Source organism: Nuphar pumila, chromosome 7, assembly GCF_984573655.1.
Source record: "Nuphar pumila chromosome 7, dmNupPumi1.hap1.1, whole genome shotgun sequence".
Classification (NCBI taxonomy): domain Eukaryota; kingdom Viridiplantae; phylum Streptophyta; class Magnoliopsida; order Nymphaeales; family Nymphaeaceae; genus Nuphar; species Nuphar pumila.
In genome coordinates this window covers 97,034,993-97,143,141 of record NC_143255.1, presented here as the reverse complement: position 1 = coordinate 97,143,141, position 108,149 = coordinate 97,034,993, and the positions used below count along the sequence as shown (strand labels likewise).

Here is a 108,149-nt window from a genome sequence, read left to right as displayed (position 1 = left end):
TCCCTAATAAAGAGATTGGTCCTAGTAGGCTTGTTTGACCCCAACCAGCATGTGCAATGAAGTGATTATGAAACAAACTGTATCAAATCATCTTGTTAAGCTTAATAATTCATACCCCAAATGGGTTTGCCGTAGTGGGATGGGGCCTAGTCCATTAGAAAGGCAGTCTAGGTTCAAATCCCATGGGCATCACCCTTTGAGTAAGCCAAAATGGGGAGACTCTTCTTGGAGGGCAAGGGGTAAGGCCATGGAGTTTTACGTCGTCAGGACAATGACCGTAAGTATAAGCAGAGCCAACACAGCTAGGTCTCTTGAGACTGTTTTTCCGTATAAATATAAATTGATAATAATAATAATTATAATCCATGCTTGGTTATGGTTAGATGGATTTTGAACATTTACACTGTAAGATATCAAAATGAAGTAGATCTGATCTAATGTGTTTCACTAATATGCTTAAGAAAGTGATAAGTGTTTTTTTTTTATGACAAAGGAAAACCGCCGAGAACTGGGTGACTTATTGGGCCAGACTCTCTGCTAGGTAAAACTCTGGGTTGCAGATACAACCATCTAGCCCTTCGTGCCCCCAACTGCGATCAGCCTCATGCGCCAGCGGGTTTTGATCCTAAGCCTTCAGCTTGACACAGGACCCCGCTGATCACATGGGTAACTACCATGGTAGTTTTCGCTTTTTATGATTCTGTTATTGATGATGAATCATAAATTTGATAATTAGTGGTTGAGTATGCAAATGTGTAGAAGGGATAGAATTTGTGATATTTTGTGCATTGCAATCATTATGAAACTATCGGAAGATAAAATAATTTACTTATAAGTTATAACAACGTGAATAGTTGTATTAAAAGATAATATTGGTGCCTTTACACCAATATTTTTTCTCTATTACAGGTAAATTCGACACCCAACCCTTGGGTAGTAAAAGTGAAACCTAAGAATCGCCCTTAGTCGCTATGAAGACATTTCTAACACTTTAATGCAGACGCACATTTGAACAAGTAGAACTGATTCCACCTCGTTGACATGTTGAAAAAATAACTACTCACAATCATCCAATCAAGGTTCAAATGATTATGAAGCTAAACTAATCATTGAGTTCGACTACAAGTCAAAGCCATATTTGTCTTAACCAACTAAATCAATATTCAATTTATTCGCCACACAATAATTATTTACTTTTAAAATGTCAATAACATATATTTATCACAAACCTAAATTGATATATATACCCATAAAAACCATGATCTGAACTTCAAACTTCAAACGATGTGCCCCAAAGGGGGGTGGCGTAGTGGGGTGGATGGTGGTCAAGGTTTGATTCCCATGAGTGTCTCTTCTCTGTGCAAGCCGATGCCCAACATAGGCCTTGGGGGTGGGGGCCCTAGCCTCGGTGTTTTACGCCATCGGCAGATGACCGTAGGTATGAGCTGAGCCAGAACGACCAAGTCTTCATAGCGGGTGCCGTTCTTCGGGCTATAAATATAAAAAAATTATTTCATTATACATCATAAAGAGTTTAAATGAATGTACAAGACGCAAGACCAGCATAAGGTGGCTTAAGTTACTAGAGTGACTCGTTTGGTAACTATGTAATATCAAAGCATATTCTCATTCAGTCATTTGGGAGGAATAAGAATCTCTCTCTCTCTCTCTTTTCAATTATTAGATTGCATGTGCTTTTGAGTCTGCCTCATTATTTCGAAGCCTCTAATCATAATTACAAAATCTTGTTGTCGGATTTTATCTGAAAAGGAAAATTATGCGATATATTAAAACATATTGGTTTTGGAAAAAATTAGAAAATATCAGTATGTTTAAATTTAGAAAGACATGAAAATATATCAAAGATAAGAAAAAGCATTAAATATATATGTATATGTATGTGTGTCTACCGTGTTAATAACCCAGTAATATCGCTATAGAAAATCATGATAATTTATAAATAAGCGATATTATGAAAACATCACATTCTATGGGATTATATTGATTTTTTCTGACTATGCCTCTTATCTATTATACAAATGAGTATATTAAAGGTAATGTTAATTATAAAAAATTGTTCAGTTCTAAATTGATTTGTGCAAAAATGTGAGGCTAATTCATTTATTGTTTGCAAGTGCCTTTTTAGTTAAGGACTAATAATGCCGGTGAGACTTCGTCGAGCATACTTAAGCTAGCTAGGTTTTCTAGGTTAACTAGTCTTAACTATTTTCTCCATCAAACATCGTCTCCATGTAATAAACAGAGAAAAAAAATCTAAATAAGCAGCACATACGATGAAACAGACAAGGTCTAAGGTAACCCCACAATGGGGCATAGAATCCTTTCTTGGTTGAGGAGCAAACCCACTGGGCGAAGTTCCCAAGCACCCAAAAGGATCTCAACTGAACCATGACAAAGATTTCCCCTGGCAGAGAAACTTGTGAACAAGAGTTCGGTTCAGCCAGCTAAGCAGATCCAGTGCAGCAAGTTTGATATAAACTTCATCCAAAAAAATTTGTTTAGTAACATGGATAGACAAGACGGAAATCAACAGGTATTTAACCTTTACAAACACAGGCGCATGAGTGCACACACACACAATAAACAAATATTCTCTACTACCATTCTAAACAGTAGGCTAATTGCTGTAAGATCTGGCATCACATTTTTTATTTTTACACCTAGCAGCAACTAAAAACTAAACTGCTCTATCCTGATACAGTTCCAGTTTTTGGATGATTGGTACCAGTGACCGTGCCATCAACCATGAACGCAAAGTGTCCCTCGTAACTTAAAAAATGATGTGAATGATTTTTTCCCCATTAAAATCGAGAAGAGAAAACATAACAAAGGTGAAGACCAGAAAAGATGGTAACAAACAAGGTGAAGAAATAAAAGCTACAGCCCCAAAATTGTACTATACTTGACCTAGGGTGTTACTCAACAGAGAAATGCGGTCAGTAATCTGGCTACCCCTAACAAAGAAATTACTGTACATTAACAAACTACTCCCCGCCTTCGGGGAACCACATTGAATCAAGGATGCAAGAAATCACATGATGCACCTTTCTTACAGTAACCATTTTCATGGAACTTGCACACTGTCTGCCCTCTAGGTGCCCTAGGCCCACCGCTGCTGCCACCTCCACCACAGACCGGTGGCCTGCTCCATGGCCTTCCATCATGACCACGACTGCCATAACCACTTCTATCACCATGGCCAGAATACCTGTCTGAGTCTCGCCTTTGTTGCTCCCACCCCCCTCTCTGATTTCCCGATTCCACTCCCCATCTTGCATTCATATTTCCAGGTTGTGGGCTCCGTCCAACTTTAGCATTTTCCATGGGATGGCCCCAACCACTGCCCCTAGATAAGGAAGGTTCAGTGAGCCCACCAGATTTCCAAGCAGTATCCGATGATGGCAGGCCCCATTTATCGGTTGAGACTGCAGAATCTTTTGAAGTTGCAACCCAACCTTCTGAAGCAGTTGAGATTCTGCCACTTTCACCCGGAACTGGATTTGCAACCCAACTCAAAGCATTTTCAGTTATTGCTGCTGGTGGCATCATAGGATTGTTATCACTGCTTCTGTTTGTTGGCATGCCCCAATGGCTGGATGAAGCCATTGGAGCAGAGGCAGTTGTTGGAACAGGGAAGTCTCGGATCAAGGTACATGATGCTTCAGAATTCTGAACCAGGCTGGGAATATTTCCCCATCTGCCACTAGCTGGAGCCTGTCCCTCAGCTGAAACAAGCAAAGGACTTGAACCAGGAGCTGAAACATTCTGATCGCCCTTGTCTGCAGCTATGGAAAAAGTCACCGAGATTGATCGTGCTGCATCAGCCACTGCCATAGGGACACCAGCATCTTGACCAGAAACTGGGAATGAATGTAAGATCAAATGGTTGGTTGGTTGGAAACCCTCTCTAGACACCTGAGGTGGAACCCAATTATTGCTGGAGAAGTTTCCTTGCGAGACAGTTACATTAGGTTCACGTGACAACCCCTTAGTGTCGGATTCTAGGCAAGGGCCTTCAACGGTATTGGTTGAAATACCAGTCATCATAGGGATCACTTCAGAACAATGATTCGTTGGAAAAGCAGCTGCCATAGATGAGACACCATATACTGAAGCACTGCTTTGCAAACCACTAACTGCCCTGCCATATGTTGGCATGGAACCTTTCATTGAAACAGGAAGTGGTGCCTCAGACGAGGTTCTCTGGGAGTCTTCCACCAGAGAAGGTGAACCAGAACTTGGAGCAGATGCATTAGAATGTTGAACCTTCTCCACATCTGTAACCTTCGGAAGAAACTCAGAAACTAGCTGACTACCATCAGAACCCAAAGCTCCATTCCCAATATCATCTACTGCATCAGGTTTAGGAGTTAAATTATCCACGGGACTGACTGGACTACCTCCAGGGTCGTGATTAGCAAGCAAATTATCTCTAGTCACCACAGGCTCAGGCAGAGAGCCAGTTGAACCCATTTCGGGATGTTCAGAACTTAAATCACTTTTGGTGGACAAATCTGGTGCTGGAAGGGTGACTGATGAACAAATAACGTTGCCATGAAAATCAAACTTCACTGCGAGTGACTCAACAGCTAGAGAAGCATCCTTACCACTATCAGAATGCACTTTTTTGATGGAGTCGCTACCCATCCCACTTACAGCTTCAGAGGATCCATTATCTTGGTTATCAGTAGGGATTTGATCAGCAAAGGCACCATCTGCATTCACCGACTGCAGTAGACCATGTTTTGAAGAATAGGAGCCTGCTGACAGTACATCATGAACTGCAGTGGCAATGTCTGGATTTTTATTTGCATCATGAATGCCACCTGTTGGAGGTTCAGGAGATGAACCACAAGAAATGACCCCAGAATTCTGAGCAGTACTCCAAAGACACCCCATTTGAGTTGATTTTAGCATTGAAGGAGCAGAGTCCCACCCTGGGACTATAGATGTGCCTGAAGTTGGTGCCACTCCATCCTCAGCTGTTAGTCTTATGGTAGGCTCATTTGCTGCAACAGAAGGTTGTTCCAAATTATGCACAGGGCTCATTGGTTCAACAGAAACTTGTGGAGTTGAAGATGTTTTACTTTCAGACGCTTGTCCATTTGAACATCCTCCACCAGCAGATCTCGGAGTTGGTGTTGGTGTTGGTAGATCTGACCGATCACTTACCCCACTGACCAAAGCACCCGGACTTTCTGCAGGAGTTGGAATTGCAAGTGATGTTGGCCCTGTCCATTCCTTTGGAGATATATTTACTGTTTGAACTTTTAGACCAGCTCCGGGTGATTGTGATGAAGAAGCCAAACTATCCAGATGTCTATCATAACCATGGCTTGTATTCCAAGTTCCACTTGGCTGAACATCAACAGGTCTTGAAGTGTTGCAACTCTTTCTGCAGTTCTCAGATTGGTTCCACCTACCAACAGCCCCGCCTTGAGACTCTCTAGATTGCTGTAAAGGATTATCTGCATAGGATGGAGAAGGCCTGGGACTGTGTCCCAGAGGTTGACTTGACCAAGTGCTGGACCCCCTTGATGCATCCCAATCACGAGTAAAACTTGCAACATGCCCTTGCTTTGGTTCAAGTGCTTCCCTAGATGAACTTGTCCAACCAGCTGACTTGCTTCCTCGTCCATCACCGCCACTAGAAGAGCCAGTTAAATCCTTCCAGTTGGATTTCCAGTTCCCATCACTTTGTGTACCACCCACCCATGTCAAATTATTATTGCCAGACTTGCTCCAATCATGACTAGTATCCAATTTACCAGCCCCAGTAACCTTCTGAACCTGTGCATAACTTCCTTGCAGCTCCAACTTCAATGACTCCCTCTGAAACTTTCCCACCAGCACATCACTGAGCAACATGGAGTCCTCTTCCTTTTCTGAACTCCATATTCGCAGATCTGCAGGAAAATACCCTGTTGTACTCCACTTACGCAACTGAACCATAGAAAACGGCCCTTGAATCTTCCCTGACGGGTCACGATAGTGCCACACCTTGTCTGTCTCACTGATGCTGGCTGTTGGGATGACACCAGCAGTTTGAGGAGCTGGCCGATTTTCTGGCAGAACACCAGAAGACAGCCTACCAGATATTTGATTCCATGAAGCTTTGTTTGTTCTCTCACTAATTTGGTCACCATGATGAGAATATGAACTTTTGCTTTGGCTCCGGGCATTATTAGTAACACTATTTGGGTTTTTCTCCACTCTAGGTTCCACCCATGCAGAAGAATTCTTGTTCCTTTCCCAAGAACTGCTTGAGCTTTTCCGTGAACCTTCAAAGGCATCATCCGTGGCTCCCTTTCTGGGAGAGATTGTTTCCCATCCTCTTCTAGAATATCCCGCATCTCTAGATCGTGTAAAATTCTCTATAGAAGCAAGAAAGGAAACATATTGAATACTAAATATAACAGATAAAGCATGTAATGGGAAACTAGGAAAAAAAAGTTAAAAAACTATAAAAACAGATGTACCGCTTTTCTGATCTTCTGGTTCTTCCTCATTATCCTCAGACTCATAATTGGGATCCATATGGGGATCAGAATGCACTTCTGGAACTTCCTGCAGCTTCCGAACTCGTTCATCAGGATCACCAAGAACCTGGAGTTTTTCTACACATTCTCTGAGCGTGAAAATAAGTTAAGACTTAAGAATCATCCCGCTTTATAAAATTGGACCAGGATTGAACACAAGGAAATTGTCATTAAGCACGAATAAAAGCATCACAGTGACTGGTTAGCACAAAAATTATGAGAAAATCATAAACTAGCAAGATGATTGCAGCCAGGAGCACCAGAAGCGTCTACTGATGAAGTTCTTTCAGTTCGTTTTGGTGTGTGTGTATAGCAGTTCAAATATAAAATAATGTGAGGCATGGGCACACCCAAAGGTATACAGTGCAGAAAAAAGAATCAACGAAGGTTTCAATGTTCTTTTCATTAAAAATGAAGGGTGGTATACGTTTCAAAACAATCAACATACTTTTTGGTGATATTTTCTTGAAAAGTAAAATGCAAATGATAAGAAAACATAAGGATCACCAGTATTACGAGAAAAACAAGGGTGGTACCAAAGAAATACAATATACAAACAAACCATGACAAAATTACACAGAATTATAAATAAGAGCAAAATGAGCATGCAAGTTTGGTTTATTGCCTTCATTGAATTAGCTAAGTTTTTTTTTATGCTAGCAAATGTAATTGATACTTTATTTTAACTGAAAAAACAGTTTGCATGTGCCTGTTACTGATTCCAACTGTAATGAAGTATGCGGAAGAATCCAAGAATGCCAATGCATTCACTAGGTCCAACACGGACAAACGAAACAAGCATAAGAGAGGAAATCCACCAAGGGATATACGAAGGGCCTTATAACAAGGCTACACACATAAAAATAATATCCCTTTTATTGGAGAGGAGCTCTCTAAAAGCAATACAAGATACAAGGGGGTTCCCCCTATTTATAAGCAAAGGGAGACCAAAGGGGGCTCCCAATAGAGTCGTTGGGAGCCCCCAACGGTCACAATTGTGACCGTTGGGGGCCCCAACGACTCCATTGTGGGGCCCCTTTGGTATCCCAATAAACATTCTAAAAAATAAAAAAAACAAAAATAAAAAACAGAAAAATAAAAGGAATAAAACAAGTACCCCTATGGGGTACTTGTGAAAAGACCATAATACCCCTATCGGGTATTATGGTGAATACATCTATATTTATATATATATAGATGTATTATTACATATGTCTTAACACCCCCCCCCTCAAACTTTACGGGGAGATGACCAAAAGTTTGCCAAGAAGGAACAAGAAGCGAAGAGCAGGAAGTGCTTTGGTAAAGAAATCTGCAAGTTGATATTCCGAAGTGACATATGGCAGTGTAACTGTCCCTCGAAGATATTCATCACGTACATAGTGACAGTCAATTTCAATATGTTTAGTCCTCTCATGAAAAGTGTGGTTGCTGGCAATATAGATTGCACTTTTGTTGTCGCAACAAAGCTTCGAAGCACCAGTAATTTCGACTCTCATATCTTGAAGAAGACTTCGAAGCCACACAAGCTCCATTGTAGTAGTTGTCATAGCCCTGTATTCTGCTTCAGTAGAAGATAATGAGACTTTCTGCTGTTTCTTGCATCTCCAAGCAATTAGCGAATCTCTTAAGAAAACACAAAAGCCAGTAGTTGAGACTCGATCATTTGGGTTTCCTCCCCAGTCAGCATCAGTATAAGCGAGTAAATCTAAGGAAGAGAGTGAGGATAGGAATAGCCCTTTAGTCAAAGTATTTTTGATGTACCGAATGATCCGAAGCACAGCACTCATATGCACAGATGTAGGGGCATGTTGAAATTGGCTTGCAGAGTGCACAACATGAGCAAGATCAGGCCTGGTGATAGTCAGATAGGTGAGGAAGCCAATGAGTTGACTGTAGGGCGTAGGATCATCCAGCAGAACTCCATCCTCCAGTCGTAGTTTAACATTGATAACATCAGGAGTCTCTACCTTTTTGTCATCTGAAATCCCAGATTTGAAACATGTCTACAGCAAGCTTCATCTGTGACAAAATATACCCTCGAGGAAAGTATGCTACTTCTATACCAAGAAAGTACCTGAGAAAACCCAAATCAGACATATCAAAATTATGTTTTAACATATTTTTAACATTAAGAATATCACTTTCATCATTGCCAGTGATGATCATATCATCAACATAAAGCAGAAGGATGATGATACTATTACCTGCACGTTTAACAAAAAGAGCAGTGTCAGTATAACATGAACGAAATCCTAATTGTAGCATGATAGCATTAAATCTATCATACCAAGCCTTAGGGGCTTGTTTAAGGCCATATAAAGCTTTTAATAATCGAAGAGTTTGACCTTGGTTAACACTAATTCCCGGCGGAGGGTCCATATATACTTCTTCATTCAACTGACTATTAAGAAAGGCATTTTTAACATCTAATTGAAATATAGGTCATTTCTTAGATGATGCTACAACAATTAGAGTTCTAACGCTTGTCATGCGAGCCACGGGGGCAAAAGTCTCCTCATAATCGATGTCATATTCTTGTGAATATCCCTTAGTAACTAATCTAGCTTTATAACGTTCTAAGGAACCATCACTTTTTGTTTTGACTTTGTAGACACACCGACATCCTATAGCTTTTTTATTTGGAGGAAGTTGAACTATTTCCCAAGTTTTAGCCTTATTTAAAGCATCTAGTTCAACTTTCATTGCTTCAACCCAATGAGGAATATTTTTTGCTTGATTATAATGGGAAGGTTCATAGTAAGAATGCAAGGCTATTAGACAAGCTCTATAGTTAGGTGAGAGAGTTTCATATGAGACAAACCTATTAGGTGGAATTGATTCTCTAGAAAATCGCCTAAGGGAGGTTTCTTCTAGGGGTTCATTAAGCTGCAAGAATTTTTCTAAAGCACTAATAGGTTGTGCTTCCTCACGCCGAGTGTATACTTGGAGATTGTCACCATTAGTTGGTGATATATCATTATCATGAGAATCATTATTATGAGTATTTTCTAAAAATTCTGGATGACTCAAAGAGTCATCATTTGAATCTTCTAAAAGATCATTGATAAATATATAATCAATTTCATTTAGTTTTTCCAATATTTCAAATCCATTTTCATCTTCTAAAAAGGTCACATCTTTGGAGACAAATAACTTATTGTTTTTATAGTCAAAGCATCTATAGCCCTTTTGATTTTCACCATATCCTAAAAATACGCATTCTATTGCTTTAGGTGACAATTTATCTCTTTTATGTAAAAGAACAAAGCATTTACACCCAAAAATACGAAGACGATTGTAATCGGGTGTCATATTGAAAAACTTTTCATAAGGAGAGATATTGTTCAATTTTGAAGATGGCATTCTATTGATTAAATAGGTGGAGGTTAACACGGCTTCGGCCCAAAAACTTTTAGGAATATTTTTAGAAATGAGTAACGATCTAGTGGTTTCAAAAATATGTCTATGTTTTCTTTCCGCTAGGCCGTTTTGTTGAGGAGTTCTTGGACAAGATTTTTGATGACAAATGCCATGTTGTTTTAAATATGATTGAAACTCATTTGATAAGTATTCTCCGCCCGAATCGGATCTAAGAATGGATATGTGACTTTGAAATTGATTTTGAACTTTAACATGAAATTTTTTGAAGAAGTTAAACACTTCCGATTTAAGGTTAAGAAAATGAATCCATACATATCTAGTATAATCATCAATAAAGGTAACATAATATGAATAACCACCTTTGGATAGAACCGAAGATGGTCCCCATACATCGGAATGCACCAATTCAAAAGGTTTTGTTGTCACAAAGGTTGTAACAGGAAAAGGAATAGACTTCATTTTTCCAAAAATGCAATCTTCGCAATTGATATCTTTTTCTTTACAAAACTTGTTTCCAAAAGGAAAAAGATACATTTTAGAGTAACTTGGGTGTCCAAGCCTTTTATGCCAAGTTTCAATATTTTTGTCTTGAACATAAGTAGAAAATGAGGTATTTGGAAGCATTAAGTTATCCATAAAATAAAGATCTTCCTTCCTATGGCCTTGCCCAATCCGCTTCCCGGACCGGAGATCCTGCACAAAGCACCCTTGGGATGAGAAAGATATTTCACATCCATGGTCGGCAATTTAAAAAACGGAAAAGAGGTTAAGATTTAATTTAGGAACTATTCTAACTTTTGGAACAAGAAAATTTTGAACATTTTTAGAATCGAGAGTTCCAATACCATTTATTTTGAGAAAAGTTCCATCGGCCGTAGAGACACAAGATATTTTTGAATTGGTGTCCACGTTAGTTAATGCATTTTCATGAGTCATGTGAAAAGAGGCTCCGGAATCTAAAATTCAAGAGTACGTACCGGAAGGTGATGATGAGGCAATGGTGGCACCGGAGGTGGAGGAAGTAGCCTTTAGAATTTGTTGGAGAGCCAAGGAAATTTGACCAAGAGTATCTTTGAGATCCCCGTTCTTGCCTTCATCTTCTTTGGTAGAGGATTCCTCAATGGAAGCCACCTTTGGCTTGAATGTCCCATTTAGCTTTGGGCAAACGGGTTTAATATGTCCCGGCTCATAACAATGATGACATATAATCTTTTTTCTTCCACCACTCCCTTGCTTACCAAAATGAGGTGGCTTGTATGTTTTAACATGATTGTCGGGTTTAGATACGGCAAGAACTTCATCTATACTTTTACCCATGCTATGCCTAGTCTCTTCTTGAGTAATTTCGGCAATAGCCTCTTCTAAAGGAGGAAACGTAGATCTATGGAGAAGTGAGAATCTAACTTGTTCAAATTCGGGACGAAGCCCAAATAAAAATTGAAACAATCTATCTTGTTCCATTTGTTTTTGTCTTAGTTCCACATCCTCCGTAGCCACCCATTTAGGCTCTAAAAGAGCCAATTCAGCCCACAAAGAATTTAGAGCATTATAATAGTCTTGTATGCTCATGTCGCCTTGTTTTGTGGTTCTCACTTTTTCTTGCAAAAAATAAGCTCTTGCAAGATCCTTTTGGGTATATATACCCTTCATAAAAAACCAAGCTTCATTTGCCCGGAGGAATTTTGCAATATTTGCACATACCTTAAGTTTGACATTATTCATAAACCATGCTAAGATTTTTGCATGGTTGCTCTCCCAATCTTCTATTTGGTGATGATAATCTTCAATGGCCTTGAGACGAGAATCACCTTCAAGTGCTTTCTCTTGATCTTCTTCCATCTTTGTGAGTTTAAGTTGGGGTTCCGGAACGGTTCCCATTACATAACCCCAAAGCTTCTTGCCTTTGAGATTATTCTCCATTGCGGATGCCCACATCATGTAATTTTTTCCATTGAGCTTGAATGATAGATCGATCTTGACTTCCATTGCTACAAAATGAAGATGTAAAAAAAAGAAAGGAAGTAGAGAGAGACACGATTTCACCTTAGAAGATTGTATGGCTCTGATACCATGTAATGAAGTATGCGGAAGAATCCAAGAATGCCAATGCATTCACTATGTCCAACACGGACAAACGAAACAAGCATAAGAGAGGAAATCCACCAAGGGATATACGAAGGGCCTTATAACAAGGCTACACACATAAAAATAATATCCCTTTTATTGGAGAGGAGCTCTCTAAAAGCAATACAAGATACAAGGGGGTTCCCCCTATTTATAAGCAAAGGGAGACCAAAGGGGGCTCCCAATAGAGTCGTTGGGAGCCCCCAACGGTCACAATTGTGACCGTTGGGGGCCCCAACGACTCCATTGTGGGGCCCCTTTGGTATCCCAATAAACATTCTAAAAAATATAAAAACAAAAATAAAAAACAGAAAAATAAAAGGAATAAAACAAGTACCCCTATTGGGTACTTGTGAAAAGACCATAATACCCCTATCGGGTATTATGGTGAATACATCTATATTTTTATATATATATGTATTATTACATATGTCTTAACACCAACATAGTCGTAATTCAGGTGTGCCTGGTAGGGAGTTCTAGGATCCTAGTATGCATTCAAAAGGTTTTGAAGAATGGTTTTTGCCAGTCACTATGCTGGTACCAAACTAGGTAACACCACCATCAACTCCGTCAGGAAAAAAGCTTCATGATATATCATCAGTCCCAAGCATAATAACCTAACACATTTTTTAAATAGAGCATTACTTGGTCTTATTTCTGGATGTGATGCTAACTTCCCTAATAACAAGGTACTGTAATTACATATAACCAAATAAGATGTTCTAGTATTGTTTCTTTAATTTTTTTCCATGGGAAGCCATAAACTCACTAAAATGTATGGAACTTGGGCTCCCTTGTAAGTTTAGAAGATTCTTTTTCTCCAACATTTCCTTAAATCAAATGTTTCGCCTAGCCATGAATTGCTGATACATGGTCTCCAACCACAAAGCTGGACTGCATATGAGGGTCATGTATTACTATGTCATATTCTTATTCTGCACTTAGTCATTCATTTGTATAGGAGGGAACATGTAAAAATCTACTATTGGTCTGGGGGAATTTTTTTTCAAGAAGAAATTGTAACTAAAGGGGGTCATCCCCTGTATGCTATTAGCCCCCTTGTTATTCTAATGAAGTTTCTAGTTGTTCCTCAGACTTGTGGTTTCTCCTATGCTTGCTCCAAGAGAGATTGGTTTTTCTCATGGTATCTAATGTGTTCCTGGGTCTGGGTTAGGATTTTTGGACAGCGGGTAGGCTCACTTAGGTCTAGGTCTAAGTCAATAAGTCAAACTCGGGTAGAATCTACGAAGGAGACGTTCGCTAAGGGGGAGCGACGAGGAAACATGTATGTCTTCAAGGAGATTCCCTCAGTTCCAGTTCTCCAGTTGGAGTCGTCCAAGCATTCTTCAATATCTTCATCTTTAGAGTCTTTGTCTTTCAGTCCATTGAAAGCTTTTTATTCATCTCATTGTAATAAGCCAGATATCTGGCACAGTCGCTTGGGACATTGTAGTCGAGGTTTCATTGAAAATCTTGTATCTGATGGTTTTCTTCCAAAGTCTAGTTTATGTTCCTTTTTAGAGAATAAAAAATGTTCATCTTGTGAACTCTGCAAAAGTCATGTTCTTCCTTTTCATATTATTAATAAAAGACCTTCAAAGCCATTTGAGATTGCTTGTTCTGATGTTTGGGGGCCCACCCCTATTCCTTCTCTCTCTGGCAGTCGTTACTATGTTATATTTATTTATTCTTATTCCCGCTATACTTGGATATATTTCTTGAAACATAAGCATGAAGTTTTCCAAATATTTCGAGAATTTCATTCGATGGTCAAAACCAATGTTGTGAAAAGCGTTGAGGCGTAGCGAGGCGCTCTACCAAAATCTGAGGCGAGGCGTAAGCCTCGAGGCGCAAAGCGTAAGCCTCAAAAAAAAATTAAAACTTAAAAAAACTCTAAAAATTATCTAAAATTATAAATAAATAAAAAATGATTTATTGATGAAGCAACAACCAACAAAAAATAAAAAATCTCAAATAAATACGGAAAAAATATCCAAAATGGTAAAATGGCCACAACCATCTAAATTGGTTTTCATGTTGTGCTGGATATAAAAGAATAGCCTTTGAGGCACCCACAAGAAGCACCAGCCTTTTTTAGGTGGGGATTTGGGATTTCATTAGCACCTCCTTTTTACTTCACTTTTGGAAAAGAAGAATCTAATTCTTATGAAGCTACAATTCCGGAACCGAACTAGCCAAACATTCCCCATTTGCAGTTATTTGGGACGGTGCAAGTTCAAATCTAAATGGTATGGTTGTTTTAACAGGTAGGGGTCTCCCTAACCCCAGCTTTCTCTGTCGGAAAAAAGTAAGTAGAGTTTATCACCTTGTAAGACGATCGCTTCATTAAGAAGCAGTTGACAATCCTGTTTACTCAAATAGAACACACAAGATCTTATGTCACATGGATACACCCAAAAGGACACGCACATGTCATTATTGTGCAATTTTCCATATAAGAGGCAAATATGGTTTGTTCTTTTTTTTATTGAAAGAAGTGGTGCATAGTTCAGTAACTCGTTATATTGAAAAAGAAAATTCAGATAGACAAAAGGCAATTTGAATTATAAGCGATTTATACAGCTACTGAGTTTTGTAAACATTGAACCCATAATAATAATGCCCTTAATAACTTTGAAGAAAGGGGTGTCTACTTGGTCCCCAGGAGAAAATACTTAAGGATCTGATTTTATCACTCCATTTAGTTTTATTCAGTTAGCTAAAACCATATCTGATTATAATTAGATGCAATTATACTTTTTGACTTTTGTTACTGAATCTCATTACATGTAAAAAAATCACATTTGGTACAAGCTTTTCACCATCAGAATCCAAATCCACTTAGCCAGTATCATTTCAGACGTCTTCGACCTGAACCAGTGGTTTCTTCCTTAAATATCAACAACAACAACGAAAACTTTTGGTGATTAAGGGAACCGAACAGTGAAATCATGGAGAACTAAGTTCAAGATCCAATCGGAACTGGACCCATTTCCAACCGCAGGTCCATCCCGAGTCTTTGTAGTAGTATTTTACTGTCTTATCTTTTATTTTTTAGAATGATCACTTGGTAACTTCAAAACGCTGAGGGACATGGGTACCAATGATTAAGGACGAGCAGGAGAGCAACAAAACAACCTTTGCCCCTTCCCTCCTACCGAACCCCGTTTCGTTAAAAACAAACAAACATCACAAATCTCGGAGGAAGTGTAACAAGAAAGGCTTGTCCGGGTCGGAATCGTCGAAGCCACATAACCCTTTCAGCAACCGAGAGAGGGAATCACTGTGAGAGAGAGGGAATTCGACGCGTGCACGTTCGTGAGACCCATCGACAACTTCATAATCGGCCCGACGACTGTGACTCTCAACTCTACAGGAGAGCATTACTTCCTCTGCAGCGTCGGCCATCAACGTCGTCGCGGCCACCGCCTCCTCACCTCCACCTGCTAAATTCCCTGCCTCGCCCACTCCTGCTGTTGCTGGAACTCCTCCTCCTTCTGTTGGATCTCCTCTTCCAGCTGCATCGCCTCCTCTTCCTTCTGTTGCATCGCCTCCTCTTCCTTTTGTCGGATCTCCTTCTCCTTCTGTTGCATCTCCTACTCTTCCTTCTGCTGGATCTCCTCTTGTTCCTTCTACCAGATCTCCTAGCGGGTTGCCCGATGGTCCTGCTCCTCCTGCTCCTTCACCCAACTAGCAGAATTCCGCGTCTTACCTCAGCGACGGCCTCGGATGGGCTACCCTTTTCACCGCGGCTACTTGCCTTGCCTTCGTGCGGTAATCGAACACCCTTCTTTCCTTCCTTCCAAAGTCGGTGTCTTCCTGCAGAGATGGACGGATTTTATTATGGTTTTTTTTAGCTTCTGGGGAGTTCGGGACCGGTGGATGATTTCTATTCTTCTATGTTTTGGGTGTATAATGGCACTCCCATCTGGGGAGAGACCTGATGTTTTGTTAGCAATATGATGATTTGGGTGCTTTTTGTGTGCAACTCTTAGCATTAGCAGTAGTGGCCAGTGGCCAACAACATGAGGCGTGCGCGCCTCACTGTGAGGCGCGCCTCGCCTCGAAGCGTATGCCTCAAAGCGTATGAGGCGTACGCCTTGTACGTTTTTACCTTTCATGCCTGCGCCTCAAGGCACAAAGGCCCTCGCCTTGAGGCGAGGCGCGCTTTTTGCACCTTGAGGCACGTTTTTAATAACACTGGTCAAAACAAAGTTTTCTTATGATATTGTGCATTTACAATATGATGGTAGAGGAGAGTATTCATCAAACGAGTTTATTGCCTTTCTTCGGGATAAAAGAATAAGTCGACAGGTTTCTTGCCCCCATACCCCTCAACAAAATGGGGTTGCGGAGAGGAAACACCGGCATATTGTCGAAAGTGTGATGAGCATGTTACATGACAGCAAGGTGCCCATTAGTCTCTAGACAGAAGTTTTTCACACATTTGTTCATGTTATAAATTGTCTTCCTATGGCACTTCTGGATCAGAAATCCCCTTATTATACTTTATTTGGGCAACATCCTTATTATAATGAGCTGCGTGTTTTTGGTTGTGTATGTTATGTGCATATTGATTCATCTTTGCGAAATAAGTTTCAGCACAAGGCCGCTAAGTGCAGATTTGTTGGGTATGCGGATGAATACAAAGGCTATTGATGCTATGATTCTACTACAAAACGTATTTAAACCTCCAGGAATGTTGTTTTTGATGAGCAGAATTTTCAGGGCAATGATTTTGAACAGTTGTCATGTCGAGAAGTAGAGGTATATGATCCATGGATGAGAGCGGATCTTTTTGCCAATACAGGAGAGACATGTTAGACGGCTTGTCCTTCCTTCGACTTGAGTAGAGAGTTGGGTGACTCACAGATACATGTTGAGCCATCTTCAGTTGAGCCACTTCCAGTTGAACGCTTCTCTGGACAGATTTACACTAGAAGGAAAAAAAATACAGGGCCGAGGGATGTTAAAATCATCTCTAGTGATCTAGCTCAAAGGCCATCACGCATTAGGCATCCTATTCAGCGATAGGTGAGTTATGAGACCTTTTCCCTTGATTTTCAGTTGTTTATGTCTGAGCTCACAAAGCAGAATGAACCCACTTGTCAAGCTCTTCAATCTCGTCATTGGATTGAAGCTATGAATGAAGAAATTGAAGCTCTTCATGAGTGTCATACTTGAAAAATAGTACCTCGGCCAGAAGGAAAGAATGTAGTTGGATCAAAATGGGTTTATAAAACAAAATATAAGCCCGAAGTCTCTTGGCAGCCCAACATTCCGTACTATATAGTAAAGCGCGCCTAATAGTCATCCTATAAAACTTTCCCGTCAACCGCAATGGCATTCTACGATCGCACAACACTCCAGTTGCACTTTTCCATTTCATCCACCCAACCTTTATCCTATGATTTACATCTCCATCAATTTCTCCATACTTTTGAATGATAGATCCCAAATATTTGAAACAGTCATCCACCGATATTTCTTGTTCACCAAGCTTCACTACACTCCTATCACTACTTCGTTGCTTACTAAACCGACATTTCATATATTTTATCTTACTCTTACTCAACTTAAAACCTCTTGCTTCCAATGTCTGTCTCCATATTTCTAACTTAGCATTAACCCCAGCTCTAGACTCATCAATCAAAACAATATCATCAATAAACAACATACACCACGACACATTTTCTTGAAATGATCTCGTAAGCTCATCCATCACTATAGCAAATAGGAAAGGGTTAATGCAGATCCTTGATGTAACCCAACCGTTATAGGAAAATTGGTTGTCACCCCTTCACAAGTGCGGACATTGGTTACTACTCCTTCATACATATCTTTAATTATACTAATGTACTTGAGAGAAACACATTTCTTCATCATTGTCCACCAGAGAACGTCCCTAGGTACTCTATCGTAAGCCTTCTCCAAATCAATAAAAACCATATGCAAATCTTTGTTCCTCTCTCTACATCTCTCAATAAGTTCTCTAAGAAGATGTATAGCTTCCATAGTTGATCTTCCAGGCATAAAACCAAATTGATTCTCCGATATCATGACAACCTTCCTCAACCTATACTCAATAACCCTCTCCCAAAGTTTCATAGTATGACTCATGAGTTTTATACCACGATAGTTTGTGCAATCTTGTATATCACCCTTATTCTTGTATAAAGGCACCAAAGTACTCTTCCTCCACTCATTAGGCATCTTATTTGTCCGCCAAATCTTATTAAAAACATTTGTCAACCATTCTAAACATTTCTCTCCCAAGCATTTCCAAGCCTCGATAGGTATACCATCGGGGCCAACTGCCCTTAGTGATTTCATTTTCTTCAAAGCCTCTGCAATTTCTTTCTTTTGAATCTTGCGCATGAAGTCACGATTCATCTCATGAAAAGGAATGGAGAAGTCTCCATGATCCTGAGCATGACTTCCATTAAATAGCTTATCAAAATAATCTTTCCAACTCTCCTTAATCTCCTCATCTTTGACTAAAACCCTTTGCGTTTCATCTTTGATACATCTAACCATACCCAGATCCCTTGATTTTCTATCTCTCATCTTTGCAAGCCTATAAATATCCTTCTCGCCCTCTTTGGTATCCAACTTGTCATAAACCTCCTTATATACCTTATCCCTCGCGTTTCAAACTATTTTTTTAGCTTCCTTCTTTGCTATCATATACTTCTCCAAATTCTCATTATCACGACCCTTACTTAGATTTCTATAACACTCTCTTTTAACCTTAATAGCTAATTTGACATCCTCGTTCCACCATGATGTATTCTTACCTAGCGGTGCACTGCCTTTAGACTCACCCAATACCTCCTTAGCCACCTTTCTCATGCCACCCACTATCTTATTCCACATTGATTCTGAATCCTCTTTGAGACACCAATCAACTTCCTTAACTACCTGCTCTACAAACATTCCTTGTTTAGCTCCTTTCAGTGCCCACCACTTAATTCTAGGATCCATCCTATGTCTATCCCTTTTGCGACATTGTCTAATTCTAAGATCTAAAATTAAGACTCTATGTTGTGTAGCTACACTTTCTTCCGTATAACCTTACAATCGATGCAACAACCCCTATCTCTCTTTCTAAGAAGGAAAAAATCTATCTGACTCGTATTAACCCCACTTTTAAATGTTACTAGGTGAGACTCCCTCTTCCTAAACCAAGTGTTTGCTAAGATCATATCATAGGACAAACCAAAATCTAAAATCCTTTCTCCACTTGCGTTTCTTTCTCCTATACCATAGCCTCCATGGATACTCTCCAATCCATCCCCACTAATGCCTACATGTCCATTAAGGTCACCGCCGATAAAAAGCTTTTCTCCATAAGATATCCCTTGTACTACTCTATCTAAATCTTCCAAAAAATGACGCTTAATGGAATCATCTAAACCTACTTGAGGTGCATAAACACTAATAATATTAATAATATTCGTACCTAATACTAATTTAATAAGTAAAATCATATCACCCTTCCTACAGACCTCAACTATATTATCTATAAACTCACGACTAATAACAATCCCTACTCCATTCCTATTCCTATTTATTCATGTATATCAAATCTTATATCCCCAATGTTCTATCACTTTTGTTTTCTCATCTACCCATTTGGTCTCTTGTAGACATAAAATGTCCATCTTTCTCCTACACATAACATCTACTAACTCTACCAACTTACCAGTTAAAGACCCTATGTTCCAAGTGGCTAACCTAATTTTATGGTCTTAAACTATCTTCTTTACCCCCACCCATCCAACAAAGTGAGGGAACCCTTGCCTATTTGACACCACACCCGAGCGTCGGTGTGACGTGTCGCTTCTGGGCGACGACCTAGCAACCCTTGCCTATTTATCACTGTCTTCGGGCCTATAGAGTACAGCGCGTCGCTCAGTAGGGAACGCCCCAACGAAATTTTCATATTGGTTCATATTCATAGGGTGTGACTAAGTTTTTATGGTGGCTGTCACTGGCCTACCGCAACCCTCCTCCTTTATCCGGGCTTGGGACCGGCAGTGTATAACTAAACAGTTATACACAGGCGGAGTTACTTTATATATATATAATTTTTATATTTTTGCCGCACCCCCGCACCCAGGTTTTTTGAAAGTGCCGCATCCCCGCACCTGCACCCATGTGACATAGCTTGTGATGGACCAACGGATGCAACTTTTTTTCATTCTCTTCTCTACAATTTAGGACATTGATAGTGCCCCGGTTCATGACAATGGTGACGAATGACTTTCTTTTTGTCATAATCATTACCTTGTCTACCAAAATAAGGTGACCTATAAGTGCGCATATAATTTGTTGGTCTAGATATGGCTAGAACGAAATCATCTTCATTATTTAAAGTATTCTTTTTTAGCCTATTTTCCTCCATAGTTAATTCTTTAATAGTGTCAACAATAGAGAGAACTTTTCCTCTGTGTAGAAGGGCCGATTTGGTTGTTTCAAATTCTAGCCTCAAACTATTTACAAATTGGTAAAAATGTTTTATATCGAGTAGTTTTTGGCGAAGCTCGATATCTTTCAAACAATGTCATTTTGGCTCAAGAAGAGCCAACTCTTCTCAAAGTTTGGACAACTCATTATAATATTCTCTAATACTTTTGTCTTTTGGAGTCAAAGTTCAAATTTTATCTTGCAATTTGCACCTATGTGCAATGTCTTCAAGGGAATATATATTTCTAAGATACTCCCAAACCTTATTAGCATGCTCGAATTTGGCAAGACTAGAGCATTTCTTCATGTCTACGCTATTAATTAGCCAATACATGATCTTGGTATGCCCCATCATCCATTTTTTCTACTTTTTCTCATAGGTGGCTAATGCCTTATTTTTCTCTCCTTTATTGAAAGGTACCTCTTTCTCATTTTTAATTTTTGCGAGAATTAGTTTTGGTTCCGAATCGAAACCATCTACTATTCCCCACAACCTTTTTCCCCAAATGTGATGCTTTAAAATTGAAGCTCACATCACATAATTGGTATCATTTAGTTTTACGGGTATCATTTAGTTTTACGATTATGATGGTGACTTTATCATTGTCATCCATTCTTACAAGGGTGAATAAGAGAGAGGATGAGAGAAAAAAGAAAAAGAACGAAAATATGAGAAAAAGAGGAGAGTGCAAGAGCACAATCATGATCTTTGTGTAGTCAACGATCCTCCAAACGACCTATTTCTTCAACTATGATGGCCCAAAAAGCACTTGAATCACAAACAAGGAGATAAAACAACTTTTGCTAGAGTGGCATGGAAAACGAGATGGCAAATCTACAAGATCTAGAAGCTTTCAAGCTCTGATACCATGTAAGGAAATGAAGATCTTCCACGAAAGCACAAATGCTTGTAATAGGTGTCTAATAAAGACACTTCAATCATAACCCATAAAAGGGCATAAATGAGATAACTCAAAAAAGAAAATAATAAACTTTATTTCATTCACATGAAATCAAGGTTTTAAAACTCGCTGAGTCAACTCGGTGACTCAGCTCGGCTCGGACCTCCAGCGAGTCAACCCAGCAAGGTAAACTCGGTTTGCGAAGACTCGGCTGCGACTCGGCTTGACTCGGCCGAGTCACGAGTCATACTGGACTCGGGCGAGTTCTGGGCACTTTCGGCTTGACAAAACTCGAGTGTTGGATCGCTTCGACTCGTGAGACTCGGACCGAATCACAAAGAATCGGACAGTTCGTGATAATGGCATGTTTGAAAATTTATTGTTTTACCTTTTAACGAAAACCCTTTAGGGTCTTCACTATTCAAGCCTCGACGGAAGAGAAGGAGAAGGTGCGGTGCGGCTGCAGCTTCGGCCATCCGACGAGAACTCTGGCGTGAACAGCGACGCCGACAAGGAGTTTTCGGCGTGAACAGTAACTCTGACGAATGTACGTCATGCTTTTTTTCCATTTTGTATTTCCATTTTTTCGACGGTGAATAGTAAGGCGTCGCCGCAGCTCCGGCCGTCTGGCGTGAACAGTAGCTCTGACGCATCTTCTCCAGCAAGAATAACGGCAGCGGCGGCGAGATTTTCCGACGCCATGAGGTATGCATTTTCATTTTTTTCCCTTTCGTGTTTCTTGGTGTACAAGTCGAAGAATCTGTAAGGAAGAAAAATTGTAAGAATTTGGAGTCATTTAAGGAACAAAAATTATATAAGAAAAATATTATAAATAAGATTGGTTCCTTTGTTGAAGTAACTGATAATTATATGGACTTGTAAGATGAAAGTGATGAACCAATCTCAACAAAGGAACCAATCTCATTTACGAATTTTTCTTATATAATTTGTGTTCCTTAAATGACTCCAAATTCTTGCGAATTTTTTTCCTTACAGATTTTTCGACTTTGTCGCATGGTTTCACCTCTCCTTTAATACCAGCAAGATGATACTTAAGTCTATTAATGCCACCACTCATCTTTTTTGTACACCAAGTATATTGTACCCTCTTCTTTTTCTTATCAAGAGGTAACCCAAAATCCCACACAGGGTCCTTTCCTTTAGTGAATGTTGTTGGAGTCCTTGAAGATCCTTCTTGTGACATTTCTTTGATGATTTAATAAATCTATAACTGTTAAAAATTAAAATTTGAAAAGTTAAAAACATATAAAAGTTAAATTTGAAAAGTTAAAAACATAGATATAATGTATGGTTAGTAGATTATGCACAAAGTAATGATTGAAAAAACTAAAAAAATAAATGCCCTTTGTTGGAGACGACTCAAGTCGTCGAAAAGTAGCTAGGCAGGGAATCAATGGATTATAATATGTTTTAAGTCACTTCTTCCGACTTTTGGTGATGGGAGTCCCTTGGCCACTAACCCTGTGCACATACCACCAATCGCTCGAGTTTTATGAACATGTCAGGCAGAACTTTTCTTTTTCCTTCAATAGAAGGGAAAAGCAATGTTGTTAAAATTGGTTTACTAGGTGACTCGGTTTCTTTAAAAAACCAAAGAATCAAATCAAATAGAATTGAAAGATTTTGTATTCTAAATTTCAGAAAAAAAAACAAAAAAAAAATATCTGATCTATTTTTAAATGATTCTACTTTAAAATTTAAAGTAGAAATCGACCAATTTTGAATGAAAAATCATTAATTTTGGAGGGGGGTCAAATCTACCCCTATTAAGGGCTGATTCGATCTGAATTGGCCGATTAAGACCTATTTTGACAAATTGTTCTCCTCGGTTTAAAACCCAAACTATGGTTCGCTTACTAGGAATGCACTCAGCATTGCCTTCGTATCTACATGCATGGAAGTTCCTACCATTTCATTTGGACATGATGCTTTCATCTAAATCTAAATCAGCCTTGCCTCTGTTCTTGCCGAAGATGACTCAAGTCGTCGGAAACCCCTTTGTTGGAGACATTGTTCACGCCAAAAACACACGAGGATGTCGTTGTTCATGCCGGAAAATCTCGCCGAAAAATCTCGTGACGCCAGAAAGAAACACGAAAGGGAAAAAAATGAAAAAGCATACCTCATGGCGTCGGAAAATCTCGTTGTCGCCGCCGTTGTTCTTGCTGGAGAAGACGCGTCGGAGCTACTGTTAACGCCAGACGATCGGAGTTGCGGCGACGCCTTACTGTTTACCATCGAAAAAATGGAAATACAAAACGCAAAAAAAAGCACGACGTACATTCGTCAAAGTTACTGTTCACGTCGAAAACTCCTTGTCGGCGTCGCTGTTCACGCTGGAGTTCTCCTCAAATGGCCAGAGCTGCAGCCGCACCGCACCTTCTCCTTCTCTTCTGTAGAGGCTTGAACATTGAAGACCCTAAAGGGTTTTCGTTAAAAGGTAAAGCAATAAATTTTCAAACATGCCATTATCACGAACCGTCTGATTCTTTGTGACTCGTGACTCGGTCTAAGTCTCGCGAGTCGAAGCGATCCAACGCCCGAGTTTTGTAAAGCCAAAAGTGCCCAGAACTCGGTTGAGTCCAGTATAACTCGTGACTCGGCCAAGTCAATGCCGAGTCGCAGTTGAGTCTTCGCAAACCGAGTTTACCTTGCCAGGTTGACTCGTTGGAGGTCCGAGCCGAGCTGAGCTGAGCCGAGTCACCGAGTTGACTCGGCGAGTTTTAAAACCTTAGTTTTAAGTCTACTTCAACATTAACTAGACTAGCCTAAAAATACAAAAATAAATACAAAATAAGGAGAAAAAGAAGAATAAATAAATATAAATTATTATATATAATATATTATATTATAAAAAATTACATACACTTTTTAACACCTAGGAAGGAGGAACCTAGTCATCTTATCCTGGTGAAGCTTGATGGGACCAATTATGCTTATTGGTTAGGTTTCATGATGATGGTCATTAAAGGAAGAGGGTTGAGTGATTTCTTGAATGAGACCAATGGTAAATCCAAGACTGAATACACATAGTAATGACAAGTTGGAGTGGAAGATGAACAATTGGGTCTGTAGAACAAAGAATTGTTATGAATCTTTCTGAGTTTCAGGATGCCAAGGATGCATGGGCATTTCTGAAACAAGTATATAAGTAAGAAAACTGGACAAAATAATACCAGTTGATACAAGAATTGAAGGCATTGAGGCAAGCAAATAATAAGCCTATTCAAGATTTCTATACAGAAATGCAACAACTATGGGATTCTCTTTGTAAAAACTGTGATTTTTTGTACGCTATTATTTTTGTTTATAAAATAAAATATTGCGAAATATGCAAATTGGGCCAGAGATCCGCATTTCGGATCCAGGACCCATAAAGGGGCATTTATATATAATTAATATGATCTATGTTTAGATGTCTTGAAGTTTCTTGTATTACTTGGCTTGTTATATGTCCTCATTTTTAATCTTTTTATGGTGTCTGTTATTTTTACTAGTAATGTTATTATTCTTCATTCTTCAAATTTTTAACTCTTATTTTCCAACTGTTAAGTCCGCTACTGTCTCATATGGAATTTGGCACCCATGGGGATGACTTTCACTATTATTTTTGTTTATAAAATAAAATATTGCGAAATATGCAAATTGGGCCAGAGATCCGCATTTCGGATCCAGGACCCATAAAGGGCCATTTATATATAATTAATATGCTCTATGTTTAGATATATTAAAAATAATAATAATATTAATAATAAATATTTAAAATATAAATATAAATCTAACACGAGGATCCACAGTTGGATCCGTTTGGATCCAACTTGTGGATCCGTTTGGATCCAACTTGTGGATCCGTTTGGATCCAACTTGTGGATCCGTTTGGATCCAACTTGTGGATCCGTTTGGATCCAACTTGTGGATCCGTTTGGATCCATATCGAATGGGTAAGACGCGGACCCAACTCGGGGTTGGTTTCCGGGTCCCAGGTTCTGGACCCGGACCGCATCCTGTGTAAAAAAAAAAAAAAGAGACTTAATAAAAAGGGCAGGTGTCTGCCCGATAAAAAAAGAAGAAGGGAGAAAACAAGGTTAAAGGGGTTCAGCCGCTACAGGGCTGAACCCGACACTGAGAGGAAAGAGGGGAAAGCGTTAGGGTTCAAAACCCAAAATTTGTGCGAATCAGGGTGGGGTGCGAGGCTACCGAAGGGAAAGGGGGGAAAGCCTATCCCCTCCTACCTTTTCGGGTCCCCCCTTCTTCAAATAGGAGATCCCGAACCCCTTCTCTTGCACCCGCTCGTTCTCCTCTCTTCCTCTTTCTCTGTCTCCCTCTCAACCCCTTCTCGTTCTCCCTCGCGATTGTCCCTTCGCTGCAGCACTGTAAAGGCTCGGTCGGCCTTCCTCCTGCTGCATCAACTGCCTCCAAAGCGTTGGCTCTAAGGTATGGGCCTCCTCCTTTGAAATTAGATGAGAAATCGAACACCAGTTCGATTTTATACTTTGTTTGGATAGAATCCATGAAAAAAAAAGATTTGTGATCCCAGAGCATAGGTCGGCTGGCAGCTAGCTTAGTTATACTCAGCTGACTGCCAGAGGTAGGGGATGCACAGACTCAGCCTGCGCTCTGTTGTGCCTTGACAAGCCCAGCCGACTCAGTCGGCTGGATTGGGTCAGAACCCAGCCAGCTGGCTAGGTGCCGGTAATACCTTACGAAAAAAAATTAGCCTTTAGGGTTGAACTGAAGTTAGTGTGGCCCAAATTAAAGTTAGGATTTGGTTACGTCATGGACCTACTTTGTGGCTATACAACAACAACAACTACGCCTACATCCCAAAACAATTGGGGTCGGCGATATGAAACAACAAAGAAAATCATTATGGGTCTTCCACATGAATCCTTCTCCTCCATTCATTTCTATCCAATGCCATGTCCTCGGTGAGGTTCAAAGCATTCATATCCTTTCTTATCACCTCCATCCATGTCTTCCTAGGCCTACCCCGACCTCTTTTAACTAATATATTTTCCCATTTCTCCATCCTTCTAACTGGAGCATCATTAGGCCTTCGTCGAATATGTTCAAACCACCGTAAACGATTCTCCCTCATCTTATTTTCAATGGGTGCAACGCCTACCTTCTTATGTATCTCCTCGTTCCGAATCTTATCTTTTATTGTATTTCCACACATCCATCTCAGCATACGCATCTCAGCTACACTCATTTTTTGAATATGATGTCTCTTGGCAGCCCAACATTCCGTACTATATAGTAAAGCGGGCCTAATAGTCATCCTATAAAATTTTCCCTTCAACCGCAATGGCATTCTACGATCGCACAACACTCCAGTTGCACTCTTCCATTTCATCCACCCAACCTTTATCCTATGATTTACATCTCCATCAATTTCTCCATACTTTTGAATGATAGATCCCAAATATTTGAAAGAATCATCCACCGGTATTTCGTGCTCACCAAGCTTCACTACACTCCCATCACTACTTCGTTGCTTACTAAATTGACATTCCATGTATTCTGTCTTAATCTTACTCAACTTAAAACCTCTTGCTTCCAATGTCTGTCTCCATAATTCTAACTTAGCATTAACCCCAGCTCTAGACTCATCAATCAAAACAATATCATCAGCAAACAACATACACCACGGCACATTTTCTTGAATTGATCTCGTAAGCTCATCCATCACTATAGCAAATAGGAAAGGGCATAAAGCAGATCCTTGATGTAACCCAACCGTTATAGGAAAATTGGTTGTCACCCCTCCACAAGTGCGGACATTGGTTACTACTCCTTCATACATATCTTTAATTATACTTGAGAGAAACACATTTCTTCATCATTGTCCACCAGAGAACGTCCCTAGGTACTCTATCGTAAGCCTTCTCCAAATCAATAAAAACCATATGCAAATCTTTGTTCCTCTCTATTTCTCCCAATAAGTTGTCTAAGAAGATGTATAGCTTCCATAGTTGATCTTCCAGGCATAAAACCAAATTGATTCTCCGATATCATGACAATCTTCCTCAACCTAGACACAATCACCCTCTCCTAAAGTGTCATAGTATGACTCATGAGTTTTATACCACGATAGTTTGTGTAATCTTGTATATCACCCTTATTCTTATATAGAGGCACCAAAGTACTCTTCCTCCACTCATTAGGCATCTTATTTGTCCGCCAAATCTTGTTAAAAACATTTGTCAACCATTCTAAACATTTCTCTCCCAAGCATTTCCAAGCCTCGATAGGTATACCATCGGGGCCAACTGCCCTTAGTGATTTCATTTTCTTCAAAGCCTCTGCAATTTCTTTCTTTTGAATCTTGCGCATGAAGTCACGATTCATCTCATGAAAAGGAATTGAAAAGTCTCCAAGATTTTGAGCATGACTTCCATTAAATAGCTTATCAAAATAATCTTTCCATCTCTCCTTAATCTCCTCATCTTTGACTAAAACCCTTTGTGTTTCATCTTTGATACATCTAACCATACCCAGATCCCTCGATTTCCTATCTCTCATCTTTGCAAGCCTATAAATATCCTTTTCACCCTCTTTGGTATCCAACTTGTCATAATCCTCCTTATATACCTTATCCCTCGTGTTCCGAACTACTTTTTTAGCTTCCTTCTTTGTTATCATATACTTCTCCAAATTCTCATTATCACGATTTTTACTTAGATTTCTATAACACTCTTTTTTAACCTTAATAGCTAATTTGACATCCTCGTTCCACCACGATGTATCCTTACCTAGCGGTGCACCGCCTTTAGACTCACCCAATACCTCCTTAGCCACCTTTCTCATGCCACCCGCTATCTTATTCCACATAGATTCTGAATCTTCCTCGAGACACCAATCAACTTCCTTAACTACCCGCTCTACAAACATTCTTTGTTTAGCTCCTTTCAGTGCCCACCACTTAATTCTAGGATCTATCATATGACTATCCTTTTAGCGGTATTGTCTAATTCTAAGATCTAAAATTAAGACTCTATGTTGTGTAGTTACACTTTCTCCCGGTATAACCTTACAATCGATGCAACAACCCCTATCTCTCTTTCTAAGTAGGAAAAAATCTATCTGACTCGTATTAACCCCACTTTTAAATGTTACTAGGTGAGACTCCCTCTTCCTAAACCAAGTGTTTGCTAAGATCATGTCATAGGACAAACCAAAATCTAAAATCCTTTCTCCACTTTTGTTTCTTTCTCCTATACCATAGCCTTCATGGATACTCTCAAATCCATCCCTACAAGCCCATTAAGGTCACCGCCGATGAAAAGTCTTTCTCCATAAGATATCCCTTGTACTACTCGATCTAAATCTTCCCAAAATTGATGCTTGATGGAATCATCTAAACCTACTTGAGGTGCATAAACACTAATAATATTAATAATATTCGTACCTAATACTAATTTAATAAGTAAAATCCTATCACCCTTCCTACGGACCTCAACTACATTATCTATAAACTCACGACTCATAACAATCCCTACTTCATTCCTATTCTTATTTATTCCTCTATACCAAATCTTATATCCCCAAGGTTCTATCACTTTTGCTTTCTCACCTACCCATTTGGTCTCTTGTAGACATAAAATATCAATCTTTCTCCTACACATAACATCTACTAACTCTACCAACTTACCAGTTAAATATACTTTGTGGCTATATATATATATATATATATATATATATATATATATATATATATATATATATATATATATATATATATATATATATTTCATTAATTATAATGAAGAAGCAAGAAGTTTGTCAGGGGCAAAGGTCCAAACGAGTATGTCTTGAAGTTTCTTGTATTACTTGGCTTGTTATATGTCCTCATTTTTAATCTTTTTATGGTGTCTGTTATTTTTACTAGTAATGTTATTATTCTTCATTCTTCAAATTTGTAACTCTTATTTTCCAACTGTTAAGTCCTCTACTGTCTCATATGGAATTTGGCACCCATGGGGATGACTTTCGCTATTATTTTTGTTTATAAAATAAAATATTGTGAAATATGCAAATTGGGCCAGAGATCCGCATTTCGGATCCAGGACCCATAAAGGGGCATTTATATATAATTAATATGCTGTATGTTTAGATGTATTAAAAATAATAATAATAATAATAAATATTTAAAATATAAATCTAACACAAGGATCCACAGTTGGATCCATTTGGATCCAACTTGTGGATCCATTTGGATCCAACTTGTGGATCCATATCGAATGGGTAAGACGCGGACCCAACTCGGGGTTGGTTTCCGGGTCCCAGGTTATGGACCCGGACCGCATCCTGTGTAAAAAAAAAGAGACTTAATAAAAAGGGCAGGTGTTTGCCCGATAAAAAAAAAGAAGGGAGAAAACAAGGTTAAAGGGGTTCAGCCGCTACAGGGCTGAACCCGACACAGAGAGGAAAGAGGGGAAAGCGTTAGGGTTCAAAACTCAAACGTTGTGCGAATCAGGGTGGGGTGCGAGGCCACCGAAGGAAAAGGGGGGAAAGCCTATCCCCTCCTTCCTTTTCGGGTCCCCCCTTCTTCAAATAGGGGATCCCGAACCCCTTCTCTTGCACCCTCTCGTTCTCCTCTCTTCCTCTTTCTCTGTCTCCCTCTCAACCCCTTCTCGTTCTCCCTCCCGATTGTCCCTTCCCTGCAGCATTGTCGAGGCCCGGCCGGCCTTCCTCCTGCTGCATCAACTGCCTCCAAAGCGTTGGCTCTAAGGTACGGGCCTCCTCCTTTGAAATTAGATGAGAAATCGAACACCGGTTCAATTTTATGCTTTGTTTGGATAGAATCCATGAAAAAAAAAAGATTTGTGATACCAGAGCATAGGTCGGCTGGCAGCTAGCTTAGTGATACTCAGCTGACTGCCAGAGGTAGAGGATGCACAGGCTCAGCCTGCGCTCTGTTGTGCCTTGACAGGCCCAGCCGACTCAATCGGCTGGATTGGGTCAGAACCCAGCCAGTTGGCTAGGTGCCGGTAATACCTTACGAAAAAAAAAATTAGCCTTTAGGGTTGAACTGAAGTTAGCGTGGCCCAATTCAAGTTAGGATTTGGTTACGTCATGGACCTACTTTGTGGCTATATATATATATATATATATATATATATATATTGCATTAATTATAATGAAGAAGCAAGAAGTTTTCCGGGGGCAAAGGACCAAACGAGTATGTCTTGAAGTTTCTTGTCTGACTTGGCTTGTTATATGTCCTCATTTTTAATCTTTTTATGGTGTCTGTTATTTTTACTAGTAATGTTATTATTCTTCATTCTTCAATTTTGTAACTCTTATTTTCCAACTGTTAAGTCCTCTACTGTCTCATATGGAATTTGGCACCCATGGGGATGACTTTCCTTCTTCTGATAACGAAGCTGGGGAACCTTAGGGATGCTAGCATGTGAGGCTCCAGGTGGAAACTGGTACTTGTCCTTTTTGGCTGAACATTGCAAGTTCAGATAAACCAAAAGAATGAGAGTAACCTGCTGTTTTGTGTGAGTTTCTTGATAACAATCTGTTTTATCAAAGATTGAGGAATTGTGCTTTGCATAACCTTTACAAGGATATGTTTCTACATTCATGTGTATGGTTTCATGTGCGCATCCGCGCAAAGGAGGTTGCAGCTGACTAAATTTATCTATTTATGTTGATAGCATGATCTTTGTTACGAAAATGGAATATTCTAAGCTGGTATTGTTTGGTTCTTGTGTCATCAGTTAATGTGACCCTTGTTTTACTTTGTCTAAGATAAGAGACACACCTGTTATGTTACTTAGAATCGCCGTTTTATCAAGAATCTCTGATGTTCTGTGTACAGTGCATGAAAAACACTAAAATCGGATCTTCTTGTCATCATTTGAAATAGTTATTTTTAATGTGTTTATTCACTAATATCGAGTTTGAACAGTTTTATAACATTGAGGGTGTATGCTAGTACATGTGCACTTGATAAAAAAATGAGCATGTGATGTTATTTCAATGAAAAACATGCATTGACAAGTATGTGTGCACATGATAGGAACTATGCATTGACAGGTATGTGCACACCACCTAAGAAAATTATGCTTTGATGCGAATATGTATATGCAAATGACATGAGTAATGCATAATGAATGAAAGCATGCCACTAAATTGAATATGTGCATTACGTGAAAGCGTACAATTATCACTGTTACGTGAATTGAATGTAAACATGATCCCAAATATCTTTGTTTCATACACAGGTGAGAATTGCATATATGAAGGTGCACTTAGAAAGTGTGTGCATACATGAAATCGATGGGTGTTTGACATGTACAATCATGCATAAATGTTCTCATGTAATTATGAATCATGAACGAATGCATGTGTGTTAAGTGGTTTCATGAAAGTAATTTCACATGGAAGGTGAGCTGAACACATGCATATGACTGTGGTAGCTCATGCACATTGTTAAATTTGTATAAATGAATGTGCACTTGGAACCATGATGATATCATTGCATAAATTGCATATTGTTATGATTTTTGCATACGATGCATCGATGTTCAAAATGAATCATCATGGGTTTGGTGGGCCTTGAGCTTTGATTTGCTCTTCTTTTATGTATTTTAAATGCATCGCAAAAATCACCTTTATTTTTATTTCACTATATTGCATTGTTTTATGTGTTTCTACAAGCGAGAGTCCTGTGATGCGAGCTTTTGCCTTTACTTTTGCATGCTGAATTGCAAAACTTAATAATTGACATCTAAATAAAAGATAACGAAAAAGAACAGTGTAATGTATAAACTGAGATCTCTCATCTGGAGAATGAGCATCTTAGAGGTTCGGTTTTGGGGACCACGAGGATACAAAAACTCTATATGCTTTACTTTAACCCTTGAACCTGATATTGAGGTTTTTTCTCCTGACCACGGTTTTTAGGGAGAGTCCGCCACTTTACCTGGAAGTGGTCTGTTCGACACAACTATTGTTTTGGTATACCAAAGAAGTGACACTTGTGGGCGTGGAGTGTCCCTAGTGTCCTCGACATTAGATGTGGAGGTGTAATGTTCCGAAGGTGATTCAATCGAAGGCTAAGTTTAGAACTAAGTAATAAAATACAAATTGTGTGTTAAGCTACCCTGAAAACCTAACTTAACCTCGGGGACATTGTACCTGCTTGGTGTATCCACGGGCAACGGTAATTAAAATGAGGAGCTTAAATTGTATACATTTAATAGGGCACGCATATGGAAAAGAAAACTTAAATGAAAGATAATAAGATGTTCATACGTTGTACATAAATCATGCATAATCCTGCTATGAATTAAAACATGCATATTTGTTCTCTTAATTGTTACATGTTGGTAGATGCATGATGCTTAATTCCTAATGCATGTGAAATATTCTGCTTTCTTAAATTGGAATTTTGTTGTTGATTTATGTTCTTGCATGCTTAATAAATATTACATGAATGCTTAATTTAAATTATATAATTGACATAATTGCAATCCTTTGAATTATTGCATGAAATTGTATATGTGTTCTTTATGCTCATTTATTTTTATTAGAGGGATCTGTACGCAGAATTCTTCGGATTTTTGACCCCCTCTTTCTATAGTTTTTCGCAGAAGCATGTAATCAGTGAAGCGATTGGCATGTCGAAAAGTCACGGATGTCACGCACTTGCTAGACAGTTCACAGATGGACAACGGGGCTTTACTTTAATTTTCTTTTTGTTTCAATTAGTTGTTATTGCACTCTGAATAGTTCATTTATGCAATTGTCTTCACACTTAATACTCATTATTTCAATAAAGGTTTGGTTTGGTATGGATGATAATTGTAAGTTCTGTTGTGGTTGGATGTTTTATCCAATTGGGAGTGGAACTGTAAAGGCCCCGAGTTTCTGGAAAGATTTATGCAATGGTTTTAAAAAAAAATCTGCATTTTTAAGGGGTATGAGTTGTGGTCGTTACAGGTTTGGTATCAGAGTCACTGCAATATGTTACACTTTTATCATCCTTTTTAGTATTAAGTTTTTAAATTTTGGCAAGTGAGCTCTGTCCTGAAGTGTCAGCAAGTCGTGCCTCGTATTCTAGAGCAGTCTCCTTCACTGGTAAGGCTATTCAATACTTTTAATTAAGCATTGAATCTGTTATGCTTGATTGTATTCCTGAGTAATTCTCTTATGGTTTGCAATAAAAAATTTTGATGTAATTGTATGAAAGATTTTTTATCAGGATCAACCCCAAGGGGGGTAGGATCGGTGAGGGTCTAATTTTGTGAAAAATACGTGCATTGTAGATGTCGTATTCATGCAGAGGTGTTTCATCCTCTACTGCTGCTCCCGCAAACTGGCAAGAGCAAAGGGACTTTATGATGGAAGTCATTCATACCCTGACCGAGACCATTACGGCTCAGGCGACAGACAGCACAAGCAGTGTTGGCGGCTCAGACCATATAGGTGGTACAGGCAACCACGCAGGCAGCAGTGTGTGATCCTCCTGTTGAGGTTGTTCCAAATGCAGGCGTAGTTTCCTTCGAGAGGTTCTTGAAGTTGGATCCGCCAACTTTTTCATGAAAGGCTGGCCCAAAGGCAGCAGAGAGCTGGGTCGAGGAGATGGAGCGGGCGTTCAACATCCTACCTGTCCCCGAGGATAGAAAGACACCATTTGGCACGTACCGTCTGAAGGGCGATGCTAAGAAGTTGTGGGACACCCTGCGAAGGGTAAAGTTCGCCGACTGGGACGAGATTCCCTAGGAGATGTTCAGAGAGGAGTTTCTGGACGCATACTTTCCATCTTACACCGAGAAACAGATGCAGCAAAAGTTCCTTGATTTGACTCCAGGGACAATGAATCTGGTGGACTACACTACTAGATTTCGAAGCCTCGAGAGGTACTGCCCGAACCTCTTCAAGAATGAGAAGGCGAGAGCGATGAAGTATGTACACGGGTTGAAGGATGGGTTACGGACTCGTGTGTTGATGAGTCAACCTACTACCCTGGTCGATGCGATTGAGTCAGCTATAGTCCTGGCAGAGGACTGGGAGAGGTCCAGGACTACATTTCAGAAGGGAGGTGGCAACGAAGGTGGTTCTTTGGGCGGGACGAGGAAGAATCCACCGGCAAGTGGAAAAGTGCAAGGCGGCAAGAAACAGCGGACCCATGATGAGCAACAGCAGGGTCGACCCCAGCAGCAGAGGCAGCAGGGAAAGGCCCCGCCAGTGTTTCGCAAGTGCGGCAAGAGCCATCAACTGAGCTTTTGCCCTATGTTCAAGGGGGTATGTTTTCAGTGCCAGCAACCTGGGCACATCGCTCCATTCTATCCGAACAAGCCAGCAGCACAGGGAAGACAACAACAGCAACAAAGACCCCAACAACAACAAAGTCAGCGCAGGACCAATGAGCGAGTCTACACGGCTACGACAGCTACCAAGGGCGATCAGCTTGACCTGATCAAAGGTATCTTCTTAGTCGATCACTTTGCACGTGTGATATTTGATTCGGGCGCAACCCACAGTTTTATTTCTGCTTCGTTTGCAAAATTACTCGATTTGGTTCCTTCTAGCCTTGAAAAGGCTCTTGATGTGATGTCACCTATGGGTGCATCCTCTTCGTGCGGAAAGTATTTTCCGGCAGTTTGCATTATAGTTAAGAGACATAAATTGTTTGCCGACTTGATGATACTAGATATGACGTTTTATGATGTCATTCTGGGTATGGACTGGTTGTCCAGACATAATGCTACCCTCCAGTGTCGAGGCAAGAAAGTTATTTTGGAGCGTCCTGATTTGTCCGTGTTGTCCTTCCTTTCGACCGGAACGACAAGCGACGTGAAGATTGTTTCTGCATTAAAGATCTCCAAGTACCACAAGCGGGTTGTATGGTGTTCTTGGCCAGTGTGTCCACCCAGGACAGTCAAGCGACACCCTTGGAGCAGCTACACGTTGTTCGTGAGTTCCTGGATGTCTTTCCCGAGGATTTGTTGGGTTTGCCACCGCATCGAGAGATTGAGTTCTCGATCGAATTAGAGACTGGTACAGCACCAGTTTCTCGAGCTCCGTATCGCATGGCACCTACTGAGTTGGTAGAACTGAAGAAGCAATTGCATAAGCTTCTTGACAAAGGTTTTATTATGCCGAGTGTGTCTCCCTGGAGTGCATCGGTCCTCTTTGTCAAGAAGAAGGATGGTTCAATGCGACTTTGTATCGCCTATCGTATGCTTAACCAAGTGACGGTGAAGAACAAGTACCCATTACCGAGGATCGATGATTTGTTCGATCAGTTTAAAAAGGCAAGGGTGTTCTTGAAGATCGACCTTCGTTCTGGGTACCATCAGTTGAGAATCAAGACGGAGGATATTCCAAAGATAGTGTTCAGGTTCAGATATGGCATTATAAGTTCCTGGTGATGTCCTTTGGACTCACCAATGCCCCTGCAGCATTTATAGACCTGATGAATCGGGTTTTCAATTTGTGGTTAGATTCGTTCGTCATCGTGTTCATCGATGACATTCTTATTTACTCGAAGAGTGTGGAAGAACACCGAGAGCATCTACGAATCGTATTACAAACACTGAGAGAACATCAACTCTATGCTAAGTTCTCAAAGTGCGAGTTCTGAATTAATAGGGTTATGTTTCTCGGTCACGTGATATCCGAGAGGGGCGTGGAGGTTGATCAAGCCAAGGTAGAGGCTGTTTTATCGTGGGAGCAACCGAAGACGGTGACTGATATCAGAAGTTTCTTGGAATTGGCGGGCTACTAGCGTCGATTTATTCAAGACTTCTCGCGTATAGCTGCTCCTATGACTCGACTATTGCAGAAAGGAGTAAAGTTCGAGTGGTCACCTCAATGTGAGGACAGTTTTCAGGAGCTGAAGAAAAGGTTAACCACGGCACCCGTCTTGACATTGCCTTCTAGGACGGGTGGTTTCATCATCTACAGTGATGCTTCGAGGACCGGACTGGGTTGCGTCCTTATGCAGCACAGAAAGGTCATAGCATATGCTTCTCGACAGCTTAAAGTGCACGAGAAGAATTACCCCATGCATGATCTGGAATTGGCGGCAGTGGTCTTCGCATTGAAGATTTGGTGTCACTACCTTTATGAGGAGCAATTTGAGGTTATGTCCGATCACATGAGCCTCAAGTATATATTTATTCAGCAGGATTTGAATTTGAGGCAGCGTAGGTGGTTAGAGCTCTTGAAGGACTACGATTTCTCTATCGCTTACCATCCTAATAAGGAGAATATAGTGGCAGATGCGCTTAGTAGAAAGGCATTGATCACAACAGTTAGCATGATTGGACGCAGTTGAGATCTGGTCGAGGAGTTTGTCAGATGGCAGCCGTTTGCGGATGACTCCGGACACATCCTTTGTACGGGGATGCAGGCAAGACCAGCGATCATAGATCAGATCGAGGAGCTGCAATCAGTCGATCCGAACTTTGAGAAGTTACGTGAGAGTGCCCAAAAGCCAGAGGCACAGTTTCGTCGAGAGGAGGACGGAACCATCATGTTCAGAGACATATGGTGGGTCCCGAAGGCGCTGTGGGAGGAGCTGATGAGTGAAGCTCACAGGTCTAGATATTTTGTTCACCCTGAATCCACCAAGATGTTTAAAGATCTTCAGAGGACTTACTGGTGGAATGGGATGAAGCGGGACATCGCGGAGTTCGTGTCACGGTGTCTCACCTGTCAGCAGGTAAAGATCGAACACCAGAGACCTGGTGGACTTCTACAGCCACATGAGATTCTAGAGTGAAAGTGGGATGACATCTCGATGGATTTCATAGTAGTGTTACCTAAGACCCGACGACAACGAGATGCTATTTGGGTAATATTGGATCGTTTGATGAAGAGTGCCCATTTTCTCCCGATTAGAATCAGTCAGAGTTTGGAGAGTTTGGTCGATCTCTATGTGGATGAGATAGTTAGACTTCACGGGATGCCGTGTTCGATAGTGTCAGATTGAGATCCGTGTTTCACATCTCGATTCCAGCGCCAGCTTCAGAAGGCTTTAGGCACTACGTTGAAGTTTAGTACTGCGTTCCACCCACAGATGGATGGCAATCAGAGCGTACGATCCAGACGCTCGAGGATATGCTGAGAGTGTGTGCTTTAGATTGGGCAGGCGATTGGGACAAACATGTGAAGCTTGCAGAGTTTTCGTAGAATAACAGCTTTCATGCCAGTATTGGCATGGCCCCATATGAAGCTTTGTACTGCCGACCATGTAGATCCCCAGTGTGCTGGGATGAGGTTAGAGTGAGAGCAGTGGAGTCTCCAGAAATCATCCAGCACTATGTGAATCAGGTGCGTTTAATCTAACAGTGATTTATGGCAGCGCAAAGCAGACAGAAAAGCTATGTCGATCAGTGATGCAGAGAGCTCATTTTTTAGGTAGGCGATCATGTGTTTGTTCGGATCTCGCCTATGAAGAATGTCTTCCAGTTTGGAAAGAAGGGAAAACTGAGTCCTCGGTATGTTGGACCCTTCGAGGTTCTTGGACGCATTGGAAAAACCGCTTACCGAGTAGCACTCCCTCCTCAGTTTTCGCAAATACATGATGTGTTCCATGTCTCGATGTTGAGAAAGTATGTACCTGAACCCCCACATGTGATTCGCTATGAGGTGATCGAGGTGCAACCTGACTTGACTACGGAGGAAAGACCAGTGAAGATTGTAGATCGTCAAGAAAAGACGTTGCGTAATAGGACGATTTCATTCGTGAAAGTGTGTTGGCAGCATCACGGGCTGGATGAGTGCACTTGGGAACCTGAGGCGAATATGCGTCAACACTACTCATACTTATTTGGTACGTTCTAATTTCGAGGACGAGATTCTTTTTAGGGGGAAAGGATGTAAAAACCATGATTTTTTATTCGCTATTATTTTTGTTTATAAAATAAAATATTGCGAAATATGCAAATTAGGCCAGAGATTCTCATTTCGGATCCAGGATACATAAAGGGGCATTTATATACAAATAATATGCTCTATGTTTAGATGTATTAAAAATAATAATAATATTAATAATAAATATTTAAAATAAAAATATAAATCTAACACGAGGATCAACAATTGGATCCATTTGGATCCAACTTGTGGATCCATATCGAATGGGTAAGATGTGGACCCAACTCGGGGTTGGTTTCCGGGTCCCGGGTTCTGGACACGGACCGCGTCCTGTGTAAAAAAAAAGACTTAATAAAAAGGGCAGGGGTCTGCCCGATAAAAAAAAAGAAGGGGGGAAACAAGGTTAAAGGGGTTCAGCCGCTACAGGGCTGAACCCGATACTGAGAGGAAAGAGGGGAAAGCGTTAGGGTTCAAAACCCTAACGTTGTGCGAATCAGGGTGGGGTGCGAGGCCACCGAAGGGAAAGGGGGGAAAGCTATCCCCTCCTTCCTTTTCGGGGCTCCCCCCTTCTTCAAATAGGGGATCATGAACACCTTCTCTTGCACCCTCTTGTTCTCCTTTCTTCCTCTTTCTCTGTCTCCGCTCAATCACTTCTCATTCTCCCTCCCAATCGCCCCTTCGCTGCAGCACTGTCAAGGCTCGCCGGCCTTCCTCCCGCTGCATCAACCGCCTCCAAAGTGTTGGCTCTAAGGTACGGGTCTCCTCCTTTGAAATTAGATGAGAAATCGAATACCGGTTCGATTTTATGCATTGTTTGGATGGAATCCATGAAAAAAAAATTGTGATCCCAGGGCATAGGTCTGCTGGCAGCCAGCTTAGTGATACTCAGCTGACTGCCAAAGGTAGGGGATGCGCAGGCTCAGCCTGCGCTCTGCTGTGCCTTGACAGGCCCAGCCGACTCAGTCGGCTGGATTGGGTCAAAACCCAGCCAGTCGGCTGGGTGCTGGTACTACCTTACGAGAAAAAAAATTAGCCTTTGGGGCTGAACTGAAGTTAGTGTTGCCCAATTCAAGTTAGGATTTGGTTACGTCATGGACCTGCTTTGTCGCCATATATATATTGCATTAATTATAATGAAGAAGCAAGAAGTTTGATGGGAGCAAAGGTCCAATCGAGTATCTCTTGAAGTTTCTTGTCTTACTTGGCTTGTTATATGTCCTCACTTTTAATCTTTTTATGGTCTCTGTTATTTTTACTAGTAATGTTATTATTCTTCATTCTTCAAATTTGTAACTCTTATTTTCCAACTGTTAAGTCCTCTATTGTCTCATATGGAATTTGGCACCCATGGGGATGACTTTCCTTCTTCTGATAACGAAGCTGGGGAACCTTAGGGATGCTAGCATACGAGGCTCCAGGTGGAAATTGGTACTTGTCCTTTTTGGCTGAACATTGCAAGTTCAGATAAACCAAAAGAATGAGAGTAACCTACAGTTTTGTGTGAGTTTCTCGATAACAATCTGTTTCATCAAAGATTGAGGAATTGTGCTTTGCATAACCTTTACAAGGATATGTTTCTACATTCATGTGTATGGTTTCCTGTGCGCATCCAAGCAAAGGAGGTTGCAGCTGACTAAATTTATCTATTTATGTTGAAAGCATGATCTTTTGCTACCAAAATGGAATATTCTAAGCAGGTATTGTTTAGTTCTTGTGTCATCAGTTCATGTGACCCTTGTTTTACTTTGTCTAAGATAAGAGACACGTCTTCCTTTTAACACCTGTTATGTTACTTAGAATCACTGTTTTATAAAGAATCTCCAATGTTCTGTGTACAGTGCATGAAAAACACTGAAATTGGATTTTCTTGTCATCATTTGAAATAGTTATTCTTAATGTGCTTATTCACTAATATCGAGTTTGAACAGTTTTATAACATTGAGGGTGTATGCTAGTACATGTGCACTTGATAAAAAAATGAGCATGTGATGTTATTTCAATGAAAAACATGCATTGACAAGTACGTGTGCACATGATGGGAACTATGCATTGACAAGTATGTGCACACCTAAGAAAACTATGTTTTGATGCGAATATGTGTATGCAAATGACATAAGTAATGCATAATGAATGAAACATGCCACTAAATTGAATATGTGCATTACGTGAAAGCGTACAATTATCACTGTTACGTGAATTGAATGTAAACATGCTCCCAAATATCTTTGTTTCATACACAGTTGAAAACTGCATATATGAAGATGCACTTAAAAGCGTGTGCATACATGAAATCGATGGGTGTTTGGCAGGTACAATCTTGCATAAATGTTCTCATGTACTTATGAATCATGAACGAATGGATGTGTGTTAAGTGGTTTAATAAAAGTAATTTCACATGGAAGGTGAGGTGAACACATGCATATGACTATGGTAGCTCATGCGCATTGTTAAATTTGTATGAATAAATGTGCATTTGGAACCATGATGGTATCATTGCATAAATTGCATATTGCTATGATTTTTGTATACGATGCATCGATGTTCAAAATGAATTATCATGGGTCTGATGGGCCTTGAGCTTTGGTTTGCTTTTCTTTTATGTATTTTAAATGCATCGCAAAAATCAACTTTATTTTTATTTCACTATATTGCACTATTCTATGTGTTTCTACGGGCGGGAGTTCCGTGATGGTTCTCGCAGGGATAGATGCGAGCTTTTGCCTTTACTTTTGCATGCTGAATTGCAAAACTTAATAATTGACATCTAAATAAAAGATAACGAAAAAGAACAGTGTAATGTATAAACTGAGATCTCTCATCTGGAGAATGAGCATCTTAGAGGTTCGGTTTTGGGGACCACGAGGATACAAAAACTCTATATGCTTTACTTTAACCCTTGAACCTGATATTGAGGTTTTTTCTCCTGACCACGGTTTTTAGGGAGAGTCCGCCACTTTACCTGGAAGTGGTCTGTTCGACACAACTATTGTTTTGGTATACCAAAGAAGTGACACTTGTGGGCGTGGAGTGTCCCTAGTGTCCTCGACATTAGATGTGGAGGTGTAATGTTCCGAAGGTGATTCAATCGAAGGCTAAGTTTAGAACTAAGTAATAAAATACAAATTGTGTGTTAAGCTACCCTGAAAACCTAACTTAACCTCGGGGACATTGTACCTGCTTGGTGTATCCACGGGCAACGGTAATTAAAATGAGGAGCTTAAATTGTATACATTTAATAGGGCACGCATATGGAAAAGAAAACTTAAATGAAAGATAATAAGATGTTCATACGTTGTACATAAATCATGCATAATCCTGCTATGAATTAAAACATGCATATTTGTTCTCTTAATTGTTACATGTTGGTAGATGCATGATGCTTAATTCCTAATGCATGTGAAATATTCTGCTTTCTTAAATTGGAATTTTTGTTGTTGATTTATGTTCTTGCATGCTTAATAAATATTACATGAATGCTTAATTTAAATTATATAATTGACATAATTGCAATCCTTTGAATTATTGCATGAAATTGTATATGTGTTCTTTATGCTCATTTATTTTCATTAGAGGGATCTGTACGCAGAATTCTTCGGATTTTTGACCCCCTCTTTCTATAGTTTTTCGCAGAAGCATGTAATCAGTGAAGCGATTGGCATCTCGAAAAGTCACAGATGTCACGCACTTGCTAGACAGTTCACAGATGGACAACGGGGCTTTACTTTAATTTTCTTTTTGTTTCAATTAGTTGTTATTGCACTCCGAATAGTTCATTTATGCAATTGTCTTCACACTTAATACTCATTATTTCAATAAAGGTTTGGTTTGGTATGGATGATAATTGTAAGCTCTGTTGTGGTTGGATGTTTTATCCAATTGGGAGTGGAACTGTAAAGGCCCCGGGTTTTTTAGAAGGTTTCCGCAATGGTTTTAAAAAAAAAATATGCATTTTCAAAGTGTATGAGTTGAAGTCGTTAGACTCTTGCTTTGATAAAATCCAATAAGTGTAAAAAGTGTAAAGATATAAAGGCGTGTGCAGAAATGGATACTAAGACCAAGGAAGGAGTCAAGGTGATACCATGACAGAGCTTCTCATAGCACTAAGTTCTGAGTTTGATAATGTGAGAAGCGCTATGATTCATAGGACAACACTCCTTATTGTTGCACAGGCTCTTTTAGAGCTTACTATTGAAGAAAGTAGGATGAAGTCTCTTGGGACTTGCCTTTTAGAAGAGCCAATTATGGCAGCCACTTGACATGGTGAAGAAAATCAGGTTCAACAGCCCCACATAAAGGTGACATGAGTTGTGTGGCATGCCACTACTATACATAATTGGAACATGTAAAGCAAACATGTAACATTGAAAAAAGGGTATGAAGATGGTTGGTAGCTAAGATACCACGACACGACACTTTGGGTGGCATACCCATGTCGACACGGGTACGAGCACCAGACACTGCATTTTGCGTGTCCTACATTATATTATATTTTCAATATATAATATATATTTTAGATATATAATATATTTTTTCAGTATATATTTCAGATATATATTATATATTTTAGATATATAATATATATTTTAAGTATATTTAGCCGTGTCCCCGTACACACATTTTTTGGAATTGCCGGTGGTACCCTCCATGCCTGCACCCGCACCCAGGTGACATAGGCTGGTAGTACTTCTACATCCAGTGCCATTGTGAGTAAGAAGGGAACTGAAAAAGAGGACAGACTCTTTTGCTACAGTGACTACTACTTTTGATGCACAACTATTTGTCAACTTAAGGTACCACAACAGATTTAGTAGCTTCTTGCCTAGCTATCCATCTCAGTTGCATCTTCTAGTGCCCTTGGTAGTGCCTTTGAAGCTAGTTCAAGTTGGTCAATAGACTCAAGACAAGATGTCATATGACAACCAATGAATCTATAAAAACCAATTGTAAATCATGTTGTAGTGCCTTCTACATTGCAAATGATTCAACCAAGGTTGTTAAATGCGATGAGGCGAAGCGAGGCGTTGAGCCTGTTATGAAGTGAGGCGTACGCCTCGAGGCGTTGAAGCGTAAGCTTCATGATCAAAATAATAAAATATATAATATTAATAAAATAATAAAAAATTTAAATAAGATTCGAAACGAGGAGACACGTAAGAAGGTAGGCGTTGCACCCATTGAAAATACGATGAGAGAGAATTGTTTACAATGGTTTAGACATTCGGCGAAGGCCTAATGATGCTCCAGTTATAAGGATGGAGAAATGGGAAAATTTAATAGTTAAAAGAGGTCGGGGTAGGCCTAGGAAGACTTGGATGGAGATAATAGGAAAGGATATGAATGCTTTGAACCTCACCGAGGACATGGCATTGGATAGAAATGATTGGAGGAGAAGGATTCATGTGGAAGACACAGAATGATTTTCTTTGTTGGTTCATATCGCTGACCCCAATTGTTTTGGGATGAAGGCGTAGTTATTGTTGTTGTTGTTTGTTGTAATAAAAATTTTAAATAAGAACTACTAATAAACGACAATATAAAATAAATTGTGTCCTCACAAGATCAATTAAGTTCCAAATCCTCATAGTGAAACTTTGAGAAACCAGAGTTTGAACCTAGAGCTTCCCTCTACATTGGTCTAAACTAGAGCTTTAACATCATTTTTAACCGAAATCGCGAAAATTAAGAAGAAAAATTATGGAATCAAATCGACCATCATGTCGAAAACTCATCGGAATCCATCTAAGAACGAAGAAATAAAGAAAGAAGATGAGAGCAAAGAGGGGAGAAAGGGTGGTGGTGCTACCTCAGACCATGAGGACGCATTCGGGCTTCCAACCGATGCCTATCGTCCCAAGCAAGAGGCATCCGCTCGTCGAAACTCACATGGACGACGGTGAGTCCACTGCCGCAGAGCAACGAGGCGGTCTCGTTCGACGCCCCGCCGGCCTCGACGACGATCCACACCAGGTCGCCGGGAACAAGCATCAGCGTGTGCATCAACCCGGTGAGATGGACGGTCTGGAAGGACCGGGCCTTGTTGTTACTCACCACCTCACCCCTCTTCCGTGCGTCCTTTCTTGTTTTTGAATTTTAAAATCAAACAATAAACTAAGAGAACGAGGCCTGATTCCCGATAAGGAGAGAGACGAGGCAACAACAAAAAAAAATGATCTCACGAAATGCTCTCCAGTCTGGCCCTAGTCAAACTCAACCTCCGTCATCCTTCCACGTACAGTTATTCGTAAGCACCCGCACTGATACCCGCTACCGGTTACTCCCTCCCCTTTCTTCCCTCCAACGGTTAACCCCTCCTCTTTATATAAATCCCCTTCCCGGTTCCCACTTCCTAGTGAATCATCACTACCACCGACCGACTCTTCTCTGCTCTTGAGAAGTTTTACTAAAACTGAGTGATGACAGCAGCAGCAGCATCCGTTGCGGCCATGAATATGGGTAGCGGGAAGGAAGTGGATCGAATCAAGGGGCCATGGAGCCCCGAGGAGGATGAGGCATTGCAGAAGCTGGTGGAGAAGCACGGGCACCCGGAAGGTCCGGCAGGCTGAGGTGGTGCAACCAGTTATCACCGCAGGTGGTGCACCGGTCCTTCACCCCGGAGGAGGATACCACCATCATACGAGCCCACGCCCGCTACGGCAACAAGTGGGCCACCATCGCCCGCATCCTCTCCGGCCGCACAGACAACGCCATCAAGAACCACTGGAACTCCACCCTCAAGCGCAAGTGTCCCACCGCCGGCGACCCTCCGGCCAAGCGATCCAACACTCTGGCGGTGCCAGCCCCTCTTCCGCCACTGTCGGCGTCCTCTGTCTCAGTCCGAGTAGCCCGTCGGGCTCCGATTTGAGCGACTCCAGACATGATGCGTACGCCTTAAAAGCGAAGCGCGTTTCGACTTGAGGTGTTAGCTTCACATGAGTCAAGCGTGCGTTTCAAGCTTGAAACGCCTCACTGCAATGCCTCAGTACCTTGAGCGTGCGCTTCCTCTCTGAGGCGTACGCCTGTCACAACACTGGATTCAACCATGAATGTTTCTAAAGTTGGATTTTTTGTTTGGTTCTAGTCCTAAGGGAATACTAAATATTCCTGAAATCTACCTAGTCCTAGCTATGAACCTTATTTCAGTCAGCTAGATTACTTGACATACTTATGATGTTATCTTTACTCTTGATTGTTGCTTTGTGCAGGAACAGTTTTCAGAGAGGAAGGTCGGAACTGGGCATAAGCAAAGACATTTCTACTTCTTGGACTATTTAGATCAGAAGCCCAGAGTACCTTAAATGTTAATTTGGATGTTGTATTTTTGGAGTTGCCTGTCTTGTGGCACCATCAGTTACGGCATACCTCTAACTCTAGGTTAATGTATGTTTTGCCTTCTAGTGTTATTAATGATTCTAGCTATGGAGTGTCAAAGCAAGTTAAATGTAGTGAAAGTTGTAGGTTAGCTAAGGATCATGCTCTACTTTTTAGACACGGAGAGATTGAGTCTGTTAGTGCATTAATTTTGGGTTGAGATTGTTGGTGTTGTTTACTTAAATTAATTGGAAGAACTCGAGTGTTCTTGGTAAAAGTTCTCCATTTAAGTTGTTCATTAGAAAACTTGATCATGAATCATTACGTGTGTTTGAGACTACTTGTTTTGTCTTAATTCCTCAGCAAAGAGATAATTTTTTCCTAGAACTGTGAATTGTTGTTTTATAGGACACCTTGAAGGACACAAAGGTTATCATTGTTATAATCCACTGGGAAAAGAATTTGGACATCTAGACATGATGAGTTTGTAGAGCATATGCCATATTATAAGATAGTGAAGTCGGATCCTAAAGAATACTAAAGTGGAGAAGAACACATTGTAACCAAAAGTGACAGAACTTCAGATGTTCCCAATCAGTCATTTTTTAGTCAACATATCCAAGAGGAGGGGGATCTCTATGAGCAATCCCAATGCTCCTCAAGTCTATCCATGAATACAAGCAACTGACCCACTTCCTCATCAGGTACGTCAAAATACTTGTCCTTCCGTTCCTCCTACTCATTTTGTTTCTTATGATTATCATTCTCTATCACTCACCAAGCTTTCCTATCACTAATTCATATCGTTAACCTAAGTCCAATACCGAAGTTGTTATGCAGCCAGGGTGGCAGCAAGCTGACTGCATTGGAGATGAAAGCCTGGAGTTAGTCAAGCTACCTAAAGACAAAAAATGTAGTGGGTTACAAGTGGGACTACAGACAGATAAAAACAGTCAACATGAGATAAACTTTGCATAGACCTTTGCACCAGTAGCTCATATGACAATTGACAACTATCAACACATTGCATGCAATTGCAACAATCGGTAGGATTTATGGCAGCTTGATGTCAAAAATGCATTTCTCAATGGGGACCTATGTCACATAGGTGCGGGTGCGGATACGGGTGCAGATGCGGCGATGCGACACTTTAAAAAAAAACTTGGGTGCAGGGAGGGTATATATATATATATATATATATATATATATATATATATATATATATATATATATATATATATATATATATATATATATATATAATTTTTAACAGTTTTAAGTTAGCACTACGTATATGTGTGTGCATTTATGTATTTATATATATAATGTAGATAAAACTGGACTTGGTGAGGGTTAATTGAATATACTTTTGGACAGAAATGAACCTCAATGTAGTTGACTTCACTTGACACAAAGGAAGTTGTGTCCAAGTGTCACACCTGCATGGGTGTGGCTTAGGGGTGGCAATTTCTGACACGACCCGCCAACCCGACCCGCCAACCCGCCTCTTAGGCGGGTTCGGGTTGGGCTTAAGCCAACCCGTTTAATAAACGGGTCGACCCGCGTAACCCGTTTATTAAACAAGTCAGGTTCGGGTTGGGGGTATGCCAACCCGCCAACCCGGCTGACCCGTTTAATAAACGGGTTAGGCGGGTGGGTCAACCCGCCAACCCGACCCGCCAACCCATCTGCCCGACCCGTCAACCCACCAACCCGTCAACCCGACCCGCCAACCTGCCTACCTGCCAACCCGATCCGTCAACCCGCCAACCCGACCCGCCAACCTGACCCGCGAACCTGAAAACCCGTTTACCCGACCCAACCCATTTATTAAATGGGTTGGCGGGTCGTGTCAGGTTACCCGTTTATTAAACGGGTCGGGTTCGTGTTTGCCACAGCCGACCCGTTTAATAAACGGGTCGGGTTCGGGTTGAGGTATGCTGACACGCCAACCCGCCAACCCGACCCGATTGCCACCCCTAGTGTGGCTGCAATGCGGGTGTGGTGCCCTGTTAGAAGAGTCTTGTTACATAGATGGGGACTTGGAAGAAGTATATATGGAGTTGCCTCAAGGACTTTCAGGCAGTGAGGAAAGGATGTGTAGATTAAAGAGAGCATTGCACGCTTTAAAGCAAACTACTTGAGCATGGTTCAAAAATTTTAGCTCAACATTTAAGAAATTGAGTTATAAACAAAGTTTTCATGATCCTACCCTATTTACATCTACATCTATCAAGGGGCAGCGTCTTCTCTTGCTTTATACAGATAATATGATTATCGTCGAAGACGATAACAACACTATTAGAGATGTGAAAACTTGATTACCAGAATCTTTTGAAATTAAGGACTTGGGAAAATTGAAATATTTTTGTGATTCGAGGTGGTGTATTCAAAAAAGGGGTTTTCTTCCGAGTCGACACAAGTATTCGGCAAATTTGATTAGTAGAGCTAGATTAGTTGATGATAAGAAGCATATGGATACACCCATGGAAGGAAATTGCAAACTAAAGTAAATAGAGAGTTTCTTGATGATCTTACAGTTTACATGAAGTTGGAAGGGAGGTTGATTTACTTTACCATCTCCAGACCTAACATTGCCTTTACAGGTCATGTTGTGAGTCAAGTTCATGAATGCTCCTAGATCTACTCACTTAACAGCAATAATCAAAATTGTTAGGTATGTCAAGAATATCATGCATTATGTCCTTTTTCTGCTTTCTTAGTTTTAGAGTTGAAAGCATACTATGATGTTGATTTTGGAGGAGTATCACATGACATTTGTGTATTTACATGAGACTCCTTGATAACGTCGAAGAGCAAAAAGCAAGAGAGGTGCCCTATCAACTGTCGAAGTTGAATATAAGGCTATGGCCCAGGTAACTACTAAATGAGAGCAAAGATAGATAAAAGAACTGTGGTGTATTGTGACAATCAAAGTGCCATTTATATAACAAAAAATCTTGAATTTCACAAGAGAATGAAGCACATTGAGATAGATTGTCACTTCACATGCAAAGCATACTTGGAGGGAGTCATCTCATTGTCATACATTGGTTCAACCCAACAAGCTGTTGATTGCTTCACTAAGAGTTTGCCCTTTAAACCATTTTAGACATTTTTTTCCAAACTCACGATGATCATGTTCACATCATCTCGAGTTTGAGGGGTAGCGTTAATGAGGGTCATGTATTACTATGCTATATCTTACTGCTTATTTAGTCATTTATTCATATAGCATGGGTAGTTTAGTCATTGTGCATCCCATCTACATATAAAAGTCTATTGTTATTAGTTTAAGGGTACTTTGTCAAGAATAATTTGTAACTAAAGGGGGCTGTTCCCTATATGCAGTGTATTAGCCCTCTTGATATTCTAATGAAGCTTCTAATTATTCATCTCACTCTCGTGGTTTCTCCTATGCTTGGCCCATGAGAAATCTTGGTTTTGCTCTAACTGTAATAACCTCAATCTGATAAATTTGAAATTTCCACCACTCACATTTTAGCATCACAAATTCAGCATTCCCCCCCCCCCTTCATAGCAGTCCCAATTGGTGATAATCCTGCAGAGCTTTTGTGGAGCCAAAAAGGGGTCCATCAACACCTCAGAAGTGCTTTAAAGGGCTAACCTAAAGAGTTATATATGAACATGACTAAGAAAGCTACTAAATGCTCCTGCTACAAAGATGTTTAACCACCCTATGTTTATAAGGCCAATAACTAAAGCAGCAAGCACAAAAACCCAAGTAGTCATTATGGACATGCCTCAAATCTAAGGATTTACAATATGCACATATGAAGAAGTTTTCAAATGCTCTTGCAAAAAAAATGTTCAACTAGGAATACAGCTGCAAATATAAAAAAAACCTAGTAAAGGATATTCTTTTCGACGACCTTTCTCGCTAGCTCGATCACGAAGATGACTCAGCTTCAATAGCTCTGTTTCAAACCACTGCATGATGAACACGTATAAGAAAATATGACAGTTTGATCCAAATTTTTGAATCAAGAGAAATAAACTGGTAGAAACTGAGCAAAGTAAAATTCTAACGTCGTTAACTTTGACATGCTGAAGTGCCTTTGCTTTCTCTTGAATCTCACCCTACAAACAAAGACAAATTAAGAAACAAATAAATTGGAAAAATTTTTAATAAGGATGGAAATCACAGCCAAAAATAACCTTACCACAGTTAATCGACTAATGAATCCGCATTTGATGCTTTGCCGTAGCCGATTGCATTCTTCCTGCACGCACACCAAATTGTCAATAGAAGAGTCTATAATTGCCAAAACTAAGGCAAAAGTTTCATTCATGATCAGAAGAAAAGTTCATGCACTTTTCACTTCAATATCAGTAGTTTTATGGTTCACTGAGAAGCACATCGCAAACATGCAGTTGTTTTTTAAACCTTTTTCTTTTGGAGGATTGTTTCCCAGTGACACTGTTCGATATAAAAATGTACATATAATTAAAAACTATGCTACCAGAATCAAGTCCAGTATACATCACAAAACTACCAAACTCAAACCTTAAAACAACAAGTTGTGGTCATTGTCATATTAGTCATTTGTATGTACAAACAATCAAGCGAACCTTTTTTTCTATTTTTGCTTTTTTCACAAATCTAACCCTATAGATGTGATGATCTATATGCCCTGCTTATGGAGATTAGCATTCAGATCGCCAGATTCCAACATTGGAGCATGTTTTTCCAGCGATTAAAAAATCAATGGCCGTAAATGTGTCAAATTTTCTCAACTTAAAAAAAACAATTTTTTTCATTGAAAAAAATACAATCCAAGGTTTGATTCATAGCAAATCGACCATGGAAACACATCTACGTTAGACTGACTAAAAACCACTTGCAACCTGAGATCTTAGGTCGATTGTACCTAGATTTGATTGTAGCCAATATATTTCTTATATTCTATATATACTTATTTATTTATGTATTCATCATTGAACAGTGACTTCTGTGCTGATCTACAAATGAGTAACTAAATAAAATAAAGTACTTTTCTTGCCTATCCAATATGTCAAAATAAATTCAGCATTTTGTGTGTGTGTATATAATTTTAGTACACTTCAAGAGTTGGGCGGTGGGTCGCATGTCATAACCTCAATAGGTGAACCTGATCATTGTGATAAGACCACAATTCACAAGACACTAACCTAATGCACATGTTTCTTCAAGCACTTGGTGGCTTCAAATCTTTTTTTAAAAGAATTGGTGAGTTTAGAAGGGACCATGACTAGTTTTGGCAAAACAAGCACTAAATACCACTAGGGGAAATAGATTAGTAAAAAAAAATGCCTTTACTTTCAACACAATTTAATGAGAGTGATCAACAAACCAAACTGAAAGCAAACCAAAAAACAAAAAGATATTAAAGAAAGGTGAAAAATAAGTACATGCAAAATCATTAATGTACTAGAGAAAAAGAAAAGACTAAAAGAAAACACAATCTTTTTCCCTCTAACAAGGATAAAAACTGTAACCTGGCTAGTTGAGTTGGCTTAAAGCATTCAAGTTGAAGGACGTCAAGAGTTTGATACCCCAGGTGCAATCCCTTAGCAGTCTCCCTTGTGCGCAAGGGGTCGCAAGGGGGTTGGCCAAGGGGTTTTAACTAGGGATGTCAATGGGTCTGATTTGACCCAGCCCCGACACGTACCAAACCCTATAGGGTCAGGGTTTGGTGATAAATAAGAAGGTCCAATTAGAATCCAGGTCAAACCCGAAGGGTTCGACTAACATACGGAGCCGGGTATGGTTTGTGAAATTTCATACCAGATGCGGGCCCAACCCGAGTTCCAACTAAGATCTGCAATTTTTCAATGTAAAAAATATTACAAACAAATATTATTTTAATGGGCGATCTGGTTCATGTAATCCTTATAGGGATCTGGGTAAGGTTTCTCTTATGCCGGATCCAATTGGACCTGGGTCCAGGCCCGATACCAGCATCACAAATCTGCTATGGGTCTGGTTCCACCTGGGTGCGAACCAAACGCTACCCGTTGATACCCCTAGTTTTAATCATAGTCGCCAATATCGTTCTTGGCAAGTTTTTCCCATAAAAATTTTTTTAAAGTTGTTTTCTTGGAAAAAAATTGGGAAAATATCATAAGTTTTAAAAATTGAAAAATATAAATAATAATAATAAAGATAGGAAAAAATAGGTTTTATAGTATTTTTCATGCAAAAATATAAAGAAAGAATTACAAAAGTTTTTAAAATAAAAAAGAAACAAAAAAAAGATACTTAAAATATGTAAAAAAAATGTTTTCTTTAATCTTGAAAATATCACAGAAAAATATTGAGATATTTTGAAAATATCAGAAAAATCTCGAGAAAATATTGACTGACCTTGAAATACCGATGAATATCGCAATATTTTCATAATATCGGCGATATCGGTGACTATGGTTTTAACTGCTTCAGGTGACCATACAGCAGGGCAGCAATCTCTCCCCAGCCCGACCACCTGAACCGAGGTTTCCCATCATTAACTATAAAAAAATAAAGGACAAAAACCAACTTGTAATTATACAAAAATCTCATCAGAAACTGTGCTCAATGCACGAGAGAGAGAGAGAGAGAGAGAGAATCTTAAGTATATGGAACACAAGAAGTTAAACAGATAAAGAAAACAAGAGATAAACCATCCAGTTACTTGCACAGAAGGTGCAAGACATCAAGCATTAGATAAATGATTAATTGCTGAAGCCCACAAATGCAGCTGAGTATAAAAATATCTGAAGACAAAAACCTTCCTTTACCTTGGAGAACTCTTGATTTGAAATAGAATCAATAGTTACACTTTCTGTTTTATTCAAATTTAATATCTCCAGCATAACATCAGTTGATTTCTTGACAGTTTTATATGCTTTGGGTGCCCTGTTAGTACCTGTAGCAACAGCATCAGCAATTATGCCATGTTCTCTTTACGTACATGAAACGATTACATGGATAATCAACAAATCACAAAGTTTAAAACATCCATTGACAATGAAAGAAAGATTACCTACAACTTGTACAAGCCTGTACATGTCTTGCTTATTACCCGAACCACAAATCCTGATTCTCACAAATGAACCAACAATTTTGTCCTGGAATTTCTCCAGATCATCTAGCAAATCCTCCACCAAGTTCCGTCTCAAGTAAATTAAGTTTATGTTGTGCACATCCACTGCTGCATAATCGTTTAGATTAGTCTGTGGCATACTCTCCTCAGTCTTTTTCTTAGTTCTATGTTTCTTATCTGACCCTGTCTTAGCCATTGCACTTCCCTCAAGTTCAACTTGTGCAGTCTCATCATCTACATTTCTTCCTTGGATTTCATTCACTGGCACTTGAAAAGAGGTCTCCTTTATAAGAATGTGAGACTCGATAAGTTTTAACATTTCAAAATGCCCAACACGAGCCTTCCCAAAAAGAGTTTGGAGCCTTGCATCACAAATTATCTGGCTCTTCTTTCGAGGGTCACGTAGTTTGTATTTAGATACATAATCCATTAAGAGAGACTGAACATCAAACACAGATAAGATAGATTTACCACCCTTCATGTGTTCAACAAAATCCAACAGCTCCTTTGAAGCCCATTCTTTGGTGTCATTTGGTTCGGTAACCCCTTCCCTTGGTATATCCTGTGATATGCTTGGAGTCACCTCCTCCACAGCATTGGTCCGCTGCCTTTTTGTTCGCCTCTTGGGTGCTGATTTTCCCATTGCTAGGTGCCCTGGAGAGTTATCAGAACTGGAAATCAGATCACTGTTGGCATTATATAACTCATCAGATGAAGCCATAGTATGGGCTGGAGTGCCTGATTCCTTCCATGGATTACTGGCATGAGTAATCTCTTCAGGAGTGAAAGATAGTTTCCGCTTGACATCTAACCAATATTCCTTGAATAAATACTCCCAGCTACTTTTATCATCAAAATCTACTTCAGGCTGCAAAAGTATATAACAAACTCAATAAGCTAACGAACCAATTTAAATGTGTGCATGTGCAATTATGATATGATATCCAACAAGAGATAGAACAACACGCATGGTATCAAGTATGCACCCTGACAAATCAAATAAGCTTTCCTAACTATCATGAAGTACTCTGTTGACCTTTTCTTTTTCTTTCATTTAAAAAAAAAGAAGGGCATCTTTAAGGAATTAATTATCATAAAATCAAAGTGAAACTGTGATGGATCCATAAACATACACATAGGAAAAACAAAACCAAAGCTGACCAGATAATGAACACAGTTAAGAGTTTCTATCATATCATGCCTGTTGGATCAATGAATACCAATACAATGGTAAGGCAAAATCAGCTACAAAAAGGATGCATGTATACATGGGAATTAATTTATATACAACATTGATAGCAGAAGTTCAAACCAAATGGGCATTTCAAATGGTTCACTGGAGTGATGGATCAATCAATATCGATACAAAGTAGGACAAAAGATTATCTTGCGATAACTAACATAACTGGAGTGATGTCTTCACTAATGATAAGTGTTTGTCCATTTAGCTAGAAGGCTATAACCCAAATCCTGCAGAAACACAGGCCTAAGAGATGCATGATATACTCTTAGAAATACTCCTGATAAAGGTACACAATCAGTAACATGTTTTTCAATCAACATCATGCACTCTAACAACAATGTTCTAATAGGTATGAGATATTCAATGATTCCATTACTGGACAAGATATAAAGGGTTATCATTCTTTATCAAATATCAACACACACTTCCACCAGAATTTGTTGTCCAACACATCCCATATTCAAAAGTTGATTTTTGGGTCTATGGGACCCATCTCCCACCGAATTTTAATTTTTCTAACTTCAAAGTTCTTTTGGCTGGATCTTCACTTCAGAAAATGATTTTTCAATTTGCCCAAAATTTTTCACAAATAGGACAAATAACCCAGTACCGATTTTTTTCCCTATGCCTTTTATCTATTCATGCCTTCCACCAAAAAAGTACTTGATGCATTTGCATAAAGTGGATAACCAAAAGCAGGTTCGTGATATTCTCAAAGGAAAAGGTTCATTCATGCCATTGATATCTACTTGAGGAGCAGCAATGAAGGCAATAATAAATAAGAAAGAGGCAGTTAATAGGATAAGGACCATTAGAACATTAAACATCAAATGCAAGGATAATTTTGAATGCTGGTTATCCAGCTGCAGACAAACCCATGAGACATACTTTTGCACCTCTACGAAAACGCAGACAAGGGAAGATCTTCGCTTATTCAATCATCAGAAGCCCCTAACTCCAAGAACACAAGTTCTCCATACATGAATGGACAACAGAAGGCTTATTATTCAACAGTACATGTCCTGTATGCTTTTTTGACCATTCTCACCCTAAGCTATAAGCTAGTGTTAGACCCTCCAGAATTTTCGAGTCCGAGGTAGGTGGTTCGAAAGAAGGTCCGGATTTCCGACGGACAGGAATTGCAATTTGAGCTCGAATGACTCAAGATGATTGAACCTGCTATTTTTTTATCATAGGACCTGTGGTACATGTTTATATATATATATATATATATATATATATATATATATATATATATATATATATATATATATATATATTTCTTGATGTAATTTAGTCTACCACTAGGGGCATTTTCATTATTTCATACAGGGTATTTTTGTAATTTAATCTGTCAATCAGGGTATTTTGGTCATTTCATACAGGGATATTTTGGTGTTTTAGTCTGCCCACCAAGGCCATTTTAATCATTTCATACATGGGTATTGTTATCATTACACCCATTATAGAAGTTGGGCCATCTCTCATCGGTCATAAATATGACCATTGGGAGCTCCCCAAGATCTATAACGGGAGCCTCCTTGATCTCTCATTTGTACATAAATAAGGCTCAAAGGCCTTTGTATTCTATAAGCTTTTCTAAAAGCTATTCATCAATAAAACAATTTTTTGTATGTGTGTTCTTGTCTCTTTTGAGACTATTTAGCACTTTTGTGCCTGTGTTGGGCCATTGTGCATTATATTCTTTCTTGGTGATCGTGTGTTCATGATTGAATCATTCTCATTGGAGGCTTCCATGCACTTCGTTTCATGGTTTGAGACTCGCATATTCCGGTATGTATTTTCTTTGAATTTTCTACTTTAATTATTTATAGTATATATTTAAAAATGTGTTTGAAATATTATGGTTATTTATTAAATATGTTAAAAATGAATATGTTTTCAAATTAATTAAAATTAGAAATTTTAGAAATGATTGTCTTTTGATATATGTTTTTGCGTAAGCATGTTTACTTGAAATATATGTTCCGATTATGAATATGTATATTTTTTTTAAAATATCATCATTGAAATTATATTTTGCAAGAAAATGTGGTTTCTTAAAAATCTTAAATATTATGCTTATTCATGTTGTTTGCAAAATACTATTTTTTTGTTGTATGTATTATCGTAATGATCATTGGTGGCTTTAAGCATGTGTCAAAGCATGCTTTTTAGGCATATTATGTGAATTTCATGTCAAAAATATGTTCCTTAAGAACTTTAGATTCTTGTATGATGTATACATTGAGTCATCATGATTTTAAATTCTTTGGTAATACCATGAATATTTTGTTTGCTCTCATATCGACATGCTCATGTCCCATATTTTTATGATTATGTGGTTATAAGTTACTAGATTATCTTATTGCTTTGAGTATTCATGATTGGTGGTAATTATGTATGATCTTGAATTTATATATGGTTCTTTGAGAATCTTTATATGTTTTTTCCTTAATATTACAAGTCATTGTTGTCCCATAGTAGACTTATCATCTAAATTGAGCTATCTTTCGATATAGCTTGCTTATATTGGTCATGATTATTCATCATTGTTAGTGATATAATCTTGATGGACTTTGCTTGTAGAAGATATTAATTGATATCTTGTTTTGCACATGATTTATCTATCTATATTAGGTTTGATTGAGAACTTTGTTTTTTCAAATTGATTCATATGTATAAGCTCTCATATTTGGAAATTGGTGTGCTTATATCCCTTTCTTATGGCATTTGTTTTATCCATTACAGAATTTTATAAAATGCATCACTTTTTTAGCCTTTTTATTGGGTCAAAGTTGTCCATTGATGTGAGTTATGTGTGCACCTCAAGTCATTTTATCAGTCAGAATTATCAAGTTTATGAGTGTTGCGTTGACACTTGTCTTGTGTTTGATTGAAAGTTGATTGGCCTCTGGATCCATGTTGCTTTTATTGAACCAGACATGTTTCTTGAGGTGAATTGTGTGTACCTTGGTTTTCGTCAGTTTAGATTGTCGGCCTATAGTTTGGCTTGGCTTTAATTGACGGTTGTTTGATCTCAGGTTTTATGAGTATGTTGTATCACTCATTTGTATATTTGGTCATTGTTATTATGATGGATGCTTATAATTATGTTTATCTATGATGGCTATCTGTTTTTGAAACCACAGTGTTTCAAAAGTTTGTAAAATTTAATATCCCTGCCTTAATTTAAATGCATAAAGTTAAATCCCTTTGTTGTTGGTTCTTTTTTAGTTTTCACATCTTATGATGATTGTGGAGTTTGCTTAGTATGTTTGACTTTCTCATTTTGACGTATTGGGATATTATGCATGCATGATTATTTAATAACATGTGCTTTTGTGCCCAAATTCTCCAATCAATGTCTACTAAATATTTGTTGATTTTGTGATTATATTCTTCTAAATTAGATCCTTTAAAGTATGATCATCTTATATATGTTTTCTATTTCTTCAAAACTGTTTTTAAACCTTTTTTATTATGTTTAAAATTTTGTGCTTAAAATTATTAAAAACATTGTCTTAACACTCATCTTTTTTTATACTCTCTCTCTCTCTCTCTCTCTCTCTCTCTCTCTCTCTCTCTATATATATATATATATATATATATATATATCCTTGTGTATGTCGGCAAGTATTGATGATATTGAAGATCCTAAAGACTTTTCGTATAATAGAGCATATGATTGAAGATCAAGGGCACCCTTTAAGAAAACATCAAATATAAGAACTTGAAGGAGTCAATGAAGACTTTTTATGTAATGGGTTCTTTTTTCAGTAATTGCAAACTTATTGTGAGTCACCATAAGTTTGAGGGGGAGCGTTAATATATATATATATGAAGAATGAAAATCTACTCACTATCAAACTACCCCTGTATTGGATTTTCTAACAAACAAAGCAGTGTCAGTAAAGCAAGAAGAAAATCCATTTTCCAACATTACCGAGTTAAATCTATCATATCAAGCCTTAAGGGCTTGTTTTACGCCATAGAGCGCTTTCCTAAGATGGAGCATTTTTCCTTTGGAAGTCTCCATTCCAGGTGGAGCATCCATATAAACTTCCTCATTCAAATCACCATTCAGGAAGGCATTCTTAACATCCATTTGATAGATGTTCCAATTGTTAATTGATGCAACAATGATGAGACATCGAACTGTGACCATTCAGGCCACAGGCGCAAAAGTTTCTTCATAGTCAATCTCATCCTCTTGACTATAATCATTGGCAACCAATCGAGCCTTATATCTCTCAAGAGATCCACCGCTCTTAGTTTTAACTTTAAAAACCCATCTACACCCTATTGTTTTCTTACCCTTAGGAAGAACTTGAAATTCCCATGTCTTAGCTCTTTTCAGAGCTCCGAGTTCACTTTCCATCGCAACTATTCATTCAGGACTTTTACTAGCTTCTGCAAAGTTTCTAGGTTCTACGTAGGAGTGAATGGCACTAAGACATGCTCTATATCTAGGTGAAAAAGAATCATATGATATGAACCTAGAGGAAACTTTTCTGTGTCTTTCGGTTCTATGAAGATTTTCCTCACCTTGAAGAATAGTTTGACTATCATCATATCTTTCAAGAGCACTTCTAAAACTGCTCCTATCTCTATGAGTATAGGTGATGGGATCTCTAGATGGCCCTTCATCAATAGATTAGTGAGAGGAGTAAAGTGGAGAAATGATTTCCTTAATATCAATATCACTTGAGTCATTCTGATTTGACTCATCATCACTAGAATCATCATCTTTGGCTAATAGTTCAAACAAAAAAGAATAATCAACATTTTCATTATGTCAACATTTTCATTATGTAATTCTGGACTTTCAAAACCACTAAGATTTTCCAAAAAACTCACATTTTTGGAAACATAAAGTTTGTCATTTTTAATGTCATAACATCGAAAACCCTTATGGGTTTCAGAATAACCAAGAAAGGCACACGGAATGGCCTTTTGAGAAAAGCTTATCATTTTTATCTGTAAGGACCAAGCACTTGTTAAAACATGTAATAATACCATAATACCCGATAGGGGTATTATGGTCTTTTCACAAAGTACCCAATAAGGGTACTTATTTTATTTCTTTTATTTTACTGTTTTTTATTTTTGTTTTTATTTTTTAAAATGTATTTTTTGGATACCGAAAAGGGGCCCAACAATGGAGTCGTTGGGGCCCCCAACGGTCACATTTGTGACCGTTGGGGGCTCCCAACGACTCTATTGGGAGCTCCTTTGGTCTCCTTTTCTTATAAATAGGGGGAACCCCCCTTGTATGTTGTATTGCTCTCTAGAGCTCCTCTTCAATAATAGTGATATTATTTTTCATGTGTGTAGCCTTTTTATAAGGCCCTTCGTATATCCCTTAGTGGATTTCCTCTCTTGTGCTTGTTGCACTTGTCCGTGTGGGACATAGTGAATGCTTTAGCATTCTTGGTTTCTTCCGCATATTTCATTACATGGTATCAGAGACATACGATCTTCTAAAGGTAAAATCGTGTCTCTCTCTACTTCCTTTCTTTCTCACATCTTCATTGTGTAGCAATGGAAGTCAAGATCGATCTATCATTCAAACTCAATGGGAAAAATTACATGATGTGGGCATCCGCAATGGAGAATAATCTCAAAGGCAAGAAGCTGTGGGGTTATGTAATGGGAACCGTTCCGGAACCCCAACTTAAGCTCACAAAGATGGAAGGAGATCAAGAGAAAGAACTTGAAGGCGATGCTCGTCTCAAGGCCATTGAAGATTATAATCATCAAATGGAAGATTGGGAGAGCAACCATGCAAAAATCCTAGCATGGTTTATGAATAATGTCGAACTCAAGGTATGTGCAAATATTGCAAAATTCCGCCGGGCAAATGAAGCTTGGTTTTTTATGAAGGGTATGTTTACCCAAAATGATCTTGCAAGAGCTTATTTTTTGCAAAAAAAAGTAAGAACCACAAAACAAGGTGACATGAGCATACAAGATTATTATAGTGCTCTAAATCCTTTGTGGGATGAATTGGCTCTTTTAGAGCCTAAATGGGTGGCTATGGAGGATGTGGTACTAAGACAAAAACAAATGGAACAAGATAGATTGTTTCAATTTTTATTTGGGCTTCGTTCCAAATTTGAACAAGTGAGATCCTCACTTCTCCATAGATCCACGTTTCCTCCCTTAGAAGAGGCTATTGCCGAGATTACTCAAGAAGAGACTAGGCATAGCATGGGTAAAAGCATAGAGGAAGTTCTTGCTGTATCTAAACCCGGCAATCATGTTAAAACATACAAACCACCTCATTTTGGTAAGCAAGGGAGTGGTGGAAGAAAAATGATTATATGTCATCATTGTTATGAGCCGGGACATATTAAACCCGTTTGCCCAAAGCTAAATGGGGCATTCAAGCCAAAGGTGGCTTCCGTTGAAGAATCCACCACCAAAGAAGATGACGGCAAGAACGGGGATCTCAAAGATACTCTTGGACAAATCTCCTTGGCTCTCCAACAAATCCTAAAGGTCACTTCTTCCACCTCCGGTGCCGCCATTGCCTCATCATCACCTCCCGGTACGTACTCTTGGATTTTAGATTTCGGAGCCTCTTTTCACATGACTCCTCATGAAAATGCATTAACCAATGTGCACACCAATTCAAAATTATCTTGTGTCTCTACGGCCGATGGAATTTTTCTCAAAATAAATGGTATTGGAACTCTTGATTCTAAAAATATTCAAAATTTTCTTGTTCCAAAAGTTAGAATAGTTCCTAAATTAAATCTTAACCTCTTTTTCGTTTCTCAAATAGCCGACCATGGATGTGAAATATCTTTCTCATCCCAAAGGTGCTTTGTGCAGGATCTCCGGTCCGGGAAGCGGATTGGGCAAGGCCATAGGAAGGGAGACCTTTATTTTATGGATAACTTAACACTTCCAAATACCTCATTTTGTACTTATGTCCAAGACAAAAATATTGAAACTTGGCATAAAAGGCTTGGACACCCAAGTTACTCTAAAATGTATCTTTTTCCTTTTGGAAACAAGTTTTGTAAAGAAAAAGATATCAATTGCAAAGATTGCATTTTTGGAAAAATGAAGTCTATTCCTTTTCCTATTAGAACCTTTGTGACAACAAGACCTTTTGAATTGGTGCATTCCGATGTATGGGGACCATCTCCGGTTTTATCCAAAGGTGGTTATTCGTATTATGTTACGTTTATTGATGATTATACTAGATACGTATGGATTTATTTTCTTAATGTTAAATCGGAAGTTTTTAACTTCTTCAAAGAATTTCATGCAAAAGTTCAAAATCAATTTCAAAGTCAAATATCCATTCTTAGATCCGATTCGGGTGGAGAGTACTTATCAAATGATTTTCAATCATATCTAAAACAACATGGCATTTGTCATCAAAAATCTTGTCCAAGAACTCCTCAACAAAACGGTCTAGCGGAGAGAAAACAGACATATTTTAGAAACCACTAGATCCTTACTCATTTCTAAAAATATTCCTAAAAATTTTTGGGCCGAAGCCGTGTTAACATCCACCTATTTAATCAATAGGATGTCATCTTCAAAATTGAACAATATCTCTCCTTATGAAAAACTTTTTAATATGACACCCGACTACAATCGTCTTCGTATTTTTGGGTGTAAATGCTTTGTTCTTTTGCATAAAAGAGATAAATTGTCACCTAAAGCAATAGAATCGTATTTTTAGGATATGGTGAAAATCAAAAGGGCTATAGATACTTTGACTATAAGAACAATAAATTATTTGTCTCCAAAGATGTGACTTTTTTAGAAGATGAAAATGGATTTGAAATTTTGGAAAAACCAAATGAAATTGATTATATGTTTATCAATGATCTTTTAGAAGACTCAAATGATGATCTTTTGAGCCATCCGGAATCTTTAGAAAATACTCATGATAATGGTGTATCACCAACTAATGGTGACAATCTCCAAGTATACACTCGGCGTGAGGAAGCACAACCAATTAGTGCTTTAGAAAAATTCTTGCGGCTTAATGAACCCCTAGAAGAAACCTCTCTTAGGCGTTCTTCTAGACAATCCATTCCACCAAATAGGTTTGTCTCATATGAAACTCTCTCACCTAAATATAGAGCTTGTCTAATTGCCTTGCATTCTTACTATGAACCTTCCCACTATAATCAAGCAAAAAATATTCTTCATTGGGTTGAAGCAATAAAAATTGAACTAGATGCTTTAAATAAGGCTAAAACTTGGGAAATAGTTCATCTTCCTCCAAATAAAAAAGCTATAGGATGTCGATGGGTCTACAAAGTCAAAACAAAAAGTGATGGTTCCCTAGAACGTTATAAAGCTAGATTAGTTGCTAAGGGATATTCACAAGAATATGGCATCGATTATGAGGAAACTTTTGCCCCCGTGGCTCGCATGACAAGTGTTAGAACTCTAATAGCAGTAGCATCATCTAAGAAATGGCCTATATTTCAATTAGATGTTAAAAATGCCTTTCTTAATGGTCAGTTGAATGAAGAAGTATATATGGACCCTCCGCCGGGAATTAATGTTAACCAAGGTCAAACTCTTCGGTTACTAAAAGCTTTATATGGTCTTAAACAAGCCCCTAAGGCTTGGTATGATAGATTTAGTGCTATCATGTTAAAATTGGGATTTCGTTCATGTTATACTGACACTGCTCTTTTTGTTAAACGTGCAGGTAATAGTATCATCATCCTTCTGCTTTATGTTGATGATATGATCATCACTGGCAATGATGAAAGTGGTATTCTTAATGTTAAAAATATGTTAAAACATAATTTTGATATGTCTGATCTGGGTTTTCTCAGGAATTTTCTTGGTATAGAAGTAGCATACTCTCCTCGAGGGTATATATTGTCACAGATGAAGCTTGCTGCAGACATATGTTCCAAATCTGGGATCTCAGATGACAAAAAGGTAGAGACTCCCGAGGTTATCAATGCTAAACTACGACTGGAGGATGGAGTTCTGTTGGATGATCCTACGCCCTACAGGCAACTCATAGGCTCCCTCACCTATCTAACTATCACCAGGCCGGATATTGCTCATGTTGTGCACTCTGCAAGCCAATTTCAGCATGCTCCTACATCTGTGCATATGAGTGCTGTGCTCAGGATCATTCGATACATTTAAAATACTTTGACTAAAGGGCTATTCCTATCCTCACTCTCGTCCTTAGATTTACTAGCTTATACTGATGCTGACTGGGGGGGGGAACCCAAATGATCGAATCTCAACTACTGGCTTTTGTGTTTTCCTAGGAGATTCGCTAATTGCTTGGAGGTGCAAGAAACAGCAGAAAGTCTCGTTGTCTTCTACTGAAGCAGAATACAGGGCTATGGCAACTACTACAATGGAGCTTGTGTGGCTTCGAAGTCTTCTTCAAGATATGGGAGTCGAAATTACCGGTGCTTCGAAGCTTTGTTGCGACAACAAAAGTGTCACCTACATTGCCAGCAACCACACCTTTCATGAGAGGACTAAACATATTGAAATGGACTGTCATTATGTACGCGATGAATATCTTCGTGGGACAGTTACACTGCCATATGTCACTTCAGAATATCAACTTGCAGATTTCTTTACCAAAGCCCTACCTGCTCCTCGCTTCTTGTTCCTTCTTGGCAAACTTTCGGTCATTCCCCCGTAAAGTTTGAGGGGGGGTGTTAAAACATATGTAATAATACCATAATACCCGATAGGGGTATTATGGTCTTTTCACAAAGTACCCAATAAGGGTACTTATTTTATTTCTTTTATTTTACTGCTTTTTATTTTTGTTTTTATTTTTTAAAATGTATTTTTTGGATACCGAAAAGGGGCCCCACAATGGAGTCGTTGGGGCCCCCAACGATCACATTTGTGACCGTTGGGGGCTCCCAACGACTCTATTGGGAGCCCCTTTGGTCTCCTTTTCTTATAAATAGGGGGAACCCCCCTTGTATGTTGTATTGCTCTCTAGAGCTCCTCTTCAATAATAGTGATATTATTTTTCATGTGTGTAGCCTTTTTATAAGGCCCTTCGTATATCCCTTAGTGGATTTCCTCTCTTGTGCTTGTTGCACTTGTCCGTGTGGGACATAGTGAATGCTTTAGCATTCTTGGTTTCTTCCGCATATTTCATTACAGCACTTACATCCAAACACCCTTAATCAGGTTCTTTTTCATACAACTTTTCAAAAGGAGAAATTTTACTCAAATTCTTCGATGGAAGTCTGTTTATGAGATACACCAAGGGCGAAATGAGCAAGGTTCTAGTTGTTTCAATAATATGCCTATGCTTCCGTTCGGCTAACCCATTTTGTTGTGGGGTTTTCGGGCAAGATTTCTGATGGATAATACCATAACTTTCAAGGTAACTCTTGAATTCATTTAAAAGGTATTCACCACCAGAGTCAGAATTTTTAAACTTCCATTAAATTGATTTAAAATCATCATATGAAACGTTTTAAACATTGAAAAAACTTCATGTTTATGTTTAAGAAAGTATATCCAACAAAACCTAGTGTAATCATCCACGAAAACAACATAATACGAGAATCCGCCTTTAGATATCACAGGAGCGGGTCCCCATACATCGGAATGAACAATTTCAAAGGGCTTTGTTGAAAACATGGATCTTTGAGAAAAATGTAGACTTTTCATTTTCCCAAGAATACAATCATTACAAACAAAATCTCCTCTACAAAGATGTTTAATAAAAGGCAAATAAGAGATTTTAACAATGTTGGGATGTCCCAGTCTCTTATGCCATACATGAATATCTTTGTTTTGAACAACATTACAAAATTGATTCTTGAGAACTTGAAGAAAGTCAATGTAGTAGAGTTCGCCTCTCCTAGAGTCTTCCCCAATCAATCTCCCGGACTGGTGATCCTGAATCCAACATTTATCAGAAGTAAATTTTACATCGCAACCATGATCCGAGAGTTGAGAGACCGAAACTAAATTTAAATTTAGTTTTGGTATAAGATGAATTTTAGGGATAAAAAATTATTGTTTTTCAAATTTTACTATTCCTTTAATTTCAAGAGGTGTTCCATCTGTCGTTGAGACAAAAGATGGAAGAGGATTTTTAGAAAAATCGAAAAGGGAGCAAACACTTGGAGTCATATGAAAAGATGCGCCCGAATCTAAAAGCCAAGATATCTTACCGGAAGGTGGAGAGGTAGACATAGCGGCTCCGGAAGTTCCTCCCTTGAGAAGAGGTTGCAAAGCTTCTACAATTTGATGAAGAGAAAGAGACCCATTTGATGATGATGGTCGTTCATCTTGTTGAGATGACATGGCCATAGCAAGTATTTTCTTCCATTTTGGGCATATAGGTTTAATGTGTTCCGGTTCTTTACAAAAATAACATGTAAGTTTGTTATAGTCCTTCTTTACTCCTTGACCAATTGAGTTTTGATTCTTGAAGTGAGGAGGCTTATAAGTTTTCAAATTGCTCCCCGGTCTTGATACGGCATTAGCGTCTTCATTTTCTTCATTACTTGAAGTAGCAAAAACACTTGAATTGTTTTTGCTAAAGTTCATACGAGTTTCCTCCCCACTTAGCTTTGTAATGACATCTTCAAGAGAGGGGAAACGAAGGAGGAAAGGAGAGAGGACCGAATTTGCTCGAACTCGGGTCTAAGGCCATTCAAAAAATTAAAAAAATGATCATCTTTCAATTGTTTGTATCTAAGCTCAATAGCTTCTCCACTCCACTTAGGCTCAAGCATTGTGAGTTCATCCCATATGAACGACAATTCCACAAAGTATTCTCTTATGGACATCTCATTTTGTTGAAGGGTCAAAGCCCTTTTTTGGAGATACTACTTGTGTGACAAGTCTCTTGACGTGTACATTTTTTCTAGATAATGTCAAGCTTTCGATGTTTTCTTGAATTTAATAATGTTGGTATTTATCTTTGTTTCAACCGTTGAAATCATCCAAGAAAGAATTTTGAAATTTTTTATTTCTCATTCTTTATGTTTCTTGGAGTATTCCTCAATAGCTTTATTCCTCTCTTCTCCTTCGAGAATTTTGATTTCGCCTTTCTCTAGCAAAGTAATCCTTGGTTCGGGTTCCGGTATAGAACCAAGAACGTATCCCCAAAGACCATTACCTTTTATTTGAGCTTCCATGTTCCTGGCTCAAACATGATAGTTTGAGCCATTCAATTTGAAGCCAAGAGAGAAATGGGAGTCTTTTTCGCCTATTAGAGAGGATAGAAGTTGAAAAATAATACGTACCTCAAAAAACTTTCATACCTTCCTTAACAAAAGAGACTCCCAAAATATTGCCCGAAGAAGGTTATCCACTTCAAACGCCAATAGCTTGAAGGCACGTTTTTCGAGACATTCAAAAAACAAATAAATGTACGAACCTCCTTCTTCAACCAAGCTCTGATACCATGTAAAAGTATCTTCAACAAGATACTAATAGCAATATTACAATATTCTTGGAAACAAATGCGTACACATACGCACAACAAGAACACTTGAAACACTTGTGCACAAAAAGCACAACACAAACTCACAAATGTGCAAAAGCATACCCAAGAGTCATAAGATTGAAAGGGAGCTTGGGCTATAATCCCAAAAGCTTAAGGAATACACAAGGGGAGAGCCCCTATAAATAGAGGAGGTGGAGTCCTTGGAGAGTCTCCACCTCTAGCCGTTGGAGCAGAGTTACCGGAAGCGCCTAGGTATATGGGGAAGCGCGCTTCCCCGATATGCGCTTCGGAAGCGCGAAACGTCACGCTTCCGAAACGCGTGGGGAAGTGTCCCCCTTTTATGGGAAACATGTTTTCCTTTTATGGGAAACATGCTTCCCATTTATGGGAAGCGCGCTTCCCATTTATGGCAAGCGTGCTTCCCCCTCGCTTCCCCCATTTTTTCATTTTTTTTGCTTCCCCCTCGCTTCCGGTTCGCTTCCTAGGTCGCTTTCGAGACGGTTCATAATTTTCTTCTAAGTGGTCCCCCGCTTCCCCGCTTCCTAAATTTTTGAAAGTGCCTCGCTTCCCGCTTCTCGTATCGCTTCCCGCTTCCTCGATTGGTAACTCTGCGTTGGAGCCCCTTCCAACGGTCACAAATGTGACCGTTCGAAGGGGCCCAACGACTAGATGGTGAGCCCCTCCAAGGTGCTTTCCACCTTTTACAAAAAGCACCAAAAAGAATAAAAGAATAAAAGAAAATTAGAAAAACATATTTTAAAAAGAATATGTTGTAAAAAGACTAAACTACCCCTACGGCTAAACAGTTAGAAATATATATTTTATATATATAATAAGTAGATATATATACATATTTATTAATATATGTATATGTATTACCTTATATATATAAAATATATATATTACATTGCATGATTAGATTACATAATTTAACAGTCACATGCGTGCGGGGGTGCGGCACTTTCAAAAACCTTGGGTGCGGGGGTGCGGCAATATATATATATATATATATATATATATATATATATATATATATATATATATATATATATATATATTAGAGAGAGAGAGAAGGGGGGTCCGGGGGTTCCCCCAGCACAGGCCCCGCTGTGCGGTCAGCGGGTCTAGGGGGGCCCGCCCCTGGCGGGGGGTTATAGAAGGGCAGTGCCCCTGTTCCGGACCGCCATGTTTTTCACCTTTTGCTCTGATGTATATACCTCTTTGGCACTCTAGAGTGACCCACAAGGCCTTACGGCCTAAGAACCCCGTGTATTCGGGGCCTCTCTTCCCCTCTTAATGTACTTTGCTTTCAAGTATCTATAAAGAAGCTTTTTGCATCCTTGTCTCTTTGCTCTCTTTGTATTTGTGCATCTGCGTACTCTTACTTTCACTCATGCGCGTGTGTTGTGCGTTGTTTGTGCGCTCAAAAGGCATGCCTTCAGTGTTTGTGTTTGCCCGAAGCTACGTCACGGGAGTTGTCGCTTCTAAGCCAGTGACAAGTTGGTACCAGAGCCTTGTCGACATTGGGAGTGACAATGGCACCAAAGAAGAATGTCATGACCCCTTCAGGCAGTATGGTTCCTGCTGAAGAGGATTTCATGGCCGATGATCGGGTGTCAGCCATCTCGCGCGATGTTGCGGAGCTGACTGGGTCGGTGACCAACATGGAGAAGTTGGTTAATGGAACTTGTGTCACTTTTAATGATCTCAATGCAGAGATCAAGACAGCGATAGAGGGAGTGGAAGACTCGGTGGAAAGTCTTGCCACTAAACTTAACTACTCGGTGGAGGATTTTTCCACCAGATTGATGCTTTGTTGGGTCGGTTCAACATCATGGTTGTTGAATTGGATGTTGTCCGACGAAAGAATAAACAGTTGGAGCGGCAGTTGAGAACTCTCCCGGCTGGCGGCATTGTGACATACGTGGATAGACCACGTTACAGGTTACCTGAGCCCGCAAAGTAGAAAGGCATGCGTGACTTAAAGGATCTCGAGAATTTTATCTACGAGATGGACCAGTTTTTAGAAGTTGCGAAGATAGAGAAGGATGCAGATAGGCTGCGGACCGCATCAATGTACTTTGCGGATGAAGCAACTCTCTGGTAGAGACGTTGCTTGGGTGATGTTCGACGGGGATTGATTGTTATAGTCTCATGGGAGGACCTTCAGAAGAAAATGCGAGACTATTTTCTACCTAAAAATCAAGAGAAAATGGCCCGCAAAAGGTTGTTGGCATTGAAACAGATAGGGTCAGTGCATGACTATGTCAAGGCATTCTCTTCGATAATGCTGGAAGTGGAGAGAATGGATGATCAGGATCGGTTGTTCTATTTTGGCAATGGGCTGCAAGGATGGGCAAACCAAGAACTCATTCGGTATGACCCTGCAACGCTAGCTGGGGCGCTTGTGGTTGCAGAGAAACTTGCTGAGCTTGATAGAAATGACATTGCATTTCAAGGCAGACAACAAGGAAATGATCGCAACAATCGAAGGGACAACCGAAGGAACGACAAAGGACAAAATGTTGGCCGAGGAAACCTGCAGATTCATGGCCGACAAGATGGTCAAAATAATAACCAAAATTGGAATAACTTTCAAGGCGGCAATTATCGTCGTCGTGACTGTCGTATCTGCCATGGGGATCATTGGCAGGATACATGTCCCAATAAAAACCGGGGTCAAGGGAATGGAGATAACCGCGTAGCCTGAGCTGTGAATGTTGTTCAGGGTGAGGAAGAGGATCAACCTGCAGAGGCGCCAACAGTTGGTGCAATGCAGATGATTAATGCAGTAAAGGTCACAACTGTTGTGGAACTGACAATATGCAAAGAGTTGATGTACTTGGAACTTCTGCTCAACAGAAGACTTACCAAAGCATTGATAGACATTGGTGCTACGCACAACTTCATCTCGCCTGAAGAAGCAGAACGGTTGGGATTACAGTGGGAACAGAAGGAGAGCCGCATGAAAGCGGTTAATTCAGAGGTTAAGGCCATCTACGGCGTCGCTCGTGATGTACTAGTGCGGATCCATAACTGGTCGGGAAGGATCACATTATCAGTTGCACCTATGGATGATTTTAAAGTCATCCTCGGGATGGAATTCTTGAGAAGCAACAAGGTAGTGTCGATGCCCCACCTCAACGTTGTCAGCTTTGAGAGTGAGAGTCAGCCCTGCATGGTTACTGCGATGGCAGAGAATCCCTATGAGCGCTTGGTGTCCGCGCTCCAATTGAATAGAGGCATGAAAAGCGGTGATGAGACTTTTCTTGTCACAATCCGCGCTACGAATGAGGCAGAAGAAGCCGCAGATGTCCCAGAGGCCTTAGCGCCAGTATTTAAGAAGTTTGGCGATGTTATGCCCACCGAGATGCCGAAGAAGCTACCTCCGAGGCATGAGGTAGACCATCAGATTGAATTAGTACCGGGTGCACGGTCACCCGCAATGGCTCCTTATCGCATGGCAATTCCTGAGTTACAAGAATTACGTAAACAATTGGATGATATGCTCGAAGCAGGGATCATTCAACCATCCAAAGCTCTCTTTGGAGCGCCCGTGTTGTTTCAAGCAAAGTATGATGGGTCGAAGCGGTTGTGTGTCGACTATAGGGTACTGAACAAAATGACGGTGAAGAACAAGTACCCGCTTCTTTTGATCGCGGACTTGTTTGATCAACTTGAAAAGGCAAAGGTCTTCTCTAAGTTGGATTTGAGATCTGGCTACTGGCAAGTCAGAGTTGCAGAAGGGGATGAGTCAAAAACTACCTGCGTAACGCGATATGGGGTGTTCAAATTCCTTGTCATGCCCTTTGGCTTGACGAACGCGCCCGCTACCTTTTCGACCTTAATGAATAAGATCTTTTATCCGCACCTTGACAAGTTTGTCGTCGTGTACTTGAATGACATAGTGATGTATAGCGACTCGATGGAGCAACATGTTCAGCACCTTCATATTGTGTTTCAGACTCTGAAGGACCATGAGTTGTATGTCAAGCGAGAGAAGTACCTATTCTGCCAGAAGGAAGTCCATTTTCTGGGGCATATTATGGGAGGAGGCACTTTCAAAATGGACCATAAGAAGATTGAAATTATTCAAGCATGGGAGCCGCCCTCTAAGGTTCCTGAGTTGCGCTCCTTCTTGAGGCTTGCAAATTATTATCGATGCTTCATCAAGGGATACTCTCATATTGCGGCCGCGCTTACAGATCTGTTGAAGAAAGATAGACCATGGCTATGGTCTGATGCCTGCCATAAGGTTTTTGATGGGTTGAAGCATGTCTTGACGGAGGAGCCATTGCTGAAGTTGCCTGACTGTCGGCAACCGTTTGAAGTGCATACCGATGTGTCTGACTTTGCTATTGGTAGGGTGTTGCTCCAAGAAGGACATTTTATCGCATTTGAAAGTAGGAAGTTGAACGATGCTGAACATCGATACACTGTGCACGAGTGCGAGATGTTGGCGGTCGTGCATTGTCTCTGCACATGAAGACACTATCTCTTGGGGTCGCAATTCGTTGTGCGCACTAACAACATTGCGACAAGCTACTTCCAAACTCAGAAGAAGTTGAGTCCTAGGCAAGCGCGTTGGCAGGATTTCTTGGCAGAATTTGATATGGTCCTCGAGTATAAGTCAGGCAAGACCAATGTTGTGGTCGACGACTTGAGTCAAAAGGCAGAACTTGCAGCTTTACTCGCCTGGGACGGCAATGTGAACCAGCCGACGAGCAATCTTCTTGAACAAGTGCGAGAAGCTTCAAAAAGTGACTCAATGGCTCAATAATTGATCGCATTGGTGAAGGAAGGAAAGACGCGAAGATTCTGGCTAGTGGATGGTTTGCTCCGCGCTGCGGGCGATCGTCTATACATTTCGTGACAAGATACCTTGAGGAGGTGCTTGATGCACGAGTGTCACGATACTACCTGGGCGGGTCACCCAGAGCAACAAAGGACCTTGGCATTGTTGGAACGTGCATTCTATTGGCCACAGATGCGCGATGACGTAGATGCTTATGTGCGGACTTGCTTGATTTGCCAACAAGACAAGCCCATCAATCAGAGACCTGGTGAACTACTGGAGCCCCTACCTGTGCCAAGTCGTTTGTGGGAGTGCATAACCATGGACTTCATTATGAGCTTGCCGAAAGCACAAGGTTGCAGTTCAATTTATGTGGTTTTGGATAGGTTCTCGAAGTATGTTGTCTTCGTGCCTGCCTCTGTCACCTGCTCAGCTGCAGATACTGCAAAGTTATTCATGCAGAACATAATCAAGCATTGGGGAATTCCAGAGAGCATCGTCAGTGATCGTGATGCGCACTTCACTGGCAAGTTTTGGCGAAAAGTGTTTCGCTTAATGGGACGAACTTGCATTTCAGCACAAGTTTCCACCCCCAAACCGACGGACAGACAGAGAGAATAAATGGCATGCTGAAGGAATACCTGCAACACTTTGTCGGTGCCAACCAAAGGGATGGGGTTGATTTACTTGATGAGGCTCAATTCTGCTACAACCTTCAAAAGAGCGAGTCATCCGGCCATAGTCCATTTGAAGTCGCAACCGGACAACAACCGCAGACTCCGCACTCCCTTGCTGCGCGAGGACGTGGCAAAGCACCTTATGCATACTAGTTTGTCAGGAACTGGCAAGATCAGACAGAGTTGGCGAAGGCATATCTAAACAAAGCAACCAAGCGCATGAAAAAATGGGCAGATGAGAAGCGTCGTCCAGCAGAATTTCGTGTTGGAGACAAAGTGTTGGCCAAGCTCTTTCCTGACCGCACAGCTATCTTTCGGAGCCACCACCGAGGCCTTATTCGCAAATATGATGGTCCCTTCACCATTATCAAACGTGTGGGAAACTTGGCGTACCAGCTGGACTTGCCAGCAAACTTTCAAGTGCATCCGGTATTCCACATATGCAACCTGAAGTCGTTCCACGAAGATGAAGGAGATCCACAACAGAGCATGCCTCAACGTGCTTCGATCCCGCAGCGGGTTCCTTCAACAGTCAGTGTATCAGGCAGAGAGTCAGATGTCATCCTCAACCATTCCAACAACTATCTAGGGGAAGTCAAAAAGTACTTAGTGTAGTGGAAGGGATTGCCAGAATGTGAAGCCACCTGGGAGAAGGCCAGCAGCATGTTTCAGCATCGACAGCTTGTAGAAGGCTACCATGAACAATGGGCGTCGAGGATGGTGCCAACTTAGGCGGGGGAGTGTGTTCCGGACCGCCATGTTTTTCACCTTTTGCTTTGATGTATATACCTCTTCGGCACTCTAGAGTGCCCCACAAGGCCTTACAGCCTAAGAACCCCGTGTATTCGGACTCTCTCTTCCCCTCTTGATGTACTTTGATTTCAAGTATCTATAAAGAAGCTTTTTGCATCCTTGTCTCTTTGCTCTCTTTGTGTTTGTGCATCCGCGTACTCTTGTTTCCGCTCGTGCGCGTGTGTTGTGCGTTGTTTGTGTGCTCAAAAGGCTTGCCTTCGGTGTTTGTATTTGCCCGAAGCTACGTCACGGGGGCCGTCGCTTCTAAGCCCGTGACAGCCCCCCCCCCCCCCCCCCAAGAATTTTTTTTTTAATTCCGCAACCCATTTCATAGGGCAAAAAAAAAATTTTAAAATCCAAAATGACCCTGGGTGTGTTGACCGCACCGGGTGCCACACCCGCGTCGCGTCGCATCGACGCGGGTGCGACACCTGTCTGGCCAAATCCCTGTGACATAGATGCCAAACCTACCTACCACACGTTTTATTGAATTTTTAGTGTTTTTTCAAAATTTTGACCATATACATGTGATCTATATGCTTTTTTATAGGAATCTATTCTTGGAGCATTTGATTCTGATGCATGGATAGGTTTTTATAAGTTTCAAAAAACAACGCCGTACAATTTTTATAAATTTTTTAGGCTCCAAATACCATTTTTTTATCCAAAATTTATGATCCGAGTGTTGATTTCTAGTAAATCAATCATGTTGAACACAATTGTACAATCAGAATTTTGAAAAAAACACCAAAAAAATTTCATTGGGTAGGTTTGGCATGTTTTTTAGTGGGTAGGCTCTCTCTCTCTCTCTCTCTCTCTCTCTCTCTCTCTCTCTCTCTATATATATATATATATATATATATATATATATATATATATATATATATATATATATATTGATGTAATTTAGTCTGCCCACTACGGGAATTTTCGTCATTTCATACGAGTATTTTGGTAATTTAGTTTGCCAACCAAGGGTATTTTGGTATTTTAGTCCGGCCCACCAAGGGCATTTTCATCATTTAGTACATGGGTATTGTTGTCATTGCACCCATTATAGATGTTGGGGCATCACCCAATGGTCATACATATCACAAATGGGAGCCCCCTTGCCTCTCATTTGTATATAAATAAGGCTCAAAGGCCTTTGTATTCTAAAAGATATTCATCAATAAAATACATTTTTTGTATGAGTGTTCTTGTCTCTTTTGGAGACTATTTAGCACTTTTGTGCTTGTGTTGGGCCATTGTGCATTATATTCTTTCTTGGTGATAGTGTGTTCATAATTGAATCATTCTCATTGGAGGCTCCCACACACTTCATTATAGTACACGTGTCGAGGGTACTGAACCTTGTTGGACATGGTGGGGAAGAGCTCTGAGGTTTCTCGTGGTTGTGGATTGGGACAAAACAGTGAAAACGGGGTTAAACGGTCAAATCGGGTAGATGTGGTTTGAACTCGATAAGTGTTTTGGGTGCAGTTTCGGTCCATAATTGAAAGGACCATGTCCAGGAGTTCCAAGGTCACCTAGGAACGTGTGTAAGGGTCTGGGATATGTCCTTGACTCAGGGAAAGGCTTTTGATGGTCACGGCTTGTTGGTTTAGGGAAATTAGGTATTTCGGGAAATCCATATTAGTATAATATCCATGAGAAGTACTAGTAGGCTATATCAAAAAAAGGAATATGATAAGTGAGCATGCTCACAATAGGAGCAACCTGCAGAAAAGAGAACATATTATTGTTACATTATCGTTTCCTAAATGATTTACACCACAAAAAGTAATGCCAGTCACACCAATAATAGCAAGAACATGATGGTTCCTTGCTTGCACACTCATCTTGAATGAGTATAACCATTCTCACACAATTAATGCAAAAAACAGACAAAGCATATGATAAGAAAACATGCCCACAGATATAATATTCAGGAAAAAAAATATTATTGCATTATTATATCCTATATTATTTACACCACCAAAAAAAAGTAGTGCCAGCCACATCAATGTTAGCAAGAACATACTGGCTCCTTGTTTGTGTCCTTATCTTCTATGAGTACAACCAATCTCCTGCAATTAACACAAAGACCTTTGTTTGACCGTACACAAAAGAAATCAGCCTCCTTAATGCATCCTTTGCAAAGAGAGTATGTACAAGTGCAGCACATGAAATGGGCTGCCTTCTCACAAATGCTACACAGATGCCAACCTGAATCAGATTGAACCACAATCAATATCAGTTAATGCCTACAAGTGACACACAGCAAATATAACACTATACCGAAACAAGCAAGGGAAATCCACAAAACAGAATCCTAAAAGGACCACACAGTGCTAATCTAATACAAAAAATGCAAAACGACAAAGATTTAACCTGTTAACCAAATAACTTCATCCTTGAGAGAGAGAGAGAGAGAGTTTCTTCAAATATCAAGTTGATGTAGGAGTAGACTGGAGAAACACTGTTTGATTTGTAGAAAATACAATAATAAATTGTATGGCATATAATGTTGTTTTTTGTCCTTAAAATCAGTGGCATCTACCTCGGTTCTTATCCAAATTTTAAAGGTTAAGGAAGCGGGAATAAACATTTTTGATGGTTCAATACCTCATATGGAAGGACATCTATGCTTGTGCAGTACTTGAATGGCCCAGGTATCACCTATCATGGATTGGCCATGATAGACTCTGACTCTTAACTGTTCACATGTTTTCTTCTATGTCACACGAACATTTCACTAAGCATGCATATCTTGTATCAACAAGCCAGGACACTCGACACTTCATGGACTCAATAAAACCAGTTTTTCACAGAGTCAACATTGTCTCGTTAACTTTATTTATTTCTTTTATGATCTTATTACTTATTTTGTATTGACTTGAATTCTTTTCTTTTAAAAATTGTCATCAATTACATTACATTTCAATTTCAACTTAGCCTAATTATTTAAGTTTCTAATTATAGCAATTTAGAATTCATGCTTTTTGCACATACATACATCTATATGTGTGTAAGACTTTGTACCCGCGTCCTAATTTTTTATAACTACCGCTACACACAAATCTGACATTAAAAAAACCCGATAAATGACCAAATTGTCATTGCTGACCAAGGAAATATAAACTCCCATGTCTATTGTTAACTTCTTACTGAATCCAGTTGGAAAAGAAGTTTAAAAAAATGAAAATAAAAAATCAAGATCAAAATAGCAATTGCAATTTCCAACCAAACAGAAACTCTCTAGCCGCTCTCTTCATGGAAAATTAATAAGCAATTAACAAATGCAGAAGAACATATAGAAGGTTCACCACCCTAATCATGAAGAAGAAGAATTAAAATGCAGAACACCCATATCAAGTTTCCTGTTCACAACATGCAGAGAGAGAGAGAGAGGGGACTAACCGCAGTTCCAGCGGCCCTTCTTTCGAAAGAAGGCCTCGTCGCGATTAACACACGTTGGGTGGTAAGCCTTCGGACAGAATCTAAATAAAACGAAGAAGCAGAGAAAAGAAAACAAGCCAAACAAGAAAACAATTGGAGAAAGGGAAGAGAAAGAACACATGCCATACAAGAAAACAATTGGAGAAAAAGAAGGGCGTGCGTACCCTAATAGGAGAAAGAGAAGGAGAAGGAGTTACCTTCGGTCACAGAGCACAAGGTTTCCGCCATCGAAACAAATGAAGCACACGTCCTCCTCCTCGTTCCTCTTCGCTTGGGCCTTCGGCTGAGCCCTCGCCCCCTTCTTCCCCCTCTTCCGTTTCCCGCTCCCGCTCCGGCTCGACTCCGAGGCACCACCATCCTCGACCACCTTAACCGCATCAGAGACGGCCATTCCCACATCCGGCGGCGCGTCCTCCACGGCTGAGTCCCCGACTTCGCGGACGGGAGATGGAACGAGCTCTTCTAAGTCCACGCCTTCGAAAGGCCGGAAACCTGAATCCAGCACGGAATCCTCATCCTCCGCCAGCTCCGGAGGCGGCAAAACGTCGAATTCCAAAGGGCGGTAGACGTCGACGGCAGCGTCTTCGTCCATGGCGAGTTTCTCCCTCGCACCGCCGTCCGAATGGCCAGTTTTCATCCCTAAGAAACGGCCGGCAGACGAAGCGAATCTTCTTCTTCTTCTCGGCGGGTCCGTTAGCTAACCATCCTTCTCCCCTCGACCTTCGTCGTCCTTTCCTGTAGCGATTGAATTGAAAAAGGTCGCGTTTCAGAGCGGAGAGGGCCGTTCAGATGCGTTTGCTCTCTGTCCTATTATCCCGAAATTGAATGTTCTGGATATTTTGTACATCGTAAATTTTTTAGAACAAATATTAAAAGGGATGGTATTTGTCACGGGCTAAATTCCCATTTTTCACAACCCTAGCATGCACACCTCCTCTCTTCCGCACCATGTCTTACCGTCGTACCTTAAAAAGCTCTTCGAAACTTCGTGCACTTGTATTAAAAATTTACTATAATACAAGAACTTGAATTATGAACACAATAGTGTAACCGCGATTTTCATGATTTTTTTTTCTGTTTCTCTTAATTCTAACAATATCAGTGTGGTCTTTATAAGAACCAGCTCTTTAATCATCTAGATTTTGATGCATAAATAATGTTTTTTAAAGCTTTAAAATCAACTGTTCATAATCTTCATAAATATTCAAGCATCTAAAATTCTTATTTTTCATAAAAAAATACATAATCCAACTGTTGATTCTTAGCAAATTCACCATGCCACACATAACTATATAAAAATGATGGTATTAAAGGGTCCCTAAAATACCAGAACTGGAAATATGAGAACTATTGTGTGAACTGCATTTTTCATGATTTTTTTGTTATTTTCTCTTAAATCTAAGCGTACGGGAGTGATTTACGGAGAAAGAAGAAGAAAACATGTTTGTCCTTTTTTTGAACAGAAAAAGAAGAAGACTTTGAAGAGTCAACATCATCCTCGACTTTCTGAATGGAGGACATGTTTGTCCTTTTTTTAAACTATTTGTTTTTTCTTTTTTGAATGAAAGGCATTTTTGTCATTTTCTCAAACCATCACTTTATGAGAAGAATAGCAATAAAGGGTACTTAAGTCTTTGCAACAACACCAGAGTCCGATGCAAAGTTATGTCAACATACACGAGAATACGAGACCCATGTGCTTGTATACGTGGTGCTCATTCAAAGCCTCGAACACAGACGTGGGATTCAGTGAATCATCGGGGGGGGGGGGGGGGAACATATAACCTGCTTTGCTCATATCCCAATGTGGGTTCCAATTAAAGACCAAGTACATTATCGTGACAAAGATGAAAACATAAAGTATGATGGCAGTTGTTGGTTTCGATATGATCATTCATGATTGCATGTTAGAAAGGCACATGATTCAAAAGTACTGAAAAGTGCATTACGAAAATCAAAATAACTTGAGGTTAGTATGTATATATATTTTTTAAAGGCTCGAGGATAGTATCTATGTTTATTTATGTACACGTGTTAGTATGTATACTTCGTTTTAAAATACTAATAGGTAAATATTACCTTGTTAATGCTGGCTATCCAAATGATGTTGGATTTCTTGCTCTTATTTGAGGGAGATTTAGCTACCACTTAAGCGAGTTTATTCGTTCAGGTGCCCAACGACCAAAGGAACAACAAGAGCTTTACAATGTTCATCATTCTTCTTTACGAAAATACTGTGTAAAAAACTTTTGGCTTGTTGAAGGCACGATTTCCAATCCTACATACTCCAATGAGGTATCCTATTAAGACAAGTTAAAATTGCAATTGCTGATTGTGTGCTTCACAGTTTTATATTGCATTGTAAAATAAATGTTGAACAAATTGAGATAGATCATATTGAATTACCAAGTTCGTTCATAACAACTGGACCTCGTGTTGATGATGATGATGATGATGTATCTCAAGATGAGGGGAAGGTTGTGTATGTTCGCCCCTGATGATTCACTGAATCCCACGTCCGTGTTCGGGGGATCGAATGAGCGCCACGTATTCATGCACATGGGGCTCGTATTCCCGTGTATGTTGACATAACTTTGCATCAGACTCTGGTGCTGTTGCAAAGACTTAATCACCCTTACTTGATTTTCTTGCCCTGAAATGATGGTTCGAGGAAATGACAAAAATATCCTCCATTCAAAAGTTGTGAAACGACGGGTGGGGAAAAGGACAAAAAAGTCCTCCATCCAGAAAGTTTGATGTTAACCATTTAAAGTGGAGACGTTCGTCTGCGCCATCTGCTGTAACAGTTGCTCCCATTATCAACGCAAACTTTGCCTTCGTCTCCAGTCGAGCTTTCCGCCTTGTTTTTTATCCTGTTGTACAACACACTGTTGCCTTCTCGTGCCTGCCTTGTGTTACAAAACATTCCAGTGTCTTCTCTTCATTTCTGTTGTCGTTAGGCATCATGAAAGAAAGCAATGATTCACAAACATTCTAACCAGTGCCATTAAGGCACCGTGAGTAGCTTTTCATCTCATCATGCTATCGATGAAGAAGGCATGTCGTCTTGTGTGCCATTAAGGCATTGTTTGGTTATTGCAGGTAGATCTTGTTATTACGAAGGTTGGAAACTTATCGATATTTGTAAGACGCTGGGACCTGTTGACAAGAACGTTTGTTTGCAGATGCTAGGAAGGGCCTCTACCCCATCAGGTATCCTACAGTCACTCATCATATGCATTGTGTCTCAAACCGCTGTATTAGTAACAGACTCTCATTTTTGTGAGATACATTTTTGTTAGTTAATATCGATTTGTTTGCTATTATGTTCAAGTTCTTTCTTATCGATTTATAATTTATTGTGCGATATATTTATCGACCTTTTAGATAGTATGTTTTTGTATCGTCGAGTTGTAAGTTATAAATACTGAACTGCCGTATCGATTTTCAATATCTGACAAATCGCTATACATATCGTTTTGTAAGATATTATATGTTTTGTAATATGCATTTGTAAGATATTTGTACACAGACTTTGAAAACGTTTGGGTGCAGAAACACATCTTGACATGCATGGCGGGGCGATTTTCGCATGCATATCGTTGCTCTCTCAGCGACTTTTATTGAACTCGCTTTAGAGCCTCGTGGATATTATGAGAGCGTTATCGTCAACACACATGTACGACATGTTTATTTTATTGGCATGGTAAGCGACACGTCGATGCTCAGCATAAGCAAACATCAAACCGCACTTGCTTTGATACTTTCATTCATTAAATCGTTGCTTTGACTTGCGTAACCCTAGTGGTATCCGTTCTTATATGCATCCTGATTAAATCGTAGTAAACCTATGCCGCTTGCTAACGGAAATTGATATATTGCTTACAAAACATTCCACTGTCTTCTTTTATTTGTCGTTGTTGTTAGGCATTAAGGAAGAAAGCAATGATGCACAAACATTCCAACAAGTTCCATCAAGGCGGTGTGAGTAGTTTCCCAGCATCATGCTATCGATGAAGAAGGCATGTCGTCTTGTGTGTCATTAAGGCTTTGTTTGGTTATTGCAGGTAGATCTTGTTCTTACGAAGGTTGGAAACTTATCGATATTTGTAAGACGCTGGGACCTGCTGACAGGAATGCTTGTTTGCAGATGCTAGGAAGGGCCTCTACCCCATCAGGTATCCTACATTCACTCATCATATGCATTGTATCTCAAACCGTTGTATTAGTAACAGACTCTCGTTTTTGTGAGATAATATCGACTTGTTTGCCATGTTGCTGCAAACACAAATTGATATATTGCTTAAAACATTATTGAGCTTATCATCAGGTTGTAATAAAACGATGTAGCTCAATCAATAGAAAGATCTGGAGAATTGAATATATATACTTATGACCCAACTGAAGAATTGAACATCTGCACTAACGATGCACATGAAAAGAAGGGTGCAGGCATTAGACCCACTATTGACTTGAATGTTCCAGTGGAAGAAATGCAATTCAATGATGAGGTAGACTACCATGACAGCGCACATAATAAAAGTGTATGCACCGGGAATGTACACGGAAGTAGACTTGACTTCAATGTTCCAGGAGAAGAAATGCAATTCAATAATGATCCTGATTTTGATGTCAGTACACTTAATAAAACCGTAGGAACTGGAAATGTACATGGAATTGCACTTGACTATGTTCCTGTAGAAGGAATGCATTTTAATAACGAAGAAGATGCATATAAATTTTACAATGATTATGCCTTAAAAGTTGGCTTCAGTGTGAAAAGGTTTTCTTGGTCAAAAAATGCACAGGGTGTCTTGGTTAGAAAGACATATGTCTGTTCCAAGCAAGGTTGGAAGAAATCAATGAGAAATCCAACTAGGAGCACGCCAGAATCAAGATGTGGATGTCAGGCGAGATTGGTTTTGAGAAGACATCCGAATGGGAAATTTGTCGTGCGTACTTTAATCAGTGATCATAATCATGATTTATCTGCATCATTTATGACTCCTATGCTAAGGTCACATCGTAAAGTAACTGTAGTGCATGCTGCAATGGCTCAAATAGCCGATAGCGCCGGCATTGCACCAAGGAAGACATACAATTTGTTTAGCCGCATAGATGGTGGTCGCGAAAATGTGCCATTCACACCTTTGGATCTTAGAAACCACTTGAGCAGGAAGATGACAGATAACATGAAGAACGGAGAAATATGTTGTTTGGTTCGTTACTTACAGAATAAATCAAGCAATGAACATGGTTTCTTTAGTGCAATGCAAGTGGACGCAGATGGATATGCTGTGAATATGTTTTGGTCAGATTCAAGGTCTAGATTAGATTATGAATGCTTTAATGATGTGCTTGTGTTTGATACTACAGTAAAGATTAACACTGAACAGTGGCCATTTGCGCAGTTTGTGGGAGTGAACCATCACGCACAGAGTTGTATATTAGGCGGTGCTTTTGTGTATGACCAGACCAAGGAAACCTTTGAGTGGTTGTTCAGAGTATTTACACAGGCAATGAACGGGAAGCATCCTGAAACTGTACTTACAGATGGTGATCACGCAATTGCGGTTGCAGTGCTTCATGTGTGGCCAAATGCACATCATCGCCTGTGTTTATGGCATATCTTTCAAAATGCAGCAAAGAACATAGGACACATATTTAATCAGAATACAGGGTTTGACAAACATTTTACAAGGTGTGTACTTCATAGCGTAGACGAGGTCACCTTTAAGTCAGATTGGGACAAAATGATTAAGACATACGACATTGCTGATTGTCTGTGGTTACAAAATTTATATGCAGAAAAAGAGAAGTGGGCATTGGCATATGGAAGACAATACTTTTGTGCAGGTATGATAAGCACACAAAGAGCCGAATCTATGCATGCCACGCTGAAGAAAACCCTGTATTCATATTTAACAATGTTTCGTTTCATGGAACAATATGAATTATTTGTAGACGGTCTAAGACAGAATGAGCTTGAACAAGACGTGAAATGCTTCAATACACGACCTCTAACTTTTGGCATGAAAATATTGATGCGACCTGCAGCTCTGTATACACTAACTGTATTTGAATGGATCAAGAAAGAGGTGTTGCATGTCATGAATTGCAAAATAGAAGAACTGGTGCAAACCGAGAATATGCACAAATACCATATTTTTTGTCAGGGCGAAAAGCATCAGGAAAGGCAAGAAGCACATGTCACGTACAATGTCGACAACGAAAGGGTAGAATGTTCGTGCAAAATGTATGAATTCAAAGGTATCCTATGCTGTCATGCATTAAAGGCACTCAATCAAGAGAAGATACTCGAAATACCTGAGTCTTACGTAATGCGAAGATGGAGGAGACGCGCGAAGATTGAAATGCTCGTTATGGACAATGCGAGTAAATCTGGTGTTGACGAGAAGTGCCACATAGCCTCCCGTTACCAACAACTGTGTAGGTCATTCATGCATGTTGCTGATTTGGCATCGAGAAGCGAAGAAGGCTATGCATGTGTGAGAAAAGCTGCAACGGAGTTACTTGAAAACGTGGAGTTAATTCACATTAAGTCTGTTGCAGTGAATGAATACCAGCCGAAGATAATGGGATCGAACAACGTAGGTCAAAATCATGTTTCGCTTGACACTCCCGAGAAGTTGCGCCGAAGCGTAAACATTATCTTCAACAAGTCAGTAGTGAACGTTGTTGATTATGATGAACATATTCATGAAGCGCAGGGTATCAAAAGAAAACCTGCCTCTGATCGCAGTCGTCGGAGGGCAAAGGGTGCACTAGAATTGGTTGGCAAGAAAAAGACTAAGAAACAACCAACCTGTAATAAAAAACAACAAAGCCCTTCGAATAAACAGGTATGTAAAACATTATATTACTTTTCATTGCGTGAAGCTTGTCAAATAGCTAACTCGTGTAATGTTCATCATGCAGCAATACCCTGCAGAAGTACCGGCAAACGTTCAAACCTACATTCCTCCCGACCAGATTTCCGGCAACGATCGCTACAGTTTTACAAGGCTTTTGGTATGTAATCGATGTTGCGAGGAGGTATGCATTTCTTGTGAAACTTAATTTAGTGTCTAATATTTTCTCTTTCATGACAGGCTATGATGCAGTCGACAGATAGGTTTGGGACACAGGAATCTCGTGTCGGCTATTAACTTAGTTGTCATGCCTCTTTGCATGACCCGATCTCCACAATGCCAGATTTTTTGAGAGTTTATAGTCGTTTGTCATTGACGACTTGCGGTTCGTGGTTGAATTTGTTCAAATCGATAGATAGCGGGTTTTTGCTTCTGCAGAAAGGCGAATGATGACATCATTGTATGGCGATTTGTGGTTATTGTTGAATAGCGATATGTGGCATCGCAGCGTAGAACATTGTTGATTATTGTTGAACTGTCAATCTTAGCGTGATGCGAAGGATTGTTCAAGTGTGCTGTGATGTGTGGCATCGCAGCGTAGGACTGTCAATCACTGTGCTGCGATGCCACAGATCGCTATTCAACGATAACCACAAATCGCCATACACCTCCAGTCAACTTCTTCTCCAGCAAATCTTTCGCGTTCCCGACACCTCCACTTGCCTTTTGAAATCATTATTGTTATCTTGTGAAAAGTTGTATCCATATATTATAAATAAAAGGCTACCCAATGTGTATTTTTCAACGGATACCCATAAATGTTTGAGTTGTCGTACAATATTCATTGATCATGTTGGTTGAGCAGTACATCTTTTACGTCATAAATAGTCGCACAAGCACTGGAAGGTGTGTTTGTCTTCTACTTCGTGAACCAGCAACAACCAAACCGACGGTTCCTTCATAAACCTGGAGATCCGCCCTCGAATATAGAAAATTTTAGTCGGTGAGGCAGACGAAGACAGCTACACGACCAACAATGGCGAATCATGGGTATATTGTCTACACATAGTCTACATGTTCAGCAAAATCTGTCTCTTTCATGCGTTTTTTGCGATTTGTTTTTGTGTACTATATAATGTAATTTAAATATCGGTCGTTGCAATGTTCGCATTCATTTCAGTCGAACATCCACCGACGAAGTTGGGTGAAAACTTAGTCAATCACTCCTGGAGGACATCAACCGAATGCGCAGTGAATTCGCACAATGCAACATGATCAGTAATTTTGTTAGTATGAAACTAGTAGTAGTTGTCTATAAACGTAAGCCATGTGTACGTATGATCAATACAACACCATATTTGCTGCAAACAGGCTATATTCGATTTCGTAAATTATATTAAAAGCAACGCACCAAGCCAGACTGCGAGCGTCGTCAGCCCATATTTCATGGTATATCGGTTGTATTTTATGTTTCTTTTCATTATTGATTTAGTCAAATTGATTCGTATGTTAACGTTGGTGTTAGCAATGTTTCTTTCAGTTTGCAGACTATATTACGCTGTTTGCCATACTCCAGTGGATTTCAAGACGGCAAACCTTATTGGGTTAACGGTAATCACTGCAGAGACCTTATGACAAGTGAAAAGGTAAGCAAACAAACCTACAGTGCAATATTACAGCGTGACAGTGATAACAACATTTTTTCGATCTATTTGCAGATATTGATTCCTACACTCTGGCAGTCTGAAAAGCATTGGGTCTTATACGTGATGGATTTACACGAAAAACAACTATGGTGTTACAATTCGTTGGAAGTTGACAGTGGTTTACGGCTAGACATTTCCCATCTCGTAAGATTCCATCTATATGAGTATCGTGTAGTGTACTGGGGTCATGAATTTACTTTCGGTCGCATTATTCTCAAATTGGTTTCCTCATAGCCATTTTGGGAGTCGATGTCAGCGAGTGGATCTATCGCACGGCATACCATGCTCCTTTACAAGATAATGGCGTTGATTGCGGCGTATTTGTAATGAAGTACATTAAAGCGATATACAATGGTGCAGAACCCTGTTTCGACGCTGTATGCCATTCCTTGGCCTCTGTTATTGGGAATTAAGGGCATGTCTATTGCTTCTAGTTTACAATCTGTTTTTGCAGGTTGATATACCCGGATTCCGCGAAGAACTCTGCAAAAAGTTGACGTTCTTTCTAATTTCGGAGGAGAAACTGACGGAGGCGAGGATCTAAAAGGCGTGTAATTGATAAAAGATGCGCGCTCAACCCGCGTGATTGATAGTCGCAGGGTGAGACTGCGATGTGTGCAATGAACAAAGACTTCTAATGTTCGAAATGATAATATTCAACATCGCTATGAAATGTTGTATGCTTAAACATCACTTTATTGCTGGCATATGAAAAAGGTGATGAATAAGAGCCATTAATGTCGCGTTCGTATTTTAAACGACCATGTAAACCTGAGCCAACATTTGAAAATTGCTTGAATTTTAAACGACGGTTTCTTCAATTATGATCTTACAGACGTATGAAAAAGGTATAGACGGATACGACAACTGCGTCGAAGCCGCCTATGCACTCGATTCAGGAATAAGTCGTTTATGCAAGAATTGTCGATTTTGTCGGTTCCTTATTCGCGAAGCAAAGTGGAACTGTGTGTTGTGCCATTCAAATATTAATGAAACGTCCTATCACCCTCCGTCAGTTTTTTAGTATATACATCAGTTTCATTAAACCAAAAGCAAATCTTAAATAAAAAAGCACTCCGCATTAATGAAAACAATGTCATGCCAGAGGGCTATTCTGAATCGTAGTCAATGCGATTGGACCGAATCTTTGGGTCTCAAATAAATCCACAAGTACGTCTCAAGAAATCGCCTTAGGTGTACATTACCGTCGGTTCATCAATACAGCGATTTCTGAGAATAAACCTTTCTTATTGATAAGTTCACGTAATTCAATATTTAGAAATAGCTTTCGCCGTACAGTATTCTTCATTGCTTAAGAACAACTTTACCAGCATTGGTTATGCGTATACAACACAAAACTATTTCTGAATACAATTTACTTTTCATAGAACACCCGTCACCGGAATGACAAATCCGCTGAGACCTCGCTAGGGAGAGGAAGAGGACTTGGAGAAGCTCCTGCTGGCCACCCTCAGCGCGACTGCACCGACTGGGTTGCTGTCGAGGAGGACTGCGAGAACGGTGATGGAGGGGCTCGTTAGGTTGTACAGACAGAGCAATCGATAGGTTTCACTTTATACTATTCTGTCTGCCTTTCGTTTTAAACTCAATCAATTTTCCGCATATTTCATCGCGTATTTCCGGCATATGTTTCTGCAACAAAACAGGTAATGTGAAACCAATATATAACAGGAATACCCAATAACATCGGATACGAAGCTCATACAGCGTGGAAACAAGGTTCTTCTCCATTGTATATTGCTTCAATATGCTTCATTACGAATATGCCACAATCGACCCCATTACTTTGTAACGGAGCATCGTCAGCACAGAGCAACATCCACTCGGCAATGTCGACACCCATAAGCCCGTTAAGGAATCCTGCCTGTGAAAAAGGGATAAAATATTACAGTCCGGTCCACCTCGAATAGGTACTTCACCTTTGGGCACAAGCTTACCAAATGCATAGCATCGCGTTCTACGCCACTGTGGCAGTCCAATGAGTTGTAGCACCATAGTTGTTTTACCTGAAAATTCATCTCGTATAGGACCCAATGGTCTGGATGTTGCCAGAGTGTATGAAGTAAAATCTGCGAATCGATAAAATCATTTTTCGTTCCAGAGACTTACCGTGATGGGGATGTTACGAATAAACCTTGGATAAAAGGTTTGTTCACTTACCTTTCCAAATTTCGAAATGTCTACGCACTCATCATCGCTGTTCCAACAAGTTAGTGCATCTGCGAATCCTATGCCGTATGGCTTTCGCCGAACGTACATCTGTTGCACGAAATAGCAAGGTTTAACCACCAAGAAACATGAGTACGTCATGAAAGCAAACAGAACAACAGCGGCCCAGACATACCATGAAATACGGGCTGATGATGCGTACTGTATTGCTCGTTGGATTGCTCTGAATGTAATTGAAAAAATCATACATTGTCTGGTTGCACAAATTTATGAACTTCAGAACATGCAAACCGATGACCTAGAAATTGATAGTGGACAAATACTTACAAAATTACTGATAGTGTTCCCATCTGCAAATTCATCTTGCATCTGCTCGATGTCATCTACGAACTCGTCAGGGCGTTGCCGCCCACCCGAGACTGTGGATGTTGCACTGAGTGCACCATGAGCGTGGTATTCAGGATTGGACATTGAAATTATTGTCTATAGTAAACAACACTAGTCCAAATACGACATGAAAAGGAAAATGTTCACTAAACCGCTCAGGCGTTTCAAAAAATATACCTCTTAAGCACTAGTCCTGGTACTGTGGATGTGGTTGAATTTTTGTTCAGGGCCGTGCGTGGCCGTTTTGCTCCCATCGTCCACTCTATTGGCACCGTGCCTGGTCGTTTAGCTCCCATCCTCCTATCCGTTTGCTCCGTGCATGATCGTTTTTCTCCCCTCGTCCACTCCTTTGGCGCCGTGCCTGGTCGTTTTGCTCCCATCGTCCTCTCCGTTGCCGCCGTGCCCGGTCGTAGTGCTCCCATCGTCTTTGGCGTCGTGCCGGGTCGTATTCCTTCACTCGTCCTCTTCTTGGCCGCCATGGCTGGTCGTACTGCTCCGATTGTCCCCTTCTTCGGCGCCATGCCTGGACGGAGATATCGATGGCACCTTTGCAACGCAGATACTGAAACGCCGTCCTCACCTACAAAGGTAAAGTCCTTTAACGTGCAGCCATTTTTTGAAAACAACCCGCTAATTAATTGATTGTGTTTCAAAAAAATATAAATACGGCTTTTCGCATGCCGCCTTTTTGGATAACCGCCGCCAAATTAAATACTTGCGTTCAAAGTATTCAAAAATACGTCTTTCCATGCCGCTCATTAAGTTTTAAATATTCAAAAATACGTTTTCCACGTGTGATTTGACATTCGAACAATACCCACAAATCACTATGTTGCGATGCCACAAATCGCTATTCAACGATAAACACAAATCGTTAAATTATTGTTCATGGCTTAGATCGCCAATACTTTGTGCGATATTCTTTCGAGCCGAAGACAAATACAGCGATTGCTAAACAGAAATGTTATATCTTAGCCATGACAAAGAGGTTAGGCAATGTCACGATTTCTGAAGAAACATCTATTTTCGTTTAAAGTTTATTTATTACCAAGACCCAAAGTCGGAAAGATGTAATAATAAAGAATTAAACAGTAAAAGAATTTCACGTTACCGCAACTCATTATACAATTACAACAAATGTATAGCGTGATAAAAATGAAAATCTAGGATTTATTCCGAGTCACTGGACGAATCTGATGAAATTTCATAGACTTGTCTCTCACTTTTTATTGGTGGACTGTCTATCCTGGGTGGCCTCTTCGTTGCGAAACCTTGCCTAAGAAGACTGGTCATCATGTCCACCACTACATTCAATTGAATGCCCATAGTGCTTACTTCTGTCCTTAATTTCTTATTCTTCATCTTAATAAGTTCGAACCTTGCGGCAGAGACAGTCTTCTCTTTTGGAGCAAGTGTTCGGTCTTCCTCGTGCATTGTTACTGAGGGACTAGTCGTATTAACCAGAGTGAGACGACGTTTTGGTTGTAGAGGCTGGGCTACAACATGAGAATGGACAGTTGGGAGGCATGGGTTGACAATTTTCTCAATCTTTCGATTTTGCCGCATTGGTTCCCAATAGCTTTCGAAATAGAAGGGATCAAATTGTCGTCATTCATGATCATACGATACGGCAGGGAAACCACCTGAGTTTCAATTTAATAATTCATCCATGTAGCGATCGCTCCAATTCACGTGCCTGCCCCCACCAATATTCATCTTCCTTCTCACCTCCAAAGGCTTATTTGGGATAGACTGCCCCAAGCCAGATTGTAGGAGAACTCGACTACCTTGCTGCAACTCGGCTTCAGCATTGCAGAATAGCCACAAATCGCGGTCAGACAGTTTTGCAGCCTCCGCAACAACGTCTTCATCATCGCCCCCATCTCCATAAGGTTTCCACAAAACCTGTACATTGGTAATTCTTTTTAATAACGAATGACAAATATATTAAAATTTATTTACGCATGATATGGCAACAACGATATGCACTACAGAAGACAATCCTGCAATGATGTATACTTAATAATGCTGAACATTACAACGATTTATAATACTCAATGGTAAATGCTGACGCGATTGTAAACTATTTTAGAACGTTTACCTCATTTAATTGCAGCCCATCTAAAATGGACTTAGCATTATAAACTGCGATGTTTATTCTGGCCCAGCGACCGATCGTTGGAAAACCACAAATCGGAGGGCCACACCGTGGACGCAATGGGATAATATGTTTCAACGCCTAGGCCTAACAAAAAAAATATTATTAGCAACGCCATAGACTGCAATGAGATTTGTCTACAAATACTAAGTATGTAATCAACAAATACCTGAACAAATGGCCAAAATCCGCCAACTGTTTTCGTACCATTACTCGCACGGTGGAGTTGACTGTACAGGTGTGCGAGCATAGCGGCACCCCAGGCATAGTTGTCGACTTCGTCTAAGTCGGCCAGGTACTGCAGCCACATGGAACTTATTCTCGAACCAGAACAATCGGAAAATAATGTAAGAGCAAAAAAATATAGAAGGAAGCCGCGCAACTCTTGGTCAGCTGTTTCAGATGCACAAGTAGCAGAGTGGCCTTCCCATTTATTACGAAAAAATGAGACCTTCATTGATGTGGAATTGCTTCCACCAGAAATACATTGACTCCATTCGTCCATCGACATTCCTAGAAGGGCAGTGCAGTTTTCCCTTGCGTTATAGTTTGAATGCCGTAATAAGACAGCACTGCCATCGCACTTAAGGCCAGTGATCCTCGCCATATCTTCTAGAGTCATGGTGATCTCAAAAGAATCAAACTGAAATGTGTTAGTCTTATCATTCCACTTATTTACGAGGTGAGTCATGGTATTCCAGCAAGTTTCAAAATATTGCTAGTCCAAAAGGCCACCGAAGTGCATATTTCGTAGTCGGTCCTTCTGATATGCACTCAGTTGACCATACCAAGACAGAACTACAGGCCATTGACAGCGACCTCCGAGCTTTTCACCTGGTGCTCTACTTCTCTTGTAACCTCCCTGTAACACAAAATAACATATTATTCCTACAAATTATAAATTACTTCCATTTGTACTTATAAATATTATTCTACTAACCGCTATAAATAATATCGGTTGCAGACATACTATCGCAGTAATCGCTATAAATATCAATACCTAACACAGTAATCGCTATATCAAAGTCGCTAAACATATTATTAAATCTTCGCAGACAGGACAGATATATTTACCTTGGTCGCTATTTTCTGTTGTTCTCCCTCCAACATGGGACTTTCTGGTGGGTCCACTGCCTCCAACTGCCTTTCAATCTCCATCTCTACTGGCTTCACCGTCGCATGCCTTTCTCTCGCCTTCCTTTCTCTCGCCTTCCTTTTCTCATCCTCCTTCTGCTTCCTTTCTCTCTCCCTATTCTCCTCCTTCTCCTTCTGCTTCCTTTCTCTCTCCTCTTCAGCCTGCTCCTGATTCCTTTCTCTCTCGCGTTTCTCCTCCTCCTTCTCCTTCCTTTCTCTCTCCATTTTCTCATCCTCCTCCTTCTCCTTCCTTTCTCTCTCCCTTTTCTGCTCCTCCTCCTTCTTCTTCCTTTCTCTTTGCCTTTTCTCCTCCTCCTTCTCCTTCCTTTCTCTCTCCCTTTTCTCCTCCTGCATCCTTTCTCTCTCCTTTTTCGCATCCTCCTCCTTCTCCTTACTTTCTCTCTCCTTTATCTCCTCCTCCTTCTGCTTCCTTTGTCTCTCCATTTTCGCCTCTTCCTCCTGCTTCTTCCTTTCCCTTTCCTTTTCTTCCTCCTCCTTCTCCTTCAGCCGCCTTTCTTTCTCTTCGATTTCTTGTTTTCTTCTTTGCCGCAGTTCTTCCACCTGCTTCTTCCTTTCCCTTTCCTTTTCTTCCTCCTTCTCCTTCCGTCGCCTTTCTTTCTCTTGCAGTTGTTGTTTTCTTCTTTCCTGCAATTCTTCCTCCTGCTTCTTCCTTTCTCTTTCCTTCTCTACCTCCTCCTCCTTCTCCTTTCGTTGCCTTTCCTTCTTTTCCTCATTCTCCTTCTGCTGCCTTTGCATTTCCTTAGCTTCCTCGAACTCCAACTCCCTCCTTCACCTTTCCTTTTCTTCCTCAAACTGAGGAATATTTTGTTCCTTCTCTTCCTCCTCCTTATTCATTTGCCTTCGCCTCTCCTCCGCCTCCTTCAGTAGCCTTGCCTTGTGTCGCATTGCTCTACTCTCCAAGTTTCTCCTATGAGCCTCCGCCAGCATATTGCTAACATCCCTTTCCCACTCCTCCGCCTTCTTCTTCCTCTTTTCCATCTGCTGTGCGTTAATCCTCCGCCTTTTATTTATATTCTCATCAATATTTTTGGCCTTTGCCTTCTCTTCGTCATCCTTGTTCTGCATCTTTTGTTCTTCAGAGTTCTTCCTTTGGTCCGCAGCCTCGATATCTGATGGATAATCCTCCGCATAATACGATTCCAAGGCTTTTTCTTTGACTTCATCGTTCTCAATCTTAAGTATATTTTGGTATCTTTCAAAAACTTTAGATAGATGGGACTGACGGATCACTTCTCTAATAGACAACCCATAGAACGACAGGGTATCTCTAATCTGATGAGGCGCAGACATTGCTAACCTGCACAACACAATACACGATCATCATCATTAGAAATCGTCGGAATATTTGGGTTCATAATACAAATCGTTGTATAAGAAGCAATCTTAAGATTGAAGAAAGAAAACTTAAACGAAACTCACCGAAACGATGGGAATTTGGATATTCCAACTGTAGAGTAAGCAACAGTAACAACTAATACGCAACAGAAGGTGGCAACGATGCTGCGACTGCGCGTAAGACGAAAACAGATGCTCTGGTAAAAAGGAAAGGATGCTCCGGCAACTCGAGATGAAAGCAAAGAATCTCTGGTAGAGTGCTTAGAGCGAGAAAGGATTTTTTTGAACTATTTATATCATACAACATAACGCTTGCTACATACGCAAACTCTGCGGAACGTTTTCCCGCGATATCGATGGAGGGCAGTTTTGTCATTTTCACAAACCGACGATTCAGTTTTCTAGAAGGAGGGCATTTATGTCCGTCCGAGGAAGAGGAAGCGAATGACGGTAAAGGTTACTTAAGTCTTTGCTGCGGCACCAAATTACGATGCAATATGATGGCGACCCACATGGGGATACATGCCGGTCTGCATCTTATACGTGGCGCGGTTTGGAACCCCCGAACATGAGATCTCAGTACCGGCTCTGTAAATTCTTCCGCAAATCGCTATAGCGATTTGTAGTGTTATTCAGTAAGCAAATCGCTGTAAATCGCTACCGGAGGGCCATATCTCCCAAACCGGAGGTCATATTCCAAATCCGAAAAAAGTGGTGTCTTCGTTATTGATTCTAGTTTATTTGTGTAAATTTTTAGTGATTTCTATTGTCATTTCATTCCCCATTTTAACTTCAACGATACATTACAACCACAATCATCAAAAGAAAGATTGCCTAAGCTAAGAGTCTTGAGAGAGTAGAGGAGGGCCTCACCACCCACCGAATAACAAAAAATACAACGACTCAACTTCAAGTGCAGTAAGGACTCAGAGTTGAATAAATTTAGAGGCAGCTCCTCAGTAAGGACCCACAACAGTCAATGTGCAGGTCAGTCAGTGCTTGATGGAGCAATGTAGGATCTTCTGATGGATGTGCACAGAAGCATAAATAGAAGGGAGAGAGAGAGCGAGAGAGGGTTGATGAGCCCCCGGACCCCCCTCCTGTAAGGGCAAAAGGCCATGAACACGCTGGGAAGAGTCCTCGGACCCCCCTTCTGTAAGGGTAAAAGCTCTGAATCAGACTCCATAACTCTTCAAGTTGAATGATGCCACCCACACTGAGAGGAGCCCCCAGACCCTCCTCCTGTAAGGGTAAAAACTCTGAATCAGGCTCCACAACAGTAAATGTGCAGGTCAGTCGGTGCTTGATGGAGCAATGTATGATCTTCTAATGGATGTGCACAGAAGCAGAAATAGAAGAGAGAGAGAGAGAGAGTTGAATGATGCTACCCACGCTGGGATGAGCCCCCAAACCCTCCTCCTGTAAGGGTAAAAACTTTGAATCAGGCTCCACAACAGTCAATGTGCAGGTCAGTCGGTGCTTGATGGAGCAATGTATGATCTTCTAATGGATGTGCACAGGAGCAGAAATAGAAGGGAGAGAGAGAGAGTAAGAGGGTTGATGTTCATGGCCTCCTCCAGGGGAGATTTCTTTCTCGGATAATCCTGCAGTGCAGAGACTGGGTCTTAAATAATCATCTTCGGGGCACTTAAGTCTTTACAACCACTCCTTTTCAAGAACCGTCATTTTTTTTTGCACCAATGGAGGAGAGGGTACTTAAGTCTTTGCAATCGCATCAAACTCCAACGCTAATTAATGCTGACAAACATGGGGATACGAGACGCACATGCTTACATACGTGGTGCTCTTTGGGACCCCCGATCATGAGATGTAGCTAACTGCCCTGTTCGGGGGGGGGGGGGGGGGGAACATATAACCTGCTTCGCAAGATGAGGATGATGATGTTGGTGGTGGTGCACTACCAAATAATATGGAGTTTCGTGATGTTTCGGGTACTATCGTGTTCAATTTTGAATCCCGAAAGCAAATTACTAGACAAATCTGGATAAACTATGCGAAGAGGTTTCGTTGAACCATTCGGTGTGTGCTACCTATTGTATAGTTGTATGCGTTGATGTCTCTCTTGTTTAATGGGAAAACATCATGCTTAATATATGTTATTCGAGCAATTTATGCTATAGAAAGAAATCATTTCAATCATTTTACAACTTCATTAGATCCAAACTTAAGCCATACTCAATCCAATTATGATAAATTCAATCTATGTTGCATTAAAAATTTATGTATATATCCATTAAATCATTTTTCTAATATAGTAAATTAAAAAAATCAGAATTTATTTAAAACCACTTTATCGGTTTCAAATACGATAAACCCAAACCATGATCCATTATAAATCCAAAAAGTCCATCGAACCAAGCCTTGATCCATTAATTCCAATCCATAGTCCTTAAATCTAAAAAAAAATTATTGATCCAATCCATGATCCGTTAGATCTAATCCATAATCCAATTTTTCAAAACATGAGAAATGAATCTATGTTACCAAACAAAATAAAATGAATCTCATTTGTATGAGATTCTTTTTCTCAAGCTTTGATAAAACTCCATATCAAATTATTTTGATTCTCATGAGATTTCCAATCTCATTAGATTCTAAATCACATAGGTTGGGAGCAACAGAATATGCTCTTCAAGGAATGATCAAGTGCAATGTGATTGCATACTTGTGATCAGGTGCAACCTGCTCTCTTGAACTCAGAACATAGATGTTCGGCTCCAACCAGAGATTGCCACGTAGTAGCTACCGGTCTCCATTAAAAGAAGGGCCTACACCTCATCATATAACCGCACATCCATCATGAGCTGTCCTTGTCAGCTACTTTCCATTTTAAAGAGGAAGGAAAAAAAAAGAAAAAAACAATGTCAAGCTTGTCTTTGACAACTTCATTGTATGGTTGGTATTATGGATGCAAGAGAGGACCACGACCCACATCCACCTTTCAAATTCAAGTCGGGTCTAAATTGTACTTCAAACAGGTGACAAAATAAGGATTTAAGGAAATGGAGATCTCAAGCCTAGAAGCACGCTCTTAAGATCGCTATCTTTAGAACTTCAATTGCCCCACTCCGAGAATTCCGAAGATGCGAAGAGGGGTTTGTTACGACTGAGTTCCCAGGATACAACTAGGCTTAAACCTCAAGAGAGTCACTGCTTCGCAAGAACAGATGATCGCTTCCACACTTGAACTCTGCAAGCCAAATCGGGAAGAAAGAAAGGAGAACAACTGGAGAGTTAGAAATGTTGATGCCTCAAAAGACGAAAAACGAAGAGATTTATAAACTTTTAGAAAGGCCAAAATATTTTGCGATAAATGAGATTAATGGCCATAAATCTGACAGTTTGAAATTAGGATGAAAAGGTTCTTGAACAGTCACCTACCTTTGATTGTTGATTAAAGGCCTTCAAAACCGTCCAACAGCCATAATGCACCATAATCTATATATAAATGCATTTTAAAGCCTTTCAAATGGCCAGACAACTCAAAAACCAAAAAGTCAAAACAAACCTTTGCACCTCGCGCCGCTGCGAGCCTGCAAAGTGCACCATCAAAACACCGTATTGTGCCTCAAGTGCCCTTGCACACACATGCACATGTGCGTGTGTGCACAAATGGTGTGTCTGTTGCTACACGATGCGTAACAACGTCTACAAGCCACCTAAAGACTCAAGGATTACAAAAGTAAAAAATAGAGAACAAACCCTCTATTTAAACCACTAGAAAAAACTTCTCTCTTAGATATGAGACTAAACATTTTCAAAACACTTTTGGTGGGAAACAATAAATCACCATGACTTTACAGTTAAGTTATATTTTAAAACTTTTCTAACAATCTCTCACTAGTTTTAAAATGTACTTGGCTTGCATAGAAACTTATGCATCAGTGAGAGTGTCTGCATGACTTGAACCCCGGCTTATTGAAAGAAAACATAAATTAACCAAGGTGCTAAGTGGACTTACCTTAAACTTAGCACCTTATATTGTTAAGGGGTTTTCAATCATATATAGGTTTCCAAAAGTTCAATTGTGTGGATTTCATGCTAGCACATTTTGAGCCTTGTGCTTCCCTAGATTCATGAGTGCTCTAGAGAATTGTCAATTCTCATAAGAAGCGGCTTACACTTCTACACTCACATAAGTGAGTTTGTCTAGGTGTACTGTAACACACAACCTAGCCTTAAGTTCTACAAACTCATTAAGAGCTATTGGCTCAACCCTCACATTAGTTACAACTCATGAGCAAACATCATTAATGGACTCACATAAATATGCTCAATATCTATCATTCACCAATTTGTTTTTCATTGAACCTAGGCATGTGAGATCTCCAACGCTCTAGGTTGGGTATCCTTAAGTAATGACTTAATTGGCTTAATTCTCATTCCCCTTGATGTTTTATTGATGATATCTCTTGAAAACCCTTTCGTAAATGGGTTTGTCAAATTTTGACATGACTTCATATATTTCAATGATATAATATTGTCATCAATCATTTGTCTTATAAAACTGTATCTTAGACTAATATGTCTAGACTTCTCATTATATTTCATATTACTTGCTTTACATATAGTTGATTGTCTATTACAAAATATTGAAATAGCAGGTATAGGCTTCTCACCTAGTGGAATATCCACTAGCATATTCTTAAGCCATTCAACTTCTCTACAAGCAGATGTCAAAGTAATAAACTCAGATTCTATTATAGAATGAGTTATACAGGTTTGTTTCTTAGACTCCCATGCAACTGCTCCTCCACCGAGGGTAAAAACCCAACTACTCGTAGTCTTGGAATCTTCAAAATCGACATTTCAACTTACATCACTATACCCTTCAATAATAGCAAGAAACTCAGTATAGTGGATTCTGTAGTCTAAAGTATGCTTAAGATATCTAAGAATTTTGTTCACTGCATTCTAATGTTGATGACCAGGATTATTAGTATATTTACACACTTTACTTATTGCATAGGCTATATCAGGCCTTGTGCAATTCATTACATACATAAGACTACCTACAACACTAGCATATTTTAATTATTGAACACTTGCACCAATATTAGGAGTCAATTTCATATTTTGATCATATGGCGTGCATGCCGGTGAACTATTAATATATTCATACTTTGTAAGAACTTTTTCAATATAATATGATTAACATAATGCAAAGCCATTATTATTTCTTACAATTTTGATTCCTAAATTAACATTTGCAACACCCAAATCTTTCATACAAAACATGGAAGAAAAAAATCTTTTTATTTTGATTTATGCATTCACTGTTAGAACCCAAAATAAGCATATCATCAACATATAAACAAATAATAATAATTGAGTTACAATCTACTTTAGTGTAGACATACTTATCAGCATCATGTATTTTAAAACCATTATTTACTAGAGAACTATCCAAATTTTTATGTCATTGCTTAGGGGTTTGCTTTAATCTATATAAGGATTTCTCAAGTTTGTAAATTTTGCGCTCTTGCCCTCATACTACAAATCCTTCAGGTTGCTCCATATATCTCTCTTCTTCTAATTCTCTGTTCAAAAAGGTTGTTTTCACGTCCAATTGATGGATTTGAACACTACAAGAAAAATGTTATTTAGCGATGAAAATTTATGACGAAAATAATCCATCACAAAGTTGCGGCGGATTAGTGAGAGAAAACTATCCGTCCCTAAAATTAGAATTAGTTACAGAATTTACGACAAAAAAAATCTTATCGCAAAGGCCATCACAAGTTTGTGATGGATTAGTGACAGAAGAATTTTGTCCCACACTCCGTCGCTACTTCGCGATAGATGAGCGACACCATTTTTTTTGTTGCTACTCTATCACAAATTTGTGATGGTGTTTATGATGGAATTTGGCGGTTATTAACCCATTGCTAAATTTCTCATAAAACCCTAATGCGAGCCCCCTTTTTTCCCTTTATGTTTCATTCATCCCTTTCTCTCGCCTCGTTGCTTGCCCTCCCTTCTCCCCTTCTGGCAACTGCCTCCCTCTTTGACGACCTCCTCCCTTCCCTTCTCCCTCTTTCGATGACCGTCTCCCTCTCCAGCCCCATCGACTGGCACCCATCCTCTCCTAGGTACACTCTTTCTCCTCTTCTCTTATGTTGTCGGAAGGTCGACATGATGCCGTCAACCCCCTACTGCACCTCTCCCTTCTCCTCCTCTCCCCTATCTTTTGGTTCTTCTCCCCCTCTTTCCTCCCTCTGTTGTCTCAACGGGAGGCTGGCAGGAGTTCGATGGCCCCTGCCGTGCTCTCCCTCTTCCCCCCTTTTTTTCTTGTTGGCTTGTCGGGAGGTCGGCAAGAGGCCCACGGCCTCTGCCGCACCCTCCCACACTCCCTTATCCCTTTGGGCTCGTTGGGAGGTCGACAGAAGGTCAATGCCCTCCTACCGTACCCTCCCTCTCCCTCTGTTATGTCGCTGGGAGGTCGACGATCCCCTGTCATGCCCTTCTGCTTCCTCTATTATGTCGTTGGAAGGACGACATGAGGCTGACAACCCCTGCCTCTCCCTTTGTGCCCGTCGGAGGGTCAGTAGGTGGTTGATGCAATGCAAAAGAAAATAAGAAAAAAAATGCAAAGGCAATAGCATGCAAATCGAGTAAATACCCGTGGTGAGTAAGTGATGCAAGCGTATCACAGGTTATTTGTTTTCTTGGATGCATCATTTTTTTGTTCATATACTCACTTAGTTGTGGATATCTAGGACTGCTTTGATGGAGTTCAGAGATCATGCTGAGCATGATTTTAATGTATGAAAATAGAAGTTATTTTTGGAGTTCAGATTCTATGCTAGTCATGGTAATAGTTAGCGGGATATTGAAGTGTGTTTGTTGTAGGTGCATGTTTGACATTATTTTGATATGAATGATTTGAATGTATTGTAATGTTTGATGTGATTGTATCCATGCTTACATGAAGTTATTTTCAAATTGATTATGCCTTTCATGTGAAATTGTATCATGAAAATATACTTCAAATAAATATATCGTGTTATGAATGAGTTTGCACACGAAAATGAATGATAAGTTATCAATGCTTCAAACATGCTTCAAATAAATGGTTTTGCACATAAAAATATTAAGTTATCAATGCATGCATCATAGTTCTTGTTATTGAATGACATCATATATATATATATATATATATATATATATATATATATGTGTGTGTGTGTGTGTGTGTGTGTGTGAGAGAGATATATACCAAATCATTACATCCATCATGAATGCATGATAAATTAAATATTTTTTTCATCATAGCATTCTTATGATTCTTTTTTAACTGGTTAGGATAGTATGTGTAACATCCGTCGCTCAAAATGGCTGCAAACTGTGAATGAATGTATCGTAGGATAGTTGACAATGAGGTATCGCTTGAATATATGGATGGTGTTGACAGTTTTATTGAATTTGCAATGGCAAGTGTCAGTAAAGTGGATCTCACAGGTCGGATCAAGTGTCCCTGCACGATGTGTAAAAATAATCAATTTGTAAAACCTCATAGCGTTAGACAACACCTATATAGGAAGGGTTTTTGTGAGTGATTATCATAATTGGATGCTTCATGGTAAAGAATTTTGAAACAATTTTGATGCACGAGTGAATGTAATGCATGATAATCTATACGTGGATTTGATATTTGATGTCGCAGGACCAAAACTGAGTTCTGCTATGGGTCCTAGTGATGTACCAATTGGGGTAGAGGAAGAAGCAACAAATGATGCAACTAGTAAATTTTATGATTTACTTAGAGATGTTGATGAGCCACTTTAAAATGGTTGCGAGAGTCACACTATTTTATATGCAGTTCTTTAATTAATAAATTTGAAGTCCGAGTATAATTTGAGTCAATCATGTTTTGATCGTATGTGCACTATTGTAAAGAGTATGTTTCTAAAAAATTTCTATCGTGAGAAGGTTATGGTCAATGCTTTAGGTATGAGATATCAAAAGATAAATGCTTGTCCAAATCAATGTATGTTGTATTTCAAATATCAAAAAAATAGCAGACCATGTTTGTCTTGTAGGCATCCTTGGTTCAAGCAAAAGACAAGAGACAATGGTAGCATGAGGTCAAAAGAAGTGTCATACAAGTCACTCTACTACTTTCCTTTCACCCCTAGATTGCAACGATTGTATGTCTTTGATGACAGCTAAACGCATGAGATGACATGCAAATAGAGTTCGATATGATGTAGACAAGATCACACATGTTGTTGACGTGAAAGTTTGGAAGCACTTTGATCATACTCATCAAACCTTCGCAATGGAAGTGAGAAATGTTAGGCTAGGTTTATGTACAGATGGATTTAATCCATTTGGGGGTAGATCAACTTCATACTCGTGTTGGTCAGTATTTGTCACCTCATACAACCTTCCTCCAAGCTTGTGTATGAAGCGTCAAAATCTTTTCTTGTCTCTATTGATCCCTAGTCCGACCTCTCCGGGCCAAAATCTTGATATATATTTAAGGTCATTGATTGATGAACTGAAAATACTATGGGATGACGGTGTTCTCACGTACGATGCCCACAAAAAAGAAAACTTCAATATGAAGGTTGCTATTCTATGGACAATCAGTGACTTCCCTGTATATGGTATGTTATCTGATTGGAGCACACATGAGAGGTTGACATATCCGTACTACATGGAGGATACAAAATCTTTTAAATTGATGAATGAAAGAAAGCTGTGTTGGTTTGATTGTCATCGTCGATTTCTACCCAAAGACCATTCATTCTGATGACAAAAAATTGTGTTCTGAGCAGGCACAACTGAAATGGAAGGTCTACCTACAAGGTTGTCTGACATAGAGATTTTAAGCCGATTGTGATACTTTTCATATGGACTAACAGATGCCCGTAGTCCAACACCCTTCCTTGGATTTGAGAAGGATCACAATTGGACAAAGAAATATATATTTTGGGAACTAGCATATTGGATAACCTTATTGATACGACACAATTTGAATATGATGCATGTGGAGAAAAATGTTTTTGATAAAGTGTTCAATACGGTAATGAATGTCAAAGGAAAAACAAAAGATAATCCAAAGGCCCATATGAATTTAAAAGTAATATGTAAAAGACCATAATTGAAACTCAAAGAGTACAATGACAAAGTACCGAAACCAAATGCAAGGTACGTGCTTGGACTAGATCAAGTAAAGCAGGGATGTCAATGGTTGAGACAATTGAGATTTCCAGATCTATATGTCTCTAACATTGCTCGGGCTATGAAGATAGACGAGAGACAATTATATGGGTTGAAGAGCCATGATTGTCATGTCATTATGCAACAGTTGATTTTCCTAGCATTTCATAATATATTAGACAAACCTATATGGGGGGTATTATTCGAGTTGAGTAGATTTTTTAGAACATTGTGTGCATCGAAAGTTGTAGTATCTGAGGTAAAGAATATCAAGGATTCTGTCATCACTACTATTTGTCTGCTAGAGAAGATATTTCTGCCAGCATTTTTCAATGTTATGGAACATGTGATCATATATTTGGCATATGAACTTAGGATTAGTGGTCCTGTGCAATATCAGTGGATGTACCCATTTGAAAGGTATATATATTTTTATATTTTTCTCTTTAATGCTATTGAGAAATTATTATATTATCAGATGTATATTATTGACAGATGCATGTTTGACCTCAAAAAAAAGGTTCGAAATAAAACAAGAGTGGAGGGTTCTATTATGAGGCATAAACTTTAGAAAAAATTTCAAATTTCTCATCTATATACTTTGAACATCACATTCTAACACCTTACACTTGCCCACTTCGTAATGATAATGGAGAACAATTTACTGTAGCTGACAAGCTGTTGATATTTTAACCACTTGGGCATGCCTTTGATAATTGTCGATCAAGACTCTTGAAAGATTGAGAGCAAGATGCGACATAAATCTATATCCTTTTTAATTGCTCAGTGATCGACCCCTACATCGAGTAAGTATACTTAATATGTAACACTAAGTTCTATATGTGCGTACATGCTTCAGTAATATAAATATTTATTAAGTGCAGAAGATTTAATTTGGAGTTGCAAAGAGAACCTCCACATCTCACTGATTCAGAAGTACAGAAAGAACGTAAAAATAAGTTTGTGGCATGGTTGAAAGAGTTGGTAAGGACAATGACATACAATCTTTCCATGTAAACAATAATAAGTTACTTAATTGGTCGTGATCACAATCATTTTTTATGCTTGTAGGTCTGTCATGGTGATGTTAATGACCAAGGAATATGCGATTTACAAAATAGTTCGATCAAAGTTGTGCAATGTTACAACGGGTATATCGTAAATGGTTATCGATTCCATACAAAAGACTACGGTGTAAGCAAGTCAACGATAAATAGTGGCGTGTGTGTCAAGGGTAGTAGCTACGGTGAAAACAAACATGACTACTACAGTGTTATAGAAGAAATAATGGAGTTGACTTACTTATGCATAAATAATAGAGTAACTTTATTCAAGTGTCATTGGTTTGATCCCACAGCAACAAGAGTCGACAAAGCCTCAGGCATTGTAGCGGTAAATCATAAATCAATGTTTGGAACATATGAATCATTCATATTAGCCTCGCAAGCTCAACACGTTTACTATACTTTATATTCAAATACAAGAAAGTCAGATAAAAACGAATGGTGGGCAGTTTGCAAGATGAAGTCAAAACTATACCCCGAGTATGATCAGTTATAAGAAAACAAGATTGTTAAAGAGGGTGATTACTATCAATCAGATGATATATATGACTTCTCTTATGGTCACAATGTCGCACATGATATGCATATCATATCTTCATTATTCGATGACACACGTATGGAAGAATGTGATCCAAATGATATACCAAGTGGATGGGCACCCAATGAAGAAGAAAAGGACGAACAAGAGGAGACAGAGGAAGAAGAATATGAAATTCAAACAAGTGATGAGGAAGCATACTCGAGCTAGTGAAATACATCTTATAATACATACCTTATGTTTGAATGTATTGTAATTTTTTAGAGTTGTGTAACTGATCCAATTGTATTGCAAGTTAATGACAAGTTATCCATGATTAGCAAGTGATGTCATATCTTATGTTTTATTGTATTGCAATGTTTGATGTGAATGATTTGAATGTATTGCAATGATTTGAATTATTTGAATGTATTGCATGAAGTTATTTTTTATTTGATTATATGTCCATGAAGATATAGAGTTGTATAACTGAGCCAAATATAATTTTTATTTGTTAGAATATGGTTCGTAGAGGTCATAGTGGTCGAGCGCCCAATGGCAACTAGTCCCGACCTTCATCTTCACGGGCTGCTTCGATAGGTATATCATTTAATTAATTATATACTTGATTAGTTTAAATACACATTGTGTGAATTTCTAACTCATTTTTCTATAGATGATGTTTCGCCTGGACATGACCCACCTACACCAGCTATTCATACACGTCACGAGACAACGCTGGATGCAGAGTCTTCTCAGTCTGACACACAACAAATTATTTAAATAGTGTATATCGATAATTGACCGTAAGTATTTTATTTTCACTTATCCAATACTTATCTTATAAATAGTGTATATTGATAGTTATTGTGTACAAATTCATGTGCAGCGTGAGCTTCGAGCCACAAGAAGTAATACGAGAGATTAGGCAGTCACTAGTTCAACATCTACTAGGACCGGTCGCTCAAAGAAAAGAGTACCCGAATGAGGTGTTGGACAGATTGTGGTCCTTATTCATAGTATACAATCGTTTATCATAGCTAATATGTTTCATATTTAATTTTTTATTATAGTTATGTCTACTAACTTTCTAAAATTATTTCTAGGTTTCGAACCGCTTCGCGATTGCGATGAAGGAGCAGGACGCGAAACGGGTGTAACAGAAGGTGACTATCAGTCGATTTGCAGACATGCTGCACAATATGAAGACTGCAGCAATAAAAGCATCTGGTGGGATATATGATCCACTACAGTGGAAGGGCCATGGTTCTCCTACTATTAGGTCAAATTTTTGGGATACAATGTGCGATAAGTGGGCAGGGAATGAATTTTGAAACCACTCAACAAAGGCTGCACAAAATTAATCGAATATGCCCGATGCCCATCTACACACAGGTGAATCTAGGACTTTTGGAAGGCACCTGAAGAAAATGGTAACTCATCAATATATATATATATATATATATATATATATATATAGTCAAAATTATAAGTATTGTTGCATACATTTTAAATATTTTTTTTATTATTTAACCTCGCAGGAAGCAAAAAAAAGACATTGTGCCTTATAAAGATGTGTTTGTTGAAATACATAAACGTAAGAGCACGAGAGAGTTTGTATCAGAGAAGGCGAGAATGATAATGATATGTATTTATTGTATTAATAAATATTATAATATATAAGTTACCATGAACATTGTAATTCTTAATTATTAATTCATACTGTAATCATTACTTTGTAGGAGTCATACGAGCAACAAATGGTAGAGCAATATGGTGATGACTCCACTCAGCATTCGCCTTTTGATCCTACAACATGGGAGTCTGCAACCGGTGAACCCAAAAATGACTCCTCTAGCCAGTTTGGGATTAGGAGTAATATGAACACCACACCAATCATTGCCTCCTCCAGCTAGGGCTCTCAAAGTTCTTTCGCCAACATAAACTCCAATCGGCTGATTGACCCAATTAATTCTTGGAATGGTGTCCACAAGCTTGTTAAGGACACAATGCGTGACTATTTACATGAAGCAATTTCTGACATTGTTCATAATGAGTTATGCAGTTTTTTTTCGGGACAGAGAAACTTCGTCTGCAGTTGCCTATCAGGTATGAAAGTTTCATGTCATTTGTTTCATGTCGTTAGATTTGAAGCTAGTATCTGCATGATTTCATCACATATAAGCATGATTTCATCACTATGAAAGTTTTTGACTGCCTTATAACACATATATGCATGATTGAATCACTATAAAAGTTTTTTGACAATATTAGAACACATATATGCATGATTGAATCACGATGAAAGTTTTTTGACAACCTTTCAACACATATATGCATGATTGAATCACTATAAGAGGTTTTTGACAACATTAGAACACATATAAGCATGATTTCATCACTATGAAAGTTTTTGACAACCTTAGAACACAAATATGCATGCTTGAAGCACTATGAGAGTTTTTTAACAACATTAGAACACATATAAACATTATTTCATCACTATGAAAGTTTTTGACTCCCTTATAACACATATATGCATGATTAAATCACTATGAAAGTTTTTTGACAACATTTGAACACATATAAGCATGATTCCATCACTATGAAAGTTTTTTGTCTGCCTTATAACACATATATAAGCATGATTTCATCACTATAAAATTGTTTGACTGCCTTAGAACATATATATACATGATTGAATCACTATGAGAGTTTTTTGACAACCTTAGAACACACATATATATATATATATATATATATATATATATATATATATATATATATATATATATATAATTGAATCACTATGAGAGTTTTTTGACAACATTAGAACATATATAAGCATGATTGTGATACAAAAGATATTTATTTGATAGCCTTATAACATATATATGCATGCTTGAATCACTATGATATTTTTTTGACAACCTTAGAACATATATCTGCATGATTGAATCACTATGAATTTTTTTCTTTGAGCCTTAGAACACATATCTGAATTTTGTTAATGTCCTTCACTTTATTGCTAGCTAGTCTATGTGTAATTCATTCATGTTACTATGATTGCCTTAGATTAGGTGCATTGCATATAATTTATTTCATTATATTTTGTTTATCAATACTAACATTTCTTTTCTCTTCTATGATGCTAGAGATAATCAACGTAGAGGAGCTGATGAAGGCATAGATGAAGGGGCAGATCAAGACAATGAAGAAGATGATGCTCAGAATCTTGGCGATGATTAGATTCATATGTTGAATTTGTTATAACTTCTTGTTGTTTCAAAAGAAACTCTTTATAAATATTCACTTGTAAATAATTAGAACTTGATGAGGAGTATAGTGGATCAATAAATTATTTCAGTTACTTTGTATATATATTTTTTATGTGTACTTTGTTTTTTATACACAAGATATGTAAATTATATAACAAGATTTTTTTTTTCGATATTTATATTCCAACAAAATTTTTATTTTTATTTTTTTGATGGATTAGTGATGGATAATATCCGTCGTTAATTAGTATCAACCTCGAATTTAGTGACATATTAGGGATGGATATTTATCCGTCACAAAAGTGAATCAGTTGATGTTTTGCGATGGATTATAATCCATCGTAATTCCATCGCTACATTAGCAACGGAATTACCGACGGATGTGTATCTATCGCAAAACCAAATCTCTATAGATTAATGATGGCCTTGCGATGAATTATGGCATTTGCTAATTCATCACAAATTAGCGACAGAAGTAGCGATAGATATTTTTCATTGCTAATTAGCGACTATGAAATTATGATGAAAGTTATTTATCGCTAACCCATCGCTAAACTATTTAGTGACAGATTAGCAATGGATTGCGACCGTCGCTAATCCACAGATTTCTTATAATGGAAGCTTATATATGGCAGCCATGGCAATCAAAATTATAATAGTAGAAATCCTGGTTAAAGGAGCAAAAGTATCAAAATAATCAATACATTTTTTTGTTTAAATCCTTTTGCAACCAAACGAGCTTTAAATTTATCGATTGTACCATCAACTTTTATTTTTTTTTTGAAAATCTATTTGCAGCCAATAGTTTTGCAACCAACAAGTAAATCAACTAATTTCCAAACATTATTAGACATAATTGATTTAATTTTATCATTTATAAATTTTCTCCAAAAGACAACATCTTGAGAAGACATTGCCTCTCGAAAAGACACATGATCATTCTCAATTAGAAAGGTATAATAGTGAGAACCAAAATTAGTTGGTTTTCTAATGTGTTTATTGTGCCTAACTTCAGTTTCTGGCTCAACAACACAATTATTAGAATACTCAATCATGTCATTAAAAGGATGTTCATCCACTATAATATGACTGTCATCAAGAAGAGAATCAAATGCATTTTTATGTTCTATGAAAGATGCATCTCTAGATTCTACAATAACATCATTAACAATGTCCAAAAATCTATATACTTTACTATTTTCAGCATATCCAACAAATGCACATTTAAATGCTTTAGGTCTAACCTTCTTTCTTTTATTTTATGAAATTTTAACATATGTTAAACAACCTCAAACACGAAAATAACTAAGATTAGGTTTCTTACCAAAACACAATTCATAAGGTGATCTTTCATATTTGAAATAAAAAACTCTGTTAAGAATATAAGAAGCAGAAAGTATAGTCTCTCTCCCATAAGTTAGAATGCAAACTCGTATTAAGAAGCATAGCATTCATCATTTCTACTAGTGTTTTGTTTTTTCTTTCTGCTACTCCATTTTGTTCATGAGTTTTAGGAGCAGATATTTCATGGATAATACCATTATCTCTACAAAATTTATCAAATTCTCCACCCAAGTATTCACCTCCTCTATCTGTTCTTAAATGTACAATCTTAGTTTTAAACATATTTTGTACTTCAGCAAGATAAAGGAGAAATTTTGAAAATGTTTTAGATTTATGTTTTATCAAATAAACATAACAGAATTTTGAGTAGTCATCTATAAAGGTAATAAAGTACCTATTGCCGCCATGACTCAAAACATTATCCATCGTACACATTTCAGAATACACTAATTCAAGCAATTTATAATTCTTTTCTACATTAAGAAAGAAGAGTCTAGTTAGCTTGGTTTGAATGCATGTCTCACACTTATGATTATGTTTTATTCTAACATGACAAAGAAGAAGACCAAAGTCATTTATATTATGAATGCAACGAGAATTTATATGTCCTAATCGTGAATGCCGAAGGAAATAGGAGTCAACCATATAAACAAAAGTAATAGCTTCATTTATACTCATCTTGAACATACCACCAGTGGCAAACTCTTTTTCTATAAAGTTTTTCCTTTTTGTCATAATTACAATCCTAGACTTAATAACAATCTTGAAACCATTTCATGACAGTAGATCTGTAGAGATTAATTTTTTTGAACTTCTAGAGCATAGTGGACATTCTCAAGTGTTAGGATTTTCCCAGA

At 39.3% G+C, this 108,149-nt stretch overlaps 1 protein-coding gene and 1 long non-coding RNA gene across 4 annotated transcripts; one reads left to right on the top strand and one right to left on the bottom strand.

Annotated features, from left to right (window-relative positions):
- Positions 1 to 2,799: 2,799 nt before the first annotated feature.
- On the bottom strand, positions 2,800 to 76,854 carry LOC149832564 (uncharacterized). 3 transcript variants are annotated; one of them, XM_090014580.1, is made up of 10 exons: positions 76,295 to 76,854; positions 76,059 to 76,138; positions 74,680 to 74,864; positions 52,639 to 53,566; positions 52,394 to 52,521; positions 49,798 to 49,857; positions 49,664 to 49,714; positions 49,494 to 49,564; positions 6,501 to 6,655; positions 2,800 to 6,395 (listed from the first exon to the last, which is right to left on the bottom strand). In XM_090014580.1, exons 1-10 carry the CDS (start codon positions 76,732 to 76,734, stop codon positions 3,037 to 3,039), a joined length of 5,457 nt encoding a protein of 1,818 aa, XP_089870706.1. In that variant the 5' UTR covers positions 76,735 to 76,854; the 3' UTR covers positions 2,800 to 3,036. The 3 variants fall into 3 exon arrangements, with proteins under 3 accessions (XP_089870706.1, XP_089870707.1, XP_089870708.1); XM_090014581.1 differs by lacking the exon at positions 76,059 to 76,138 and having other exon boundaries at positions 76,295 to 76,423; XM_090014582.1 differs by lacking the exons at positions 74,680 to 74,864; positions 76,059 to 76,138 and having other exon boundaries at positions 76,295 to 76,424.
- LOC149832565 (uncharacterized) lies at positions 60,453 to 60,997 on the top strand. Its single transcript, XR_016433353.1, has 2 exons — positions 60,453 to 60,494; positions 60,782 to 60,997. It is a non-coding gene; the product is annotated as an uncharacterized LOC149832565 (long non-coding RNA).
- Positions 76,855 to 108,149: the final 31,295 nt, after the last annotated feature.

Excerpts from the sequence above, each read along its gene's own strand:
- LOC149832564 (XM_090014580.1), bottom strand. The coding sequence starts at position 76,734 with ATGAAAACTGGCCATTCGGACGGCGGTGCGAGGGAGAAACTCGCCATG. Across the intron at positions 53,567-74,679 it reads AGGACACAAACAAGGAGCCA|CCTGAAGTAGATTTTGATGA; the intron begins GTATGTTCTTGC and ends ATACTTTTGCAG. Across the intron at positions 49,565-49,663 it reads AGCATGTCAAAGTTAACGAC|TGGTTTGAAACAGAGCTATT; the intron begins GTTAGAATTTTA and ends TTCATCATGCAG.